Source organism: Genypterus blacodes, unplaced genomic scaffold (assembly GCF_046128005.1).
Source record: "Genypterus blacodes isolate CSIRO-AG114 ecotype Tasmania unplaced genomic scaffold, CSIRO-AGI_Gbla_v1 ptg000061l_1, whole genome shotgun sequence".
In the NCBI taxonomy this organism is placed as follows: Eukaryota; Metazoa; Chordata; class Actinopteri; order Ophidiiformes; family Ophidiidae; genus Genypterus; species Genypterus blacodes.
Window position 1 is genome coordinate 274,058 of NW_027466873.1, and position 141,467 is coordinate 415,524.

The 141,467-nt window shown below is 43.3% G+C and overlaps 8 protein-coding genes, 1 long non-coding RNA gene and 1 other non-coding gene across 16 annotated transcripts in view; 6 read left to right on the plus strand and 4 right to left on the minus strand.

Annotated features, from left to right (window-relative positions):
* Positions 1-7,399: 7,399 nt before the first annotated feature.
* On the plus strand, positions 7,400-49,322 carry lmo3 (LIM domain only 3). 2 transcript variants are annotated; one of them, XM_076154077.1, is made up of 4 exons: positions 7,400-7,814; positions 10,965-11,178; positions 38,855-38,980; positions 48,307-49,322. In XM_076154077.1, the coding sequence occupies exons 2-4, from the start codon at positions 10,973-10,975 to the stop codon at positions 48,410-48,412; spliced, it is 438 nt and encodes a 145-aa protein (XP_076010192.1). In that variant the 5' UTR covers positions 7,400-7,814; positions 10,965-10,972; the 3' UTR covers positions 48,413-49,322. The 2 variants fall into 2 exon arrangements, with proteins under 2 accessions (XP_076010192.1, XP_076010191.1); XM_076154076.1 differs by lacking the exon at positions 7,400-7,814 and adding an exon at positions 8,136-8,476.
* Positions 49,323-53,568: 4,246 nt separating this feature from the next.
* On the minus strand, positions 53,569-53,640 carry trnaw-cca (transfer RNA tryptophan (anticodon CCA)). The gene has a single exon. It is a non-coding gene; the product is annotated as a tRNA-Trp (tRNA).
* A 4,188-nt stretch (positions 53,641-57,828) lies between these two features.
* On the plus strand, positions 57,829-62,085 carry LOC143003369 (uncharacterized). The gene is made up of 4 exons (XR_012963857.1): positions 57,829-58,002; positions 58,142-58,229; positions 59,526-59,573; positions 62,002-62,085. It is a non-coding gene; the product is annotated as an uncharacterized LOC143003369 (long non-coding RNA).
* Positions 62,086-70,980: 8,895 nt separating this feature from the next.
* Positions 70,981-73,879, minus strand: LOC143003510 (microsomal glutathione S-transferase 1-like). The gene is made up of 4 exons (XM_076154257.1): positions 73,772-73,879; positions 72,368-72,506; positions 72,062-72,153; positions 70,981-71,392 (listed from the first exon to the last, which is right to left on the minus strand). The coding sequence occupies exons 2-4, from the start codon at positions 72,482-72,484 to the stop codon at positions 71,146-71,148; spliced, it is 456 nt and encodes a 151-aa protein (XP_076010372.1). The 5' UTR covers positions 72,485-72,506; positions 73,772-73,879; the 3' UTR covers positions 70,981-71,145.
* An 18,015-nt stretch (positions 73,880-91,894) lies between these two features.
* Positions 91,895-98,461, minus strand: dera (deoxyribose-phosphate aldolase (putative)). Its single transcript, XM_076154303.1, has 9 exons — positions 98,285-98,461; positions 97,323-97,420; positions 96,916-97,063; positions 96,640-96,735; positions 95,791-95,925; positions 95,050-95,178; positions 93,385-93,497; positions 92,562-92,711; positions 91,895-92,445 (listed from the first exon to the last, which is right to left on the minus strand). The coding sequence occupies exons 1-9, from the start codon at positions 98,313-98,315 to the stop codon at positions 92,389-92,391; spliced, it is 957 nt and encodes a 318-aa protein (XP_076010418.1). The 5' UTR covers positions 98,316-98,461; the 3' UTR covers positions 91,895-92,388.
* A 1,003-nt stretch (positions 98,462-99,464) lies between these two features.
* c5 (complement component 5) lies at positions 99,465-114,626 on the plus strand. Of its 2 annotated transcripts, XM_076154068.1 has the most exons (42): positions 99,467-99,621; positions 99,885-100,080; positions 100,202-100,355; positions 100,516-100,586; positions 100,919-101,016; positions 101,568-101,650; positions 101,731-101,821; positions 102,413-102,521; positions 102,687-102,819; positions 102,962-103,077; positions 103,157-103,348; positions 103,425-103,628; positions 104,380-104,592; positions 104,918-105,067; positions 105,580-105,706; positions 105,875-105,940; positions 106,030-106,221; positions 106,527-106,611; positions 107,387-107,469; positions 108,098-108,237; positions 108,442-108,675; positions 109,013-109,073; positions 109,152-109,241; positions 109,604-109,816; positions 109,894-109,972; positions 110,355-110,511; positions 110,599-110,703; positions 110,790-110,961; positions 111,081-111,205; positions 111,301-111,381; positions 111,536-111,688; positions 112,012-112,074; positions 112,346-112,436; positions 112,518-112,557; positions 112,676-112,778; positions 112,890-112,964; positions 113,131-113,236; positions 113,374-113,457; positions 113,596-113,685; positions 113,924-114,016; positions 114,136-114,274; positions 114,372-114,626. In XM_076154068.1, the coding sequence occupies exons 1-42, from the start codon at positions 99,554-99,556 to the stop codon at positions 114,502-114,504; spliced, it is 5,058 nt and encodes a 1,685-aa protein (XP_076010183.1). In that variant the 5' UTR covers positions 99,467-99,553; the 3' UTR covers positions 114,505-114,626. The 2 variants fall into 2 exon arrangements, with proteins under 2 accessions (XP_076010184.1, XP_076010183.1); XM_076154069.1 differs by lacking the exons at positions 112,346-112,436; positions 112,890-112,964; positions 113,131-113,236; ... (3 more) ...; positions 114,136-114,274; positions 114,372-114,626 and having other exon boundaries at positions 99,465-99,621.
* Positions 114,627-115,451: 825 nt separating this feature from the next.
* Positions 115,452-117,813, plus strand: gstt2 (glutathione S-transferase theta 2). Of its 2 annotated transcripts, none has more exons than XM_076154351.1 (5): positions 115,452-115,691; positions 116,202-116,289; positions 116,414-116,564; positions 116,679-116,855; positions 117,071-117,813. In XM_076154351.1, the coding sequence occupies exons 1-5, from the start codon at positions 115,568-115,570 to the stop codon at positions 117,215-117,217; spliced, it is 687 nt and encodes a 228-aa protein (XP_076010466.1). In that variant the 5' UTR covers positions 115,452-115,567; the 3' UTR covers positions 117,218-117,813. The 2 variants fall into 2 exon arrangements, with proteins under 2 accessions (XP_076010466.1, XP_076010465.1); XM_076154350.1 differs by lacking the exon at positions 115,452-115,691 and adding an exon at positions 115,807-115,909.
* A 579-nt stretch (positions 117,814-118,392) lies between these two features.
* On the plus strand, positions 118,393-133,659 carry LOC143003528 (regulator of G-protein signaling 3-like). Of its 2 annotated transcripts, none has more exons than XM_076154280.1 (27): positions 118,393-118,551; positions 119,088-119,282; positions 119,372-119,789; positions 120,083-120,260; positions 120,347-120,397; positions 120,573-120,631; positions 120,743-120,837; positions 120,936-121,004; positions 121,233-121,287; positions 121,472-121,607; positions 122,743-122,975; positions 125,975-126,056; positions 126,409-126,514; positions 126,715-126,811; positions 126,885-127,124; positions 127,307-127,346; positions 127,429-127,643; positions 127,930-128,013; positions 129,084-129,195; positions 129,451-129,605; positions 129,704-130,208; positions 130,956-131,173; positions 131,819-131,862; positions 131,955-132,053; positions 132,631-132,689; positions 132,775-132,941; positions 133,032-133,659. In XM_076154280.1, exons 1-27 carry the CDS (start codon positions 118,520-118,522, stop codon positions 133,251-133,253), a joined length of 3,966 nt encoding a protein of 1,321 aa, XP_076010395.1. In that variant the 5' UTR covers positions 118,393-118,519; the 3' UTR covers positions 133,254-133,659. The 2 variants fall into 2 exon arrangements, with proteins under 2 accessions (XP_076010395.1, XP_076010396.1); XM_076154281.1 differs by having other exon boundaries at positions 121,475-121,607.
* Positions 133,660-133,707: 48 nt separating this feature from the next.
* Positions 133,708-134,847, minus strand: cmlc1 (cardiac myosin light chain-1). Its single transcript, XM_076154282.1, has one exon. It carries the CDS (start codon positions 134,845-134,847, stop codon positions 134,251-134,253), a length of 597 nt encoding a protein of 198 aa, XP_076010397.1. The 3' UTR covers positions 133,708-134,250.
* Positions 134,848-140,102: 5,255 nt separating this feature from the next.
* LOC143003426 (transcription termination factor 1-like) overlaps positions 140,103-141,467 on the plus strand; it is a 4,590-nt gene continuing 3,225 nt past the window's right edge. Inside the window, exons 1-2 of one of the 3 annotated variants that reach the window (XM_076154071.1) lie at positions 140,103-140,187; positions 141,112-141,467. The exon at positions 141,112-141,467 is cut by the window's right edge and continues 150 nt beyond it. In XM_076154071.1, the coding sequence (XP_076010186.1) occupies positions 141,163-141,467 (305 nt within the window). In that variant the 5' untranslated portion in view covers positions 140,103-140,187; positions 141,112-141,162. The other 2 variants (XM_076154073.1, XM_076154072.1) reach the window with 2 other exon arrangements.

The window sequence follows — 141,467 nt, forward strand, 5'->3', positions numbered from 1 at the left end:
AGTGACCATTTCAGGGAGCTGATGCAACAGAATGGCATACACCTTATACGGACAGTTCCTTTTCACCCTGCTTTGAATGATTTGAGTGAGTGGGTGGTTCAGAGGGTGTAGGAGGGGTGGAAGACGATGACAGGGTTCTCTGAGCAATTGACTCTCCCATTTCCTGATTCAACCTCACTTTAATCCACAGACAACTACAGGAAGGACAAACGGAGATGCTGATGAACTACAGGCCAAAGGCACAGTACCATGTGCGCCTGCGTTATGATCGTGAATCGGAAGTTGTTTTTCCAGTGGTGCAGTACTCAGTTGCCATACGTGCTACTGGGGGACTGGTGTAACCTATACCAGAGAGAGACTCGGCAGGACAAGCTGCCCTGTCCACACGATAGGAACGTTCTCCCACTGACACCCAGGGCTCTAAACAGGATGTGACTCCAGATCCATCTCATACATCCTCACAAGCAGTGTTTACAGGGACGCCATGGTACATGTGCAGGTCATAACACACCTCGTAAACCTTGAGATAGAATTTTAATCGACTTTGACTGATGATGATTGGCTGGAGAATTTAAAGTTATGTTCACTGATTAGTGGAACCAGTCAACTAGCAGAATTTTTTAGTCAAGCTGTTAAATATCTTTATTTGCATAAAGTTGGTAATTGAGGGATGGACTTTGGACCTTAAAGTGGAAGAATTGTTACAATGTGAGATTTATAACAAAATCATAAATGGCATGTCCTCACATCACAGACATTTCCCAGTCTTGAATTGCACACCGGCTAGTTCTGATGGTGCTAAAGTCAAGTTGTAATGGCGCTGAGTCCTGGAGGGAAATATATCCTCTGCATTTAATGCATTATAACTATTAGGAGCAGTAGGCAGTCACAGTGTAGCACCAACTCTATGTAAAGAATAGATATACAGATATACAGTATACATAATTAGCCATAAGAAATTAACAGCCTTCTCCTCTTTATTTTGTACAAAGTATTACTGAGTACCTCATCACCTATCATCACCTTCTAAATATCAAGTTATCTTTTTCACAATATCAAGTGGTGCATAAGACAATAATGATTAAGAATAAGTTTGAGATATCCTTTACTATTTCTGGGGTTTAAGCTCACTGGGCTTCTATGTCGATGGTATTATATCACATATTACTTGAATCAGTTATTCAATTCAAATGTCAAATTTCATTAAAAACACTTTATTTATGATTGGAAAGCATTTGCACAAGGTAACATGATGTTATACATTCTTACTGATTGCGGTCTTCATTTCCCTCATGCCTTTGACAATTGTCCTGTAATTCCTGTTCAGAGTCAGAAGCAATGACACAGACAATTAGCATAGTCCAGGTCTTTGACTTTTATATTCAAACTAAATGAATAGGCCATGGAATTAAGTAATCTCCATTTAGTCTCTGGAGTAATAAGAAGGGTCAATGCTCTTTGGCCCAGCAATCTTTTAGATTTGGATGCTCCCGTCTGACCCATTACTGAAGGTGATTCTCCAGACTTTTTGTGCAAAGATGAGTCTGGAACTTAGGAACTTATGAAATTGGCCTGCGGGGGAGAAGAAAAATTGTCATTAAAAATATGTATCCCTTGACCCCACTTGAAGGTAGTATACCAGCATCAATTACTGAGTGTGTCTTTAAGGAGAGGCTGTGCTGGTCGTTAGTGTAGGCTGTCCCCTGGCCTACTCCCCTGAGGAAAGGGGTTTCTTGTGCGTATGTGCATGTCTACGTGTGTGCATGCGCGTGTTTACTCTCCAGTCCTTCAACTGGTTAGCCTGTGAGGATACACTGTGGATTGGCAATAGTGAGGAGATTCCGAAGGACAGGACATGTAAAATGTCCCTGATGATTCAAACCAGTCACAATAGCCATACAATAACTTTGGGATTAGATTTTGTGACTCAGATTTTGTTGTTGTAAATTATGAATAATGGTCTAAATAGACTCTAATTGATGCAGCAGTCTGTGAAGTGGGTGGAATTACTGAAAATGTGATCGACTCCCTACCTGCTGCACCCCAGACCCATCTCCACAACTCCTTCTTTCCATAGCTTGACATTTCTGTCCGAAGCCCACGGGACCTGAATGTTCACGATTCTTTTCCCAGATACACGTCAGGCTCAACTCAGCTGGTCAGATCGTGCTCTGTGTCCACGGCCAGCTGCAGCAGCTTTTATTCAATAAAGTACAATATTACCCCATTTAGAAAGCGTTTCTTTTGGGTTACAACTTGTATTCTGTGCAAACGTTCAGTGCGTTCTCATTCAAATCAGTGTAAAAGCCAAATGTATACCCTCATCCTTTAAGTGAGAAGTTATAACAGAGAGGATTTTAACAATAGGAGGAGGTCACCACTGGAGCCTTCACTCCGAACTCCGTTGACAATCAGAGACGAAGTTATAACAAATCATTATTTACACTAAAGGTTTATGTTAATGATCAATAATGATGTATTTATTATTCTAGTGGCAGTGAAATCATCAATCAGGGTCAAAGGCTTTTTATTGATTCAAGATGAATATTTGTAAATTGATCTAGCTCGGAGTGAGAGAACAGAGAGCTAGATAGAGAGAGAGAAAACAGAGAAAGCAATCCACAGAGGCAATAGATAAGAGAAACTTAAGCAGCGTGCAACAAACCACAGGACAGTGAAGGGGGGGTACATGGGGCTAATGACAATGGGGAACAGGTGAGGACAATGACACAGGTGGAAACAAGCAGGTAACTCAGGACAGGAAACACAAGGGCGGGAAGTAAAGCAACGGAAACAACAGGAAAATTATACTACAAAATAAAACAGGAAATGAACAAAAGACACCAAAACAAAGGGAACATTTTGGTTACTTATCATCACAAACAATGTTGACAAAGTTTTCTCCAGTACTTTGTACTTGGTCAAGCCTTGGTCAAGCCTTTACCTTCACCTGAGGACATGATTGACAATTGAGGAAGTGAATTCCCATGTGGAAAAGGTTGTTCTTTTTTTCGGATAAAGGTTTTTCCCAAATCAGACTCCTTCAGCAGGAGGCACTCCTGAGACACGATGTGTTATTTTATGTTGTGTTATGTATGTTATATTTATGTATTATTCCTCCAAATTTCTTCTTAACTCCACAATCGTTTGAAACAATTAAATTAAAGAGATTAAATAAACATAAGTACAGATGTACAGATGTGGTCATTGGTCTTCATTCATCTTTATCTCCTTTGTGAGTGTAGAACTGTCATGGGTGCTTCAGTGCAGCAGTGCAGGGGTGACAGTTTGCCAGGATGCATGCCATCAAAGTTGTTTGATAACACATGCAGAAACAAATGTTGCAGGGACAGCTACATTCTAATCAGCTATATTGAAACACAGTAAGTGAAGTAAATCATGATGGCGATGGAGACTAAACATTCGGCCTGCAGAGATCGGTGCTGTAGGGGAACAACCAACCTGTAAAGACAAGTGCTTTAGCAATGTTCTCCATGTGAAAAGGGCCTTTCAGATAACTTTTGTTGTGATTTTGCACTTTATATAGTAGGTTGAATTGAACTGAATTGAATCTGCCTTAGCATGGACCTTGGTTTGTTACACATTTATATTATCTTGAGTACACTATAGAATTTGCAGTAGAGTTTTGAGAGTTTGTACAGTTACCTTAAATTGTCTTATTCCTGGACAGTAGTTCTGTTTTTAATAAAGGGCACCATGGACTTTTAATTCATTTCAATTTCAATTTCATTTAAATTAATCCTTAATGTCATCATCAGCCAATATGTCCAGTAGTAGCTTATCTTATTTTCTGTGCACCGACAGTTTTTTTGTGCCGCTAAACTATACTGTATATCTCCAAATAATCCATGGCATCGTTCCTTTGATTAGTCTGATTATCACTCGTGTCGGGACTATATTACAAATATGTTCTCACCTGCAAAGAACTGAAACAAATTGGGATTGTGATGAAACTGTCAAGTCTGACCATAAATGCAGTATACAGCTGTATACCCCACAATACATTACAGGCACCATAGAGCTCTGACTGCTGGCCTGAGCTACATCAGCAGAGGCACTGCACTTAATGAAAAAAAAACAAATGCATACTGAAATTATTTCCCTCAATAGTACTATCTTATCTTAATCTTAACTTTCAAAATCGTAACTTTAAGCACTGTCCTGCACACACTGAAATAATAGACAATACATAAATATTTTTGCAAGCATTTGCTGCATAAATATTGCAGTACAAAACGATGTGTAGTAAACACATCAATTAATACACTAGATACAGAATAACATTACAAAACTACTTCAAAAATACCCTGAGAAGTCATCTTTTAGAAACATATTTATGATAGCATCACAACTTCATCTGTAATATTGGAAATGTGCTGTTGTTTGGGGTCATCTTCTCAGTGTGGGTCATGAATCCAGACAGACAGAAACATGTATGTGTGACAACATGCAGACATGAAAACATTGCAGCCAACATTACTTCCTCAGAAAATGCTTAATTACACCCCATCATGACTGCTTTTATATGCCAGAATGAATGAAAGTGCAAAAGTGTGACATTACCATTTCCCCAAGTGTTTTCTGTTTAAGCATGCTGACTAGTTAGATGGCTGATCGCTGTGGCACTGATTGGCATTATAGAAGCTCTCACTCTCTCTCTCTCCCCATTCCCAGCACCCCCATCTCCCCAGCACGCCAAAAAAAGTTTCCATCAGAGGAATTATTTAAGATAAAAGGCGCTATAGAAAAAGAGATTCTCCCTTGACAGATATTATCATTACAACCCTTTATGGAAAGTGCTAAGTTACTTTTTCCCCTTCCTCTTCCCCATCTGTGACTCTCTCGTCTGTCTCCCAGGATATTTCACCGAGGGGGAGAGAAAAAGGCAAAGGAGGGAGACAAAGAGAGTGTATGAGAGAGGGTGAGAGAGAGGGAGAGAGAGAGAGAGGGAGAGAGAGAGAGAGAGAGAGACTGAACTCTGTCAAATGAAGCAAGTGCACCGTTAAGTCTGGCTTCACTACAAGGGTTAGCAGATCTGACTGTCAATAGTGTCTTGTGGGTGGGAGGAGGGAGGGAGGGAAAGAGGGAGGGTGGGAGGGAAGGAGGGGACACGGAGGTGAGGTGAGGGAGGGGGGGAGGTGGAGGGGAGGGGGCTTCGCTTTGAGAGAAAGAGATACTTTGATATTTCGGAATGTTAGAAGGGTGAATGTGGAGAACTGGAGGTTGGGGATCTAATTACCGGGCCATAATTGGGGGCTGGGGAATAGGTTGCCGTCCTCTCAACTCGCTGCAGATCAATTATGTTAAGAGAACATCTGTAAGTAGAGCTTAATGAGGTCCATTAGAGCAACATGCGCTGCCTTCCCTAACGGTGCTTGTCAGCTTCTTGGATGAGCTGGAGTGCGCTGCTGACTGGGGACCTGGTGGAGGGGCTTAAATAGAGAGGAGGCACAACTCTCTGCCGCCTTCACAGCTCCAGAAACACATAGATGCTGAGAGAAGCTGGGAAAGCAGGGGTACCGGCGGAAAGACACTTCGGGGGTCTCTGGGACGCGCCAAGCCGAGAGAGGAGCCTGGTTTGTGGGGCTGCCGCTTTGCTCTGAAATCGCAGTAAACTTGCAGAGAGAAGAAAGCGAATGTTCCTCCCAACTTAAAGCCTTCTAACAAGTTTGCGTCAAATCATCAACCCAACATCATCTGGACTTGAAAGAACTCCGAAAAGTACGAGTTGGGACTTTTTGGATTCGGTGCGAGGAGAACACAGCGACTCCGAGCGTGTGTGTCGGGCTCTTAAAGGTACGTGCCAACGCGATACGGAATTGAATCCTTAAATCGTCTTTCGTTCCCAGCTTCCCGTTTTTCGCATCGTTTGTTTGGCAAAATAGAGGCGTAAAGTAGCAGCTGCCAAACGATACAGGAGATATTAAACCATCATTTAGGTTAGATACTATAAAGAATAGTGCAGTTATCCGAGGTCAGGAAACACAACACACGACATCCCTTCTATACGTTTACTAATACGTGTGATGTGTTTACTGTCTGTCGGATGAAAGATTTCCTCCTTCCATCCTAAACTTCCCGGCCACCGTCTCCCTCCTTCACCCTTCCTTCATATGGAGGATGAATAATTGGCGGAACGCAGTGAGTGAAAGGCGGGTGGAGGGGCACAGGCAGAAAGGCGGCAGGCAGCCTCACACACTCCACACTACACACACTCTCTGCAGCAAATTGCATGATTACCAAGATAGGCCGCCTTGAAATAATTCAATCCATGACAAAACCTAATTACTGGCAGGTAATACCCTGTCATCTTTAATGCATCTCATCACTCATAATGGCGCGGAGAGCATTTTATGACCCATCTCATTATCGCTGCATTTTAGGCTGGAGCCGCATGCCAACTATTGACTTGTGTCCTTCCCCTCCCTCCGCCCCCTCCTCCTCCTCCTCCTCCCCCCTCCTCCTCCTCCTCCCCCCTCCTCTCTCTACAAGAATATTTAAGAGGATAACGTACATTTGTCAGGCTGAGCGTTACAATATGTAGTGTGTGTAGTAAGGCAGTGTTATGGCGTGTTATGTGGAGGTAGCGTTGGCATCATGCCCCTGCACCCTGGGCCTCATCGTGGCTTCGTTCAGTCCAAAACTGGCCCGTTAATTGATGCAGACTGGCGCAATAACAGGGCGAAGAATAATCCCGTTCTTTAATTACAGAAATGATTTTTATAAGGATAGAGAAGAAAGGTCAAACCCCACAGTGGAGCTCAGAAACATCACTTCGCGTGTACACGTACCTGTCTGGTTGTGCGCGTGTGTGTGTGTGTGTGTGGTACAACGTGATACAAAACAAAATCAATTGCCTCTTTAAAAGTCCTATGATTTAAATTGTTCGTATTACTTCCTGCTTATTGTGTTACACTACTCTTAGACGCTCAGACTTCACTGCCTGTACTTGAATGCACCACGAGATTTAACGCCATGGTACGTAAATACACATGGAGACAGTTACCTAGTGCATAGCCTGATTACTTCAAGGGTCGTCAGGATAATCGATAACTTAAGGCTCATAAGTCTAAATGTGAGCGAATACCTTCATGGGCGTGGGTTCGTTTCGGGTTATTGTTGGGAGAATTTTGGCCTTAACTCACCTCTCTGATCTAATATGTGTGTGAGCTTCACCTGCCTGGTATTAAGAACCAAATAGTGTCAGTAGTCACATGTACACGCGTTAGGAGCCCTTGAAATCCGCCTTTTAGTCAAACAGAAAGTGAATAAATGCTGATGTCAGTGTGTGTGTGTGTGGGGGTGTGTGTGTGTCTCAACTTAGACTGTGTTTCTCTACGAGCTCCGTGCGTCTGCGCGCCCCCGCGGCTCCGACAGCAAAAGGACGTTGGCAAAAGTCTGCTTCCCGGGCACGCGCACGCGATGCTCCGGGTTGTAGTGGAGCCTGTGGTAATACGTGTGTGACCTTATCGTGGCGGTGTTATGTCTCACCGGTGAGGGATTGGGTTCGGAGATAATAAAGCTCGGCGTGGCTCGTCTCTTCTCACTCAGTCGGCGGATGCATGCATGGCTTGAACCTCACACACGGTCCCTGAACGCTCCACGGCGGACGGATGAACACCTGTAGCTGGGTTCAATCCAACTAGCGGCCGCTGTGATCTGTGTGGGGCTCATTATTCCTGTCCCGGAGATAAGTGCGGTGCGTGTGGTGAACTTTTCACTTTTTCACCGAGAGGGATCTGAGGCTCAATCCGTTCCTGGACTTCAAGCTTCTGTCTAACTTGTTTGTAAAGGTGAGTGAGCTTGTAGAGTAACTTTAGGGTATTTTTGTACGTATTTTTATAAGCTTGCACACCTGGTGATCCTTCATTTAACGTACATTTTGCTGCATATGCTTGATCAAATAAGCTTCACTTCATTCTTATTTTGCAGGGATTTTTTTAATTATTTTTTTTAATGTGTTGGTGTAAAAAGTAGTGGAGTGAGCTTCCACGCTGGGGGGGCAGTGTGTGTGTGTGGTTGGGGGGGGATCAGGCTGAGGGGAGCTTCCCTCTGCTCGCTGTGTGTGCGCGGTGTCCGGTGGCACGTCAAAGCGCTGATTAGCGGAGCTGCGCGCTGAGGGGCCGCTGTGATTAGATAGTGTGTGCGCCGCCGGAGAGGAAGCATCTCTCTCCGTCTCTCCGATTCATTCCGCCACCAGCCGGAGACCAACGCGCTGTAAACAGCCTGTAAACACCTCGATCAGCTCTCTGGGCTGCTCCGCCTCGCATTTTGTCGAGCGATTTCCCTCCTTCTTCTCCATTCGTCTCTGCTCTCCCGTGCTGGATTGTTCCTTCTTCTTCTTAACAAAGCCCGCAGACAGCTGCTCCCCCGGACGAGGCTCCCCCTTGGTTGCATAGTGGTGCTTTGACTGCTGAAGCGGCTCAACAAATGCAGAAAAGGGAGAAAAGTTTCGGTAAGATGCTTTATACACGCTTTGGCTTCGTGTGAACAGAATGATCCGTGTGTTAAGTTCCAGCCGCTCAGCTTTGCGTCGAAGGCAACGTCTCTGTCTGAGCGAACCGCGGTGTTATTTCAGTCCTCGTGTCAGTGTTTAGCTTTCATTAAAATGATCTATTGTGTTGTGTGTTAGCCGCTGTGTAGTCTATTTACCCCCGCGTACACGGACAATAACAGCAGTCTCTGCCCGTGAACGCTGCATGGTAAATTGAGTCTCGGTGTTAAAAATCCATTATTGGCCTTTACCAGCACTCCGCTGCCATGGCAACAGTAATTAAACTGATAGGGTGAAATGTCAGCATCTCGTTGCTGAACAGCTGCGATAGAGAACAGCGAGCCGATCCTCCCTCCATCGCTCCATCATCCTCCATCCGTGGTGGGCCGGTGGCGGTGAGAGACGTGTGGCCGAGGACGCGCAGCAGCAGCCCGGGATCAGCAGAGAACGAGAGAGCGGAGAGGAGAGGAGAGGAAAGGAAAGGGAGGATGCGAGCAAATAGAGGCGATGTGATGAGACGCAGAGCAGCTGTGCTTTCTGAGGAAGATGAGGCTTTTGTTCAGCTCTTCCCCTCGGTAAACGTGAAGACAGACGTTGGCCAAATCTGTGCCACGCTCCTCTGCTCTGCCTCACAAACTCTCCCCCCCCTCCTCTTCCCCCAGTTGGTTTGGTTTGGTAGTGAGCAGCGGGACTTTGTAGTGTTAAACATGCTGGACGGATCAGTTACCGGGACAAGTAGCCGTGCGCCCCCGCTTCCCCGTTCAACCGACAGCTCCGGTGCAACCTGTTTGATGCATGCCGTCATTTACACACACACTCTCACACACGTACACACAGGGATCATGCAAAACTAGCTGGAGCAAAAGTGCTTTTATCAGTGATGCGAAAAATGTAATCAAATAGGGAACAATTGAGTTGGATAGGCATGGAATAGTTTCTACAGCTCAATACAGTAACATCTCCAAACCATCAACTGTCAATTCAGCGTTTTTGAATGTATTCATCAACGTGTTGCCTTTATTTTGCTACAGTTCAAAAATAACAGAGGAGTTCTCATGGTTTACAATCTGTTCTAATGAAAATCAAACATACTTCTTTAGTGGCTGTGGTGTGTTAAAGCCATGGAGACATTACAAACTTAAAGGTGATTTATTTTGATCCCCGAGGGGAAATTATATTTCCTCACTCAGACAATAAGACAATGTGAGTGCCGTGTCACAGATGATGAATTTAAACCTGAATCTAAAATCCCATAGGAATCTTTGGAAACAGTTATATGGAGTTTAGATTGTCTGTATGAAATCAGACAAAATCACAGGTATAGTGCTTCAAAGTTCCCACATTAGACTACAAGGGAAAGTAGAGTTGTCTGATGTGAAATTAACAAAGACATCTACCAGTGAATTATTGCGGTCCTTCACACACATTTATATAGAAAAAGTAATAATTAAAATCAGCAGAACAAAAGCGCCAAATTTTTAAATGTTGCAATCGCGCTGACACTGCAGGACAATAACAATTTGAATGTGAACACTTTCAAAGGAGGAACTGTGTGTGTGCGTGTGTGTGTGGGACAAAGGGGAGTGGGGGTGTGCCTCTCAGAGGGGGATGGAAGGAGAATACTAATTCCTGCCTGGTGTGAAGCCACATTGTCACTCCAATGGGCCAACAAAAGCTTGTCCACAGTGAGCTGGGGCCCTAACAAAACAGGTCCCTCTGCAGTGGCCCCGCCCCTTTAAGCACAGCCCAGGTCCATGCTAAACCTCGACCATGAGCACATGTGAAAGTGTGGCCTCGTGTCTGTGTGGCCTCCAGTTCCACTCACACAACTTTAATATTTTTGTCCATTTTTCTTACCTACTAAATGAAGACGCGTTTCCTCACATGCATTTCTTCCTGCTGTCTCCCTTTTGTGACCTCACATTCATCACTTTCATTCATTCATTTCATGTAAAAAGCAATTTTTTCACGTGATACCCAATGAATGTCTCAGCCAAATGTACTAAACGACTGAGTACTTATATTCCACCAACAGCTGTGATGAAAAAGAACTGCTGCGTACATTTTGCATCAGTTTTTGGGGATTATAGGTTAGACTTAAATGTTTCAGTCAGTTGGGTTTTCTTTTGGGTCTCTTCCTTTTAAAAAGAAAAAAAAGAATTAAAATACATTTAAGTTTTAGACTAAGAAATGCTTTTATTTTTCATAGTAGTGTCTTTAGTTTTTTTCTAATACATTAACTAGTGTGTGTATTATATTGCTCATTAGGATCTAAAACTCAAGATCAAGTCAAGAGGGGGCGTGTCGGTCCTATTTCTCTAATACAATAAACTAGAAACCTCTTTATGTTTGGTACCTGTTGCTTCATTCATCTTCTCTAAATTATGGGATTGCCGATCCCTCTTCAGTGGACCTGAATGTGTGAAGCTTCTCCTTCTGCCCCTCTCAGGTATACAAATGCTCTCCGTCCAGCCGGACACCAAGCCAAAAGGCTGTGCCGGCTGCAACCGGAAGATCAAGGACCGCTACCTGCTGAAGGCCCTCGATAAGTACTGGCACGAGGACTGCCTGAAGTGTGCCTGCTGCGACTGCCGGCTGGGCGAGGTGGGATCCACGCTCTACACCAAAGCCAACCTCATCCTGTGCCGGAGAGACTACCTACGGTAAGAGAATGCGCACCCTCGCTGCAGTCTGCTCACGCTGGATTCAGCATGTTTGGACTTGGATTTTATCTCCACCTATTGCTTGTATGGCACTATTAAATATGCTGTCACCAAGCACCTTGTTTTGAAGAAACTCACAGGAAAGGTGAGTCATAGCCAAAGGAAGGAGCAAATAAAGTTTGGTGATTTTCCATATCAGTGATTCCTGAACAATGAGAGATCTGTAAGACATTTTCCCACAGTTTTGTCAATTTCTCCAAAACACCAATCTCAATGAAAAATATAATTCAGGCATCTTTATCTCATGATCACTTCAACCTTAAAAACATCTTCTTAAGTCAAATAAAGCAATAATTATCACTTTCTTTGTCTAAAGGGCACTATATTAATAGAGTTGTTCGGAACTTGGCGGAGGTGTGAACTCTCATGAGTGATGTCATTCTGTTAATCTTATAAATCTCCTGTGACCACACGCAGGGGCCTCAACTCCAACCATGAGAAACCTTCTTTGGCATCTTTGTACTTATTTACATCAAACTCTGCTTACAGTTTAGCAAGAGTCTATTCAGACCTAAAGCTCATTTTTCTTTGTGGTAATAATATCACATAAAGTTTCTAATTTCAGTAATCTTTTCGATTAGCGGAACACAATTAAAACACATTTTCTCCACCAGGACCAACTCATGGATTTCTCTAACTAATATTAAGATGATAGTAAATATTTTTCATCATTTGTCTGTCAGGTTTTCATGCAGATGTTATTCATCTACTCAAATACACAGTTATGCTTTTGCGCTGCCAGATAATATTTGTCATATTGAGTTTGTCTTTTATTGGGTTTTATGTTCTCAAAGGGTGAGATCACATCAGACTGTAGCCTGCTATCACACACACACACACACACACACACACACACATACACACACACACACACATTGGTGGACAGCAGATTTCCGATGTTGTTGCCTGGCTGGGTTCCATCTGTAATCTTGCCAACATATATTTGATTTGGTCAAAATGGCGCTTTATGACTAATTATGAATCTTGCAATGATTCTGTGTCATTTGAGATTCTGTCTTTACTTCTATGAGATTCTTGAAACGTGGTTTGTTTCGTAGTATAAATGAAGTCATTTTAACACTCGACTCGTACTTTTTGTTGTGACAGATATGCTGTCAGGCTGTAAAGCTCTTAATTGAGTGTGAATTGTGTAGAGGAGTGTTTTCTGTTAGGGAGAGGATTTTCTTGATTTCACAAATGGATGCTCGTAGGATTCTCTGATATTTGACTGTTCATGCACAGGTAACACAATGCAACACATTCAAACCGATTTTTGACACGACTGATGTTTCAAAATGGAGTGGATCAAAATGGAGGATTTTCGGTACGTTGACATCCAACTTAAATCCAACTCTTCTTCAATTAAGACAATAAATCAACATTTCCAATCATACCTTTAAGAATCTTTACTTCCTAAACACACACAGCTCCTGGAAGGGCGCGTTTGATTTTTTGTTTCGTACCTCCCGAACCATTTGTTGTTGTGGTAGCAGTACCGGCAAGAACTTCTATCTACTGTCACCCCTGCTTACTAACAAAACAATGTGTCAGTGTGAAGTAGCTCAGATGAGCGGCGATCATTGGTAAAACGCTTCAAAGCTGTTTTGTTTCTGTTGTTTTGTTAGCTGATGTTGTCATGTTTGTCACCACGGTGTTCGTTGTCATTAGCTTCATCCGCTGCAAAGGAAAGTACGCCTGATCTTCACTCTGAACTTCACTTTGTGTAAAGACTTACAGCTAATACACAGCAGGCAGCAGGGGACGCTGTAGGCATGACACAGGTCATTTAATTTCCACATTAATAATGAGAGTTGATGTTGGGAGCAGACAAATGTACTTCAGAGAGTTTCTTTAGAGGGGAAAGAGGAAGATTACCCTCTTACAAACAGCCATCTTGTGAGTTCATTACCTGACACACAGTGAAACAGTTTAATAAAATCTTAGTGGTGGTCTGTGTCAGAGTGTGTGATTAACTTCTGCATATATTATTGAAGGACACTCAAGGACTGTCAAATCATAAAAAAGCAGCAGCACTATAAATGTTGTGTTGAGATTAATGCATTGTGTATTTTCGTTCTGCCTGCAAAAAATGGGAGGAGGGAACACCTGATGGAGCTGATTTATCATGGCAAAAGTGGAGACTGTGCCTAGGAGAAGCAGGTGCAAACTCAAAACAATTTGATCAGATCAGTTAATGACACATCAGCAGCAATATTGCATTCAATTAGGTCATGTAGTTTTCACACAGTACTTTGCAGTTCACCACAATCCTGAATTATGTGGGTGCATTCATTCATGTATTTCTTGATGTTGATTTTTATCGATATTTGATCGATATCTTGTCAGAGACACACACACACACACACACACACACACACACACACACACACACACACACACACACACACACACACACACACACACACACACACACACAGCGGCCGGGCAGACACTCAGGAGACATTTCCAAGTTATAGCTGATTTTTATTCTTCAGTGATTACAGAGGTCCGGACTTTGGTGACCTCATAGCGGGTTGTGCCCCATGCCTGCATGGATGTTTATTATAACTAATGTCTCCATGGTCAAGCAGACAACCTCCCTTCCGCACATGTGAATTGGCATTTATATAGATACTTAATAGGGACACTTTAAATTACCTGAACTAAAAATGTTCTATCAAAATGTATTCATCCAGCTACTTTATGGAAATTCTTAAACCTGATTGAAAAAGAACCATTATTTTAAATGTTTTGTCAGACATTAATGGAAGGTGTGGACATGAAGTTGTCCAGTTCAGATTGATCTGCTGGTGATTTGCTCTGTGCTGTGTGTGTTACGTCACACACTGGTGGCTAATGTTTACAGTCGATGTGCTGGGCTGAACAAGCAGCAGAATTAGTATTGATGTCGCAGATCAAGATTGAATTAAGTCTTCATGAATATTCCATTTCTCAAACCTGATTTTATAATTCTGCTGTCATTCACAAACAAAACAGAAAGACATATAACCGTCACATATGAGTGTGTAAAGAGCAGAGACAGGACACTAAATAAGCAGGGAGAAGCTTAAGCAGAAATGCACTCAAATGTGTAATGATTGAGAACAAAGTCATGACCATAATCAACAAAAATCTGGTATTTTTATTTTTGCATTGCTAATTGAAAACATCAGTCTTTTTTTTTTGCTTTAGTTAATTCTATGTGCATAAGTAGAAAACATGTTCTTGAAAAGACAAGGAGTCCTGGGAAGAATTATTCATGACCTTAGAACGATGAAATAACATTCACAATAACAAAAGATACAAATGGAGGTGATGTAAGGACAGAAAACACATAAACGTACATGAATAAATCAGATACAAAATGGCTTTTTGAGGAATTTTCTGTAAGACTTGAGATGAATTTGCTCCCCCTGTAACTAAGAATGGACTGTGACAAACTATACAAAGATGAGAAAAAAAGGAGATCACATTTTTTCTCAAATGTTTCTTGGCGATAAATGTTACTCTTATTTTTTAGTTTGTTCTAGTAAATGTGTCATCAACTTAACAGATAATATCTCAGCTTGGTCATGTCTTCGGTTCGTTATGTTGTTTTTTTGTCTCAGTCTGAATTTGTTGCTGAACGACCTGAGACTGAACATTTTATTACCTCTGTTGTTTCTTTATCTGGTTTGATTGACGGTTGTTCTGTTTTCTAACTGTGTGTTCAATTTTATCAAGCGATGTGATAAATGTTGCTGTAGCAACAACAAAATATTGTAGTCATCAAATGACAAATGGAACTTAATCAAAAACAATTTCAAGAGTAGATTATTGTGTAGATAAAGGTTGATTTGCTGCTTTATTTTGTGTCAGGTCACAGAGCATTACATTTGTTTGGCTTTGGGAACATCGAATAACGTGATTTTGATCATTTTTACTTTTGTGTTCAATGCAAAAAGTGGAATACATGGTAGATTCAGTAGATAATAACAATAATGGTTATTAGCTGCAGCAAGCAAGACTACGTTAACGGTTCACAGGGGTACATAATTGTCTTACATAGCATTAATAGTAGAGAACAAGTAAAGTAGTTCCCAAACTTCTTGCCTTTAACCCTTTGAAAGCAGTGTATGGCTGTTTTTTTGTGAGCTGTGAATTTTTCCAATAAAACAAAATTAGGGTAAGGTTAACAAATGATAGGTGAGGTCATGAAAATGTATTTGTACGGTATAGTTCAGGCCCAGTTCAAGTCTAACACTAAGTGCTTTACATAAAACTACAAACAGGCATTACAATTTTAATTAAAACGTCAAAATAAAGGGATGTAGAAAGGCAAAGTCAGTTAAATAAAAGGCGGTGGTAAACATTTTTGTGACACCTGAGATTTACGTTGTGTCCCTTAGTTGACTCCTGACCCACAGGTCAAAGGATGCAGCAGGTCCATTGTTGCATGTTGCAGATGTTGTGCAGCTTCGTGTAAAGCAGAGGATCAGACCTGAATGTGTAAATGTCCTCACTGAAAGACCCAATGTTTTACATAGTTTGTCCAGTGGCCCGATGTATGTCCGCTGTCACCCTGCCAAGCGTCAGAGCAGGCGTGCAGGCTAAGAGGGAGACCATTTCCAACATGTTACTCTTCCATCTTCCAACTTCAAGGTGACAGAATCGATTTGATGCTGCCATCATGTGCCTGGCGCGCCATGAATGTGCCCTGACATCTCCTCACTGCCGGCTAATGAACGGCAAACACAGCGCAGCGCCGCACCTCACAAAGCCTGGCTCCACCGCAACAGCAATCAATGCAATATCACCACACAATGCAATTTTACACACACACACACACACACACACACACAGAGCAAAGCTCAAACATGAATCCACTGTGTCAGCTCTGGTTAGCCACAAGGTTTATATGTTATTTTATTTTTATTCCTCAGGTTTTTAAAGTAAATGATTTGAGCCTTCATCATACCTCACACCACCCCTACCACCCCCCCGCCCCCCACCACCCCCCCGCCAGTCAATCTGGCTCTGCTTAGCAGGGTGTCATATTATTAGGCCGTAACATAAGCAAGGTTAATAGAATTCATCAGGGGTCTACAAGCGCCAGCCATGTGAGAAATAATGAGAAAAAATAATTCACCATCACTGAAAACCACAACTTAAAGCTTCAGAGTTTGTCTTCTCACCTGCAACCAAGGATTTACAAGTACAAGGACAATGAAGGAACGCTTGTCTTTGTCCCCTGTTGGTTTCGCAGTGAGGTGTGTATTGCTCCAGTGCTAAAGTCTAATACAACAAAATGATGCAGCAACTTGTGTTTTCTACAATACAAAAAGTAAAGTATGCGGCAGAATAAGTATACTGCAACACCATCACCAATCATTATTATTACACCTAATTGTATTCTTGATTCTGATTGGTCAAAAGAAAGACTGAAAACCCCCAATACCAACCCAATGACATCATAACCAGTCTGAAAAAAATGTTTTATCTAACTTATCCTAGTTTCATTCTGACCCATGCACATTCTATAAAAACAAGCATGGTGACTGTGGCAAGCCGAAGATTTGGTTCATTCGGGGTAAATGCTAGTATTTGAACATCGGGGCTGCAAACTTTAATACCTACCTGACGGGGAGTCCAAAATATTTACCAAACACACGATAAAAAAGCAATATAAAATTGTAGAAGCTGGCAATGCACATGGGCTCAGCTTGATAAAAACAAAGGGTTCATGTGGTGCCCATAGGTGTTTACTGTGTCCTTACTACAACCAAGAACACACTGACTGACTGACTGACTGACTGACTGACTGACTGACTGATTAGTTCCTTGTTCCTCATGCATGTGGAGAAATCGTATATGGATATTGCAGGAATTAGAAGCAATATAGAGTAGCTCATATCAGGTGTTAAGGACAGACTGACAGATTTAAGTTAAAAATGCGGTTGCAGACACAACAAAATGTGCCACTGTGAGGCTGAGCTGCAGGCATGAGGAAGCTGCTGGGCATCACTTAATGGAAAACTGTAAATTCCAGACATCCATTTTAAAGACAGCACCAGGAGAACACTTATTTATTTATCTATCTATTCATTCATATTTTTAATCCAACTTCAATTTTCCTCTACAGTGGTTTTACTCAGATTGTAAATGCAGGCAAACTCACAGAGCCGTCAACATGACTGGATTTATTACGGTTTGGAAAGCTGGCTATCAGCAAGAGATAACCAACATGTAGAGCACGGCTCGCTGTAATAACTTACATTTTTCTGCTTCACAATCAACTTTGTACTCCGCAGCCACCTTGTATAAACATGTATGTAAATGTAAATGAAAAATGTATCTCTTTTTTCATCTGCTGTCAAGGTTATGATGCATTGTCAGTTTCTATGTCGGCATCAGGCGTGACTGTGACATCACGTCAAGCTCTGTCTCCAGGGAGTGAAAGAGAGAAGACAGAAATCGTATTTACATCCATTCATCATTATGAACATGTGTCACAATAACAACAAACTATTTTTCTTTTGTTTTCTGTCTGGAGGGATGCTGACTGCGATTAAAGCCAAAAATGTGATAAAGCTTTATTTATGCTCGGAATCAATAGGCTCCTGACCTTCTCAGAGTATACATGGCATGTTGCGTAATGGCAGTGTGAGGCGAGTCTGCCCATTGAGGAAATGCACATGCAGGCATCACACTCCCATTAAGACGTTTGCATGGCCAAATAAATCAATTTACAATCACATAATCTAAACCTAGATCTGTTACTCTGAGCTGAGTAGATGTACTGAGTTTGTGAGTCAGAGGGTCCAACCTGGATCCTCCATCATTCTTTTCAGTTTCCTAGGAGCAGTGCTGCTGGATGTGATTCTGGTTTAGGTTTATGTACCAGAATTTGTACTTTGAGGTGGAATAATGTATTTAATATCCACTAATTGCTGTATGAGGATATTACCTTCAGGAGTTGGTCAGCTATTGTTTCTCATGTACCCACAGTGGGAAGTAGGAGAATCTCTCACAGCAATTCAGGTTATACAGGTAGAGCAGGTTGTTAAGTAACAAAAGGGTTAGTGTCAGACAGCAGTCCATGACCTTACTGGAAAGGGCTTAATACCTGCTGTATTTAGACACTTGACATGACGGAAAAATGTTGCAGCCGCTCATTTCCTTGCTGGAGGTTAAAGGGGCTCAGGTGTAACTGTGAGAATGCTCACAAATACAGCTAGTGTCAGATATTCAACTCTGCAAGATTGACCTCATTGATTTACCTCAACATGGATTAAGACTCAACTAACAGAAGTCTAACGTCGGTTCCACACATGCCACAAATGAAGGAATTGACAGCGCATCATTAATGAACCCCAACCAACAGCATTGTCACTAGGATGTCCAGTATTAGTATAAGCTAATCACAATCACAGCTGGGGATAAGTCACCAAAAACTAGGGATTGTTTGCCTGATGCCTCTTCCAAAGGTTCCTTCTTTTTCCTTGTACATTTAGGCTTCGAGCTCTGGCCTGTGTCGGGTTCTGTCTACTGTTGTGGGCCTTTAAAGGCCTTGGAGACATTGTGTGTGATATTGGGCTTGAGAAACACATTTGATTTGATTTGATATGACTGTGTCAGGTCACCTCAATGTTTGTCTTCTCTTATTCTCTTATTCAAGTTAGCTAGCCAGCAAGCGCGAATGCTACCTAGCAATAGTGCTACCTTTTACCTTTTGCACGCAGATCCATATAAAGTTATTTTCAACCTTTTGCTCAATTATAATGCATTCCTGTCTGGAACCATGGCAAGAGTACAGTTTACACTCAGCTGTGAGATGGCTTATAGGCTCATGTTGGTTAAAAATCACATCAACCATTATCACTCACCAATGATTAGAGGCATAAAATGGTGAAAGTTTGGATGACACACCGAACAGTGAAGCAGTAATAACGTGGCCTTTGAGCTGAGCTGTTCTGAAATTACTCCTGACCTGCTTTCCCAGCACAGGCTGGACTGCAGCCACATCACTCATTATTAAGCCAGCGATGGATGGCAAACAGCTACACAGAGAGCTGGCCGCCACAGATTAGGGAGTAGCAACAGCATAGGATGGCATTGCGCTGATGCTGGCGGTGCTCCTGGGAGATTGTGGGTAGCTTGGTGTAGTTTGTCATCAGCTCTCTCCTCTCTTAGTCCGTGCAGGCTGAAAGATTCAGGGCAGCTCCTCTTTCGCTAATGACCAGCACAGATGTTCAACTGTAGCACTGAAGGGCATGAGGACATCCTAAGCAGCCCACTGGTCACTTTCATGCAAATGCTCACTCTGCTGAACGTATATTACACTGCTGCACAATGCAACTGCCAGTGTTGAGGATTATCTTGCTCATAACTCAGAACATAACAACATAAACATAACTTTTCCAGTAACTGTGTAACTTGGAAAAAGCTACACAGCTACTTGCGAGTAGGAGTCAATGGCAGGGAGTGTTTTAACTGTTGGCGAACTTTATTCAAGGGACACACACTCACACTGAACACTTTGCTACCCACAGTGTTAGTGCACACACAACTACTTAAAAAGCTATAGAAGGCTCAGGATGCTGCAATTCAGGCTCCTTGGGTGTTTTGAAGGAGAACTTCTGTCTTGTCTTGCTCTGATAGTTAGATCGGCTTGGAATATCACATGACTGGTGGATGATGCACAGTTGCAAAAAATAGCTGGATAGATTGCTGGTGCTTCCAGATTTGGTTGCTACTTTCTTTGTGCAGACTACAAAACACCATTGTTAGCTTTGAATCAGTTGTCTTAAACCCAAATCATCTCCATGTAGCAGTGTGTGTTCTGCTTCTCTTTCTGCAACAGTCTCATGCCCCATCTACATTTTCAGAAACGGTCCAAACGCTATTCCAGGCTGGCTCCATGTTTTAATGTAGACGGAGACAGAAGTTTTCACTACACTGTCAGACTGCCACGTGATTCAGGCTCTGACTGTCACACAAACAAACAGAGGCAGATGAGCGTGTCAGGCTGTTGTTCTGTTTACTCTCTGTTTTGGAGCAAAATTTAGCTTCATGTAACACATAGGCAGAAAAGACAAAATGCTTTACAATCACAGCTGCTATGCTGCCGATTGTGAGAAGCCCGATGCCGTTATCATCCGCACCAGCGTCTGTCTGTCTGCACCCCACTGTCCACTTTGCATGAGCAGCAGGGAAATTGTGCGTTTTCAGGTGTTGTTGTACCGACGGCCGGCTTCTCTAATGCACTGTGAAAATGTAAGTGTGGGCAAAGATCATTTTTACATATAACAGAGTTACAAAAAGTAAGAAAAGTATCCAGACTGCTGTGGCGGTTGCTATACTTCACTTACAGTCGCCATCATGCCAGAATGTAATCTCGCACAGAGTTGAGAATAACTGAGCAGCAGCCTATAGCGCTGTCTGTACCAAACTTAACTGGCCAGATAAAAACCATCCTGATCATAATAGTGATACTTAATTTTACACCTCCAGATAAATCAAGATGAATATATAATAAATATTCAATGGATGACACTTTTCGAGTTTTAAAGACTTTTTGTAACTCTATAAGTGGAAGTCATGGCTACCTGGAAAGAAACCTCCAAAAAATATAAAACACTCTAGAACATATTGATTCATTTTGCAAGATAACTGTGTAATATAAGACTTGATTAAGTTTTGTGATGTCTAAATTCCTACATTTAAGTTCAGATAAGTTGTTATTGGATTATTTTGACACAAACCTTAGATTCTTGAACTTTAACACTATAACACTGCTGCTGTTTGGATTTGTAGCTACAGGATTTGTGTTGATGGAAGGACAGTACAGCTTCATGCGTGACTCAGTGTGGGACAGTGTGGTAGAAGAGTTTTTTTTAGGGGGGTGGGAGTCTGAAGGATGTGGTTTTGTAAAAGGTTATAGCGCCTGCTGTGCCTGTGAATGCCACTGCCATTATTTACTATGTCCCTGTGTTGCTGCACACTTTAGGAGACGTGACTAGCAGAGATCTTCACAGGATAAAAGCTCCTTTTAAAATTTGAAAATCAAGTTATCAAGACTTAAAGCTTTTCCATCCTCGTCACCAGTCATGACACATGAAATTGCACGAAATTACCCCTAGGTGAGGTTCAAAGAAGACATTTTAATTTGGAAGATCACATTTTTTCCAGATAGAATTATTAGTTTTCTCATCCTTTGTTTTGCTCTTGTTTTGTAAGAAAGACCCTTGAAGTGTTTGAGTCCCTTGAGCTGTGGAGTGGGTTGGTTTGGATCATTCCGTTCCAGATTGCTGCCTTTTGGTACAATAGAGCACTCAGGGGGCACAAAGGGCCTTCCTGCTTTGGCTGTTAATGGGATATCAAGGTGGAGAATGTCCCACTCAGTCTGTCAGTCCTCTCCACTTCACCTTCTTATTCCTTCATCTTTTCCCGTCCCTCTGCCCTGCTTCTCCCTCTTCTCTCGTTCTCCTTTGATGCTGCTAATCAGGCTCTCTATCACTTCAGACGATTACCTGATTGTAATTACATTCAAAAGGAAACTTTGTTTGATGTGTTTTGTGTGTTTCTCCCTCTGGCCTGCTATAGCTTTCATTTCAACCACCCTCCCTTCCCCCCACCCCACCCCACCCCACCCGGCCCCCCCACCCTTCCCCAGGAGATGCACTCAGTACGAGGCGAGACATACACGCAGCGGCGCGGCGGCCTCAGTGCTACAAGGTGAACTATTCCCCGGCACGTGTTATTATTAATAACTGTCAGAGAGAGGGGTCACCCAAGACAACTCCTTGAAAAGAACCCCGGGCAAAGCAAGTAGGCCGCAGCTGGGTGTGTTGTAAAACAATACCCCCCTTCCCCCTGAGGAGACACACTGCTTAAAGCAAGAATAATGCATACGTGGAGGGAGAGGAGAGAGGTAGGGAGAACGAGAGAAAGAGAGAGAGAGAGGGACACATTTTCCGGCCGTGAAAAATTAAGATGTCACCACCTGCCGCTTTTAAGCATACCTTTACCACTGAGCTGGAGGTTTTAGAATATGAATAGGTCGTAGCTATAACTCTCTCTCTCCCTCTCTCACTGCTCTGTCATTAAACTTAAGCACTGGGATGGCTGGTGAGCGCACAGATAAAAATTGCAGAAATGCTAATCACTATGTCAAATTATGGAACATCTCCAGTTAGTGGAATTCACAGGGATTTTATTGGCATTTTAGCTGTGTCACACTGTGTCTGAGTGAAATACAGTGGATGCCATTAGAATCGCTGAAGTCTCAATTATAAGTAAATAGATGCTGATGTGTGTGTGTTGCTTTGAATTGCAGCATACTCAGATGTAAATCCCACATGTTCCTGTTTCTGATAAGAGGGGGAAGTGCGGGATTCCATTCCTGCCCGCAGCACTCCGGTCTGTCCAAATGAAATAGGTTAAGGTGGGGTCAAGGGTCAAGCAGCGGTGTGTGTTCTTATTTTATAGTTCCTGGTCCGCATTCAGATATGAGATTGAAGGGGTATGTGGGCTTTGGTACCAAAATTGTGCTCTTCTGGGTTCAGACTTCAGACGTAACTGAGGACTTAAGCACCTGTCAGGTCAGTGAAGGTCTCAGCATACTTTCACTGTAGCAGCACAGTCAGCCCATATGTGCAAGAAAAGAAAGCTCCACGTTGTTTCCCTCCACCCAAACACACACACACACACCTCCGAGCTCAATTGAAATAGAGGCGATGAGCTCGGAGATGTCGGCGAATGTTACCTTTTTGTCTTATGCAACCACATTTAAATAGATGAAATAAAATGAACATGACCAATAAAGCAGAGAGGCTTTAAGAGGCTTTTTCCATCTAATCTATGGATCCATAAGTGTCCATTTAAATGCCTGAAGTCCTGGTAAGTGAACACCAAATATCTCCGAAATGCTCCAAGCTCCATCAATGGCTTTATCTAATTCTATGTCCCAAACATCAGCGCGGGTCATGAAAAATTCATCGAGTCAGTTACTTTGTGCAATTGAACTCATCCATCATGCTGTGATCCTTTGTAATATTGTAAATCAGTCCCAGTCGTGAACCCTGTGACCACGCAGACCTTTTTCTAACCAGTATTGACTTGTAACATGTTCAATTAATTCGAGTTCACCAAGCCTTTGAATTTTAGTCGCAAACACAAATATGACCCTATTTAATTTTCTCATGGTTTTGCTTTAATTTTCAAACACTACATAAATTGGTAAGGAAAATTAATCCATTACCTGCTGACTGATGATTCTTCCAGCTCTTAGGTTAAATGTAACATTCCAGCACATTGGCAGCTTATGTGTTCATTTATTTCTTCTTCTGAACTGTTTGATATCCTATCCTTGCATATGACCCTTTATGACCTTAATAAACGGTCTATATTGACATCAAAGGAGCAAGAAGATGGCACTGTGCTTTATGGGAAGGGGTAGACAGCATGCTGAAGAGCCTGAGCCTCGTCTTCTTCCTCAGCCAGCAGGATTGGTGGCCGTTCATTCTGAAATCATGCTCTTCTTTGTCTTTTTAATTAAACTCAAGCACAGTTTGGAGGCTATTTGACCTTTGCTGACCCCTCTTTATGGGGAGTGCCGCAGGTCATTTCCATGCATATATTAAATACTCGCCATCCTCCCTCCCCTCTGTGGCAATGATCCGCAAGGCTTTACAGATTAACGAGAGGTCCAGCTCCATTTTTAATCTGTTACGTGGGAGGTTCTCTGAGAGAGACCAAGCTAAATGTTTTAGGCTGTCCATCTTTGACTTGAGTTAAAACGGTTAAATGATGTTGCAATTTATACAATTTTGTTAAGCTTTTAAGCTTCTCCTTAAATATTCCATTAATAGCAAACAACAATTTTTCAACCATTAAGCAATAAAACCATCTAACATTTAAAGGAAATAATAACTTGGGCTATGATCTGATGGGCTATTGAGCGTTTTCTCATTATTGGAACAGCATTAAGCAAAAGTAATACTGATGCATCTGGGAATTGCATGATTTCCATTGTGTTAATGTTCTTTAGTGTTAGTGTTTGTAGTGTCTAGCTGTCTAACCAAACAGACCAACCAACAGATTCAAGTCAAACAATAGATTCCAATGTCAAATTTGCAAATGTATCAATTTAGTTATTTCAATCCAGTATGATTTCAGTAGGAATTCAGCCACAAAACAGTTGAGAGTGAACAAACGAATGAAAGAAGGAACGAAAGCATACACGCCCTTATTTCTATGGTTGTCTTAGCCCAAAGCTTCCAGCACATCATTATTAATGGCTAATATAATCAAACACACTAATACGTATGCTGTCATTATAAAAATGATTAGAAATAATACTCCGAGCTTGTATAAGTGATGCTGTGTCTGGGTGGCATTTTTTATGGATGAAGGTGAACAAATAATATTTTTCTGTTGCTTCATCACATCAGCAACAGCAGCGTTTGTGTGCTGTGATTTCTCTGACATGTTTAATGCCGTGTGCTGTGCTCACAGTTGCCGTGCTGGAACATACCACCACAAATTTGGCTGCCACCTCTCTCTGCAGGCATGTGAGAGCATGATAACCACCCCCACCACCCACCCAGAGGCTTTGGCATGCGTTGGGTTTGTTTTCCTTCTACAATCACACATTCATATTCCATCCTCAAAAATCCCAAACCACAGCTGGAAAGTAACCAAATACATTTACTTAAGTACTTTTTGGCTGTACTGAGAATTTGTATTTTGGGAGTTTCATTGTCTGGAAAATGTATTTTGATATTTTAAGACATTTCAAGATTTTTACACTTCAGCTCACCTGAAAGCAGGAACATCCACCCAATGAAAGATATTATTTTTTTCTCTAACAGAACATTTATTAGATCACATTAATCAGGTTTGATAATTGAGTACATTTTCTCTCAAATCTGGTAAACTGTTCCTTAGATCTGATAGCAGGATATCAACACTTTGACTAGAAAGTTCACTCTCTTCATACCCACTGTGAAGCAGATACCAGTAGAGGCCGGGACAGGAACCCAGCAAAAGGCAACATCAACCCTCTCCCCCGCGAACCTCCGCTTCTGTCTCTCTCTCTGCTTTTAACTATTGATGCTAAATAGGTCCAAGTGACAAAACAGATGTGTTGTGGCAGGCGGGATCAAATGCGGCCATGCATGATTAATGGTGCCTGCCACAGCAGATGAAGACAGAGGAGTAAGAGAACAAGGGACAAGGAAACCTGGAGGGAGTGAGGTGGAGGAAGGAGAGAGACAGACATGCAGAGAGAGAGAGAGAGAGAGACAGACAGACATGCAGAGAGAGAGAGAGAGAGAGAGAGAGAGAGAGAGAGAGAGACTAAAAGAGCACCGGTTAGTTAAACTACTCCGCATCTATTGTGACCTTGACCCTCTTTGTGTGTGTGTGTGTGTGTGGCTGTAGGGCAGACTCCGCTCTTCTTTGGGTTGAGCTGAGGCCGCCGAGGCTCGGAGCAGCAAAAGGCTGATTCACTGCTTGATGTTCAGGGGTAAATAGAAAGACAGATACGATGTCCTCAGAGCTCCGTCTTTGTCCATCCACTCTGCTCAAGGCTCAGACTCCACAATGTTGTTTCATCATTTCATTGTTCCCTGCACTGCTTTGCGTTATGATTTTTTTTATGAGTTCTGATTAATGTAGTCTGATCTTTTTGTTACTCTGTGTGAACACAAGCTAAACTTACATTTAAATATGACATTGTGTCAAATGAGGAGACGTTCCAGAGTGCTGAAACATTGTGTGACGGCAACCTCACACAACATCTGTGTGGATTGTGTTTACATGGTATCTGAACAAAAATCTATGAATTGCCTTAACTTCAAGTAAACTTCTAGTTCATCGCACATATAAGCATACTGAGTGATTCTGTAGTTTTAGTACAGCTGACGGCTAATCTGAACATTTTTGTTGTCTGTATGCTGTTTCAGTGTAAATGATAATCAGTATTGGCGAGGTTACTTTGAAACAGGAGCTTTCAAGCTACAAGCTACTCTTGAGACCGTATTGAGAAAAGAGTTTGCTATAAATGATTGGGTTCATGGAAAATAACCCTCCATGATTTCTTAAAGTGCAAGGAAAAACTATTTAGCATTGTGATGAATGTGTTTTCATAGACTACATTTTCCATCAGGCTAAAGAAGAGTCAGACACATGCTGGGATATGTTCAAGGGAGTGTTGATGCCAGTAGCTGTGTGTTTGATAGTTCAGTGTTTGAACTGAAAATGAATAAAATTCTGCAACATGGCTTCTGCCAAGCTACACAGCTACTTGTAGGAAAAGCTAGTGACTTAGTGGTGAAGCTACATTGTTTTGAAAATAGCTGAGCTACTGTCAAACTACTTGTAGCTAGCCAATTGGAAACACTGGAGTCAGGCTCTATTATGGCAGAAGAGGAGCAGCACGTCTGCCTGTGTTACGCTGAAGCTGAGCTGCAGTCAGTCAGTCAACTCGCCAGCAATTAGTGTGGTGCTGTGCGCGGACGTGGTGGGCTTCAGCCAGGCCTTCTGCGCCTCCCCTGGTTAATGAGGCCTTTATGGAGATGAAGTGGGGGTGCGGGATAGGAGAAGCCGGCTGCAGCTGTTAGAACAGTAAGGAGGACGGGGGCACTGTGGAGGACAGGATTTCTAAATGCTGATTGGTCGGTGTCAGCCCCACTTACAGTCGTTATTTGGATGGTGTAGGCAGAGCGGTGAGGCCTGTGCTGAACCCCTGAGCGACTTCTCAATTAGTGAGCGGCCTAGCGGAACTGCCAGACACTATCCCTACCCAGCCAGATCTCAGGTGATCAGGCTCTGGTCTGACCAGCTCTGACTTCGCGAGGAGCTGCTTTGATAGAAGTGTCTGCCAAACCATCTTGCAGAATAGTTGTGGAAACACCTTATCGGGCTTGTTGTTTTTCTAGTAAACATAATGTGTTGTTTTTATCATAGCCGCAGCACTTAGTTGTGTTGAGAATGTTTGGCATGTGATGCTTTGTGAGGAGTTGAACCTGAATCTCTGCGATAACAAGTCCCACAATGAGTAAGGAGAAAGCGCTGCCTGCTTCACCAAGCCAGCCACTGCCGTCGTGCCACGCGCGTGTAAAATGAGATGTAAATGCAACAATCTTAACAGCCTGATTTATTCATGAGGAAGCCCAAAGAAAGAGAGGAATGCTAATGCTACACGCCGCTTTGCCCTTGGCCAGGGCACATCGACAAACAAGTCACTCAGCAAAGGAATTAACAACTTCATTAAGTTACCTGTCAGCTGCATCATGTTGTCTGATGTAAGAGCTATCTGATATCTATGGAAAGACCACCAGGAAATCCAAGCTGCCAAAACACAATCACTTTAACTTTGTCTTCGTAGCGTCGTGTCAGGATGTTTGACCTGAATTTTGAAGAAATCACTCAGGTGAAATCCATACAAAGTCCCATTATTGAGAAGACATCTAATCTATAATTGGTTTAGGGAGTATAAGGTATCAATGTATTCCGGAGGTCGTGCCTACCCCTTCATTAAAAGTGTACCTGAGTAGCTGCGGCACATGGGCCTGCTGCATTGATTGCACTTTCCTGCAGTTTTCCGAACACTTTTAATCTGAGAAATGCTAAAGAGGCAATCAAAGGGATCTGTGGCATGTCAGTCTGATGATTTCTCAGCCGCCTCCACTGCATTAAGAAGGAACGATCAATTGTTAGAGCGCTGGCCTTCTATTGCACCACACACAGGTGGTGTGTTGCACTGCTTAGCATGCAGAAATCACTCAGCTCCCGTACAGGTTAACTGTGGCCAGGATCATAATCATTTTCCTGGAGATTTTTACTTAAACATTATGTAGATTTTTTGATATCTTAAATTTTTTACAGGTCTCGCTGGTGCCAGGAATATAAAAACATATATAGATAAAAAAAATGGACAGAGAGAAAATGCAAAATAGTGTGTGAGCTATTTTGTGCAGAAAAAAACAAAGATGCAAAATGTGGAGGAGTTTTGGTTGCCTCCTCCTCTCACGCTCTCATTAGCCGTTGCTCATTGTTGTTCCAGTGACTTGTCGTACATCCGCTCAAAGTAGAAGTGCACCTCAGATTTTGGGATAATTGGATTTAACGAGTGTCAGTGACGGGCAGAAAATTTCATCTGAGGCTTTAGAGGCGCAGGTGAAAATCTGAGCTGGTGTTTGTGTGTAAGCGTTGAACAGAAAGCTTCCCACACCTTTGATGCATTCAGATATTTGTCTTCGATCACACCTGAAACCCTTGTTCGGCCTCATTAAACTAATTGGCTGTTCATTAGCAGGAATCTCACCTCTTTCACATCATTTTCTCATATTTCTGCCTCATTGCCAACTCTCTGAAGAACAGAGTCATTATGACATGTAGGTGTTCCTCTGGATATTATCTCCCAGTGACAGCTGCAAACATACAGCCATAGAAGTATGATTATTAATGAGATTTTTAATAGGTAGGAGAAAATGTATTGATTCATCTTTATCCCAGTGATACCGATGTAGATGATTTATTCAGCACCCTTGTTCTACCTCATTAGTGACTAAAATATTTCAGTTAATACAGCTGAATACAGTTGAACTGATCTCATTAAATTTAGAAGCGTCTCTAAGTCCAAGTGTTGGCAATTAGCTTGGTACAACTAGCTAAGCTACTGACTCAACTACTTTTCAGAACTAGCTGAGTAGCTTGGCAAACGCTACAGAGCTACTTGTCATGTGAGGGGGAATGATTGATGGACTGTTAACTCTCACACACACTGAACGTCTCGGTCGCCCTGGTTAGACCATGCTAATGAATTTGTGAAGGTGCTTTATTGTTTCCCCTTGATATTATTTTTATTGATTAAACCTAAATCATTTCAGACACAGAAGTCATCTTGGTTTACAAAAAAACTCTATGATGGCTTTTTGATATCATACTGTAATTGTTGTGGAATACACTGAAGAAAGAAATACTATGCTAACTACTTGATAGAGTGGCTTGGCGGCAGCTGAAATCACGAGTCGCTACTTGTGGACAGAAATGAATGGATGAGGAGGAAAGCCCTCTTCAGGAACATGTGATGCAAAATAATCCAGAGTGTTTGTAGAAGGATGGCGGTCGGAGAGAATGTTTGTATCGCACATTGTTGTTCAGGTCTTTTCTCTGATTTGTATCTGATGGATAATAAATGGAAGCATTTGAAAAGATGTTTGTGCTGACAGCCTGTGACAGTTGGCTTGAAGGCAGCAGTGGGAGTGTTTCAACAGCCTGTCAATCAGCCATATTTCACCTGATGGGGAATGCATCATGCCCACATCATCCAAACGCAGGCTTCAAGGTGCAATAATGCTTATTCAGAGAGAGAATGTTATTCCTCTGCTGTCAAAGATGTTTTGGGGGAAAATTACTTTATTACCAAATGAAATAGACTGGGGATTGGGTGAAGTTTGTCGAGCCTGAAGTCTCCACTGATAGCCGAAGGTGTGAATTTGGGTATGTTGTGAAGACTCCCTAGCAATATCTTTAACAATATCAGACAATCTTCTCATTGTAACTCCACATAGGATTCATCAGTAATGTTATGATCATGTTTGGTTTTGTTATTTCCTTGTTATATTGTGTAGTATTTCTTTTTCTGACTTCCTGCCCTCATGTTTTCTCGACTTGTGTTTGTCTGTTTACCTTCCCTTTCCACAGCTGCACAGTTCTGTTTCTTTCAGACTTTCAGACCATTTGGAACATTTGGAAATTTCCACAGTTTGTCAAAGCCTTTTCCACGCAGATCCTCATGCAGCTCTTGGGGATTTCTGCTGCTTCTTTCCGTAAAGAAAATGTACACACAAAACGGCGTGCTTGTGTAAACATCTGTCTCACCAAACCTGTAAATGAAACACTGAACATCATGTGCTATGTAAGCACTCATTTGCAGAGTGTGTTTCCATTACAGTTTTCTGAATTATGCTTTACACACATGCACAAAATCCAGCTCAAGCAAGCATAAAAGGTTTTGACGATATTTGAGGTTTTAATTAGACCTTTCCTATAACCCTTTTTTCAATTTGCAACTTCAAATTGTGCAAAGAGGAGGTCAATATAAACCCCACTATATAGAATTCAGGTCATTTTTACAAGAATACCAAGTTCAGGTTAAAGAAGTATTTAAAAGTTCTTGTTGGTAAGTGTTAGTATGACAACGAATCCGTGCCGATGCAAACATCATTTACTTGACATACAGTATATACATTAAAAGTTAATTGTTCTATGTTTGGTCTCTTAAAGATTTAAATGGTTTGGGAGGAGTTGCCTGTCTGTGCGCTTTTGCATGTAATGAGATGGCGTGTAGATGTTAAAAGCTCTGAGGGCAGCCTGTAATTGTTATGTTGTGCTTAGGAAAGCTTGGCTGCCGTTAACCTCCCAACACTACAATTCACTTCACACCTCCAGCAATTACCTCGCCAATAATGCCCGAGCTTGCAAATGCATGTGTTCTGAATTTCCTGTTATCAAATTGGGCTTTTCACATATAATATGGAAATGTTGAGGGGTCAAAGTGAGCGCCGCTAATCACGCATGATTGAGTCTGAAGTAGGGTCAGGCATACTGCAGCGTCTGCTTCCCACCGCATCTTAATTGTCCTGATGAGAGGGGTCACAGTTCCTTTAGGAGAAGTCAAGAGTGGTGTCGCTTTGTTTTGATTTCCAAAACTACGAAATGAATGTGAGTCAATGGGAAAAATTGCCTTGTTAAAGGAAAAACAGTGATTTACAGCTGAAAAAGTATTATTCATCATCATTAAGCAAACCTTCATAAGCACAAAAGCTGAGATGCTCTTTCTCCATCTCCTCCATCTAAAACATGCGCAACAGCAAATGAGAGGAAGAGGAAGTGACAGAAACAGCATCATGGCTTCCTTCCTATTTCTTTCTTGCATTTTTTTTATTCACAATTCTCCCCTTTGAGTGTTGTATTTAGACGTTGGTCATCTTCTCAGTTTATTAGTTTGTGCACCTCAACAGGACATATTCTGATCTAATCTAAGTGGTCCTTATATATGGATTTCCGTTGAGAGTATATTCTGAAAAACACTGAAATATCCCCTCTCTCCTTCCCCTTTTCCCTCTGTCTGTCCCCAGCCACCATTTGTCTCCATGCATGACACTAGCTGTTATTTCCACTTTGACTAAATGCCTGAGTTCAGTTGCCTGGACACATGATTTTTGCACGTCCCCTCCAGTTGAGATTAGCTAAATTAGCTGTGAGGAGCAGCGACACGTGGGATCGGGCATGTTTGCTGCAGATAATTGCAGGGCTAGTGTGCTGCAGCCTGGCTCACAGCTCGGGACTGCAGGTGGGTTGGCACGAGGAAGTGCCTATCCAACTGCACATCTGGCCCCTGTGAGGGTCGAAAACTTTCATTACACCCTCTTCAAAATGGCCCAAAACACACCAGTGCCAAAAACCTGCTGAAAGCCTTTTCTTGCTAATTTTATGCTTTTAACTTTTTCTCTTTTCATCTCAGAGGCACTATTTTTGAGCAACTTTTCACCAGGAATTGTTATGTGATTTATGATTGATGCAGAAATGATCATTCTATTGATCAAATAATTGTTAAAAGGAACGTTAACGCTGATCTTATCTTAGTTTTTAGTTTTTAGTTTTAATTCAATAACAAAAACACATTGTAATAACTGTTCTGTTCAGTTCATGTTCAGACCCATCCTTATTAAAAGCTGGTTGGATTTGACTTTCGCTCAGAGTTCATGCTGTCATTAAGGCCTATCAGTCCTACAGGTTAGCGAATAGCTCATGATGCCCCATGACCATTATTTTGTTTCTATGACTTACAGATAGTCCGAAACGTAAAGGAGGTCATTACAGTGCAACCATTACTCCAGTGCCAACATTTAATGGGTACTTCCCTGGATCATGTCCAACCGGCCCATCAAGTTTCACTAAAATCCCTTCCTAACTTTGTTGAGCAATTCTGCTTAAACCAACACAGGCAAAAACACAACCTCCTTGGTGGTGGTATTAATAACAATAATGGATGTAGGGTCTTTGAGTAGCACTGTACTGCCCCCTGTAGTTAATCCTCATCCCTCTTTGGTTTCAGAGACTTGTGCTCAATGGCCGATGATTTCGGAGCGCTCTGTCCACTTTGTGCAGGAGTTAATCAGGTTCCATTGTGCAGTTGACAGTTGAGGAGAACGTTCCCCTGTACGGTCGTGGGTCTCTTAGAGAGTGGGCCATAATTCATCATTAGGATATCAGAGTCCAGGTGCAGATGAGAACTGATAGAGCCGCAGTCAGGCAAGTCAGGGCACTCAAGGAGGAAAATCTTATCCCTGGGCCAATTCCCAGGTCATGCCCATGGTAATTGAAATAATTCTGCCCCTAGAGTTGTTTAATCACTGACAATCACACATGCAGGGGGGATAAATTGAGGAACGCACAAGTCTGATTACATCTGCCACCCTTAACTGCGTCCCCTCCCCCCACCTCCACATTTCTCATCAGTACTCCAGTCGCTCCAAAGCTGCTATCTCTCCTCTCATCCCGTTACACTGATGAAACCAAAAAACGTGTTGTGTTTAGAATCATTTTAGTGTTTTTTTTTTCATTGTCAGAGTCATGCAGGGTACAGAGACCACAGGCAGACGTTGACCACTCTTCACTGTAATTAAATACGGAGTGGGACACTGACACGGCTCCAGCCAACGGACAAAGCACAATCCCATTAAAAAGCCTACGTTGAGATGCAACAAATCATTTGTCTGCCTGTAATTATGCAGATTGCCATAGATTTTCCCTGGGTGCCTGAAGTGAGATCCAGGGGTTGTTCGTAGCGTGGCAGGCAGACGAGGGAGCGGCTGTGCATTACTGAACTTGCCACATTCATCATGTTGACTGATGGCACAGGGAGCCAGTCCCCGGGTCCCGGTGGTTAATGTAGTGGGTAATTAACTGTCATTTGCCTAGTAATAGGCCGATGATCAATGGTTTGTGAGGAAACAAATTCTAATCCGGCAGCTGATGAATGCATGCAGAGACTGGAGAAACTGAAGTGGTGGGAGGGATGGAAGGGGTGGGGGGGGCGGGTAAGCAGGATTTGAAATGGTTACGGGAAATGCTGGTGTTTTCACTCTTCCCTTTCCCGAAAAAATTATTCAACCCCACCCTTCTAAAAGGCAATGCTTAATTTGTTGCTCTTGATGATGATGGAGGAGGCGTGAGACAACAGTCGGTACGCTTACATGTACTTTTAAACTAAGCTTATACTGCGATTAAGGCAATAAATTAGCTGTAACGCTACAGAAACTGGCACAAATCAAATTATGTTAAGCCGAGTTACTGAAAAACAATTTATTCAGTCATAAAAAAGGTCTTAATCAGAGTGCCACCTTTACGTGCCTTTCCTCAATAAGAGGACTTGCATCATACTGCAGTTATACAATGCGTCATATAGAGTGGACTATATATAGAACAAGGCATTCCTATGGGTCATGTGCACGTTTAAGGGTTAATTGAGTTTTTGCCTTTAACTGCAGGAAGGACAAATGTAAATAAAGTGAGTGGCAACCACTGCCCCAGTGTGAAGAAGAGAAGAAATGAATTAGGTGATGATGATTAGGTTTAACTTGGACAAACACTTTAGCTGCACCTTCACTTCATTAAAGAACAGCTTACATTAAGCCTTTTCATGTGACTTGTGTCCGTTTTCTAGTATCCAATCACACCAGGCTGCATTGATTGGCAAAGTGTAACTGAGGGCAAATAGGATATTGGTCGCATTGGTATCGGATCTATCAAACCACGAGTTGAGGAGGTGGCCTGGCTCACATTGTGATCAGGATTTGCTCATGGTGTAACATGCAACATGACATGTCAGAACACATTCACTGAAAACACGTTATGAAACTACAGCTGAGTTTCACTCTCTTCCAATTACTCCCGGCAAAATCATGCTGGTCGTGATGGAGGATGGCGGGAGGGCTTGGAGCGCTGCTGAAACGAGGCGCTTGCTGGCCATATGGTCGTAACCACACCCGATATCATGTCGACCTGAGCTACTGGCACTGGCCTCAGCATAGCAGCGTCAGTCCCTGCTGCGGTGATGATGGGTGGATTCTTCGCCAGACCACCGCCAGCACAATGCACAGCTAATTATAATAATAATTATAATGTAAAAGAAAAACAAAACAATAATGATGAAAATACACTGTCTGATGGTCCAGGCTTTGGGCCTTAAACCAAACCTACAAAATGATTAAAGTGACACACCACCATAACAACATAACCCAAGAGACCCTCTAACCATCTCCAGAATAAAAACACTCCTCACCTTTAGAATGAAGTATGATGTTTTAATATTGTATGATATGCAGAATTCTGCAGTAGAGGGCAAATTCATTCCTTCCTTCTGTGATTTATAGACATTTATGCGCTGCTCTATGTCAATTCATGCAAATTACGTGAATTAAAGAGACATGCAAATACCGTTAGAGACCCTTTGTTAATCTTACATTTGGTAGTAGTTCACCCCTCTGTGCTCAGCGGTTCCCCTACATCTGATCGCTCAGGTCCCAGTGAAGTCACAGTGTAACCGTGACTGAACCTGGCCTGATTTTAGATTGATCTTTAGATTTTAAAATTCCGATTGTACAAGTCTAACCTGCAGCCGTAATGTTTTCTCCTGACTGAATCCGATTCCAGGTGTTTTCCCTCATCTGGGACCATTAACGGAGTTTGATCAGAAGGTTCTAGTTTGTAGAGCACTGTGCAGAATATTAAGTCTTTAATGGTGTTGTACCGTTTTTATTGGAGAATATGTGACACAATATAAATGCATATATCCGCTGCAGTGCCTTGAACAGTGTGGTTATATGGAAAAATTCCAGGCTGATGTATTTCACTTCCTACACTCCAGTAATCAGCCAGAGGTCACTGTGTTTGGATTTAGCTTAGAGGAAGCATTGACATGACAGCACTCATGCATTGTGTAAAGGGGGTGGGGGTCTGGAGCCTCAGAGTGGGTTTTGGGGTCCACTGGGCTAAAGCCTTGTGGAATGATTTAATTGGTGTGTGTTTTTGTCTCATCAGATAGGTAGCACTGAGCCGTACCAGTGAATGCCTGTTGACTGAAACAAGGTGCCGACTGCCTCTATTCTCTTTTAAATTCAGATTTTGAGCAAAGCATGAATTTTAATTCGATGTTGTATCCTCAGCCTCTTTAAATATACATGCTATCTTGTCAGCCATGGATATGAAGTGTATGTCAGTCTTGCTATTCTACATATGTTATTCTGTGTTTTTTTTTCCTCTGCACTCTCAGTCAGCACAGCCTTCTTGATATGGCAGACAGCTGTACTGTTGTCAGCTTCAGACAGATGCATTAGAAATTTATATATTTATTACCAATTATAATCCAGTGCTGAAAGCATGGAGTCTCAAGCCCTCGGTCTATCACATGAGGCCTCTAAACTGTCTTCCTCTGATTGTGTTGGAGCATGTGCCTTTGAATTCATTACAAGCAAACCACGCTTAATTTGCCTCCTCCCCTGAGAGCCATTAGCGTTTGTGGCATCAAACTGGCGGAGCAGTGAAAGACGAGTGGCAGGTATGCTCCATCCATCTTCCCTCCCCACAGGCTGAGCGGGGCTTCCTGTGTGAAGTGAGTTTGCCACACAGTCAGTGAGGGGGGCTGACTAGCTGGATGCTGGCTGGCTGCTGATACCGTAGATAGCGTCTGGGTGAATCTCTAAGAACTGTTGTTAGCCCCAAATCTGAGAAAATGGTGGCTCCAGCATAATAGGTTTGAGAAGTGGATGTGTTTGTGTTTGTGTTTTTATGTACAATATGTACGGTTCACATATGTCAGTGCAGGTTGGGAGATGTTTTGAATCATTTAAGGCGGTGGTTACAGGACGGTACATCATGAATTATGCAGAAAACACAGATACGAAGCAGGCAGGAGTTTGGATGTTTTGTTTTGGAACCTGAGGGATTTTGTGTTGTTTTTTCAAATTCAGTGAGCATAGAAACTTCTCCCAGTTTACTTTACCGAGGGGTCTTTTACATGGATTCTCTTTCTTTCTTTTTTACCAAAAAAATCAACCTGTGTTTTGGGTTTAAAATCTATTCTTACATGATAGAATTCCTCCTTTTCTGAGACCAATAATAATACATTGTAGAATGTTCTTAAGAAAGCTTGGTTTACTGAAGGCACTGGCTCATATTTAAACTTTACATACATTATGTTTCAGTGTCAGTAAATTAGACTGTTGCTGTCCAATGAGCACACACGTAAAAATTTAATTAAAAGAAATCATACTTGTGTGCGACTTGTATATGCAGTCAGTCTAGTTTCCTCTCTATCTGCATAAATCCTTCAAAACTAGATCCATACCTCATATATTTCCAGAAAATCAACCTTTGTAACCACCACCATGGTAACTGTCATCTTCATACTGGTAAAATGGTTTTCACACCTACTCTACATGGTTTGGTTTGGTTCACTGACAAGACTTCATTTCCCTCTTGTACTGTTTTGTTAGTGCATCTCTGAACACAGCAACAGATGAAGGATATTGAGGCATTAAGTCTCTAGTCTTCTAAATATTATACATATAGTAAACGCTCATTATATGTTTCTTCTTCTTGTATATGGAATAGTGATGGACATGGGTGTAGTTCTGGACTCTCCAACTAACTTTTTACTGGGGCTTCCAATTAACGCAATATGAATTTGTGTGATTGATGAACCATGAAAGGAGATTTGTCTTATCTAGTCTATAGACTTGATAATAGACTAGTAAAATAAAAGATGTTAACCAGATGTTAATTAAATATGTCAACAGTCCATGTGTATTAATCTGATAATATTATTTGTAATAACTTGAAATTTTTATGTAATCACATGAAATCACCATCTTTCAGCATAATCGCAATATGACGTTTTACCAAAATGGCACGGCCCTACTTTTTTTTTTACCTCTGCATGATGTGGCTTAGTCAAATCAACTTCAAAGCAAAGCAGCAGCCGTAATCATCATTTCAAGTACCTGCTGGATGGTACACACAAACACACACACACAGACACACACAGACACACACACACACACACACACACTGTATGTACAAATGCGAGGACTTGCACTGTGAATGTCAGTGCAAAGCACTGTGACAGTCCTTTTCAACAATGCAGGGCACTTTAAATGAGATGGGAAACACATGGACACATTCAGCAAACAGTGAAACAGAACACCATTTTGATTCAAGCTGACAGGCAGAAAGCCTAAAACATGAATACCGGCCATCATTTATAATCCAGAGCCTTGACTGCATGCTATCTGGAAATGATTCAGTTTTCCTCAAAGCCATCGGTGTGGGCTCTGCACGGTGACACTCTGTCTTGTGTGTTTTAAGTAAAACTGCCATATAAAGTGTTGCTGTTATGCTCAAAACCTCCAGCTCATTATCTCACACCAAATCTATCATATCTTGTTCTTTTTACAAAGGGGTTTGTTAGATTAGTTACTTTGCTTTGTGAGGAGAGACTTCGTCATTTCATCCGTTTCATGTGAAGGCCTTCTGGCAACCATTTGAACAGAAAAGAGCAAGGGAAAGATAACGTAAATGTATCTAAATTTAGATGGCTCAAAGGAAGAGGCATAATTCTTTTAATTACATCGGCACTAATCCATTCAATTGTCCCTCTTTGTTTTTACCCACCCACCGTATTACAGGAGATATCCTTCATTGTCTCAAGGTGTGTTGACAGTGGCCCTTAATTCTGTAGGTATTCATGAGGGCACAATCTATCTGCTTCCTTCGCCTCTGGGAAACATACTTTCTGAAGGTTAATAAACAACCCTGCATATCCTGAGCCCCGAGATCATTTATCAGATTGCGATCTCTTACAGACTCTGAGAGTGGCATGCCGTTTTATCATTTTAACAACGACGGCTAAAAGTGCCTCAAGAAGTCAGCCTAATAGGTTATTTTGTTATATGATTTCGTTATCAGATATTTTTTTTCCCTTGCTAGCCTGGTCTAGGTTGCCGTGTAGTAACAGCCCTGAATCCCTAATGAATACTCACATTAATGTCCCTGGAGCAGCCGTAGGAATAATAGGGTCCTCCTTGGGCAGTAGTGTTAGCTGCGTTCCATCTATTTGTATGGCACAAGCTGTGGCCCTGTTATTTTTTACCGTGCTACTGTAGCTGACCCTGTCTATCTGTCTATTTTTTCTGACTGATACAGAAACGTGATGTGTCTCAGCAGCTCATTTTAGTCTGTTTACCACCGTTTCTTTGACAGCTGTCAGTCTCACTGCTACAGTCACTGAAGCAGCATTGTAACATAGTCTCACTTAATAAATCTGCTTATGTGTGTCCAGTTGGGTAGAATGTAGAGGTGGAGATGTTGCTTGACTCTCCCTATAAAAGTGTTTTGAGTAGGAGCATTTTGTTGCATCAATGATGTTATTAGCCTAGTTTAACAGGGTCTTTGGTCCTGGGTCCTGGGTTCTGGGTCAGGTATTGAAATGAGTGGACCACCAGACCACAGCTCTGAATTTTGTGAGTTGTAAAACTGACCTTGTTTTCATTGTGTGTCTCAGGTTGTTTGGTGTAACGGGGAACTGTGCTGCCTGCAGCAAGCTAATTCCAGCTTTTGAGATGGTGATGAGGGCCAAGGAGAACGTCTACCACCTGGACTGCTTCGCATGCCAGCTCTGCAATCAGAGGTGAGTGGTTGGTCCAAACTCCTGCTCCTCTCCACCGCCCTCTGTCCAATCAGAGCCAGTCGGAGTGAATCCCAAAATCTCAGATAGTGCCACAGATAGTTCAGAGATTTATTGTTTTACTACAATTGGAGAGTACATTGGATGTGTGTGTGCGCACGTGTTGTTACGCCAAGATCACGCACACCATCCATCCATCCTAGATTTTAGATTTGCAATAAACAACTTGTGCAAATTATAGTAGATGGAGATGGGATGATGTCATGAATGATGTCAATGTAGTTTTACCAGAAAGGTGCATTTGTGTCTATCTTATTTCTCACTTACACATTTGTAACAAGTTTATCACGGCACAACAGCTGTAAAGTTGTTGTACTTATTACTAAATTGAATACAAACAACCCTGACAAACATTTTCTCAATGCGTCTTTGAGGTTAGAAACATTATTTTTCAAAGTAACTAGATCATTATGTTGTTACAGGAATCTTGTGGAAACATTTTCCACATGTTCTGTAAAACCACATACAAACTACTTGGAAGGTTACAGAAAGTGTTTACTGGGTTTCCGCGCATGCACACACACACACACACACACACACACACACACACACACACACACACACACACACACACACACTCACATTCACACGCACACACAGAGCAGACATGTTCAGAATGCTTAAGGCTAAAAGACCTGGTTACGCACAATTAGCGCTGGGTTATTGTCTTGCCACTCGAGCTGGCTGCAGCAGACAGCCTCCCCTAATGCAAGAAGTCAGCTAATCTTCATCAGGCTGGTCCAGGCAGGCCAGCTCTGCTCTCACACATTAAAAGCCATTTAACGCGAGCAAATCTTTCTTTTTACATTAGGGCAGCTGATGAACTGTTGCGTAAAATTGACACCAGAGCGTTTCACATGGTCTGCTGTGGCCTTGCTGGTGGAGTTTAGTTGCCCATCACAATTTCACCAAGTGCCTGGCTAAGATTTATGGTGTTGTAAAAAGCTGTTGCTCAGCTCAGACTTTAGTTTTCCAATTTTATCCTGACATGATTAAAGGTGTTAGAGGAGACGAAGATACCTGCACGGTCATACCTGCGCACACACTAATCCACACGGACATCATCAGTGCCTGACATAACTGATGATCTCTCACATTTCATAATCTGTTGTTTACTCCCATCACATTATCAGTTTAAAAGGATAAAGTGTTGGGCATTAAGCACATACAGAGCAGACTTGTCAAAACTTTGATTATGCTCTAATTAAGGCATTAAAAAGATTATTTCAAATGTCATGCAACCACCATAATTATTTTGAGATCGACGTCAATCGAACAATGCTTCCTCCTGTTAAGAGATGTGATTAAAAATCTGTTAATTCAGGCATTTAAATGTCAGAGTAAAGTTCCACCACATTTAATGGTCAGAATCCACTCTGATACTCTGATCACAAAACACAGCATGTTTACTCTACTCTTATTATTGCTGGATCCAGAAGGCGATTTAAGTTTTTTTCTCACTTCCTTTGACAATGTGTGATTTCCCAGTAAGTGCCTCTGTGCAACTCCAGATAAAAATCCCAAATGTATGTAGTGTGCATAGTGCCTGAATCATTTCTTGTTAGCTCACTTTCATTGGCTATCAGTCTCTGTCAATCACAAGAATGTCTGTTTTTGAACAGATCTTGGTGTGTTAAAACAACGATCAATCGGCAGTTAATCGCGTTTTTTTTAGAAAGTCTGTACTTTTGGGGGATGTCATTATGTTACTGTGAGACATTTTAGCCATGAAGAATAGGTTCACATACTGTTAGTATAGTGTGTGAACCTAGTATGTGAAATGGTTTATGTGTTAGTCTGTATAATATAGTAAAGTGGGGTTAATTGACATGGCTGTGATTAATACCATTTGGGATTCAGAACAGTTTTGTTTAGCAAAACCTTGGTGACAATCAGTGCAGAACACAATCTTGAATCTAGTCTAAGTGGGTTCTCAACATTTATATCCAGATTAATTGAATGACCTTTTATAAAAGAGATCCATCAGGAGAGCTCACTTAAGATTCCCTGAATAGTTTCTCATTGCACCTGGCCTGGAAATGGGCTCCCATTCTTTGTCTGGCATACCGATCTGCTGCTGTGTTCATCCATGACCAACTCTGTCCCCTCTCATCTCCCTGCCTCAAACAAACATGAAAGCCCCCATCAACCCCTCCCTCCCCCGACGAGCCCTTCAATAAAGCAATCTAATCCATCTCACAAATGGCCCAGAGATTTCTCTGCGGAACGTTGTCAGAAAATGTGAAATCTGATAAACAGAGCAGGCGATTGCAAGGTCAGCAGGGGTCGTGCAGTGTAATTATTCGTTGCTCCTGCAGGTCAGTCGCAGCCCATGTTGGTGTTTGAAGGTTGAATTGCTACAATCAAGTATGAGCATGAAGTGCATCCACACACACAACCCCCCTCATACACACACACGCAGCCTCCAATGCATCTTTCCAGCCATCCACACCATCAGTTGCTTTGTGATAAGTCCAGCTCAATGTATTCCAGCGAGAATTTGAAGTCAGTGATTATTCTGATTCCATCAGAGACTTGCTACAGGACTCTAAAGTTGATTGCCATGCTCAGCCATTAAGGACCTTGGTTAAATGATAGGCCAATTAGTACTGGGCAGCGATTAGCATTAGCTGAGCGTGGACGTGTTATGATCGTGACATGTGACCACTTGTTTGTTCGATGTCATCATCACTATCAATTTGGCAGCAGTCTCTTGCGTACCATGAAAGAAGCAAAGAGAGCTGGACCTGCTTCAGGAATAGGAGAAATGGAAAGCAGTTATCTTCCTTGTGAATCGGCCAGTGAGCAAAAGCCTTTTTCCCCTCTTCTTTCTTCACTACGTGCCTAACGTCTAATGGTTTCAAGCTGAGGGGAGTGAATGGCTCCTGTCCCCGGTCCATCAGTGAAAATATAGGAGCCTGCGTCTGCTCTGATTGCTCATGTCTGCACCCAGTGTGGCCTTACTCTGCTAATCTGGACATAAATTTATCGTCATGACCTTCTCATGAGCCAGACCTGTTATTTTCCGTACCTGAGCCTGGATGAGGAGGCATTGCCAAGACTGAGACCCAAAGGGACAGGGGACTGGTTTTGAAGAGAGAGGGGTTGTCGGTGAAGGTGGGGGTGTCGGGAATAAGGAAGGAGATATGAGACTACATCCAGCAAGCAGTTAGCCACAGATCAGCCCTGGGGGACAGCTAATCGATGAGGCTGTCGTCCGGCCTCATCATCTAGCCAGTGCTGGCCCAATTTCCCCTGATGAGCTGGAGGCCACAGTGTCGGGAGGCTGGAGGGAGGTTAGAGTCGAGGGGAGAGCAGGCTGGATGACAGAGCAGGGGAAGGTCAGTACTGATAAGGGGGGAGGCCCCACGCTGGAGACTAGGAAGGAGAGAATGACACCAATTGGGTTGAGCACAGCTAAGCTCAGCTACCGGTGCTGTGTATGTCAGGAGTTAGGCTTGTTAGACAGGGGCCTAATAGGCAATAAGGGACACAGTTGTCACTTTGTGTATGATTGGTGTTGAGAAGTTGGAGCTTGTGCAGTCAGCCTACCGCACAATTCAGCCACCACAGCCGGCACTGTCGGAGGGTAAAAAAATCACAATTTAAAAAAAGTTTGACATTTTTCATGTAGATACACATCAGTTTTGTTTCACTCACATATAATTTAAAGAATAGTGATTCGACCCATAACTAGTCCATGGAAGATTTTACATTTGTCATCCAGCTGTGTCTCATTTGTGTCTCAGCTGTGAATGTGGTTGGACCTGACATGCTCCAGTGAGTAGTTCAGTTTGGAGAAATGTCACATAGCAGGAAGTGCATCCTTAGCTTCTTGCAAAAAATTTTGAGACTACAAACTAGCGGGCTAAAGCTGTGCCCCTAAATAATATTACATAAACGTGACACACTGATTTCTATGTTTTAAAGTAAGTAAGCAAAGAAAATAGTTAGAAATCATTGAATTCATGGAAAAATAGAAAATGGTCATAAAGCAATTTCTTTATCAAGGAAAATATGACATTTTGACTTCAGTGTTTTTGTTTAGACCAATTTAGCGTTCAGCTTTTGCGCCTATTTACGACATACAACACAGAAAAAACATCCCAGTGGAGGAGCTGGGGTTTTTTGTGCCTTTGTTCTTAGAACATGAGACAAATGTCTCTTGTGAATTAATTGAATCAGAAACCGAATTCAAAACATTGAAAAGGACATTAAAAGAGTGGCGGAACAGTAACAGTAAAACAAAACAGTATGGATGCCAGACGCTACAAAATCAATAGAAGAAGAAGAAGCGTTACGGGAGCGGAGCTGTTTAAGTCCAGTGCCGTTGTTGTTAAAAAGTATTTAATCTTCAACATGAGACAAATGTTTCTCGTGATCTAATTGAATCATTAAAACAAACATTAAAAGGAGCATTAAAAGATTGGTGGAGCGGATCTCGGCTCTGTTGTAAACGAGGGGAGCTTCCAGACAGCTGGTGTCCTCAGCGTGGACTGAGTTCAGACTGAGAGGAGCTCCCTTATTTCTGCAATTTGCACAATTTTCAACCATTCTTGAAATACAAACTAAAAACAACAACTAATTTTCCGCCAAAGCAAGGCGAACCGTCACTGATTCAAATATGTCATCAGGGAGTCTTGTGATTGGTTCGCCTGCGCCACGTGAAAAAATCTTACGTCGCGTAACCAAGCCGGATCATTTCCTTAATTCATTCACAACAGACCCAAGCCAGAGGAAACATGGCTTTGTTACTTGGTCTTGAGCTGGAGGAAAGCTCTGTCAAAGTAAGCCATGTTATTTGTGGTGCACCAATTCACACTTGACTCCTGTTAAGAATGACCCAGCCTCCCCATGGCTTATTCTGTACGTGTGAATGGGGTTTTAGAGCCAGACTTACTAAGGGTATTGCGGGGCATTGACAAACGCTAACAAGACAAATACCGATTGTCTGCATTTACTAACGTGAGGCTCCGGGGGTTTATGCTGGTAAAATGAGAGAAAAGCTGCAACCATAGAATGTGAATTTTTGGGGTTAATGTTTTGATAAGGCACAAAAAATGGGAGGAGAGAACAGAAATGTATGCATAGGTCTCCCTGCTGCCGATTTACGATGGCTTGTCACAGTAATTTCATAGATGCAAAGGTGATGTCGTTTAGGATTTGCCGTCTTTGAAAAGCTACTTTTTTGCGGCCCTAGATTTTAGGCAGCTGTTGTCATTCTTAGGGTCTTCTCAGGGTCAAGAGAATGAGCGAGTAGGCATCTACATCCCTCAGCGTGTTTGTTCACAGCCAGTTCTACACAGCCCTCTCCAGGGGAAAGAGAGTTAGCAGTGTGAAAGCTTTCATTGAAGGTGATGAGAAGGACATAACAAACAATATTGTTTTTAAGGAGTTGCTATAAATCTGTGTGGCCACAATATTTAGATCATGTGTCATTTGCATTATGATTACAGAAACATATCTTCCTTGTTCTAGATCTTCCGTTCCCCCAAAAACTACCTTAAAAAAACACTGCAGACAACTGTGCAGCTCACACCTCCTCGTTAGTATAGTGGACAGTATCTCCGCCTGTCACGCGGAAGACCGGGGTTCGATTCCCCGACAGGGAGACTGATAACATTTTCCCACAGGATCAAGTATCAAAAGTTATCTTATCCTAAAAAGCAACACAAGTAGGTAAGTAAGTAATAACTAACATGAGAAGGAGACCAAGTCGAGACTCAACAGGCCGCAGGGTAAATAATCATCTTTCTGGTATTCATGTTTCCTACAATGCAACCACCTGAGGCCACATGTCAGCATGCATGTGATGGCGTTAATTCGCAAGCCGTGTGAACAGTTTGTCTGCTTTTTTCGGTCTGCCAGGACCGTTGGGACCAATGAGGGGTGGGTCTTTGGAAAGCTTCCGCATTGGCCTCTGCTCTCTGCTGCCCCAATCCGCCTTCATCCATTCTGCACTACATGTATGGGGGGGGGGGTGGGGGGGGGGGATAATGGATAGGGATGAGGGGAAGCAGGTGAAATATCAGGGCAGGATGTTACTGGAGAGTCAGCAGGAAAAGGTCAAATTGCGGGTCAGGGGGGAGGCAGGAGGGTCAGGGGAAGCTTGGGTTAGGGATAATGGGTTGGGATAGAGTGATGGGGGTGAAACTAGTTTACATAATCAGTCTTAGTAAATACCCCATGCGGATATTTGCTGCCTGGACAGTAATTTGCTTCATGTTTAGTAAATCCGGCCCTTAGTGAGAAATAAAACAGTCATCTGTTGAATCTGAATTTACAGGACAAAATGCAATTTTATTTAAAATTGCAGCCTGTCAGAACTTGTATTTTAAGTGATTTTGAGGAGGTCCGCTACAATATTGAGTGAAAACAGTGAATATTGGAGACACATTTAGATTAACGATCTAGAGATTACAGGGATTAATAGATATTTAATAAATGTTAAAACAATAAGCACCACAACCATGCAGGCGTAGCGCCAACATGGAATGAAATAGATATAAAAGATGATCTAATCCTTTGGAGATGTAAAATGATAGTTTCCACATATCTAATAAAAGTGTCCTTGTACTGCTGCAAAGTGTCAGATTGCTGGAAAGAAATGTGTCAAAGAAGATTTACAACGCGCTGTTATAATTAAGAACAAGTGTTTGTGAAGCATCCTAACAGTAATTGGATTTGCTACAGTCCACACGATTTTCTCTCTTTGACTCCGTTTCTTCGTCTGAATGGAAAGTGACGACTCTAGTTAACACAGGCCTCCCAGGCAAATCGCTGCCATCGCAATACGTCTTTAAAGTGTGCGCCTGTGGAAGCCATTCTTTCTCGTCCTCCTACAAGAGCTCTCTGAAGACTCATTAGTCATCGTCACCTCTGAGTACAGGAGGAAGATGGAGGGCAGGAAGAATGTGCCGGCACAGAGCCCAATGAGTTTACAGTTACAATCCATGATGTGATTTCAAACACAGCCGTCTCTGATGTAAAGAGACACGTCCCTGAATTTACCTCCGTAGATCCGAGTAAGGTGTGTTTTAGATTTATTTGTTAGCAGCTGTAATGTAATTATTAATCGAGCATGTTTACTGTGGTCGCTTTAGGGAAGTGGAAAAACAAGGACAACACAAGGTCCTTTATTAGACATGCAAGTGATGGGCCCAGTGTAATATCCTTCATAATTGCTGCACAGATGTCACATGTGCTGTTGACATTTCAACGAGCAGAAACAATTTGGCCGTGTGAAATAAGTGGAGGACAAGGCTGAGAGGGGAGAGGAGGAGGAGGAGGAGGAGGATGAAGAGAGAGAGACAGAGAGGAACATTGGCTGTAAACAAACGTGGAGGAATCCTATTAGTGGAGACCGGGTAAAGAACAGATGAGATGAAGCAAAAGTAGGAGTGGGTGTGGTGTCAGTGAGGACAGGCACTAATGGATTCAGGGAAAGAATGTGTCATTTAAACAGGATGTTTTTATTCAAGTGTTTGACACCATTACATGAGGCAAACCTCTGCCTCCACTTAATCACCGTGTCACAGCGCAGATGAATGGATATTAGCTGTCTATGTTTGATTCGGTAACCGTGATGTGAGAGCATTAACAATAACAAATCTGTAGGAGAGAGCAGATCCTGCTGGTTAGGAATACAGCCCAAATCCTGACGTTCAGTCCAACGATGACGATGGTGATGATAAAGCTTTTAATATATCAGCTACAAACAGCTGCTAGCTCAGAAGAGAACAAACAGTCAGGATGAGACAGAATACATGATTTATGACAAATTAATTTCCAGACATGCTGAATATATGGCTTAAAATACTAATACTAATTTGGGGGGAATTGTTTGTGCTGTAGAAGAACTAGTATGAGGTTCCATAAAAAGTCCAATCAAAGGCCTACAGATGTAAAATATTAATAACAAAATATTACAACTTCATTCAATTTAAGTTCCCCATAACATACTGGATAATCAGATAATGGTTCCATTACCGAAATATGACGGCTCAGGCACCCAATTGGTTTTACTATGGTGAATGTTTTGTATACAATCATTATGTCTATTTGTGTTGCTGTGGGATACCATACCATAAAAAAGGGGTGTGGCAGCTGATCACAGATTGTAGCCTATGTGCCATTGTGCTTTGCAAGAGGAACGCATATGACAGATGTTGCATTTGTGAAACTGTATAACATCGCAAGTTAAGGTGAACAAATCTGGAAAGAGATGTGAAAACCAAATTTCCTTCTCTTCTTCGTTCTTTGTTTTTGTGAGCCGGATGACGTTGTTTAAGTACTTATTTGTCTTTAAAGAACAAGATTCAAAGTCACTGTGGAATCCAAAGTGTTTCCTGACAGGACAATGAAAGAGACAATGCTCGTGTTCAATGTGTTTGTGACAGCTTGGGGACAAAATAACAGCCATAAAATCTCTCTGTCTAACACATGAAAGGAGTAAAAACTACGCTACTACCTGAAACGGTATACTAACAGATAACTTCAGACTTGATGGGTTGATTCCGGGTGAGGACACTTTTATCTCCTCCTTTCATTCCAGTAAGATACTTTGACCAGTTTGGTGTTTCTGCAGATACCTGTGGTTTGTGTTTTTGTGTGAGTCCTGCTAATTGGTCCCTGATGGACGTAACAAGACGAGAAACCCCCCCTCAGTCCGCTGTGTGCCAGGATCCAGCGCTGGCCTCAGCAATCTCAGTATCCAGGGAAGTCAAACAGAGGCAGAGGATCCATGTCCCCACATCCCCTGTCCCCCACTTTGCCTGCCCCCCTCCGGTAAACACTGGCAACGGCTCTTGCCGACCTTGTCCAACCTGCACATTCGATGAGATAAGCGGCCCTCAGGACAATACAGCCAGTTACCACTCTTGCCCGTTCAACATAATCTCCACTTGGCACTGTGCTCAAAGGTCAAGCGTGACTACACCCCCTTCCAACCCTGCTGCTGTGTGTGTATGTGTGAGGGGGGGTGGCGGGGGGTTAAGAAATCCCAGCATTCCATTTGTATACACCAGAGCCCCCCGCCCTGCCCCTCCACATGTTTGTGCCTTTGCAAGCTGAGTGTTAGTTGATGTGAGCTCCTGTCTGCGCACAGTGCTGCAGCTGAAGGGGGTTCAGCACTGAGGTCTGCTGTACAATCTGGATCCCAGTGCCGTGACCAGCTAGCACTGCTAGCCTGCAGCTCAGTACTAATGATGAGCTTTTACTTTGATGCTTATGTAACCACCTCTCCCTCCCTCTCTCTTTGTGTGATGCAGGTTTTGTGTGGGAGACAAGTTCTTCCTGAAGAACAACATGATCCTGTGCCAGACAGACTACGAGGAAGGGCTGATGAAGGAGGGCTACGCTCCCCAGGTCCGCTGACCCTCGTCGATTGACACGGAGGAGGAGGAGGAAAGAAAAGGAGGAGTGGGAGAAAGAGAAAGACTGAAGGAGAGCTTGCAATCACACAACACAAAGCACTATTGCCTCCTGTCCAGCTTCTGTTCCCCACATGTACATAACCAAGCGAGCCTCCCTGGTGGGGGGCGCTCTGCTGTACAGCATAGCCATAGAGACTGCGGCGTGGCAGGGACGGGCCCTGGAAGCATCCAATGGACTACATGTATTTAAAAAGAAATTGTTCGTTTATTTGATTGTGTGTGACTTAAGGATGCTACCCCCCACACAAACACACACACACACACACACACACACACACACACACACACACACACACCACAAAGAAACACCAGATACCAGCCTAAGAGCAGTTTCTAACCAACCACTGCTATCCCATCTGTCTGGCAAGGACAGACAGCGTCCCACCTGATTGACAGTCCAATAAAGTAATTTGTTTCTCCTTTATGCTGTATGACATCAAAAAAAATACATACAGCGAATGTTAACTGAATCTAAACCAATAAAACTAAACGAGTAGTTGCTGCTTGTGTGTGTGTGTGTGGCTGTGTGTGTGTGTGTGTGTGGGTGTGTGTGTGTGTGAGAGCAGATACAGTCCACACTGTCCCAGACATGACTCACATCAGGAAATAAGAAAGATTTAATAATACTGCTGGTTCTCCAGATATTTTGATACAGATGCATTAGCAATCAAACCACTGATGCACTGTATTTTGGGTTAATGAAGTATTTCTTCAAATTTTGGTCATATGATTTGAGAACTGACTGCTCGCTAATATCTCAGCAAACCACAGCATCAAACATCATCAGCATGTTAAGGAACATCTTGCGGCAAAGGACATATTAATAAACTAATTTATTGGGGTAATTCTAGTTCAGCTCATTCTTCAAGTTTCCTGTACAGTATTTAGCACACCACTCCCTGTACTGACACGTTGTTGTGTCTCAGGTAAAAACCAATGAAAAGCAGCTTATTAATGAGCCGCTTCGTATTTAAGAGCCACACTTTATACTGCTTCATCTGGTAAAGGCAAAATGGAAATAGAACTCCATTTTAAGTGATGAGGTAAAGAATGCTACATCCAGACATTAGCAGGTGTTTCAGTGCAGAGTGGCACACGGCGGTGGACCCTTGAGAAAAAGGCTCATTGACACTTAAATGTGTGTGAGATCAAATCAAAACTTTCGGTTTAAATAAATTAACGAATCAACTGAGCTGGCTTATCTATCAAAATGTATTGATCCTAAAACATGTGAGCCAAGTACAAATTAAAACATCAATCATATTTCATATAGATGACATTTACCATCTTCAGATGTCAGTTGTTTGGGCTGAGATCTGTCAGACAGGAGTTTGGACGGTTACACTTAGATTCATATAGAAAGCTCTGCTCTGCAAAGCGAGGTCAGACTCGGACATAAATTCATTAGACTATGATAGAGTTTGGATTGGTCCGAGCTGACCCCTGTCAGCAGCTCTTAGGCTACACGTTCAGAATGGGTTCAAAAACTTCAGCCCTGATTCAAGTTATAATTATAATTCGATGATGAGTTTAATTCCTGAAATGTGTTCCATGGAGCCTGGCGTGTGTGAGTGGACAGCGTGTCAGCTGCTGTGTTTTTTGTGAATATATAAGGCCTGTGTTAACTCTGCTGTCACTGATATTTGGGGAGACGCTGGTGGAAGCAGGACGGTGTGGAGGTTGTAGATGTGTTGGGGGGTGGGGGCGGGGTGTCGGTTACTTTTTGTACACTATTTATTTGATAAGCATTCAGTGAATCACCTGTTGTCCAGAATTTTTTGCATTGTTGGAAACATGTTAATACTTGAATCAATCACTAATTTTTCAGTCACTGTTGGAGGTATGTTGAGAACTTCAGGTTCTCTGCAGCAGCGCCACCTGCTGATCTCAGTTACATGGCTTTCTGCTGCACGGGTGTCATCATGTCCTTTGTCTAAAGATGACAAACCCTTGATGAACGTATGCAGCATCACGTGCTCAGTATTATTCCTGAGCCAGAAAACAAAGAAACCATCCATTGATTTGTAAAATGTGGGTGTAAATAGAAGAGATTCATTTTTGCTTGCTGTTGTATAATGATTTCTTTTGATGTGTCATCCAGCATGAGATGTTTATTTTTAGGACAACACTTGTAAATATTGTAATTGTAATAATTTTAAGCACAAATGTAATACAGTTTTATTGTGTTACTTGTGTGTGAGGTGTTTCTTTCTCATTACTTTGTTATTTCAGCAAGTTGTCAAGCTTATATTTATATCTGAAGAAAGTTTAGCGGGCGGCGGGTGTGCTGAAGCAGCTAAGGTTAAGTGTTTAGCTCAAGGGCACAACATCAGATGCAAACCAGCCACCAGAAAGCAAACCTGTTCTCTGTCCATTACCCCAACCAGCAGAGCATGCTGCCGCCCGTGATATACGATTGATCTAAAGTGCAATTATTTCCTCGCTTTGTTGTCTCTTTGCTCTTTGTAAAATGCCCTTTTCTGCTTTCCTGTGATGAAAGAGAGTTTGCTACACTGTATGTGAGACAAGGCTCTATCATGGGGGTTTGCAACAATTAACTGAGATCTTTGCTTATTGTTTAAATTCATCTCTAAAAACAGCCAATTAATTTTTACAGGGGAAAAAAAACGTTCTTTCTTTGTGCTGTCGTATGTCAAACATCTATCATGAGAAGAAGGGATGCCTGGTTTTCACGGTGCCGTAAGCAGCCTGCAAGAAGGGCATCAGCTATCTCATCACGGGTTATTTCAACTAATTACCTCGATTTCAATTTAGAATCATCTGGTATGTCGAGGTAAAACATTTGGATTAAAGTTATTGCTCTAATTAGCGAGGTAGTTCTAAAGTGCAACACTCAAATCACATTACAGGGCATAATATCCAAGCCAATTAAGCTAATTGAATTTCCTTATCCAGAGACACAAAGCAGAGAGAGAAACTCTTTGATTAGGCTCAAGTTGTTCAAAGTCCTTTAGTAGATTAAAACACTTGCAGTAGACGGAGATCATAGCCAAGTTAAATGAAAAGGAAGTGTGGGAGAATTCTCCTAATGGCAGACATGTTTCATGTGTTATTACTGCTCAGCTGCTCAGCAGTCAGATGTTAACCTCTGAATCCTCCGCTCATATCAGGCCTTCATTAACGCCCTGTTTGTTATCACAGGATTAGGTAACACAGTGAGTGCTGTCTGAATGCGTAGGACACACTTAAAGGTAACATCTCACAACTCAGTCTATACATGTCTATGGGAGACCGTTTACATACTGTGTGACAGCTTGTCTTATAACGTCTAGTCAAATTATTTCTACATACATGTTATACTTAGTATTCATGGTGATATTTCCTCCTTCCTAACATCAGCCCGGCAGCTGCATTTGTATGGAGCATTCTGTATTTTAACTGACTGTGTTTATGTTGAAGGATGCTGTGTCACGTTCAGGTAAGCTTTTTCCCCACTCCTGACAACAAGGATGGGATTGGTCTATTCCCACCGAGCCAGGAGGTCCTATATACGCACACTAAGCAAGTTGTGTAGGGCCACGCAAATTACGCACAACTACCAAAAGAGAAAACATAAAAGGGTTACATATTTCTGGAACAGCAATCAGGCAAACTTGTATTCCATTCTCTCCAAGTTTGTATGTATGATGTACGTTGTATGTTTGGCCTGTATGTGTCTTGCTTGCCAGCCACTTCAGGTGTCGGGACGAGTCAGTGAGCTTGATACTCAACCTCTTAGGCACACATTATTTTAAAACAAGACAATGATTATTGAGTCTTTCAGTAAAGGTTTAGTTACAGCTCTGGAGTAATGCAAGATGGAAAGCAATGGACTGACATTAACTATTGATTAAAAATTTCCCAAACATACACAGATATTTCAATCACAGCCTAATCGCTATTGGAGTTATATATAAATGTAGGTATAATTAAGGGTTCCAGGTCGACAGTGGGATCAAGGTCGCCGGCAGGATCCGCAACCTCCATCCCGACAGCGGGATCGCGGGTTCCAGGTCTTCATGTCTGCACTTAAAGAAGAGGCACAACACTTCAAATCTCTCTATTATGTTAGAGTCCCCTCTCCTACTTCCAAACAAAAGAGGATGAGAACAAATCTAAGTAGAAGGAAGTACAGAAAATGAAAAAGCAACAACTTGTCTGTCTCCCTGGCAGCCACAGTGAGCTGACGGAGCACAAAGACAAACAGAAAGCTGATCTCTCCCACAACACACTCTGCAGTCATTAAGAGCATTTAGAAAAGGCATTAGCTGCCAGGCTAAGTATCGTTAGCCTCTTCATCCCTGTGTAGCAGCTGACCCTGGAGTTAGCACTGGGTATGCAGTTAGCCTGCATCTCCTTTGCCAAATGGCTGCAGGGGCAAAAATAATGATCTTTACAGACATGCCAATGCTATCTGGACCAGATAACGTAGCTTTAATGACTCCTTATCCTTTGGCCCTTTCAAGGAGATGGGCGCCTGGCAAATATATTCCCCTTGTTGGGTCATTAGCTCTTTATTGCAGGGATAATGTACTTTTGGTCTGATTTCAGTATACTACCAAGTGGAGTAAACCCCTCCAGAAGATTAGTCAGCCCTGAGTGACCCATTAGTGATTCACCAATCACAAGCTTAAAGGCAGTACTTCTGTATTTACACTCATTGTTGCAGCATCACATCCCAATGGGAAAATTAATTCATTAATTTGGGAGGAAATTAATTGAACCCAATTCTATTCAATTTAGACAATTCAATCAAATCATATCATCAATCAAGTCATATCATATGCATGATGAAATAATGAATGCAACTTTATTTGTATAACTGTCTGAAAAGGCGGTTGGACTTGCAGAAATGATGTTATACTGTGCTCATCTGTAAGTCCACATCCTTCCTTATTGTTTTTGGCCAGGTTTAATATCCGATGTGACTTGTTTTTGCTTATCATGGCTTATTCATCAAGTCAAACGTTTCACTATGGACCATAGTATTCAATTCGGCGGCAGTTGTGGGTACCGCGGCAGTGCCCCAACTCTCCACCAGTCCACTTTCTTGGTCCATAAAGGGTACCTCTGGTTCCCAAGCCTGACCTAAAGGTTTGACCCCGACGTGATTTGAACACGCAACCTTCTGATCTGGAGTCAGACGCGCTACCGTTGCGCCACGAGGTCTTGTGCAAATCTAAAACTACTTTGGCATACATAAGCAAATTCAGTGAAGAATCCAGTTTCATATCATATCAAGATATTTGCTCTGGCACTCCAATGCATTAACTAGAATGCTCTCAGTTTAAGATCAGGTAGGATTCATCAATAAGTTCATCAGAGTACGATCAAATTTGGAACGTGTTATGAATCAGATGAATCAGACTTCTTTGTTTGTATGACTTCAGGTAGACAAAAAAGAGGAATTATTGGTGAATGAAGCCTAATGTTTGATCTGCAGGTTTTGTCATGTCTCCACAGTAAAATGAAGTGAGGAACAAACCAGCTGATTATTGACATTCTAGATGCAAAAGGCCCTGATACACACACGTATTGCTGTTGATTGTGTATCTGCATGTCAGACACATGTTCCAGCACTAATCTGAAACGTTAACTGATCTTGTGTTAAGGAAAGTCATTAGGTGAGTTATCAGTGAGAAGTCTGCCTGTCGTTAGCCATGGCACATTGAGGATGCAGAGTGAGCGGGCAAGAGGTCTGGGAGATTCTGCAGGCATTCACATGCCCCTGCCTCGCTCAAATCTCTCTTTTGATGTAGCGAGGCAACCTCTACCACATGCATGTTTAGGCCTCAAAGTGCCAGCTCAACCATGCCACATACACAGTCACACACACATACACACACACACACACTTATATATTATTTGAAGTGTTTTAGTGATATACTGAAAGTGACGCTGCAGTAAAGCACTGAGAGCTCATTTGTTTGTTCAGATATCATTTATGGTGCATCAAAAGAAACAGTTGAAGCCGTGGTGTGTTTACTGATCCACACGCAAATCAAACATCCAATCTGGTCACGCTGCTTCAGGAGGAGTGTGTGTGTGCGAGTGTGTGGGTGGGGTATCTGTTTTCTGTTTGTTTGTTGCCCTGGTTTCTCTCCACCAGTGTCATGGCAATCAAGACTGGATGTGCCCAGAACAGGGGAGGAATGCAGCCACCCTCCATCCTCCATTGCTGGCGTGCCGACCCTGTGTGTTTACGATGCGCTGTTTCCATATGACCTAATCTCAAACAAATTGGAAAGATGATTGTCATCTGCAGGGGGGCAGGAGCTGCATTATCCTCAACAATAACCTTCAGAAAACCTTTCAGGGGGAAAAAAGAAAATATCAAGAAGCGGATTATTCAAAAGGCAATTTTTTCTCGGTTTCTTACCCACCCAGCTTGTTTGGTGTGGAAGCGTTGTGCAATGAAACAGCTTATTTTGTTGGGTAAAATGGTGGAGGAGACTCAAAGGCGTATGTCTCCCTCCCCCCCTGTCTCTCTGGAGGATGAGTGTAATCGAACAGGGCAGATGGGCAATCTAAGGAGAACTGTGTGTATCAGTGATAAAAACGGGAACAGTTTTAGAAAATTCAGAAAGCAAAAGCCCTTCTCTCTACACAATACAAAGATGTACAAACATTCAATTAAATGTATGAGCAAACAGCAGATTTCCACAGGAATATGGCGATACTATCCATAAAACACAATTAGCAGAGACTAATCTCACTATTGTAACAAGAAAGCCATCACCTCCATCATGGCTGCCCTCTGAATTCGGGGGAATGGAGAATAATGAAATCATCAAATCAAATAAAGTTAAGTTGTATCGCCCAATATCACATATAATGTCTCAAAGGGCAACAACAACAGCAACAGCAGACAGAGCCCACATCTCTCTAAAAAGACGAGAAAAAACTCCCCAAAATCTTAATGCAAAAGGGAAAGGAAGAAACTTGGAAGATGCAATTCAAAGAGAGATTCCCTCTCCTCGCACGGCCAGGTGTGCAATAGGAACCACAGGTGGGAAATGCAATAATACAGCAGTAAACACAAAAATACAGCAAAAGATGAACAACACGGGCCCTGAGAGAAAGAGAGAGTGAAAGAGGTAGAAGGAGTCCTTTCAGATTCTCCTGATGCCGGGGTAGCAATCCATGTGGGTACGACCTAACACCTACATACTATCAAGGATCAGGACTTCCAATATCCAATATCTCTCATGACCACTGAACTCATGACCACTGAAAGATGGACTTAACTCTGCAGCTGTAGATAAATGCTATTCTAAAAGTGAAACATGTATGTGGCTCATCCAAATATGATTATCATAAAATATGCTGAAGATTAGTTAACATTTGTAGGAGGAGTGAAATGGGTGCGGTCTATGATTATTGAACAATTTTACCTTAAATAAACCTCTGTATTATTATAATATATATGAGTCATCAAAATGTCGTCAGCTTTTGAACAATGTGCCATTCAAGTGTGAAACATGATTTTTGGGCTTTGTTATACAGAATGTTAAGAGGAAATCACACAATACATAATATAACAAATCTTTTCAGCATCGCAGCCAAATACCACACAGTGTAAGCAATTTCAAGCGGGAGCTGCTTATGTGTAATAAATAAAATGACACAAACTTCTGACAGCCAGAAAAATATCCAAGAACATCATTAAAAGTTCAAGACTCATATCTTGTCAGATTAGACTTCAATACCTACTCTTCACGCTGTAAAAGAAGTCATGCCAACACAATTGTGCCCGGCCTCACATGCATTTCACAGGCTTTTGGTTGGCACAGGGAATGGGTGTGTAAAATGTGTAATACATATCAATAGGATTTCATCAGGATTCTCTGTCCAGCCCTCACTAATCCAAATCAGAGGACAGAGGAAAGACAAAAAACAATAAAGAGAGGGAAATACAATCTTCATGATGTCTTTTGACCAGTGACTACACTTTGAATTACAGCTTGGTGATTGAAAAAAAGAAATATCATCGGTATGGCAGTCCCAAAGGTGGACGGCTTCTCGCCCAGAGGGACGCTGGGGTGTGTCCACTTACAGGGCTCTGCAGATCCCTCTGCCATCTGCCTCAAACAAACATGTCAATTGTTTTCTCCATAAATATGTAAAGGACTGTACTTATAGAGCACTTTTATAGCCAAGTCATATTTACTGTGAATGGCCACATGGAGAGATTCCGACAAAACTTACATTTTCTCTTTGGCCCAAGACAAACAATCTACCAAACTTCACTGAAAACTAGTTTGGTATTACATCTACTGCTAATTAACAGAAACATGCTAGAAGAGGTAATACAATGAGTCTAAAACAGACACTGTTAACACTGTTAACATGTCCAGAATGTGCACTGGAGGGCAAAACTTACCCTTACAAAATCAAAAAAGGCCTCTTTAATTTTCAGTAATAGTTTTATCGCAGCAGAAGGTCAGCATATCTGTACCAATCAGAACTGCTGTAACATCACATGAACGCTGTAATCCTCATCATTAACTCCCCCTGTACTCCTCACCCTCCTGACTGCTGGGCTGCTGAGCACGTTATTAAAGAGGCTGTGGACTGAGGTGACGCTAACAACAACAGTGAGCTCCACAAATGAGCAGGCCGAGCTGTAATTGTGCAGTGGAAGTGCACCGGGGTTGGCTTGATCAGGCCGCTGGGCCTCCGTCCTAATGGGTCCTCTGGAGACTCTGGAGTTAGTGCTCTTCCTGCCAATCCAACGGTGTCCTCCTGACACTGCAGGGATCTTGATGGGGCCGGGGCCTTGGCGTAATTACTGCTCACCGTCCCGTCACGGAACCTGACACCCCTAATGCTCCAACAAGCCCGTGCCTGAAAGGCCAAGGTGGCCCACAGAGGCCTGCAGAGACTGAGGAAGCTTCATTTCTGATCTGTCAAAAGCCTGAACAGTAAAGAGTCGGTAGGATTGTGCGCCTGTCAAAGAAATGGGGCTAATACCAGCAGGTTTTGTTAGCTCACATTAGAGGACTTCTATTTGTCATTGTTGTGACAGTTTCTGATTGCCGTGTTGATTTAGTCATACATGAATGGAAATGGCAAAATCAAAAGGCTATATTTGGATTCACTCTTACAGTCTTTTGATATCAGCATCACTCTCACTGTGTCTCTATTTGTTCAGTGAAATCCATCTGCATTCATGAATCCATGAAAGACATTTTCTGGCTGCTACACGGTTGACCCTTGACACTACTTGCGCAATTTGGGAAAGCATGCCCACATACAGCACTTCCTGAGCGTAAACTGGGTCAAATATGTGGGCGGAGTGAGAGTGGCTAAGAATATGAGAATATAAAAGAGAGACAGACTGCTGACGGACTGTTTTTAGTTGTCTCTGAAGACGGAGAGGACCAGTTGTGAGGGACTGTCTCTGGGGAGCAGCAGGGCCGAAGTCGTTGCCTGAGGCTCTACCCTGAGGCCTCCCAGCCCAACAGAGCTCCACTGAGGCAGGATGACTTACCTGGGACTGCCTGCAGGGACAACAAAGAAACCAAAACTGTGTGTATGAATAATATCTGTAATTCATCCACACAGTTTTGGTCTCTTTGTTGAACACAGCATGCAGGGAGCTACTTAAAAATACAACAATATGACAGTTAAATAGAAATGTGGCATCAATTTTTTTCAATCTGTATAGACTGAAGATCACAACCGCTGAATGCCTATCAGGATCACTGAAGTTGACCAGTAAATGTGACATTCTCACACTTCACTGGCCTTCACCGGTAAGGATTAAAACTAAATGAACAGAATAGATTGTTACGTGCAGATGAACAATATTCTACACCGCTGCACATTTTTCTGTATTTGTTTCATACTGCAATTATTGCAACCAGCCAAGCTTCACCAGGGGAACTGTTGCTTACTTTTACAGGAATATCATGTTTTGTCTAATGCTCAATTATTGTTGTTGTTGTTATTCTTCTTCTTATTATTATTATTATTATTACTACTACTACTACTACTACTACTACTTCTACTACTACTGCTACTACTATCATAATTAGGACTGAGCCATAGACATTTCCCTTTTACTTTTAAAAAGTAACAGTTTTACAGTAACAGTATCAGTTAACATGGCATGACATGACATACAAGCATACACACACACACTTTACCCTTTAAGAGCACCTTTCCAGTCAGACCACATCTGTATGTGTTATATTCACATATACCCACATAGCATATCTGGATGGGAGCTGTAAATTTTAGGGTATGACAGTAAATGAAAAGTAATATTTTCTTATTTAACATTTAACTGATAAAGCAATGCTCAGTTCCCTTTTGCGCTGAATCCGATAGAGTCTGTGACAAGGATTCAGTTCTTCAGATGCATAAGGAGCAGAGTTCTGGCAGTAACTTCCCGCTCATAAACCTTCTGGTTATGTTCAGTTGTAACAAACACTTTCTGCATAGTCAGCAGCCTGCTAAATTCATTAGCATTGCTAATAAAGGCATAACTGCAACATCTGCTGCCCCTCGTCAGCACCAGCAAAAAGAGTTTTAGATTGTTCTCATTGGAAACATGAAGACAGAGAATTTAATTTTGTATTTGGATTGAAAAGGAACTGTCCCGCAAGGTCGGCTCCACACCGGTGCCCTTAAAGTACCCCAATCAAAGCAACTTCACCCAGACGTATTTATTGGAGCAAACCCCCCCCTCCCCCCCTTCCTTTAACTTAATCAAGCCATGCAGTGAGGAAACAAGGGGTAGTAGATAAAAGTGTTGGAAATGGTAATGATGCCAAGTAATGATTTCCCTGGAGAAAATCTGATCTATTGCCACGGGGAAGAGATGGAGAAGAAAGACCTCGGGGGGTGGAGGGGGGGCCACATCAGCATTTCATCCAGGAGCACCTATAAGCTAGAGAGGGAGGAGAGACCGAAATAATGGTGAGGGAGAGAGGAATGATTTTTTGAGGGGCTTCATCGTTCTTTCTTTCTTTTTTCTTTTCTTTCTCCCTCATTTCGCCTTTCTTTCTCCATCCTCCTCATCTCTCCCTGTTCTGTACTCTGAGCAGATATGTGAAACGCTCAGGGGGAGGAGGGGGAAATTAAACAGATGAAAGGTATGATTTAGCAACATTCAAAGCTCAACAAGATAAACAACAAATGAGATGTATCTGTGTCAGGCAGACAGGAAAGGGAGGCAAAAAATCTTGTTATTGATCCTATTGTCAAAAATTAATCTGCCTCTGCTGCTCAGAACATACTGCCAAAGCTGGAGAAAAGTAAAGAAATAAGAGGAGTGAGTGTGCAAGCCCTCTGCTGAGCTCTCCAAACTCCCTGTTACCTTTTCCTTCATCTTTATTTTATCATTTCATCTCAAGTAAGGCCTGAAATAAGGAAACAAAGGATGGACCGATTTGGGAACAGGCGAAAACTACAGATATCTGTTTATATTTCTTGATTTGTGCTGTAAAGCTGAAATCTTTATTACACCTCGCAGTACAACAGTTTTGTTGGATAAGTAAAGCCATGACAGAGACTCGCCTTCACAGCAAGGTGTGAACAGCCAACACTGCTCTCCATCCATCCTTCAGAAAGGAGACGGGTAAGCAACCTTTTGGAATACCAGATGAGTTTTTGTGGCTCAGAGACTGTGCTCTATGTGTCGTAGCTATTATCCTCGCTCTGTTCTATTATTGATTAGTGAGCACCTCAGGGTGAAAGCCAGAACACACCTCGCACGGGCCAAATAAATCTGTTTGCACTTTTTTAGGCTTCACCTCCAACTTTCCTTCTCATGCTGCTGTTTCCAGAGCACAGTGTAGCTAACAGGTTTAAACTTGCAGAAGTGCTTGATGTGTGTTCGGCCTCTCAGCGGCAGCACAAATGGCATTTCTACAGTGTATGAGGGATGGTGGTTTGACAGATTTCCTCCTCATCTCTACAATCAGATCTATCAGTGGGCTGGCAACAAAGCTCACACATTGACATCATTCAGTGCTCAGTCTTTGTGAACCAGGAACACATTTGTCGAAGCCTCCTATGCCTGGAGTAATGCTGAAGTGATGACACACAAGCTACTGTTGTAGTCAGTTTCATCACCGTGCAACACACTGATGATATCATCCATTACTTTAAAGGAAAGTTTCAGATCACAGGAAAACACGCTGCCAGTCAAAAGTTAATAAACACAACATTTTTAAGCATTTTTTCGTTTTCCAACAATGATGAATTATGATGAATTTAGAGCTTTACAATCTTTGACATCGCTGTCTGAACCTGATAGAACCCATCATTGAAGCCTTCACTCACAGTAGTGGAAGTGGATTTAGTGGAAATTAAATCATTATTAGCATGGGGGCTTTTTATTGATATATTGATTGATGATGAAATATTCAAGTTTTCTCTGCTACTGCAAGGTTCATACTCTCAGTTCACGTCAGTGTCCTCTGCTCAGGACTGATTCTTGCTCTAAAGAAGTAAAACATAGGCGAATAAGTACATTGCCATTTTTGGCGGTTTAAAATCAGCCAGAAATCAGATCAATCTAACTCAAATTCAATCTAAGCAGGTTCCTGCAGCAGACAACACACAGTAAATCTTATAATTGATGCTGGCTGGCTGTTTTAGCTTATAGCCTTAAGTGGTTGACCTTTCCTGTGTACCTGGTTTATATTAAACTCTAATTAAGTGCCCCATTGCTATGAAAGCTGTCTAACAGTAGAGCTTCACATACAAAGAGCTCTTTTGTGAGGATAAAGGGTGACTTTAACGCTGTAAGCACATATTCCCTGAATCTGTCCAGAAGCTGTCCAGGAGTGTAACATGTGTCCTCTGCCTTGGTATTACTGATATATCCAGCAGTGCTGTGGTAGCTACTGTGAACAGAAGCTTTTCAAGCAACAAGCTACTCATGACTAATAGTTGTTGTTCTGTAGCTCGGTAGCTACTCTCTTAATAAGATATGCTCCAGTACAAGCTAGTAGCCCACTAGCTAACTACTACTGCTGGCTAGCAAGCTCCAAGTCACAAATCCTGATTCAAAATAACTTTATTAATGAGACCAAGTGGAAAAGGAGATGGGGTGACATTTTCTACTTGGGTGTGGATTTTGCCCAGCTGTATAGAATGTATTTACAGATCCAGGGACTCAATCCCAACTACTATTGTATCTACATCTACATCTGTATCTGGTTTGGTAAACCAATGCACAATGCACTCTGTGAACATTTACAGTTTGCAATGCCATGCTTCTTTCTTTCTTTTATAAACAAATCAAATATGTCAAAACAGTCAATGTGGTGTAAACAGGGCTTATAGCAATGTTAAACACATGCTACAATATTACAACATTAACACAAGAGAACGCCTGAGTTTTGGTGTCAAGTCATAATATTGACAGTATTGTTGTGCAATGAGGCATTTGGTCACAGATCACTAAATGAAGAGCTCTGTGTCTCTTCGCTTTCTGCCAGTCTGAAGCAGGGTTTGAATAATTGCTCGGAGAACTGGGCACTAATCATCACGCCTGTGTCACACGTGTCTTAGCAGCCCAGTCTTCGGCTGAGGGGACCACAGGATGAAAGATGGAGCCTGAGTCTCTCTACAGCCCCAACTCACCTGCCACTGGAGGGGGGGGGGGGGGGGTCTGACAAGCATAAATTATCTTAATAGAATTTAATAAAAAACACTTTATTCCAAAGGTTTCAGTACTTTGAAATGTCAAGATGATCTAGTGTGCTACCTGAAGAGAGCTCGGAAGCTTAAGTTAGAGCACTAAAATATTAAAACAAGAAATTGCAATACCTTGTGAGGAATGGCAAAGACGATGAAAAATGAAGAATGCACGATTGTGTGTCCCAGGTGGAGTTTTCTCCATTTATTAATTGATCTGGGTGCTGAATCTAGTCCTCTATTATGGCTCTGTATAATGAAGAAGATATGAAATAGATTTGGGAATATTTTAATGAAAGAATTGCCCGTATCATTTTTTGTCAATTCCACACTGTAATTTACATCCACACTGTCCTTGTTATCTAAAAACACTGAAAGTGTAATTAAGTAAGAAATTGGGCTTTTGTGTTAAGACTGGTGATTAGTAATGACAGTCTATTGAAGAGAAGAATTATCAGAAAATGATTCTAAAAAAATGTTCGTATGACACACACACATGTACACACACACACTCGCACACACACAAGCGAGTGAATGGAAAAGTAATGATAGTGAAACTGTAAATTATCCACTGCTGGGTGTTAATTGAACCGCTCCATTGTTACCAAGACAAACTGTCTATTGATTGGTTATTAGTGCTTCATTTGCTGCAGACTGACAAAGCAACAGAGCTGTGTGAACAGAGGATCAAGAAGGGGAAGAGCAGAAAAAGCAGCAATGAGGAATAACAGAGCAGCAAGCTGAGACAATGAAAGAGAAAAATAAAAGGAGGAGAGAGAGAACTATGATGGGTAAAGTTGGGTGTTTGGTCGATTCAGGCATTGAGGAGGTGAAATCAATAACATTTGTATTGCTTATGGTAAACAGCTGCTATCCAATCACTGTGATCAGCGTGAGCAATCTGCTGACCCGCCACACAGACTGACCCATACAGTATGAAGCACACACACTTGGCTGCACAACCTGCATTTAGTGCACCTGTATGTCTGTTTATGATTTTCTATTCTAGAGAGTGAGATGTCCATAAAGGCTAAAACGACACAAATGCAGACTCACGCATTATGCTTCCTTACATTGGCTTGCATATCTGGGTCACAGGTTAGCAATTTAACAGCAAGCAGTGTCATTACTGGGGTTTTGATAGATTTTATTTTTTTTTTTATCAGTCGCAAATATTTATGATGGCTTAAAACAGAAACAAAACATTTGGATGATGGATGGTTAAGGGGACTTCCTGGTTCCCTGAAATAAAGATCATCCCAACTGTCCACTGGGTGGCGCTGTAGCACAGGGGAAATGGAAGGGATAGGAAAGCTCTTTTAATTCCGAGCCTTACTCCCTTCCATCTGTTCACACAGATTTGTAAAGGGCCCTAATATTTTAAGATAATTTAACCTTGCAACGTCAACATAAAAGGTGGTATTTAACAGACAAAGGCTGAAGGACTGTTGTCTGAGTCCCTTAACCTCTTGTAAAGGATCAATGGACAAAATTGTAGATGTAGTCACACATCTCAGTCTGTAGTCAGTGGGGTTTCCTAGAAAACTGGTGTGGCAGCCTTTCATTGTTTTTTGGCAAAAGTATGTTGATTGTCCAGGGTCCAGGGTTGAAGATGTCGTTTTGGAGAGGCCACTTTCTCGTTTTCTCTAGTCTTCTCTTGAGCCGCATCCAAACATGCAGTGAATACCAGCATAATGCCGGGAAGGATCTAGTCCCACTGAGCGGTAGAGGAAACAACAACAAAGTGAACATGGGAGAAAACAGAACACAAAGAAACAAGGAACTTAAGGGCAAGAGGCCGACTCACCAAAAACAAGGAGCACACGCAGGAAACACCAGAAAACTGGTAGGAAAAGACTAGAAAAACAGGAGGAAAACTACAGGAGAACATGCAGGAAAATGCGAACTAGAGAACACATAGAAGACCAACAGGAAAACAGAATGGAAAACAAGAGGCGCCAACGCAGGAAAATAGGACACTGAGGTGGTGACAAATCCAGGACACAACCAGGGAGAACACACAAGAGGTGAAGGAAAGATGCAGACTAAATACACACAGGGTTGATGACAATGTGGAACAGGTGAGGACAATCACAACGGACGAAACAATTAGGTAACGCAAGACAGGAAACACAATGGCAGGAAGTAAGGCAAAATACACAAGAACAGAAAATACTACAAAATAAACAAGATTCCAGAGTTGGTAAAGAGAGCTTAGTTGGGAACCCCTGTGGCAGAATTATGGAGCAGTGGGCAGTTTGAGATCTCAGAATGTCTTTAAGGTTGGTAATTAAGGCTCTTAGTTACAGGAAATTAATTCTCAGCTGTTTTATCTGCTTTCGCTGCTTTGTGTGAGAGGCTGGACTCAGGGTTTTTGGCGCCAAAACCAGGCAGTTCTTTGTCTTGTGACCACTTCAAAATACTATGAATGATGGAATCTTGCATATCCAAAATTCACCATTAACAACCCAATGCCTTTTGATCTCAAGAATGGACCAATGTGGAAATAAGGGAGTTCCTCTTAGTCAGCCCTGAGGACAAAATTGATCGTCAGCTGTCTGTGCAATTGACGCCCCATATACATGTCCATATACATATACATGTCCAGTGAACTAACTTTGATGCCCGTACACAAGCTGGTGTGCTGTACTAATTAGCTGTCTTATGTAGTTTGTATTATAGAGGTTTGTGCGAGAGCGCATAAGCGGAGTCATATCCCAGCAGGATGTAGTATTTAGTACTGTTGGTTCACCATTGCAGAGAGAACTGGTTAAAGGTTGGGTGACAGATCATTTTAGTTATTATTGGAAACACTCTAGAGGACAGTAATACTTTCTTCAGCATGGAGAGAGGAAGGACACCAAAGTAATTGTGGCCTCAAAACGTCCACCTGCTGGTACCCAACTTATTCATAATTCTCTTCACCAGCCATGAGTAGGATTTCTTCAAACTGTTCATTAATTTTTCAGGACCTCGGGTGCTGTTGTAAGATATAAATATCTGCCTCACCTCAGCACTGCTGTGCAGCGTGACTTTGATGTTGTGCCTAATTAAGCAGCTGTACAGTTAACCAGCTTAACAATAAGGCACAGGGCAGATCTGAGGGATGTGGATGACAGCTAATGAAACACAGACACAAAGACACAGAGGCACACAGTGCTGTTTAATCAACCTGTCAAACATTAACTTTGTACTACAGTAGGCACATAATGAGAAGGACAGAAAGACAGAGATGCACATCATATAAACTGCTGACATATATAAAGCCTCTGCAAACTAGTGACCTACAAATAAAATTCATATGCAGCTATTCTATGTGAAATGGCTCAAGCTTAGCATCAAAATCCTTGTAGTGGCTTTCCATTTGACGTCAAGTACTGCTGTGGACTCGAAAAACATGACTTAAACTCCACATGTTTTTGAGTAATACATTTTCTGACTTCAGATTGGACATGATCACAAGAAGATAGTCTGAGGTCTGCACCCCTTTTCAGGGGACACGGTTTCCAAGGAAATTTTCAGGCTACTGGAATTGGGTTGCTTTTGGTTGCATACGTTCCCCTTCCGGGCCCAGCAGATGATAAACTGCAGTCTGCTTTTGTCCTTAGCAGTTGCAGCAGCGAACCAGATGGTGATGGACGTGGTAAGGATGGACTCAATGATGGCAGAGTAGAAGTGCACCATCATTGCCTTTGGCAGGTTGAATTTTTTCAGCTGCCACAGGAAGTACATCCTCTGCTGGGCTTTCATGATGAGGGAGCTGATGTACTGCTCCCCCTTAAGGTCCTGGCTGATGAAGATACCCAGGAAGTGGAAGGTTACCCAGGGTAATGGGGGGAGGTGGGGCTGCGCTTGTTCTGAAGTCCACAACTATCTCCACTGTCTTTAGAGCTTTGAACTCCAAGTTGTTCTGTCCTCACCAAGTCACCAGATGGCCAACTTCCCAACTGTAGGCGGACTCATCCCCACCAGAGATGAGCCCGATAAGGGTGGTGTCATCAGCAAATCTCAGGAGCTTGCCAGACTGATGACTGGAGGTGCAGCTGTTTGTGTACAGGGAGAAGAGAAGTGGAGAAAGAATGCAGCCTTGGGGGGTGTGAATGCTGGTGGTCAGAGAGTCTGAGACATGCTTCCCCAGCTTCACGCGCTGCTGGTGGATGAAGTAGAGGGCTATGTTTACTGCGTTCTCCACAGACCTGTTGGCTCTGTAGGCAAACTGCAGGGGGTCTAGGAGTGGGTCTAGGAGCAACATAGGTTTGACCACACCACCACAGAAAGTACAGCTGAATGTACCCTTGACTTTGTACTGTTTTTTGAATAAAACATTTAAAGGAAAGTTGTCTCGTGCACATGAGCAAACACTGTTTGCCAGCCTTACCTTATCTATGCTGAAGAAGGCAACGACGTGCCATTATGTTATGTCACACATAAAACCTTTTTTCATCTCAAATCTTTAATCAAATTGTATTACCAGGTGGGATCAGTTCATCACAAGAGAGGTTACAAAAATGTTCAACATAAATAGACTTTAAAACACACTGCCCATGCAATGGTAAACTTCAAATACAGTAGAAGAAGAAAGTATATGTGTGTGTTTATATATATATATATATATATATACAGTAGAAGAAGAAAGTATATGTGTGTGTATATATGTGTGTGTATGTGTGTGTACATATATATATATATACATATAAAATGTTATGACCCTGTCTGTTATCTGAATAATCAGAGAAGTTAGACTATAACCCTACATTAATGATGTGCAGAAAACCCAGGACTGAAATTCTGATCAACACTAACAGGAAACATTTGGTGGAGGTAAGTGCTGACAAATGAGCTTCTAAATACAATGAATGCTTTTCACTGTATTGCAGGTTAATACAAGCACCTTCCAAAATGACTTTGGAGTTGAATCAACATCTCAGAGACGACAAAAAGGGAACATTTATGTATAACTCACAGTTAATTTAATTGGCATGCATTGAGGTTGCAGCCACACACTGGCTGCAGCCTGTCTGCAGCCTGGGTGTGTCTAAGGTTGTTAGTTATGGAAGGCATTGGGTGGTCCAGAGCTGTGAAACGCCTGACTCGTCTGAAGAATGAGAGACCCTGTAGGGCCAAGGGTCCAAAACAAATGAGCTCCCATAAACCTGCTCTCCTCACACAGGACACAATGCAGACGAGCAACCGCCCACAGCAGCCTTCATGGTAATTTCACTCCACTATTTACAGTGCCCACCCATGGGTTTCACTGCTCCACATTGACGCCAGTCTCCTTCAAGTGCAGTGTGAGGCATTCATCACAACACGGCTCACACATCCAAACAAGCATTTAGCATCCTACTGTCACTGGGTCAGTTATACACAGTTTATGGAATTTCTATGGAAAGTGTGTCTGTCATGTATAGTATTAGTATAATCTGACTGATAAAAGCTCAGCCATTAGTGTCTTTACACAGTTGTTCTTCCTGCAACCTCTTTCTCTTCCTGCTAGTTTCCAGCATCTCCAGTCTGTGTTCTGTAAGATCTGTGTTCCCTAATGTTCCTGTTCCTAATTAGATAAGGTGTATAATTTTGTCTCATACAGTGTTATATTGTCTGGCATATTTGAATGAAAAAGGCCCTCTGTGATTTCTTTTTAACAAATAACCTTATTTGTGCAGAAGGTTGTACTTAATTTAACTCGTGGATGTTTTTTTATTTTCTTTTTTATTTATGTCTGGAGAGAAATAAGATAGCAGCTCCGATGGGATGGTAGAATCTATCCCTTCTTCATTAAGCACCAAACTCAACACAAAGACAGCAAGAGGGGATCTGATCCAAATGTGACCAAAACAGGGTCAATGACATCTGAGGTGTTTCTTCTATGGGGTGACAAGCTTTCCCCAGTCTCCACTTTTGTTTGTTTTTTGTTTTGTTTTTACTGTACTGTACCCATTTTATCAGTCTATCTATCAAAGTTAATTACAGTATGACATATACCATGCTCAAAATTTGCTAAACCAGAAGTTTCCCCTTTTTAATTCATAGATATTTCGTAGAGGTTAATGTTTTATTTATTTCCTCATCTTTTGCCTAGCATACATTTTAGAAATCTGGTCTTGTTATTTCTCTGTCACCAGGAAGCCTTTGCAGGTCCATATTGCATGTGTTGGGTTCATTTGAGTGGAAATGAAAGAGCTTCATTGTAGGTTGTGCAAGGGAACGTTTTCACTCAAATGAAGTTAATTGGTGACGCTGAGGCACTTTTATGAGCTGCACCTGGACCATAAATGATTCCTAATGAGGAGCAACAATTCGATTGACTTTTTGAATGGCTCCCTCTAGTGGAAGAGAGCCATACCTTCTATGTTCTCTATCTTCACTTAGCAGGATGTAAGTATAAACTCTTTATTTTTTTATCGTTCCATCACTCTAATCTGAAAAAGTTTATGTTCAGTAATTAACAAATGTATCAGCTGTCACTTCACTTCTTTAACAGAAATCTGTATTGTCTTAATTCTTTGTGTTTGTTTTTATCAGCCGGCAAACCATTATTACATTTTATTCACTCTAAAATGAGCTTGTGGAGTAATCAAAATTTGATCTATATGTTTCCTCTCCATTTCTGTTAATAGAGGAAATTAATAATTGTCTAAAACGAAGGATATGAAACAGATAAATAAAATCATGTCATGCTTAGAATTTCAGTTTATTGTGTGAAATATCTCAATCAAATGCAGCGTTTCACATAAAGCTTAATCATCGTCATCAAATTAAAATGATTCCTGTTTTCTATTATTGAAGACAATACAAAACAAATGAGGTGTCATTTTTTCCAATAATCTAAAAACAAAATAATACTTTCTATAAGACCACTATCTTATATAAGTATCTTTAAAGTTAAGTTGAATTACAATTTCACTTCCACTTTCTTCATATTTGTGTTTTAAACTGACAAAACATACAATAACTTTATTTAAAAGTAACTTCATTGTAAAGTAATATTTTGCATAACTTCACATTGTTGTGAATTGTTGTGACAGTGGAGAATAGTATGGAAATGTAAGTTTAAATGTTTTTTCCAGTTAGACAGTCAAACCAAAGAAGCAGTCACAGTTTGTGGCCACACTCTCACTTATGCCCCAGATCCCATGAATGATCTCCATTTATAAAATAACTTATTATTGGTGCTGTCACTGAATAGTTGTGACTGAGATCTGAAAGCACCGCAACTCCGACCACCGCTTCTATTTTAGTAATGCATAAATCACAATTTAGTAATAATTATCAAATATTCACAATAATTAATGAACACACGTAACTCAGCTTGTACATCTGGAATGTGTTGTCAATTTCTCCACTAATGGATGGTAGGGAATCTATTTTTACAATGAGAAGTCTTTGGCACCAAAATGTCTAGAGCCGGCCCTGCAGACCACATCCATACGAGGTCTGGCCTGTCCGATAGTATTGAGATTTCAATTTGTTCTGTGAGCATTTACACCTTGCATTTCATTTTAAAATTGCATGTTCATGCAGCATGTAAATGAGGCCCAAAGGTCCTACAGTAATAATTTCTTATGGAGGTGAAGTAGAATGACAGTAGAAGCATCAATCCGAAGTTCAGGGTACAAATATGGTTACCATCATATACAGATGAACACAGTGACCCTACATCTTCCTGTTGGTTTATTTTAATACTTCCAATTCTGTGTGCAAGCTTCTTGTACAGATGAACATATAATATGTAGATTTATTATATCATATCTCCAAGGGTTTCCAATTCCTCTCAGAGTATCACTGGAGAAAGGGAGCAAGAGAAAGGACAATTTTAATGTTGTTGCTGTTGTTGAGCAACAGAAGCCACAGTAGAAGCTACTAGCTGACGTGTGCCTGTCCTGTGCTGAGGTCAAAATGTAATGATTTTTAAAGAAAATTACAACAGAACTAGGTAACTGACTATCATGGAAATTATTAATTTGATGGTGAATAAAGAATTTAAGTCGATCTTTGTCTTTTGTGTCGTTTATTTCTGGGGAGGACTGAGAGTGAGGGTCTGTGCAGCACGAGTAGCTGGGAAGGACAGACGCAAGATACAGGCAGCCAGTCTAACTTATGTGCAAAGATCACAGGGATGGGAGTCAGGTAGGGGGTTCATCATCTGTGGGTCAGATCAGGGAGTGATTGAATGGAATATGTATCTGCAGTATCTAGTTAGTGAATATATTCATAGCAGGAGACATTTTCTGTGGGACAGTTATGTGAGGAGTTTTGGTTTTGCAAGTGTATGCATTTCATAAATTGTAAGAGTACACAGGACACTGTGTACTACACAGTGTCCTGTGTACTCTTCTCTACTCTTCTCTACTGAGTCCTACCTCAGATTCTGCACAGTGAGATGTGAGACGTGTGCTGCATGGGACAGCTGATGAATTTATGAGAAATAGAACTTATTTAAGAATGAGCCGGCCCAGCTCAACTTTGGCAGTGCATTGTAGCAAAATAGTAACAAACGTCAAAAAACGAAGACCTTACTTATGTTGGACTTGTTCAAGATGTTCTGCATGTAACTCATTGTGGCAATTGACCCAGAATGTAAGAGGATAGAGAAAAAACTGTATTGGAACACATTCAAAGCTATGGAAAATCTAGTTGAAGGCAAATGGTTGTGACCTATATAGATGGATGCAGATAGGCCAAAGGAATCCAGGAAAAAATACATTTCATTCTATAACCTAGATAAAGTTATAGGCCAAAAGACATTAGTGGAAATTACAGCACAGACCAGTACCAACATATAATTGACTGACAGACACATAATTTCCTTGGAAGAGTTAAGTATTCCAGACGGGAGTATCTCACACAACATTGATAGGTGACAGAAAGTTTAATAAGAATATATTTTTCATTCATAACAATGTTTCATCTCATCAAATGATATGCAAAGATTTTCTACAAATTAAGGCAATTTATTGGAATGACAGAAAGGGTGTGCAGGATTCATGTAGAGATGTGCACAGGTGGGGCACTGTGCTACAGGCGGAGCACTGTATTGAGCACAGAGTAAGCCATGGAGAAGGTGACCGCCATGCCCACCATCCAGGACAAGGCCCTGCTCGGCTGGGGAAGAGGGATCAAATAGGCAAAGCTGTGGAAGATCCGAGAGCCGGCAAAGACCCGGAAGTGAAGCAACGCATGTGAAAGGTCAGGTCCGGTCAGAGCGTAGAGCAGACCAATCACCACGAAGGGTATTATGTTCTCCAGGTCATTCTGGTGGCATCTGACAACACCAACATAAAACAGACAAAAAAAAATGCAAAGATCAAAATCGTGTGCGAGGAAGCAGAAAAACTCATTCCTCACGGATCAGACTGCTTCCTAAAGCGCATTCAGCTTCTCAAGTCACCCCAAGTAAACTACACAACCTATGGAAGCTAAATTCAGCCTCACTTCTGATCGCACTCTGATGCCACGGTAACTTATGCTGCGAGGCAAGCCTGTATGGAGCAGCATATGTAAGAGCCTAGTAAGGCAGAAATACAAAGCACCAACCATGACCAATCAACTCCATACTGTGTAATGCGTTGTTATCAACTGGCACTGCTCACAATTGCTACACTAACAACTGAGGCTTTCCTCGATGCTTTCTGACTTGTTGTACTGGAACGCGGTCAACTAGGGTGTGACATCATCGCCAGCTCCAACTTCCAAGGTTAATGGAACGCGGCATAACTCTTTGCTCCTCTGATGTGAAATATTTGCCGCATATGATTGTTTCATCTGTTCTGCTAGAGGCTTGTGTTTGCAGACATTCCTTTTTATTTATTTCAAGCAAGCCGGTGTTAAAGTATGTTGATTGTCAAACCGGCTCATGCAAACAAGGCGGAGGTCTGTTAAGCTTCCTTTTTAGTGCAGCCCTCAGGTGTAAGTCATTCTAACATCTGTATACCTTCGAACTCGCTCCACATCTGGATGGCTCCTCAGGAACTTCTTCTTGTCCTCTGCAGATTTCAAGGCAACATCCTCCTCATTTGCAAAGGCCTTGGTGAGAGAAAATACTTTTAATTTTGGTCTTAGTCGACCTATGACCTGTTCTGTATCCTATAGTAAAGCTTTTTATAGTAACTTAAATAAGAAATATAACGAACACAATGCTGAAGTGACTTGAAAAACATGAGAAACTGTAATATATATAATAATAATAATAAATGATGGGTACATAACAGATTTGTGAGGTAGTACAGCTGTTACTCACCCCTCCAGAGAAGCGATGGTATGAAGTCAATGGTGCCATCAGCATCATCTTCAATATGACGATAACGGCATAGGTGGTGAAAGCCTGGAGTACGTCATCTTCCATCAGCTGTGCCATCTCTGTGCTGGAATAACTTCAACTGCGTCAACATCAGCAAAATAACAGAAGCACAAGTCAAATCAATCTACTCGTCTGTAGTGATGATGATTTTTGGGGGAATTTCTCAAAAACTACTCTCTACTCTGTACAAGTAAGAATTGTGTAAAATATACAGTTAGTCATGAACATTTATCACAGAGCCACTTATCAAACTTTAACCTTACACCTCAATTAAAGCCACAACTTCCCATGGTGTAATATGTGCATCAAACTTTACCACTAATGGAATTGTACAGTGAACTTGTGCAAGTGTAACTGTGAATCGTATCTTTAAGAAACACAAACTTCTTGGCAAAATCAGTAATCACGCAACAATCAGGAATCACAAGATGTCTCACAGCAAGCATTACTGTCTGCTTTCTTGAGATAACGTGAGAGTTACCAGGAAATAAAACCATCCTCTTCTTTCCTTCTCAGGTGCCAAGACTATAATCATCATTTAAGAATTCCATGACTTTTCTTAAACTTCTGGGATATTTCATCACCCAAATATGTTCTGGATTGGATGATAATGAGAAGATAACCATGGGACTATTGGTAAAAAAGAAAACCCAGCATGTCCACAATTTGATGCATCATAAACAAACATATGGTGGCGCTTTGGATTCTGGATCCACAATCAAATCTTAACGTTCAGTAAAAGAATTTTCAACAGCGAGTGGCGAGAGCTATGAAACCAGACTGGACCTGATTAGTCAATCATTATAAACATTATAAACTGTAATCATTAACAGCATCCTTTCATACTTGAACTTGTTTTCCCCAGAGACAGAAGATCCCTTTTACACCTGGATACATTATGATCAAGTAACGATCACAGACTAATCAAACTGTTTCTGGGATATGTTTTTGGTACGCATACACTTTTTTATATCTGAGATATCATTCTAGATCCTCCCCCTCTCTGACAGAAATGCAGCCATGAACTACAGACCAGAGTAGATAGTTTTATAATAGTAGTGGTATGTGAAATTATATGCAGACTTTTGTTTGTAGGTGAGTTTGTTTGCTAGTCACAGAATCCGTTCACACACAACACAGAGAGCCTTCATGCGGCTGCAGCAGAACTCAACAGAACATGTCGATGTGTTTCTCTGCTTGTGGCTTCAAGGAATTTCTCGCAAAAACTCAGCAAAACTCCTGCAAAAGTATCCTCTAACCCACCATGTTTAAAACTGTAACCAAACCGAGCGTGAGACTTTGTTAGAGATTCAGGAACATTTTGAGTGTAAAAGCATGACTTACCCTGTGTGACTCAGCAGAAATGCAGTCCTTCAGGAGGCTGTAACACGACACACAGGAAGCTGTCTGTGTTTGTGCATGTGTGTGTCAGAGTTCAAACCAGTTGGAAACCTGCAAAGTGAGATTTTATTTTTTTTTAGATTCAGATAATGATTAAGAGGTTAGAGGTTAGAATGAGGATGAAGTTATGGAAAAACAAACACAGTTAAGTTAAAAAAAAAAAAAAATTATGACTTACAGTCTTCAGTCTTGTAATATCATGTTTCTGTAGATAATCAGTTCTGCTCTTGTATGGTGCCTTTTTTTTTGTAATAAAAAAAAAAGTAATAGAAAATAATAATATGGAGTGTTAATTATATATATTCAATAGGCTAAAATTGGAAAGGAGTGGCCAATCCCTGGAAAGTGAATTGGACTGAAACTGATAATGAACCGTCAAATAATCTCCGGACTATCTATCTATCTATCTATCTATCTATCTATCTATCTATCTATCTATCTATGTAATTAGTGTTGAAGATTGTCTAGATCTTTGTATGACTGGAGTTTAAAATGATTATTAGTATTTAAATGAGAGAACCGAGGGACACTAATGTATAAGCAGTGCAGAAAGAGAGAGTCTTAAGGTTAATGCATTTTTAATTTTTCTAATTGAAAATGACTTCTTTAATCTAGTTTTTAGATTAAATTGAAGCAATTCTATCATCATGGAAGTAGAAGGTAATATTCTCTATGTCGGCTTCATTCTTACCAGTACATATTTTATCACATGGTTCTGTGAAGCAATTAATCAAAATTACTCAATCATGTCATTGAGTAGAGAATTTGAATATTTGGGAACATTTTCTAAGCCCAGACTTTACAAGTTCTATGATCTGACTTTGCTAGATCCTGGTGACACACAGTTACTTTGAACTGGTACACATTACTCCTCTAAAGGCCTCTTAAATGGAGACAAAACTAAAAGGACCATTATTATTATATTATTCATCATGGCTGTATTTATTTCGTTGTTTTTTTGGGCTCCATCTAGCTATGAGTTGGAGCCAACAGCTTATTTTCATGTTGGTCATCTTGGCATCTCTGACACTTTCTATATCCTGTTGTGTAAAGCAGTTATAGCTGTCTAATTAAAAATAGATTCTTAAAGTTTCTAGGGTTAAGGTCTAAGTGTCTTAAGGGTTCAGAATTTTGTGAGACAAACAGAAGCCATGTGACTTTCTGTTTCACTGTTACACATTGTGAAGAATCTGCATTTGGATCAATCTGCCATCCACCTTCTTTATAGTTATGATGATTGAGGATCAGGATGGAGAACAGAGTAAGCATTCAATACACTGCTGGTAAGTGACAGTGCCTTTGTGTGGCGCTCCATGCAGACATACTCGTTTTCGCTGTCTCCAGCCTTTACACGACTTCAGGTGTAAAGTCTGAATCACTTTGACGTTGTTTCCCTTTAATCAGACGTGTGTCGCGCTCAGCCAGGTGCTGAAGCACTCAGTGTGAGCCTGAACAAAGAGAGATGTCTCAACAGCACGAGGAGCTTTGAAATGTCTGTGCCAAACACCTGATAAACTCAGTCTGACATCCCAGTAAACCCAGTACAGTTTCTGTACTTGGAGAGGAGGGGGACCGCCATCTTGGTGGGCTGGTGATGTATCTGTTTGGCCTGAGGCGTGTTCTCCATGATGTGACATGCTTATACAGCTGACAGGCTCAGAGCGCACGTGACTTTTTCAGCTTTGTTCATTCTGATACTAATCATCATTGTTCGTGGCAGGACTTTGTAAATGCTCTCCACACACAATACACATATTTATCTTCTTTTCCCCATTCCCTTTCTTGTCGAAAACAACAGCACAACATTACAACAATAAAACTACCCAAGTGTAAATACAAACCACAGAGCTGAGACACATTCATGAGATAAAAATCCACCCAATGTGAGCCTGCATCTGGAATGTGGATAGCAGCCATCATTGACCTGTATTTCACATAACTTCAAGCTGCAAATAGAGAATGTATAGTGGAAATTTTCAACAAAAAAATCAAATATGGCAAAAAAGTTATGCTCACTTGAGTTGGACTTTGTGGGGACTTCCATGTGGGACTGGACGGATGTTCACAGAGGCATTTTTGGGCTTTATGTGTACTGAAGAAGAGATTAAGATTTTTCTGAACTTAATCAGATAAATAGAAGTTGCAGATATATTGACAGATACCAACAGAGCAAATGCAAGAATATCATGAACTGCAAGAGAAATAAAGTGGGAGTTGCAGTTGCAATGACATGGTCTGTTAACAAATTACAAATAGTAAAAAGCCTAAATTTGAATCATCTCCAGTCTTGTGCTATTATTCTCCCACATACAGTAATGTGTAACTGTGTACTGTTGAAATAGCTTTTTTTGCCATACAGAGAAAGTTTCTGTATTTTCAATCATTGCCATCAAAACTTGAACTTGTAAATCAGAAAGAGCACACTGTGTATTAATAACATTCTGTCTTAGGTTCCTTGCAGGAATTTGCTAAATAAAACAAATCCGTTGAATACATTTCTCCATACTGTGAGTTGTGGGGTTGTGTGTGGGATTCTGTGGGACTCCACTCGGACTACAGATGAAATATAAGCTAAATGCCTCAGATGGATCCTAAATATCAGGAATCATCATTCTATACACAGCAGCACAAATAATGTTCTGCGATCTCCCACAAGGAGTGGCAAACAGCGGGATTGATTTGTCACCAGCCCGGCCAGTAATTGGGATGCTGGCTGCGATATGCTGCCATTGATTTCTTATGGTAGCCAGGTTATGCTGCTGGTGTAGGACAACAATGACTAAATAACAGCCGGGCCAATGATCTTAATGCCAGAAGCCAAGCACAGCTATTGATTTCATTACAGAATGCCTCCGAGCTGCTCAGCACATACATTTTTTTATTGATCAGTCGCCGTGTCCACATTACTTTCAGCGCTGGCACATGTTGCCAATCAATGCAGACAGAATGCTGAGTGCATAGAATTGTGTAGGTAGAGTGGGCCACGATAAATTTGGGAGCATGTAATCAGGTTTTGGAAGGTGACCCCTACTGACACAAGTGTTTTCATCACAACCTGTGGGATAAACCTCTGTGACCATATGATTAATTTTGCCAACCAGAGGACTTTACTATAACACAGATTAAGGGGTTAGGTAGAAAAATTCTGGCTCAAGGCGGATCTTTTGATGTGCGTTGCATGAACTGATTATAATCTTACTGTACTGGAATGTTCCAACTGCCTTTTGTATACGTCGGCTTACCAATACATCTTATAATGATCCAGTGTTTTTGTTGTCTTTGGAGTTCATTTCCTGTTTTAATTTGTAATTGTCTCCCAATATGTTTGTTACTTCTGCCCTCCTGTGTCTTGATTATTGATTTATTGATTTCACCTGTTCATGTTTCCCTCACTTCCTGTCACATGTCTCTTGTCACTTGTCTCTTTTCCCAAGCTCCACACTCCAATTCCCTTGTTTGTCCAAGTATATTTCTACTATAATAAAAAGTGCAAAAGTTGGAATTACATTTAGTTTTTTCCCCACAAAATTTGCTGCAAATTTTTTATTTTTTTTTAATTTATTTATTTTGTTGGTCTCTGCTGTCATGGCCAATAATGGAGGTGTCCTTCAACATTTACTCCACCCTGGCTCTGTTTTAAGACCTAGTGAGAATTAGTTACAATTACAAATCATCATTTCTCATGATTACATGAAGGCTGTCCCAATTTTGATTACCAACATTATTACTAATTGTTAATTGTGTGTTGTTGTGTTACAGCTGTAGTTATGTTACTAATGTCAATATGGCAAAATCCAGGCACATTTTTGCTATAATTCTATCAAATACTCACAATCAGTTATGAAGATACGTAACTCAAACTGTACATCTAAAATGTTTTGTCAATTTCTCCATAAATGGATGGTTGGGAATCTATTTTTAGTTTGCCAAATCTTTGCCAAAACCTTCAACCAATTTTAATCCTTCACCGTGACAGAAAGCCATGGGAATTGTCACAAACAGATGTGTGTATGGCCTGATGTGTTGAAATTTATGAACCATTGTGTTGCAGATGCATAAGTCCACCTAATCATAAAATCGCCCCACCGAAATGGCTGTGCAATAGATGACGTTTAATTTCAGGGGTTTTGGACCCCTTCGTACTGGCTTGCATGTCTAGTTATTCTGTACTTATTATTGCATTATGAATCTGTTCCAAGGTGCAGGGAGCAGACAGCAGTGGCTAGGGGTGAGTAATAAGTAATACACTATTTACTACACAGCACTATTTTGTCTTTGGGTCTTGAAATTGTGATATGATCTGTTACGTTTAACACACTCAAACAGGCAGCAGCCTCTTTATCACACATGGCTCTTGTGTATTTGTGGTCGTTTTCCTGATGGGGTAGTTTGTCCTCAGTGCTCAAGGGGGCTGAGACTGGCTGCCACGGTCTTTTCCCCTCCAAATGGCTGTTAATGAAGAAGCTCGTTAAGTATCAGCGGTTGTTCTGCCACACAGCTGCTCATTAGGCTTAGGCCTTCAGGCTTTGTCTTTTCACCAACCACTCATCATACATCAGTACAGCACCTAAAACATTACAGCACATTCGACTTTTTAGCACCCAAGCCTGAGCGTGGATGATCAACTTCAGCACATATGGCAACGTTTAATAAAAGCAACATCACTGTTAAAGGCTCACACGGATAAAACTGGAGCGAAAATAAGGGCACATCATTTACTCTGCAGCTCTTCATGCACAATTCAAATTATGGCAGCCTCTTTCCATTTTCTTCCCTCAGTTTTCTATATGTGATAAATATATTGACATGGTTTAGACCTAAAACATGAGCAAACAAGGGATTGAGACACAGGGAAACATCAAAAGGAGGCCAACAAAACCATTATGATTGATGAATATCCAAAGCAAAGTGTTGCTGAACAGAACCCTCTCAACTCCCTGACAGAGGTCAGAGTACCTCCAAAGTTGTAATTTTGAAGATCCCGCAAAAAAATACAAATAATTTCTTAACAATATTCAAAGATTCAGATTCTAGAGATAATACGTCTTTGTTCCAGAAATATACTGTCCAGACTGATATTTATAAATATATATATATATATATTAAATAATATTTAAAAAAAAATCAAGTCTCTCAAAATGGATGGAAAGTAGTACAAGGACCTCCAACTCTCTGGAACCTGGAATAACAGGTGAAAACAATTAATTACCTGGCAGAATAGAAAACAGGCAGCCATGACAAAGGCACCAGGCTGTAGACCTGGAGTTGGTCCCCAGATGCCTTATGGCCACAGCCCACTGCTCCATTAGGATGGGCCATGCCTCCTACACTTGATGCTACTTTCAGGAATTGTGAGATTGCTGTACAATTCACACTGTGACAATGTTGTCTTGCATTCTGGTATCTTGAGGTAGTGTGGTGTTCACATGATCCACAGTCCTATTGTCATTAGGATGTAGGTTAGATGTGTGTAAAATGTGTCCATGAAATATGTGAAGGCTGAGGGAAAAGCTGCATGCAACCTCTCAGAGAAAGTTCACAGAGAATTAAAAAGGAAATATAAATGGGTCATGGATGTTTTATTTGTGTTTCACGTAAGGCCTGGATTTGACTGAGTTTAGTGAACAAAGAGATCTCAGGAACAACTCTAGACTAGTATAGTACAAGCAGCTTTGGCCAGTGGAGGTTTCAGAACTTCCTACCCCATAGATAAAAAAGATGAAAATGAGTATTGCTTTCAATTGTCCAGTAAGATGTGTTTTTTGGTGTGGATAGTGTATTTGGATAGCGATTGTAGTTTAATGTGAGGCGTAAATGGGGCCATAAAGTTATCATCATTAAAAAAGTTTTCCATGTAAAAAATGTGATTACATGAGAGGAACAGACTTAGACACTTAACATCTGTGTTAAAAATGAACATTGTCCCAGCGTAACAAAAGTCAATCAAAGTCTGAACAGAGAGTTTGTATCTGAGGACGGCCTGCCAGCTGCTCAACAGAACAAAAGCAAGGCACTCTGGGTGATCAGGCCAGGCGAGGCTCCTGCACCATGGGGGGGTGAGGGCTGCGCCTCATTACGGTGCTATTTTAACAAAGCACTTTCCCTGCACGCTACACAGTTGCATGTAACCGCGGCTCCACATCCTCCTGCTTTCCCTCTCAGCCCTCACAAAGGGATATAAATCTCCTTTGGGCAGGATAATTACCAGGATAATTTTATCCATAATGATGCTTGTCAGTCAGGAGTGCTGATGAAATTAAAGAACTTCTCTCCTCTGTAGAATTTCATCCCCACTTTTATCCCCAGATTTATGTGTCAGGAAAAGAAGAAAAGAATCTGTGAAAGTTTTGGATTCATAAATCCCTCTGAAAGAAACACGGCATGCTTTCCTCAACTGACCTCCAGCAAAAGCCAAGCTCACATCAACTTAAAGGTTAGAGGTTACAGGCTCTATATTGTTATTAACATCATTCCCTATGACAAAACAGTTGAAGTGTGGTGGCAGAATGTAATGTAGAGACAGTGCTGAGGATGAGGACAGAGCTCTGCTGTCAGCCCAGCAGCAGCCACACTGCACACTTTGATCCTCTGCCTGAATTTCTACAACTTGTCTTAGTGTTTTTGTAAAAAGGGCCACTTAAATTATTTCTGAGCTCGTGTTGTGACGCTCTGTGGCAAAGGTAAAGGCCTCCTGTGGATAAGAGGAGATAAAAGCAGAGAAACAAAAGACATCACTGCCTGGATCTTATCATATTTAGCATAAGCAGCATTTCTTTAAGGAATACATGTCTAGTGCTTTCCTTTAAAAAATTAACGTGGAGGAATTGGGACCCTGTTACCCAATGTATCACTCAACAAAGGCGACTGAAGAGTCGCTTATATCAAACTTTGACAATGACAGAATTAGAGCAGGGTTTTTCTCAGCTCCATCCCCCATAGGGAAGCTGGCATGCAGAAGACAGAAAAGAAAGTTTACTTTAGTTGTCATTTGAAATTACACTCATTTGCATTTTCCAGTAGAACGGGGGCACATGAAAAAACAACGGTGCCACCAGGAGGGGGCGTGAAGACACACACACACACACACAGCACCTTTGAAATGAAACCTTGAAACATGAGCATATAGGTAAGCATCGCTCTACAGTGATCACGGCTGCAGGGTTTTAAGATTCAGAGATGTAAACAATTGGATAGCGTCTCTCCATCCCACCCCACAGCTGTTCTCTCATTGGCCTAACAGAGCAATCCAAGGTGAATCTTTACAATATCACACGCAAAACTTCCACTGTCAGAAGAAGCTTTGAGCACGGGATTGTTTTAAAAGTTAGAGCTGAGAATTCACTGCAGCTGGATTTCCGTTTGAGCAGCGCAGAATGAAAAATACAGCCGAGCGTTTCACAAACTGACCTCCACACAGCAGCAGATCAATGGACAGGACGGGGGCCACTGGAGCATTGATTAATCAAAGCCTGTATTCTTTTGATCAGTGGGGCCGCCATATGAACAGGCAAAGGCGAAGTAAAGCAGAATGTTTTATTTACTTGTGCAGGCTCCCTGTCATTGTTCCTTTGCACGCTTCAAAGAACCTGTGACAATTCTGTCATGAGATGGATTGTGAGAAAAACTTTTTCCTCATATTCCCGACAGATGCATGGGTTTGTTTAATCGTTAACAGTTACATCTGTGGTTTAAGACAGACTTGTGTTTGTCTGTTGTGCCAGATTTATTATCCAACATTGTCTTCTTTTGATGCTGTGCTGATGTCTTGAAGCATTCCAGCATGAATTCTTACAAAACAACATTCATACAAATATTAAACCTTATTAAGCTTCACCATTTATTTGTTCTTAATTCCCTAAAGGCCCTGGTAAGATTTGATCTTAGATTGTTCTTATGCGTATGCACACAGAGCTCTAGCACTGTGAGCATAATGCTGGGTTCTTCTGCTCTTTGACAGTCTGACTAACGGTAATAAATTACTGGAAATCTTTTCTTGTGTGTGTGTGATATTTTTCATTTCCTTTTAAAACCTCTCTAAGTTGAAAGACAAAAATCTCCAGAATGCTGCAACTTACAAAAAATATTGTTACTGAGCTAGTTTGTATGAAATTGATCTGCAAATACAAAGAGTTCTCCACATTAATTTCCTCACCAGGTAAACTCTCCTCATACTCGATCACACGATCACACCACACTAAGAACAACAGAATCGCATGAATTCCATCCATGTATATGCTGTACTCACACTAAAAAAAGTATTTGCATGAAGATTTCAGGATTTAGACAGAGAGGTTAGGATGAACATCATTTGAAACATTTACAGAGGAGCGTACCTGTACTAAGATGCAAGATTAAGAGCTTAGATATCTAAATTCAGGCTCAAATCAATCAATTTTGAATGTCACAAAACTCAACTCTGACGCCACGGTCACTTATGTTCCACCGCACGTCTGGTATAGAGCAGCATGGTAGAGCTTATTCGGGTAGAAATATAAACCTCTGCATCTTGACCAATCACCTTATTTGGAAACTATTGTCACAATTCATCCAGGATCCCCTTCACGTATCTTTAGGGAGTATAAGCATATTTAGATAACGGCAAAATCTGCTTGATTTCCCTGAGGATGTTCTTCACCAGAGCTACAGATTATAGACGGCAGGCAGCATGTATGCTTCTTACTTGCTTTGTCTTGTGTTTCACGCTGCCGGGATTCCAACTAAAACAAAAATGATGAGAATAATACTTATTCTAAGGTATCGATCACAGATGATATTCAATCAGCAAAATACAGTAATGACAAAATTTCAAAATCAAACCCAGCTTTATTTTAAGTGCATTTGACACAAATGGCTCAGCTCCTCTGACCTGAAATACCTATGCTGCATGTGACTGTTCCATCTTGTTACTATGGGCTCATCTTTGCAGACATGCCTCATTTTAATAAAGTTAAATGAACAAAGTCTGTTGATTAGCAGTGTCGTGATAGTGATTAAGCATGATTGCGGGGTATCGATTTTGTCAAGCCACCTTATGCAAACAAGACCAAGGTGTGTTGAGCTTCCTTCATAGTACAGGCCTCTGGTTTGTACTCAGCCATAGCTACATAATGGGTCCAATAAAGAAAGAGCAGCTGTATGTAATGCTTTAAGTCAGTCCATCCTAATCAGACTACCAGCTGCTTTTCACAGCATGCACACGGAGCCAGACCACAACAAGGTTGTGAGCATCACACATTACGTGTGCATGGTGCGGTTGACGTGGGGGGGGCTCTGGGCATCAAAGCTTTTAATAACAAATTGAAGGTTGTAAATGTGAACAAAGTCTTTTTTAACAGAGATATATATTTGTGTCTTTGATTTGATATGGCACTGTGCTGTCCTCCGCTCTTTTCTGCACTTCACACCAACTCACCCTCCTCCAGTTTGCAAACACTCCTTATTTCATTTTTAATGATCTCAAGTGCACACATTCATGTCTTCCTTCATTTAAAGACCCCCACCCTCCCCCCGCATACACACACACACACACACACACACACACACACACACACACACACACACATATAACACAGACACCTCCGTTTATTCTCACAAAATCGATAGCTTCTTGAAAGCACTGCTTATAATTTCTGAAGAGAATGCAGCTCCATCTTTCTTCATTTGAGAGGCCCCTCGTTCCCTCCCCGCCCTTGAGTTTCTCCAATGTCAGTGCTCACTTCAAAAGCTTCAGAACGAGTTCTGAGGACCCCATTGAGATTTCCCTTTGCAAACAATTATTCTGTCCATGCCTCTTTGACAGAGATTTCACTAGATTTATATTAGTGGGCCATGAATCAAATTCCTCTCTGTCTCAGTGGTGCTTCGTGCTTTTCAGTTGTTATACTATTGACCCAAACCTTGAGCTGAATGTAGATTATTCTCTAAAGAGGGATCCAGGATCTGTTTAATTCAAAAAAGCACAGTCAGTCAGACGTTTAGGGTGTAGATACAAAGAATGCAGAGTTTAGATGGAGGATATTCTCATCTTTGTATGTTATGGCCACATTTTAGTGTTACAGAAGCCTGAACAGTTCAATCCCTGGTCCAACTCTGCTGCCACCCCCTCCCCACCTCTACCACCACATTTCCCTCTCAGCCACCCTCCACCTTTTCTGGCCTCTGTACCTGGGATGTGCACCTGGGCTACAGGGCTCTTTCATGGCGTGCTCCTCTATAATCCAAAATAGATAAGAGAGACTATCTGTTGCCACAGGAAAGCATTATGAAGTCTTCCCAGCAAAAGCCCCACCAATCCACCAATGAGAACAAGGGCTGGATCTTTAAAGAGCCTTACTGAAACACAGCACACAACCCTCTGGTAACCACCCACATGCTGCAGCCATGTCCTGCAGGAAATACTAGGCTAGAGTAAACACGGCTGAATAAATAAAGAAATGCATCGACTGTTTTGATTCTGAATTTCAGAATATTGCTGCAGGAGTCATAGGTGAAGTTTGAAAATCTAAAGATCTCAGAGGTAAATGTAGAAATCCTGCGGTTTGAGGCAGGAGAGCATGACATGATCTACTACAATTTGCAGGAAGAAGCAGTCTATAGTTTTCTTTTCAATATTTCTTCAGTATGTTTACATGCACAGTATGTATACATGGGTAGGATTTTACTGTATTTTTGAGTTTGCATGACCTTTAATAATTGCTTTAATCGCAATTGATGTTTTAACATGAACTTGCTGAATTTACTGTATTTTGGCGACACTTACAGGCAGCTGTTAGTTGACCCTGGACAGGGATTTTAAGCATTAAAAAATGACTTGCAACCTTGTCTTCATCAGTCCAAAGGCACATTCTATAATGGAATGTGTCCTGGAATGATGAGAAGTAAAGTGCAGTGCCACCACAACTTCAACTGGCCACTTGAAAGGAGTGATGAGTGTGTCAGAGTAAGGGTAACCCCCATTTGCTAAGATGAGGGGTGCTGGAGGAGGATAGAGTACCTTCCTACATAGAAGGCTGCGCCAGAGGAATCGTGTACTGACCCTGGCCAGGCAACATATGCGTCTATGAAATGGCCCTGACGGTTACATATTGCCTGTAGAGAGATGGAGTGAAACAGTTTCCTGTTGAGGTGACGGTAAATATCAGGTCCACCTGATCCCTTAATAGGGACATGGCAGCCGTCAGTTGTGTGCATACCTTTTCAGTCCAATTCTTGCTGTTTTGGACTCAACAGCAACTGCTTCCCAGATGTTTTCCATTACTGATTCTGTCATTAATGGACATGTTTACAGTTCTCCTCAAGCATCTCATTCCTCAGGTGTCAAATGTCCAGGCTCTTAATCAGAGTACAAGTCTGCCCCTGGTGGATTAAGGTCAGATTTTGCTAAAAAACTGGGCCTTAACATCCATGGAGAAGTCAAAATCCAATATTTCAGCCTTACTGTGGAAGGTGGAAAACAGAAGTTGTCTAGCCAACAGGGCTTGGTATGCAAGCCAGCAGTGTTTGCTCAAGAGTGATTTTTGGAGATGGAAATACATGGGAGGGCAGCCAAGGGCCATCAAGAAGTAGTAAAGTAGTGAAGCCAGTGATCTGCAGTAATGATGCAATGACATGGATATGCACAGATAGAGAGGGGAGGAGGAGAGAGGAGCTCAGTGCATCATGGGAAGTCCCCCAGCAGCCTAGGCCTATAGCAGCATAACTAGGGGCTGGTCCAAGGAAAGCCTGGCCGGCCCTAACTACAAGCTTTATCAAAAAGGAAAAGTTTTAAGCCTACTCTTAAACGTACGGAGGGTGTCTGCCCACCGACCGAATCTGGGAGATGTTTCCACAAGAGAGGAGCCTGATGACTGAAGGCTTTTCCTCCCGTTCTACTTTTGGAGCTACTAGAAACCACAAGTAAGCCTGCATTCTGGGAGCTCAGCGTTTTAGGGGGTTAATGTGTAACAACAAGCTCTTTAAGATATGATGGAGCCTGACCATTAAGGGCTTTGAAAGGGAGCAGGAGGGTTTTAAATTCTATTCTGGATTTTACTAGAAGCCAGTGCAGCGAAGCTAAGATTGGGGAAATATTTTCCCTTTTCCTAGTTTTTGCCAAAATACAGAAGATGAACAATGACAATTATTTCCATGTTGTTGCTCCTTGCAAAGGTTGTTTGAGTGCCTTTTTCTTCTGAGCAAATGAAACCTCACATTTACCTTCAGTGAACTGATTCCTAGGTGTTGTAAACCTGAATTTGGACTCCATTCCTTCAACTTAGTCCCCGTTTATTTTGATTATTTAAATTATTAATTGGAATATTCAAAATTTATGGTGAACCCTTGAGGCTACCAGACGCTATCCTTTCTCCTTGTTAAAAGGGTTGGTTCCCCGAGGAACTTTAAGTTATTATTTAATAACTTTAATTGATCCCAATCTGTTGCACCTACTCATTATCATCACAGTTGCAATATTTTAACTGGTGCATTTTATTAGATGACATCTGGTTTAGCTGGAATATCAATGCACCTCAACTTCAAAAACACAAATTATATTATATTTCAGGGGCATATGTAAAACATTTCTAAACAAATAAAGCATTCATAGGAAAGTAGGAAATTATAAATGCAATTAAAAAAATGTACCTAAGTGATTTTAATTGCTGATCATACATCTCAGCCTCCATGTCTTCAAAGGCTGCATACTTCAAAGGATGTAGCCCATGAATGAAATATAGGCGGAAGTATCTCGTCCACGCTCTTGAGACTGTGCTTGGAGACACAGCAAACCTTCTTGCGACCGCATGTATGGATGTGCTGTCCTGGAGGAGCTGGACTATCTGTGCAACCTGATTGGGCTGCAGGTACCACCTCATCCTACATGGACAGTGTGATATCCCTGGAATTTAATTGACCTGGTGTTATATGAATGGACAATCAATTTATTTTACAAATAGGAAAAATAAATAAATAAAATGTATGTTTAAATGCTGCGATGCGCACCTTAAAAAAAGTATTTTATGCAAAGTTGTTAGAAGACAAACTGTGATTTTATACCTTTAGGAGTTTTTAACCTCAAATACTTAATTCACGAATAATAACCCTAAATATAAATACAAAAAAATAACTGATAATTACTTTGTTAATCGAGCAACACGAGAAGATATATTACTGCATTAGTGTAAAGAGTAGAGTTCAGCTTTATTGTCTTCCAAGCCACATGAGTACAAAATGAAATGAAATAACATTCCTCATGGACCCAAAGTTAACATACATGACAAAATAGACATTTAGCACTAAAACTAATTCACCAAATTAGAACAAGACCTACATGGTGCAAATGAGTGTCTTGTCACAAGATTAGCAATCGTTAGAATGAACTATTTCAGGAGTATCTGAACTTAACTGCAGTCAGTTAAATCAGTGAGTCTACAGAATATCAATAACAGTTGATGAATGATTTGAGTTACATAAGAAACAAAATATTTTAGTTCAATGAATCCTTTTGCATCTCTTTGGCCTATGTTAACCTCTGGGAACGTCGTTTTGATATTTGAATGGCAAAAATTTTCGTAAATTCATCAAAGAAATAGATGAATTCATAATGGAATAATGAATTGAATCAAAACTGACAGTGAATAAGTGTGTGGGGCTTGTGGAGACAGGTGAGCCCCTGTTTTGATCTTTCAAACATGTATTCCCTCTCTTCTCACCACAAGGGAGCCTCCAACCAAGGTCAGGACTCAAAGGCAGAGTGCACCATGGGAAATGAGCGTGTGTTCGCCTTCCACTTTATTGGGATCTACAAGGCATCAGAAGAATTGCACTGACACAAGTTAAGCCCCCCGATATCACCCATCACTTCCTGTTTCTGCTGCAGAGCAGAGCGATGGGCATCATTCCATCAAAATCAGTGTGGTTAAGGGACAACAGAGAATGAAATCTCTTAAAGCTTGGAATTTTACACATATATTTGCATTTGTTGCATCTTGCGAATGTCATAGAGCTGAACGCATGAACTCCTTCCCTATCCCTATCCACTCGTATTCATTTTGGAGCAGCACACTGCCAGTGGTGTGCATTTTCACTGTAGGAGAAAGAGTTGCTCACTTCCAAGATGTAACAAATATGATTCTATGTGCGAAATTCCAAACTATCACTCTCAGTTCATTTGGATCTTTTTGGAGCAGCAGTGAAATAACACAGTTGGCATGTTTCATCTCCGTGTGATCAGCAGGGGTCAGCGTTTTGGACACGAGGAAGGCACAGCTGGCTGCAATATTAGCATGTCATTTATCATCATTGAATATTTCACAGCTCACCACAGGCTGCTGCTAAGCAAAGGACAAATGCACAAGAAGTTTGGTTTCAGCTTGATTTATATTTATATTTATGTACAGTGTGCTGACTCCAAGTATTTCATATTAAAACTTCTTTTTTTTTTCTTTTTTTTTACAGTGGAATAACTTGAATTCAACATTTATTTACATATGAGTTTGTGACTAGTAAGACACAAATATGAACATGTGGAATTGTTACTTCTCAATACGACATTTACTGTATTTTTTCCCAAATCAATTATTTCTTTTCCTTTCATTTGACTAAGTGTGAAATGGTTGTTGCCCCAGCAGGCCTGAGAACTATCATTCACACCCAGTGACATTGCTCCTCAGCTGGTGTACATGAGAGCCAATAAAAAAGCAGCATTCTGGGATATTAATAAATGCATGTATGTTGTGTTTCTTCTGCATGACAGATCAGAGGCACAGCTGCTAATGGATAGTGCAGCCATTACTGATACTGTCCCTTGGCCGGACATTTCTTCTTCATCACGCTTTGTGGGGGGTGTCGGCGTGTCATTTTTCACGACTGCTTCAGGCTAAAGCAACGCTGATGAATTAAACAACAGAAAACCAATCAATCTGAGCGAGACCATTTGTCAGGTGTGAGGGACTGTCTCACTGGCCCTGTCACAAACTCAGGCCTGGCTGCTGCTGCTGCTGCTGCTGCTGCTGCCTGTTTGTCTAAATGCTACCCAGTTCACATCAAGCACCTCTGAATTCAGTGTGTATGGTCAACATTTAACACACAATTTCTCTTTGACACAACATAAAAATACTGCTCCAGTCAGACATAAAGCCCACTTACAATATGGATTTCTAAACAGCAAGGTCATGATGTGCCTTATATTTGAATATAACATTTTTAAGTTGGAAAACAATAAATGATTGATTATTTGGAACAAAAAATGTTTTCTGCAGCCTGTAATATGCCTCTAGTTGAAATCAATATTATAAGGTTCTATCTGGCATTTTGGTCAAAAATGAGTTAAGCACATAAACTTGGTGGGTGGAGGAAGGACGCTTTATGTTCCTGTAGCATTTTTTGGTATTTTTCAAATTGACATGTTTTGCATTTCAAAAGTCAAAAGTTGTAAGAGTTTGTTTATATTGGCTGATTCAATAGGGCGGCAAAACTCTCCACAGCCTCTAACGGTTGTGTGTGGCAGATGGAGCAGACTACTACTACTACTTCTAATATTCATAACAACAATAATAATGATAATATGATCAAGAAGTTATTATGGAATTTTCCCACTAAATCCTGCAAACTTGTCCAGAAGAACTTAAGTAAATTATCTAATAAGGGTAGCCAATCAAAATGACATTATAGGGGAATATCCACATTTTTATAACCCAACCAATATTTTCAAAAGATTTAAATGGTAGAATTTCCACCAACAACAACTTTGCAGTGTATTCCTCTGTTCTCTCTCTCTCTCTCTCTCTCTCTCTCTCTCTCTCTCTCTCTCTGTTTGTGTGTTTGATAAGGAGCGTACCAACCTACATGCCTCTGTCTGATCAGGTGGCGATGTTCTGAGCGATGGTGCAGATGTGAGATGATCTACATGCCTTTATGTAAGTGGGACTAATCCATCAAGAGCCAGACAACAGACGCTCACTCCATCATTCCAGCTCACGGCTCAGACAGACGGGGAGCTTTTCATCCCCAGGAAATGTATCATGACTGCACATCATGGAGGTGGTGATGCATTTACTACACTTTCCTCTCACTTGTTTGCCAAGAATCAGTTATTGATGCTGTGATCTGTATGCATTCATTAGTTTTGCATTGTAGATTACAATGCAGTATACAGTGGATAAATTAATGAATGAAGAAAGGAAGGAAGTCTTGTACTGATTTTTCATTCCTGGCATTGGCTTTCTGAAAAGACAATGCTATATTTGATGGACTGAATTCTGAGCGTTCGAAGCCTTGGTAAAGGAGGAAATATTATCTTTGCATGACGATATGTGGCCGAGTATTATATGGACATGTAGTGTTAATGGAATGTTACCTTCTTTTACAGAGTATATTCTTCAAGTGTTTAAAAATATAAAATAAAAACAGTTGGAGACTAATAATTGGAGTTAAATTCAACTACTTAACTACACTTATTGAAACATTTGCACAATCACACACCATATTGTTGGGCCAGACGCAGATATTTACATGTATCCAAATAAGTAACTTTACCTCAGCAGGCTGTGATAGTTGTGAAACCCAAAAGTGTTGGATCATTAAGAGTCAGACAGTTTCTCATCAACAACTTAGGTTTTATCCTCATTGGAACACATTTAGTGTGTTCTAATGAACCCACAATTATTTAAATTAGATAAGTAAATTAAATAATCCTTTTTTCCAATTCCGATCAACTTTGGTGCAGCGATGGCCTCATTCCCACCCGAATCACCAGTGTCCTGAATTCTGCCCCTCTCCCCCGAGTTCCAATCAAATCCTTCAATTTCCAAGCTCACATCCTCTTCCCTCCACAATGTTTTCACTCATTTATCCTCTGTTCCAGTCAAGGTCAGAGCTTGTGAGCTCTTAATTAAAGAAGAAAGTTTTCTGTTTTCTTCAAATGAAACCTCAGATTTATGATCTTTTAAACTCACTTAACCCCTGATTAATCTTCAGCACTCTCTCGTTAGTGAAGCTTCCCACTAATAAAATTAAGAGCAAAGGAATCCTCCGTAAGAGACTGAGCCCTCATTGATGGGAGAGGGCAGAGTCACGCGGCCTGTGCAGACCAGAGACGTTCCAGCTGTGATGAGAAGCTCTGTGTGTGTGTGTGTGTGGAGGTCTGTCTGATCCCAGGCTAACTTCAACAACACTGTGGAACAAACTCTGGATTCTTAACACGATTCCTAATCAGCTAATTGGAGAGAATATTCGCTGCTCAGTCCAAAACATCTGGTGCAGGTCAAGCCTGGGCGTGTATCGTCTAATTAAACACAACGTTCAATTAAATTTGGTTAAATTATTTGAGTATTCATTTCTTTCACCCGCAGCCAGTTGTCCAATTAAATTATCATTTTAATACTGTCTTTTGTATTTGCTCAGGTTGTCTTAGATTAAATTTAGTTTGAAGATCTAGAATGAAGTATGACCAAAAAGGAAAAGAAAACAGGTGCTTTTTCAACGTAGTTAGTGAAACAGTTTCTACCAAATGTAAGTGTAATTAGGAGGGAGAAAAGCAGAATGCAATCAGAGCACCTTCTTAAATTTAACAGATCCTAAGTGAGTCTGTAACCACACAATATCTCATACTACATCATATAAAAACACTATCAACCCTTTCAGGATACATTGCGTTAAGCTGAAGTTCAGCTTATTAAGAATCATGACTCAGTGCTCTTTGGTTGATTTACCGATCTCACTAGTGGTTCATTGTGGAGAGCTCCACATCCTTTCATAGTACAGAGCTCGACTCTCACAGTGGAAGGATCAACAAAGATGCCTCTGGATTTCATATCTCCTGTCTTTGTGATGGTGATAGCTTTGCTGCTGTTGCTGCTCCGGCACATTCTATCCTTTTTCCCCCCCCATCTCTGGAAACTCCTTTAAATTTCTTGTTCATTATGCAGGTGAATTTCCTTACATTTAATCTCCTGCACCTTCTGCAGCATGGACAGCAACGCCTCAAACACAAAAGAGGTCGATTCATTCTTTTAAAAATGTATGAAGATCATCCACGGAGCAAAAAGGAAACATGAACCAAACACAAATACGGCGATTTAGATTTCATGATTTATCAAAGAATATATTACGTACAGGTGTGTATGAGAGGCAGAAGTGTACACACATTTCATTAACAACAACTACAATACACTCGTACAGAAGAAGTTATAGGGTTTCTCTTTTATGTTCATAACATTGATAAATGTTACTAAGAAACCTCCACGGAATCAAATAAATGGGCAAAATGTGGCTCAGTTACAGAAGCACCAATTGTAGAACCATCTTTTTGACATCATGATCATAACATCTGTCTTTAACTTAAAGAAAAATCAAGTATTTCCTAATTCTCTTCAATCGAAAGTAATGGTCCCATTTCTCTTAAAACAAAGGCACATCATGTTATTGTGCACAATATTACACACGTGTCTACATGTCTCAGTAAGTACACAGTGTGTATGTACACAGTGAGGAGGCCTGATGTCACCGGTCATTTTGCCGTCGTCTTCATGAGCAGTGATTGGTTCATTCGGTGCAGATGAGATTGTAATTGGTCACTTGAAGCTTCAGGCCATGGGCAGTTCATGATAGGCTGCATACTGTCCGGTCACATGATGGTAAATCTGTAACAACACAAATATCAAATCAGAGTCATGTTCATCACCATATGAAGATTGAGTCCTCAAAAGTAATCAGCGTGTGTTTGAGCGTGAGTGTGTGTGTTTGTCTTCAGTCCCACCTGTCTCTCGATGTCAGCCAATAGGCTGCTGGCTCCCAGGCGAAACAGGTGCGGGCAGAGCCAATCGTGGCCCAGTTCTTCTTTGATCAGGGTGAGCCACACTAGTGACTCCCGGGCTGTCCGGATCCCACCTGCTGGCTTAAAGCCCACCTGAGGAAACACGCATACCACTTCTGTCAACAACAACAGCACATTCTTTACACCTTTATATTGTAACTAAGGTCATCCAACTTAAAAAAACAGAATTCAAGAAGTCAGACGGTCTGGAGGCGGCACTGATAGCACATCTCCACTGCTCTGTGAATCCTGTAGTAGACCCAGGAGTGAACCAGGAGAGGGCTTTTTTGCCTAAAATCTAGAATATCAGCAATTGTCTCTTCCTTTTGCTAAGGTACTGTGATAATTACAAGTAGAAATGACTCAAGCTGTGACCCTGCATTTCATTATGAAGACGCAAAGGCACATCAATTTGTGTCTCTGTCTACGCTTTCAGAGCTGTGAGGAGCACTGATGTATGTTTCCAGGTTAGTGTGAGCCGTGATAAACCCAGCTCATTGTATTTAGTCAGTGCAACAGAGCTACTGTGTGTCCTTTAAAAGGAAATGGCTGGAACCAATAAATAGAGAGGAACGCCTACATAATACTGATTTTAGCCAATGAATTTCCACAACTTTAAAGTAAATCTCCTAAATTAAACCTCAATGTAGCACTTTAATCCCAGGATTTCCATGACTATGAGCTTCGACAAATTAGACGTTTATTATCACAGCGTTCTGCCATTGTGCAGGAAGTGAGGATAAACAAAGAGAAGTGTGTGCCGTACCTTGTGGCCAGTACACAGGAAGTAGTCACGAATGGCCCTCGCCATCACTATGGCAACAGGATAAGTAGCGTTGACAGCCTCCTTTCCTGTAGATGTCTTGATGAAGTCTGACCCTGTTATGAAGATCAGAAGGTGACATGTTGTGGTCAGGACCTGTCCACAGAGTGTAACTGCATGTTTATTGCTCAATTTACTTCCACTTTATAACCTGCGTGGCGAGATTTAACTATTTACTGTGGCAGGGAAGCAGACACACAAAGCGGCCTGACCTTGTATGAATGGAGAGCACACGGTGTAGACGGCGTGGACATTACTGTGGCTTGAACAGACGAGAACAGATGTTGCTGCTGAATGCTAATAGCGGGCGGCCATGTGCTCATCAATAAAAACCTTCATTTTTTCTTCACAGCCAATTATGTTTTATCAGCGTTCCTGATAAAAATAGAAGATGAAATGAGGTACTTTTAATAGATTAACCACAAACTGAAGAAGAAAAAAAAAAAGCTCCCCGTCTGCCTCCCTGCTGTATAATGACTGTTCATTACTGAATAGAACAAGACGAACATTTTCCAGTTCATTAAAGACATGTTCCATGTATTTTTCCACTCAGGTCTTTTTTTCCAGCCACTCTCCACTCTACCTCAAACTGGCATAATCCTTAAGATTCGTTATGGGGAGTCTTAATTACCAGATAATGGATAACGGTTATTAAACACGGGTGGCGGTAATGAAGCTCCATTCATTTGCGTGGGCAGGGGGATAGTCGAGTAAAATAGCCTGCATCAGAGATTAATAGGTGAAATTATCATTCAATTTCAGGAATCTCATACGCAATTCATAGGAACAAGGGGAGATTAAGGAGCGAGTGTAGTGACAAAAGCAATGCATTTTAATAATGATCTCTATCAGAGCCCCTGACAATTTGCTTCTGTAATCGGCTTATTATGTGATGGCTAGTTAAGTGTACTGTGTGTGTGTGTGTGTGTGTGTGTGTGTGTGTGTGTGTGTGTGTGTGTGTGTGTGTGTGTGTGTGTGTGTGTGTGTTCATCTTTTCCAAGACGAAAAACTAAACAAGAGCGCCACAGGCTGGACGTGACAAGAAATTCCACTGTTTTTGTGTGAGAAGAGATTCTTTTGTTGGGCGACCACAGTTCCGTAGATTTCTCATGACTCCCTGCTTGTGGATTAGATTGAATACATTTTAAGACACTTTCAATGCTGACTACAGCTAAAAACAAAAAAAGTTTTGTGGAAAAAAGAAAAGCTCAAATAAAACATGAAACTAGAAACCAGTGCCAAACACACACACAGGCACAGAACACTTAAATGTACGATAATAAAATAAGATCTACTTAAAAGTCACAATTAAAAGTAAAATTAATTACACTTAAGTCTTCAGATATTACAGAAATGTGAGTGGGCCTTCAGAAGACCCAGCCCAGGGTCTTAGGGTATTTTGTGGATGGAGAGCCAGGATATTTACAAAACTACTCACTCACTCACTCACTCACACTCACTCTCTCTCTCTCTCTCACACACACACACACACACACACACACACACAGTAACACAAAGTATGATGGTGTCTATGACCTAATGTAAAAAGCTGAATGAGGTTGCAAAGCTAATGGGGAATGAACCCGTGTGTTGCGTTTGGAAACTGACCGGCCATCATGGCGACCAAGCTGGCTTTGTATACGTTGGTGAAGGTGCCAAGCTCTCCGATGGCCAAGATGGACTTCATGTGGGCTTCGCCACAGGCCTCTCGAAACTGACAGATCTCATCGTACACGGCTGCAGCGAGAGGAAGAGGAAGCCCCGGGTCATGAAAAGGAAAGAGAAGCGGCACGGTGACGCTTGAATGACAACACACCAAACATCTGTTGCTCAAATGTATACATTCCAAAAATGAATGATTGAAAAATGATGATTGGCATTTGGCATTTAAAATGTTGAAATCTGAGTGCCGGCAGAAATGTAGTTCCATATTTTGTTGACTTTTACATTCATTGAGTTTCTTTGTACTGCATTTGATTTTACTGTGCATCAAATTGTGACAGGAGGAGCACAGATAAATGATTCCTTAGCTAGATTTGGTGCAATTTATCATATAGCAATAACAAATAAATAGATAGAAACATATTTCAGTATTCCTGTTTTTAGAAAAGATGAAAACGTTCTGTCACAAGAACAATAGCTTCTGGACTTTTCTTTGTAAAATTGAGTGTAATGATTTACGGAAAATTGTCTTTTGCTTCTATGATGTCATACATTTTAACCAATCATCTCTCATATCATCTGAAATAGACATGTTGATAGTAAAGTCAGAGCAAACACGTCATGTGGGTTTTCAAACATAATGTGTAAATTCAGGGGAACATTATTGTGAAAGACTTGGCAGCCCACCTTCCCACTGTCCTGTGAGGGCGAGTGTGCGGTTGATGACGATGTCGATCTCCGTAGCGCCATCGGCCACGGCCATGCGAACTTCCTCCAGACGAGTCTTTAGTGGAGTCTGACCTGCTGGGAAGCCGGTGGCCACTGGGAGAGGAGAGGACACACTGGGCATTAACACACTGAGAGCAGGATGTATGTTACGGCCCTCTGAGAGAAGCGTTCGCGTGTTCACAATTTGCGTAAAATGAACATCTAATTTACTAAGGTTGCAGCTAATTACGCAATCGGCAAATCAGCCCCGCCTACATATCGCATTTGGCCTGTGAATGAGTTCAAAAGGAGCGGTTGAACGGGGAAAGCGGTCCAACAAGCAAACACTCAACACGCTGGGAAAATACAATCAAATCTATATTCAGTGATATCGAAACAGAAATACTAATCAATGAAGTAACGAAACATCAAAACAGTTTACAGGTGCTGAAAACCAATTTGGGTGTCAATTACTCGTGAAATCAATGCAACAGGAGCCACCAGAAGATCTACCGAGGAAATTCACTAATTTGCACCTGCTCTCTGGAGGCCACTAATTGCTTGACATTTGAGTAAATTCAACAGAATATGAAACACACTTTTAATCTCCCTGTCCTTTAAGTTACTTCCTCCCTTACATGCAAACGCTTCCATGCCCACACACCTATCTGATACATAACACACATGTATTTTAGAGCAGAATGCATCATATCTGTGTCCCAAACCAGCACAAAAGGCCGACTTTATCTGGCCACAAGTGTTTTCTATAAGTAATTCAGCCGTGCCTGCACAGACACACGTCCTGCGAGGAAGTGGGAGTTAGATTACCTGAGGCTACAGGGAGGTTACAGTTTGCTGCTTTCAGTGATCTGACAGCATCTGCCACACGAGACGGATACACACACACTGCAGCTGTGGTCACTCCTGCCAGGAAACAGCCAAAAAAAGTACATTGATTAAACACATGGTCTATGTCGCCCTCTACAGGCTCAAACTGAACACAACATCTGATTGGTACAACAGAGATATGAGCATGGGTTATGTTTAGAAAAAATACATACAATGACTGACTCTGCATAAAGTAAACATCAACTTGACTCTGACCTTTGTCATGCATGTCCATGCTCTTCAGCAGGTCGCTTCTGACGGGCTGCACGGCTTTCAGACACAGACGGTGAACATTAGAGGGCGTGTCATCTCCTGCCAGAGTGGTCAGGTCGATACAAGAGATGGCCTTCAGCAGCCAGGCAGCCTGCACCACAAGAGAAGAAAGGTCAAAGGTGAGGGACGTGCTCTTGGTTTAGGGTTTGGGTAAAATCAAAGTCAGGGTCAGGGTCAGGATCAGTTCAGGGGTTGGGGAACAAGTCATATCCAGGGTGTCAGTCAGAATTTGGATCAGGGTTTAGGCCAAGATCAGGGTCAGCATTTAGGTCAGGTTGGTGTCAGGGTTTGGGATTGGGTTCGGGGTGGGGGGGCCCAGGTTCAGGGTTTAGGTCAGGTTGGTTCTCTACCTGCCACTGTTTCTTGGGTAGTTTGAGTCCCTGGATGTGCTGGGCTCTCTTCAGGACCGCCTGTGTGTTCACCCTCACCTTGGAAACCCACTGCAGGTCTACCAAACACAAAGAGTACACCCGTTAGAGAACATGGCAGCATGTTAACATAAGAATATTTGTAATTCAAGGGTTTCATCACAATTCCACACAAGAGGCCAGACTTGCAGTAAACTTGCAAACTAAAAACAAAATGGTTGATTTTTCATTAAATAACGCTGTATATTACTGTATATTACTGTATATTACTTTCCTGGCAGACACAATAAGCCTCTTAAACACCGGCAGTGCATTGAAATCAACTCTCTGGAGCTGCACAGTCACATCATTGGTCTTAACAAACACACAGCTGAATTGAAAAGATGTGGACTGGACAGTAATTTGTGTCATGCTTAGTAAATCTGAAGCATCTTGAATGTTGCTTGTGTTCTGTAACAAACTGACACGAGACCTCAATTATTCTGTGCATGAAGAGTGTGTGTGAGTGTGTGTGAGTGCCAGTTTAGCATCCAAAGTATGACCTAAAACAATAAACGTATCATTATTCTGCCTCAGCAAATATTGATTTGTACAGTAAAGTTTCCTTGTTATTCCCCTGAAACAGCTGATTCATGCCTCTCTTAAATCAAAGAGCTTATTTGTAGCAGCACTTTCTGACAGCTGGATGGAGTTACATAACTAAACAAGGTCATTTACCTTCACATAAGTTATGTAACAATTCACCTGAGCAGTTTTCTGGTGTGTTTCAAACCACAATTATAAATGAGTAAAGGACCGAGTGATGAAATCGAGAGAAAGATGAATTTGCTCAGATCCTGACTCTGATCCTGACCTGACAGGCTGAAGGAAAAGTTCACTTCTCGACAGGCAGGCACAGATCACGTGTTAGCTAGCTGACATTAGACCTTAGGCTTGAGTCTTACCGAGCTTTGTTCCTGGGTTCCTGCCAGACATGACGGCCTCTATCAGCCAAATTATGTGCAGATATTAAGATTATTAGTCGTTTCCGGTCCACAAAAGAGCTCGTTGTTGCTGAGGAGGAGTGTGTGTGTGTGTGTGTTTCGCGTCTCCTTCTTCTTCTTCGTCCTCTATTAAGCTTTGCGGCAGACTAGACACAGCAGACGCGTGTTGCTGCCCTCCTCAGGCCGTTTGTAGACCTCCACTGAACATTTTAGATCTTTGCGTATGACTGTTTTAGTTGCTTTATATTGTTCCACACGCATTTTCCATCCACCTTAGCCTAGCTATCACCACATTGTCTCTCCTGCCCATTCCTGTATTGGAGTGTTGGTTGTACTGAAAAATAAAATCCCCCGCTGTGCTCTTCTTCTAATCTTTCACTCTCACTTCCTGTCCTCCCATTTTTTACTTCTCCCCTCTTTCCCTGAATTCCCAATGACCCCCCAACAAACTATTAGTAGGTATTAAACATCTTTGACTGCAGGAGGACACAGGTGCACAAACACACACACACACACACACACACACACACACACACACACACACACGACTGGAGGAGGACACAGGTACAAACACACACTACTGCAGGAGGACACAGGTACACACACGCACTACTACACCTGGTCAGGACTATAAGTGTGTGACTGAGAACATCTGCCAAGCCAGCAACATCTGCACAAGGCTTTGACCAGTGAGACGCGGTTTCACATAAGTCTGATATCAGTCCAAGACCAAGATCATGTAAAGACAGTGCCGAGTGTGTGTGTGAGTGATCAATCAGGCGAGTGAGTGAGTGAGTGGGTGAGACCGTTTAATCTAATATTCAGTTTAATTCTCTGATCTTATTTCCTTTCTGATTTATTTCAATGTGATAAAGTTTAGAAATAATGTTGGGAAACCTGAGAGTCAACAGTGATTGGGTAAGAACAGAATACACAGGCTGAGTAAACACACCTTTGTGACAGACACATACACACACACACACGCGCACACACGCAGGCGCACGCACACACACGCACACACACACACACACACACACACAGACACACACACACAGGAAATTCCACTCTGTGTTCTGATTCAGTTGTTTGCAAACAGTTGATCAATAACTAAAAAATCAGTCTTCCACTCCACTCAGTCACGTTCTCTTTTCATCTCAGTGAGCGTTTGGAGCTCATGTGGGTTTGGAGCTCATGTGAGTTTTCTTGAGAGTTTTCTTGTGTGTTTTGAGGATGAAAGTGTGTGTTCTCCTGCTGTGTGTGTGCTGTGTCTGCTGGCGGGTGGCAGCTCAGTCCAGAACGTAAGTCAACACTTTTCTTTATTCTTTTGATTATCAGAAACATTTAATTGATCAGGAGTTAAATCCTAACAAACTGAAGATTTAGTTAATGCACTGGATTAAGCAAGCATGTTTGGTCTTTTACAATAAAAGCCTGTTATATGGATTCTGGTTCCTTGAAGGATTTAATTGTGAAATGTCTGCAGGAAGTGAGTGAGTGTGTGAGTGAGTGAGCGAGTGAGCGAGCAAGCAAGCAAGTGAGTGACAGTGCTGCGTCGTTTCAGGTACCTGATCACGGCTCCTCTCTCCTTTCGGCTGGATGCCATGGAAACGGTGCTCCTTCAGCTGTTCGGCTTTACGGATGAGGTCAGCGTCTACGTGTTCCTGAAGACGTCCATGGCTCCAGATCACGTGGTTCTAGCCCGAGAGGTTGTGACCCTGAACTCCCAGAACCATCACCAAGCTGCTACCCACATCAGAGTGAGAACAATGAGGACTCGGTCAGGAGTCCTTATAACTCCCTTTGTCCTTTCAGTATCAGTAGATACATATTTACAAGGGTTGATTGACAAATAGTGAGCCTGTCTGTCTTTCTGTGCAGATCTTCCCAGGTCAGCTGATGAAGGAAATGAGTCATGTGATCATTCACGTCCAATCAGCAGAGATCAACCAGCACCTGTCCGTCCCCATTAGTCGCACAAACGGCTTCCTGTTCATCGAGACGGACAAACCGCTGTACACGCCACACCAGAGTGGTGAGAGACAACAGGGGAGGAGGGGTGTTGGTAGAAGAAACAGATTTCGCAGAAATATGAAAGAAGATGTTTCTTCCTTTGTCTTCAAAGCAGCAAGAGAATATAAAATCACATAAAATCGATGTGACATCACTTGTGTGTGTGTGGGTGTTTCTTCCAGTCAAAGTCAGGGCGTTCTCTCTAAACCAGGAGTTGAGGCCGGCCAATCGCAGCGTCTTCCTCACCTTCAGGGTGAGTTCAATTAATTCATTACATTACAATCACTTGGCAGACACTTTTATCCAAAGCGACTTACCACCCTTCGCAGAGGGGGGAGCAATTGGGGGTTTGGTGCCTTGCTCAGGGGCACCTTGGCAGGGGCTTGAACCGGCAACCCTCCAGTTCCCAAGCGGAAGCTCTAACCACTGAGCCACTGCCTCATGATCTAAAATCATCAGCCCCACACACTTGTCATGGGCTGTTAGCCAACATACCTCTGTGCTGAGCTCGGCAGACAAGATGAATACTTGAATAAATCGTTATGTTGATTGCTATGTATTTTATGTGTTTTTTTCTCAACACAGGATCCGGATCAGGAGATGGTGGACATTGTGGAGATGTTTGATTTCAATAATGGAATTCCATCCTTGCAAAACCCTTTCAGGCTTCCCATCAAACCCAAGTAAGAACAAGATGAACCAGTCTGCCTCCCTCTAAAGTTTTAAACCGCAAGTCATAAAATCAAACTCTTTTTCCCAGGAGTCGTGTATCCACCTTCATCTATACAGGCCATGGTTTCTTATACGGAAATCGCCTCTTTTACTCCTCTTTCAAAACATCTTCCCTGTCAAGGATGTCTACATTATTTTACCAGCAAGTCCAGTTACCTAAGATTAACTTTCCTTGGATACCAGGACCTGGATGACTGAGAACCTCCACAGAATCAGTCAAACAAGGTCACCCTGGTCAGCCTGATGGTGGCGCTGTAATAACCACTTTTACATGTCGGTCCACTTTTACATCAGTCACAGGCTCAAAAAAATAGTTTTTTTCTGGATTTATGCCGTCGATCTCCTGATAGGAACACCTGTGATGGCACCTGTGAGGACACTTTTGGTCCAAGGCAAACAGTAGTATGGATAATATAAACGTGTACACGAATTCACACACTATTCATGCTGTCTAGTCACCCCTACATATTGTGATACTGAGACAGCCTGCGTGTGGTTCCAGGTTTGGTGTTTGGTCCATTGAGGCGTCATACTCTGATGATTTCACCACTACAGCGAAAACAGACTTTGAAGTAAAAAAATACGGTAAAGGCAAAAACATGTTGACTTCCATTGTGTTAGTATTTAAATGCAAATGTGTTGATAAAGTTTTTATTCTGCTGCAGTTCTCCCCAGCTTCTCCATCGTCCTGGAACCAGAAAAAAACTACATCAGCTACGGGAGCTTCGGACGATTTGGCTTTAAGATCACTGCCAGGTAACCTGTTCAGATTTACTTTAACCCTTTAACGAGCGCATCATGTTAACGTCTTGCCAGCCCTTAGAGAGCGACAGCAAGAGATCATCAGCTCAAATTTCAGACTTGGAGCTTAAATGTCCTCTGTGCACAACACCCCTTCCACAAAGACACACACACACACATGTCACATGGCAACGAATCAGACACACGCTAACTGTCCACACAATAAAGTCCAGACTTCACGTCCTGTACCATGAGCTCCCTCAGCTCGGCAGGAGTGAAACCAGGAAGTGCTCAGCTCAACTAAAACAAACCCCTACAACAAGCTTAGTCTAAATCTAATACAGATTTAAGATACTTTTATTAATTAGTCATTTTGCATGCAATTCACAGCAAATTGCATGCAATTGAAATTTATCTTGCACCCCCTCATATCACACACACACAAACACATGTATTACAGAGAGGGTGCAGGGACAAAGATTCAAACACACCCACTGACCAGCTGCTGTCTCCCAGACCAGAGGTGGACCTGGTTTCTACAGGCTGAATGCTCACTGGTGTGTGTAAACCTGAACTCTCTGGATCATTGGACATCTTGTGTTTCAGGTATCAGCATGGAGCTCCGGTGGCCAATGCTGAGGTGTTTCTGCGTTATGGTTACGTCAGTGGGAAGAAACCTCCAGTTATCATCCCGAACTCTGTCAGCAGAGAGAGAGTGAGGACTAGCAACCACTCAAACTCTAGCACATCATATCATCACATATGACTCACGAGTTCACAGTGTGTGTGTGTGTGTGTGTGTGTGTCTGTGTGTCTGTGTGTCTGTGTGTGTGCGCGTGTGCGTGTGCGTGTGTGTGCGCATGTGCATGCGTAAGTGCAGCTTTCCCCCACAGGAGAGGCTGACGTCACCGTCAACATGGAGAGAATCCTGAGCAACAACGACGGACCAAGAGACCTCAACGCTCTGTTGGGAAAATACCTGTATATAGCTGCACTACTGCAGGAGGACACAGGTACACACACACACACACACACACACACACACACACACACACACACACACACTACTACTACAGGAGGACGCAGGTACACACGCACACATACACAGGAGAAAGGGTGTCCTCTATCATCCATCTGTTCTTCTCCATGTGTCAGGTGGGCTCAGTCAGGAAGTGGAGCTTGCGTCAGTGAAGTTTGTCAGATCGCCATACAGACTGAGTCTGGTGTCCACGCCCCCTTTCATCAAGCCTGGACTGCCCTACAACGTCCAGGTACACAGACAGGCAGAGAGACAGGCAGACAGACTGACTGCTTGACAGAACTTTATCCAGTCTCCCTCTCTCTGACCAGGTTTTGGTGAAGGATCACCTGGACCAGCCGGTAAACCAGGTTCGGGTTCGTGTGGTGGAGCAGCAATCATTCAGCCAGACGACAACAGCGAACGTAGACCTGTCCTGTCCTGACAGTAGTGTCAGCCAACGAGACGGCCTGGCTGTCTTCATCTGCAACACGCCCCGTGGGGCCAGCAGGGCGGTGCTGAAGGTAAAGGAGGGCGGAGTCTGTGTGGAGCAATATGATTTATAGTTATTTACATGCTGTGTTTTTGTTGTGTGTGTAGTTTGAGACATCAGACCCTGCCCTGCCCCTATCCAGTCAAGCCAGTCTGACTTTGGAAGCTGTGGCGTATATGTCCCCCAACCAGCGATATCTTTACATTGACCCGCCGCTTGCTGGCCATGGGCTGGTGGCTGGCGGCCGCGCCCACTTGAAGGTGTACTCAGCCACGCCGTCCTACGTGCCACTCAAAGGGATCAGCTTCCTGGTAAGAAAGCACAGTCTGTCCCACTTCAGCCAAGGTTCTTAGGGTGTGACTGGTTGGTCCAGGGGTAGCTGTTCAGACCAAAGTTCAGACCAAAACTAAACAAAGTCAGCAATCATAAGTCTCCCCCCCGCCCCCCCCCCCCCCACAGAGCTGAGAGGCTTCTTTATTTATTCAATCATACAGGACTGAAGGTGAACACATGCACACACTAAGACTTCCTAAGAGCAAACAGAGACTTTTAATAGTGTTTGTAGGGGTGGGTGTTAGGGTCCATTTCAAAATTTCCCGTTAGTGACGAGCTTTGACATTTCCCGTCAGTGATAAGCGCTGGTTGTTTATACAATATGTCTACAGTGGCCAGCTGCCTCTTCTCCCTGATACCAACCTCTATAAACTCAGTACTGCAAAAATGCTGAGAACCTATAAACAATATATTTTCTTCAATAATAGACAGTAGTTTTATTAATATGTAACCTGAACTCTCAACAGTATTCCAAAACCCAGGAAGAGGAAAAGATCAAACAATAAATAAAAATAAAATTGATACCAACTGACCAATCACATTATTTTTATTCCGAAAGAAGTTGCAAAGAAAATATGACTGGGTCAGACCTGGTCCTAGTCCTGGTCCTGGTCCTGGTCCTGGTCCTGGTCCTGGTCCTGGTCCTGGTCCTGGTCCTGGTCCTGGTCCTGGTCCTGGTCCTGGTCCCTGTCCTGGTCCTAGCAGCTGTCCTGTCTTCTGTGAGCTCAGGTTCTGTCCAAAGGGAAGGTGGAGGACTTTGGCAATCAGCTGTCCGTCCCCAGCATGGACAGCCATCAGACGATCAGCTTTGACGTCAAGCCGTCCATGGTTCCATCCATAAGACTGTTGGTCTACTACATCCTGTATGGAGAGGGGACGTCTGAGCTCGTGGCCGACTCTGTGTGGCTGGACGTTAAAGACAACTGTGTCAATGGACTCCAGGTAAAGGAAGTTACATCAGCTGTGTGAGTGTGTGTGTCATTAGCTCTGACCTTTAGCTTTAGCTATGACCTTTAGCATTAGCTCTGACAATTCCATAGTATTCACTGTAGATTTAGGATGATTCCTGACTCTGTGATGACCTCCTGACCTTCCCCTCATGCCAACATCTGGACTGAATGATTCAGTTGATGAATGAGGTTGTTTCTGTTCCTTAGGATGAACCTGAATGATGACACATGCTAACACAGACACTGAGTGCTTGAGCGTGAGTGGACAGATGCAGGTGTTTTGGTCATAAGTGTCTCTGTGGTTTGTTCTGTTTCAGACAGAGCTGACGTATCGTGGCAAGGCCCATAGGCCCAAACAGAGCCTGCAGATGGAGGTGCGGACCAACCAGGAGGGCCTTGTGGCTTTTTCTGCGATGGACACCGCCCTCGTGTCACTACGCCCCAGTTACAAAGATCCTGTTACCAAGGTATCAGTGACCCAACAAATAAACATGTAACCTTTGTTCACTTAGAGCTTATTCAGCATCGGTCTGGATTGAGCGACAGATTATTCTAAGGATGGAATGATGATAAACTTAGAATAACACCAAGTACCACAGTATGATTTTGTTTTGGTAAATTTGATATTTAGAACACAAAGTTTCACCCTAACTGGGAATAATGGAGACATTGTCCATGTCACTGGTCCTTTGTGTGTCCAAACTCATCCGTTAGGAGTTACAGCTGGAGAGAATCAGGTGTCAGTCTCAGTCTCCGCTCCATTCACATCACTCACCTGAGAGGAGCTTAAGTCCTCCAGCAGTCATTAAATCCAATGTAGGTGCGTGAATCTCGACTCTGAATACGTCTCTTTGAGCCGTCAGACGTCTTTGCTGCTCCATAGTACAAACGTTTCCACCAACCAGATGCTGTTTGTATGATTTTAAAGCATTTTGTCAGTTGAAGCTGCAGCATTAACAGGAGTTCTGGTGACCTGCAGGTGTTGCGTCACATCGAGCACAGTGACCTGGGCTGCGGTGGCGGAGGTGGAAAAGACGCCGCAGACGTGTTCAGGCTGGCCGGCCTCACGTTCTTCACCAACGCCAACGCCCACCCATCACAAAGCAGTGCGTCAGTCATCTGCTCAACCAATCAAACTCCTTGGATGAGTCGCTGTGGAATGACATCATTAATCCTCTCTGTGTGTGTGTGTGTGTGTGTGTGTGTGTGTGTGTGTGTGTGTGTGTGTGTGTGTGTGTGCGCGTGTGTGCGTGTGTGTGTGTGTGAGAGAGCAGGTGATGCCTGCATGGCTGTGGTGCGTCCAAAGAGAGCTCTGACAGAGGAGGAGAAGGTGCAGAAAGGTGAGAGAGCACATTCCTCAATTCACACTCTGCAGCCTCAGGTGTGTGTAGGTGTGTGTGTGTATCAGAGAGTCTCTGTCTGTGTCCAGCTCAACGCTATGGTCCTCTGAAGATCTGCTGTGAAATGGGGATGAGGTACATTCCAAAGAGTGTGTCGTGCCGGGATTTTGCCAAGCAGAGGTACCGAAAGACTCCTCGTTGCCAGACTGTCTTTGCAGAATGCTGTGAGCACTACCAGCAAAGCCTGGACCAGGACCACAACCTCATCCTGGGACGTAATGGTCAGTCTGTACGACAGAGCTGCCGGGGGACAAGATTCTGTCCCCAACATTCAAATTGAAACATCAACATGAAATAATAAGATCAACTTTACATTTATATTTAGTCATTTACAGACACTTTGATCCAAAGTGACATTCATGTGAGAAACAAGCAGAGATCAGGAGAGAAGAACCAGAAGAAGAGCCTGAAGCTGAGATCTGACAGGACATATGTGTCAATGAAACAAGCCTGAAACAAGCCTGACCTTCCACGGTGACGCTCGGTGACGCTCAGTGTGTGCATGTCTGTGTGTGTGTGAGTGTAGAGATGGGTGCAGACTTCGACATGGCTCCCACTCTGGTCCGGAGCTTCTTTCCAGAGAACTGGCTGTGGGAGGTGCAGCGTGCCAGGTGACACAAATCAAACACACCCACAGTTTCTTTATGTTTAGACGTTTAAAATGACATATACATATATATAAGTGTATGATACTAAATGGATGAAATTCTTTGTATCAAAAATATTACATTGATAAATGTCGGTGCCTGATGTGGAGATAAACTGATGTTTTACTTGAACTTTTTTGGATTGTAAAAGAGCAGCATGTTAGGATTACGACTGATAAGGCTGAAGCTCTGAGATACATTGTCTCCCTCGTCTCCCTCGTCTCCCTCGTCTCCCTCGTCTCCCTCGTCGCCCTCTTCTCCCTCTTCTCCCTCGTCTCTCTCGTCTCTCTCGTCTCCCTCGTCTCCCTCGTCTCTCTCGTCTCTCTCGTCTCTGCCGTCTCCGCCGTCTCTCTCGTCTCCCTCGTCTCCCTCGTCTCTCTCGTCTCTCTCGTCTCTGCCCTCTCCGCCGTCTCTCTCGTCTCTCTCGTCTCTCTCGTCTCTCTCATCTCCCCGGTCTCCCTCGTCTCCCTCGTCTCTCTCGTCTCCCTCGTTTCTCTGGTCTCTCTGGTCACTCTGGTCTTCCCCGTCTCTGTCGTGTCTCTCGTCTCCCTTGTCTCCACTCTCAGCATGGAGGTGGGCCCAGCTGGATTGTATTTACATATAAACAATATTGATTAGCCTCCCTGTGGAGCTGCTCGTCAGCTCAGCTCTGGTCAGTCAGTCGACTGTAGGAGGAACAGGAGGGGCTAGGCAGTTCATCTGTGTGTGTGTGTGTGTGTGTGTGTGTGTGTGTGTTCAGACCAGGCCTGCTGTCTGTCAGTAGGACTCTCCCGGACTCACTGACCACGTGGCAGATCAGAGCCATCGGCATGTTTCCTAATGGTCAGTTCCAACCTTCCCCTGATAGTTTTTCATTTCACCCAAGATGTTGTAACTGAGTTACGCTTCCCCAGACCATGCTGTCCAGCTGTCCCCAGTGCTAACTTCCTGTATCAGCTGAGGAACCTGTGGACCTGCAGAGCTCCTTGAGCTCTGTTTCATTCATTAGTCTGTCTTCCTCTCTAGCTCCAACATGAACACCAGGACCACATCTGGCCTGGTTTGTGACTCTAACCCTCATGAGAGGTTTCCTCCCCTCTCCACTAAAGTCTCCTCTCTCATTTCTTACTGTAGGTGCTACAGCACATGGAGTGATATCTGGTGACTCACGGGCAGAGGTTGAAGGCATTCATTCATTGAGTCCTCCTCTAGATGAAGAGATGAAGGTCCAGCACTGATCTTAGTCTTGGACGGAGTGATATCATAGAAATACTGTGATACTGTGTCTCACTGGTCAAAGCCTTGTAGATGTGCTTGGGAGACTTCCTGTCCTGTAGTCCCTCTGTTGTGAGACTTGGTGCAGGCTGCAGCTTCTTTTTCTCTCCCTAGAGCGTTGCTGGACCGGCTGTGATTTGAGTTTGAACTTTGGTGAAACAGCCTGAACCTGAACCTGAGTGTCTCTGTTCTCCAGGTATGTGCGTGGCTCCGCCGGTTCAGGTGCCGGTCAGCCTGCCGCTCAGTGTGGACGTTCCGCTGCCATATCAGGTGGTCAGAGGAGAGCAGCTGGAGCTCAAAGGCTCTGTGTACAACCAGCAGGCAGACAGCATCAGGGTAACATTTCACAGTTATTGTATTACTATTTAGAATTCATTGTGTAGTTTGGTTTGCACTGTTTGAGTGGTTTGTATGATGACAGAGAGGTTTCAGCTCCTTACAGTGACTGAAGTGTTACTGTCACCCTTAGTGGTTTGTTGAGGGGGAGCTTTTAATGTGAAAAAGCAGTAGGAAGTTTTTGTTTGTGTCTTCCCTCCTCAGTGCTGTGTGACCCTGGCGGTCGGCCCAGCGATCTGCCTGCTCCGCTCACAGCCAGCCCCCGGGGGGGCGGGGCTGCACTCCACGCCCTGCAGGTGGAGCACCCTACCAGCAGGAGGAGTGGGGAATGTGGCCTTCACCCTGCTGGGTCTGGAGCCTGGAGAACACACTCTCACCTTTACCCTGAAGACATATGGGGGAGCCAGAGACATCCTGCAGAAGACGCTCAGAGTGGTGGTATGAGAATGATTTGTTGAGAGGGAGATGTTTTGCTGTGAAGCTTCTAAGCATCATCATAATCTGCTCAATGAGTCACAAAGCCACTAGAGAGCGCTGCTGTTGCATTGAAGCACTTACTCACGCTCCTTTACATCCAAACTGACACTGTTCCTCTGTAAGTTGAGTCCTTAAGTAGATGTTTGTGCTTCTCTTCAGGTCCTCTGTTTACTTTTTTTAGTTCTCTTATTTCTTTTTTGTTGGTTAAGATGCTTCTTTTATTTCCTGTGAAGCACATTGAATGATCTGTCTTTGTGATAATGAGCCTGATACATGATGGTCCTGGTTGTGCTTCCAGCCTGAAGGAGTCAGAAAGGAGGTTTATTCAGGAGGCAGACTGGACCCGCAGGGACTCTACGGTACGCTGGGACCTGCTCTGGGTCTGATGTGGTGTTTGTTGCAGCTTCCTGTCCTGACTGTGGTTTGTGATGATGCAGGCTCAGAGAAGAGGAGTGTGGAGCTGAAGAACAGGCTCCCAGCCAACGTGGTTCCCAACACAGCGATCCAGAGACAGCTGTTCATCAACGGTGAGAGACACCGTAGCCTTCTGTCTCACTTGTCGTTGTGGTCCTCTGGTCAGGGCTCGTCTCTACTCGATGCTCTCTACACACTCTGTATGTGTGAGATCATTCTCTTGAAGAATAGTTTATGCACAAATGATGGTATTCTAAACTTTTCTCAAGTTTTGTCAAAACTGTTACCATAGAAACTGGAAAGGAAGTTGAGATTTTGAACACTCACCGCTCATTCTGCACTCGGTAAATGTAAGAAACGTCTCCTGCTAACTTCATGTGAATTTGTTCGAGAAGGCTTGCTTACTTACATCCCCTGGTGGTTCATGTGTGTAATTACATGTATAAAATGTGTAGCATGTGTGTGTGTGTTTCAGGTGAAGTTCTGGGTGAAGTCATGTCGGTGTTAGACAACCCTGACGGCCTCCGTCAGCTCATCAACCTGCCTGCTGGGTCAATGGAGGCGGAGCTAGCCGGGGTTCTCCCCCTTGTACACACGTACCGCTACCTGGAGACGGCACGGCGCTGGGACGTCCTGGGAGGAAACATCCGGGAAAACGCTGGGAAACTCAGCAGGAGGATCAGGGATGGTGAGGAACCATTCCATGACCCAAGAATACTATTTCCTGTTTCCTGTTTCCTCATGTGTGTGTGTGTGTGTGTGCAGGTGTGGTCGGTCTCAGTGCATTCAAAACACCATCAGACTCAAGTTACAGCATGTGGACAAACAGAGAGCCCAGCACCTGGTCAGAATACACACACACACACACACACACACACACACACACACACACACACACACGGTCCTGTATACTACGCCCCCCTCTCTCTCATTGTCAGCCTATCTGTCTCACTCTCGGTATCTGTCTCTCTCTGCACCTGTCTTTCTCTCTGCACCTGTCACTCTCTCTGTCTCTCCCTCTCTCTCTCTGCACCTGTCTCTCTCTCTGTACCTCTCTCTCTCTCTATCTGTCTCTGTCTGTACCTGTCTCTCTCTGCACCTGTCTCTCTGTCTCTCTCTGCACCTCGCTCTCTCTCTCTTTCTCTCTCTCTCTTTCTGCACCTGTATCTCTCTTTCTTTACCTCTCTGTCTGTACCTGTACCTCTCTGGACCTGTCTCTCTCGCAGGCTGACGGCTCAGGTCATCCAGGTTCTGGCTCTGGTGGATGAGATCTTCCCTGTAGACCACCAGTCTCTCTCTCAGTCCCTCTTGTGGTTGATCCGAGCTCAGCAGCAGGACGGATCATTCAGAGAGACGTCGACCTTCAGACCCAACCGAGTCATGGTCATCCCTCTTTCTTCTCTGTTCTTTTTACCACTTCAATTTGTCAAAATGTGACCTTTGACCTTGGTGTTTTCTGATTGGTTGTAGGCAGCAGGTGCAAACTCAGTGGACCAATCAGTGTATCTGACATCGTTTGTACTGATGTCCTTATACAGAGTCACAAGAATCAAGGACCCGATCCTACAGCTCAGAGTGAGAACTCCTCCATCTCATCTTCTCCCTCTCTTCAGCCTCCATCCATTTCTTCTTATTCCTCCTCCTCTGTTGTTTTTTCACAGCTGCATGACAGCAGCATGGAGTCAGCAGCAAACTATATTTCCCAGCATGCTCTGGGTGTCCAGAGTGTGTATGTGCGTGCTGTGGCAACCTTTGCTCTGACCCTCCACGACCCCAACAGCAGGATGGCTGCACAGCTGCTTACCAGCCTGGAGCGTCTCGCTCACCAGAAAGGTGTGTGTGCACATGTATGTGTGTGTCTCATCCATAAACCAGTCACAGAGCTGATCATTAGATGTATGTCACTAATTGATTGATTGTGTGTGTGTGTGTGTGTGTGTGTGTGTGTGTAGGACATCCTGCTGTGCTCAGGTACTGGCAGGAGTCCAGCGTGACGTCTGATTGGCTCAGACCGGACCAGTCAAGCGGCCTGACAGTGGAGACCACAGCATACGTGCTGCTCACCACTCTGCTCAAGGTGCCAAATAAATGATGAAATATCTCGAAAGTGGATTGGTCAGCTGTGGAGGAGGGGCGGAGCTCTGCACCAATGTGACTCTCTGTTTGTTAAAGGGGAGGATCCAATATGCAAACCCCATCCTGACCTGGCTGACCCAGGACCAACACTATGGAGAGGGGTTCTACTCCACACAAGTATACACAAACACACACACACACACATATATATATATATATACACAATCAATATCCAGTACTCACTAGTCAGTCTCTCTCTCTCTCTGTCTTTCCTTCTCTCTGTGTCGCTCTCTTTCTGTCTGTCTGTCTCTCCTGCCTGTCTGCCTCTCAGGACATAGTCCTGACTCTGGAGGCGGTCACTCAGTACAGCAGGGTCGCCAGTAAGGCCACTCTCAATCTGGACATCAGCGTCCGCTACAACAGGAAGGGGGCACTGACACAAGTGACACTGAACCAGAGACGACCTGTGGCCACACCCATCCAGGTGTGACAGCATCAAATCTAACAGTTCGACAGGTTCAGAGCAGTGACACAGGTTCAGAAGAGTGGGACAGCTCTAATCTAAGCCAAAGAGTGAGACAGGAGAAACATGCCATGACTCCCTAGAGAGTGAGACAGGCATGGCACAGTTTTAAGCAGTGAGACAGGAGTAGCAGAGGTTGAGGCAGTGAGATAGGTTTAAGCAGTGAGACATGTGTAGGCAGTGAGACAGGCATAGCACAGATTTAAGCAGTGAGACAGGTTAAAGCAGTGAGACAGGCTGCTATGTTTGTCTATTCTTCATCTCTTCCTGTTTGTTGTGTCCAGGTGAAGCAGGACGATGACATCACAGTGTCCACAGGTTATGGCAGTGGCGTGTCCAACATCAAGGTGCTGCTCACTGTTATTCATCAGACCAACTTCCTGTTTACAATCCCGACTTGAAACGAAACATAGTCTGTGCCTTTGAGTGAATTCAGATTGAACGTGTTGTTATGTGTTTCCTGTTACTCAATTTGGTTCTCAGGTGCGACGCCCAAGCCATTCAGTTGGTCCATCAGGTTATGGATTATGAGTCGCTCTCTCACATGTCTGAGTGGAGCTGCACACGTCTGTGTCATGTGATCAAAAATTTACTGAACTGTCCTTTAACTGTTTACAGCTGAAGACGGTTTATTATCAAATCAGCTCCACTGATCAGAAGTGTAACTTTGACATCAGCATCGAGCTGCTGGGCCTCCACGCCTCAGACAGTAAGCTGTCTGTGTGTCTGTGTGTCTGTCTGTCTGTGTGTCTGTCTGTCTGTCTGTCTCACCTCTCCTTCCTCTCCTTAGATGTAAGGATGAGTTCTCCTCATCTTGTGGCATGTGCAAAGTAAGAAAACAACTAAAAACTAAGTATTTTGTTTATTATTCTCGTCTATTCTGTGCACAGCTTATGTTGTTGTTGTTGTCTTGTTGCTGTTGTCATGGTGATTGTTGTTGTGTTTTAGGTATAAGCCTCCTCCTAATGAGATTCTGACACAATCCAGCCTGACTGTGATGAAGATTCAGATGCCAACAGGAATACAACCTTATCTGGAGGACCTGAGACAGGTGACACACACACAGACGCGCACATGCACCCGCACACACACACACACACGTATACACACACACGCACAGTTTTAAGCTGACTAAGTGTATTATTTCATGTTTCTGCTGTAGTTCAGAGACGGTGACGAACCGCTCATCTCTCACTATGAACTGCAAGGAAACACAGTGATCATCCAGGCCGACACTGTAAGTACACACACCTTGTAGTTGGTTCACTTGCTGCTCGGCCTTCATGTGGTGCTGTGAGGTTCTGTATGTGTGGATCCTCTCTTTGCTTTGGTCCACATCTTCTTTGTTCTGACCTTCTTTCCACGTCTTCATCACTGGGACCCTCTGGACCCTCTGTTGCTAGGTTCCTTCTGAGGTCTCCCTGTGTGTTGGGTTTCGTATCCGGTCCGAGTTCAGGGTGGGCCAACCCAGCGAGTCGGTGTTCAGTGTGTACGAGCCTCAGGACAAAGGTCAGACGCGACGCCTGCTGAGCATTCTGGGATTGTTTCTTACTGAGACACAGAAGATGACAAACGGTGCTAACAGTAAACTGAAGCCAGCTGAATCTCTCTCTCTCTCTCTCTGTCTCTCTCCTGCCCCCCCACAGGAAGTATGTGCACTAAGCAGTTCTCTGACAGGGAACAGAAGCTACAGCGTCTCTGTGTGGCTGAACAGTGTCAGTGCATGACAGGTGAGCACGTTTACGTGCGTGTCTTTAATGTTGCTGCCATGGTTACCTGCCATTCCATAAATCTGAGCTCTGAGCAAGAGGCCGGCATGTGTGTTGTTGCATGTTAAACATGTTGTACACGTGTACATGTTTGTTTAGCCGCCTGTGCTGCGTACAGAGGAAACATTGACTCCACGCTGACCGCAACCAGCCGCACGGAGGAGACCTGCAGACCAGACATCAAATACGGTCAGAACACACAGGCACACACACACACAGGCACACTGATACCTTCATGAACATTTAAACTTTCTGAACAACATCCTGAGCCGCCACATGGACCACTAATTAGGATCCCTAGAACCCACAAAGAAACCCAAGAACCTCCCTAGAACCCTCAGACCCCCAGACCACCTCTGAGCCCCCTATCGTCTCTATCATGTCCTCTGGCTGTGATGTTTTCATTCATCACATTTTCTCTCTCCAGCCTTTAAAGTTCAAGTGAAATCTTCGTCCACTGACGGGGACTTCATGACCTTCACAGCCTCCGTCATTGAAGTGCTGAAGAAGACAGATAAAGGTGATCCTTCATCATCATCACTGCACCCTGTGTTCGCCTGTTGTCTGCTTGTGTCACATGATGTAGTCCTGTGTTGACCTCGTGTTGACCTCGTGTTGACCTCGTTTTGCGTCTCGCAGAGTTTGAGGCGGTGAGTTCAGGGACGGAGGTGGAGCTGGTAAAAAAGACTACCTGCAGCTCTGTGGACGTCCACATCAACAAACAGTACCTGCTGATGGGAGCAAGCGGGTCAGAGGTCGCAGTCGACAACAGCATCAAGTCAGTGTCTCTGGACCACTCTGTAACTATGACCTTTGTCCTCTGCCTGCTTTTGTCCCACTCCAACCTATCTGTCCCGTCTGGTTGTGTCCTCTAGGTACCGTCTCCCTCTGGACTCAGGCTCGCTGTTGGAGTTATGGCCAACAGAATGTTCTTCACCTGAGTGTACAGATTATGTTGCCCAGCTGGGGGACTTCGCTCTGGACTTTCAGCTGTTCGGCTGTCCCTAATCAGCAGAACACACACACACACACACACACACACACACACACACACACACACATACCATACATGTGTAAACAGTAAATACTGTGAAGTGTTTTCATTCATAATAAATATGAAATAAAATGTCTGCGTGTGTTTCACATTCGAATAGCACACACACTCTTTTTGATAATAAACTCTATCAGTTATTACAAAATAAACAGAGCTCCACATCTTATTTCAACTGACCCTGAACCCTCTGTATGTTGCCATGGAGCTCTATCCTATAGTAACTTCCGGGTGCCTTCTCTCATCAGTCTGCAGCCTGTGTGACGTCGCCCCATAAGGTGAAGTAGCTGAGAGGATGTATTGCAGATATACATGCAGGACGTCGTAAGGACAAAGAGTAGAAGAACGCAGATGTGATGAGGTCTCAGCCTCATTATACCATAACACAGTTCTATTAGTGAATCCAGGAGATACATTGAGCTTTTATTGTGGAGGGTAGAACTTCTATCTCTGTGCTGTAGAAGAAACAACAACATGGATCCATAAGGTTCCATTCAAAGACTTACAGACCTGTATAGAAGCATAAACATCTGCACAATGACGCAACTTACAGAGGAACAAACTGAGTTCAGAGAGGAAGGAGATGAAGACGATGAATGTGATGAAGCGTTCTTAGGCTGCAGATATATAACTTATCCACAAAGGTTCTTGCACTTCTTGTCCTTCTTGTATAAAATAAAGCTCAGTCATGGTTCTCTGGGCTTCTTAAGAAATCACATATAACACAGCAGAGTTCTGTCTCTACTGAAGGACACACTGTCTTCTGATGAGTCAGCTGATGATGTTCACTTTGCTTTGTCTCCATCTGTTTGTCTGAAAAGTTGGTAAATCTAGCAACTAAATTGTTATTTTGGCATCACTGGACAGCGTGCAGCTTGGCTGTGTGAGCAGCAGGGGGCACACGGGAGCAGCAGCGGCTGTGTGCAGCAGTCAGAACACAGAAGAAGCCAAGCAGTCGTTTGTCTTCTGTGGAGTCTTTATTTCTTTTACTACGAACCCGTCCCTGAAAGTACGGTTTCCATGGCAACAGGCCAGTTGGTTGAGGTGTACTTGGACCTTCTGTCGCAGCCCAGCCGGGCGGTGCACATCCTGCTCAACTGCGCCAAAATCCCGCATAAAGTCCAAACGGTGGCACTGAGGAAAGGTGAGGAGCTAACAGGCTAAGCTAAACATATTGCTAGTTATATTATTATACCTGTTACTATCTAGTTAGTTTGCAGCTCGAGCCGGGCGCGCGCTCGTCTTTTCGTTACCGAACATTCCATGAACTTTAGCCTGGTGAACTTTGACCCTGATGTCATTGTCAAAGTTCTGTTATAAACAACTCGTCTGAAGTTTCACGAGTTTGTCGTTGATTAATGTGTAAGTTAACACACCCTACCTCTGGCTTCACTTCTTGTCAGAGCGACATGCAGCACATAACACACACACACACACACACACACACAGTTTCTGTGTCATCTCATCTGTCACATTAACTAACTTAAATGTGTTATGTTTCATATTTCAGGTCTAAATTCTTTAATCCTAAATCAAGTTAAGACCCTTTATACATTTTTAAAGTTCAGTTTCTGTGCAGGCTGGACAGAGAGAAGTGCTGTCCTTAACCAAAGTGTGTGTGTGTGTGTGTGTGTGTGTGTGTGTGTGTACACAGGTGAACACAGGACTCCAGAGTTTACTAAGTTGAATCCCATGCAGAAGGTTCCTGTGCTGGTGGACAAAGGATTTGTACTCACAGAGAGGTACTACAAACGCACACACACACACACACACACACACACACACACAGATACATACATGCACGCACGCACACACACACAGGCGCTCAAATTTCTCATCATTTCTCGTTTGTGTGTGCTTTATTAGTGATGCCATCCTGAAGTACCTGGTGACCAAGCACAATGTGGCAGATCACTGGTATCCACGGCAACCAGAGAGGAGAGCCAGAGTGGACGAGTACACAGCCTGGCATCACACAAACACACGGCCACACAGTGCTAAGGTCTTCATCCTGGAGGTACACACACACACACACACACACACCTCCTGTCTCACTCTCTGACCTGTCTCCCTCTCCCTCTATGTCAGGTGCAACTCATGTCTCACTCTTTGACCTGTCTCTCTGTGTCAGGTGCTCATCCCAGGTCAGACAGGCTCACCGGTGGATGAGGTGCGCTTGAATCGTGCTCTGTCTCAGCTGGACGACACTCTGGACAAGCTGGAGTCCATGTTCCTGCGCAGACAGGCATTCCTGTGTGGCGACGATGTCAGCGTGGCCGACCTGCTGGCTGTCTGCGAGCTCATGCAGGTCAGTGTGAGCAGAGACCTTCACCTTAGTGGGCCATGGCATCAATGACTGAATAATGAAGCAACGTCCACAACCTGAGCAATGTTCTGACACTTGGTGAAGAACACACAGACATACACTCACTTCCGTACTTGAGAGAGACAGGTAGTAATGACATCACTCGTGTCACTCATGTTCCATCTGAGCGCACTCAGTGCACGTTGTTCTCCTCTCAGCCTGTAGGTGGTGGTAGAGATGTCCTGAAGCTCCGCCCACAGCTGCAACACTGGAAGAGCCGCGTCCAATCAGCAGTGGGCGAGTCGTTCGATCGAGCTCACAGCGTTGTGTACGGCGTCCGGGACCGCCACAGAGCCAAGCTGTGACCAGTGATGTCAGTCATGATGGGCGGGGCCATGACTACGCTGCTGATGGTGTTTGCTGTCTGGCCTCAAGTGTGTGTGTGTTGCTGTGGGACGCTGCACCACATTGCAAAAACTGGAACAATTCATACATCCAGCATGAAACATCAACTTACTGATAAATTAACCAATAAATCATTCAACAATGAAAAAGGTTTAATATTTACTGTTTCACTTTCGCACCATTAGCTGCCTTCTGCTTCAGTTCTCTGTAAATTGAAGGATCGATTGATTGATTGATTGTGAGCTTTGATCGAATAGATTTGACAGCATCACAAAAGATCTGACAGCTGGAACCTTAAATGTCCCAGTTTGTGATCAGCACTTTAAACACTTTAACCCTAAATACAAACGTTGTCTGATTGATTGTTGACTTTTTGAAGATGATTCTTATGTCAGCTGGTCTCAGATTAATGATGTCATCAGTGAAACGCATCTCTTTGTAGTGTAAGTGTTCCTTAAAGCCGCATTGTTCATTTAACAATAATCCTGAAAACGTTTTGATTTTGAAAATACTGATTTCAGAGTGAAAAATCAAAATCAGCTTTTTAAGTTCAAAACGTTGTGTGTGTGTCATATTTGATCCTGTACATGTAATTGGTTTAACTCATTTGAATTCTCTTTGATTTTGCGTGCACATTTGTATATATTTCAGTGTGATTACTGTTGAAATGTTTCAGTTTTGTAAAGCTGCAAAATGTGCTCTGAATAAATCAAAGTTTGGCTCATTTTAGAGTTTGACTTCAGCTCAGTTGTTTTTTTGTTTTTATGTTGACCCAATAATGGACTTCCTGTCATTTAATGTGAAACGTGTGTGAGAGAGGGAGAGAAAGAGAGAGAGAGGCGGAGCAGCAGGAAACAGACTGTCAAACAAAGCTCAGATACAGGAAAACTGATCTTTTACTTTCAAACTAAAAGTCAAGCTGCAGTGACAGCCTGTAGTTATTAAGTACATTCATATGAACATGTTGCATAAACCGAGTCTCCTGGTGTCAACAGACCGTCAGCTTTACGTGTGTTTTGGTCTTTTTCACAGTGAAAAATAAATTGTATCTCTTGGTGCAGGACAGTTAGCTTTTATTTTGTAGTAGCTGAGAGGATACGCGCGTGTGTTTTGGTCTTGACAAGTGGGGAAAAAAAGTGTTTGGTTTGAATTTTCTTTCTGGAGAAAAATGAAAGTCTGAGCAGAACAAAGAAACTTTACAGGCAGCAAGCAGGTTAATCAGTCAGTCAGTCAGTTAGTGAGTTAGTGAGCTGGTTGGTGTGATGAGCGGCTTAGAGCCCTGCAGCAGCAAACGGTGAGGATAACACTTTAAAATCATGAACAACTTTATAATGCAAACTGTTTAACATAAAGATAAGAGAATGAGAAAGAAAACGAAATGTGACTGAAAATGTGTTTGTGTGTGTGTGTGTGTGTGTGTGCGTGTGTGTGTGTGTGTCTGTTAGGAGGGGAGAGTGTGTGTGTGTGTGTGTGTGTGTGTGTTAGGAGGGGAGAGCCTTGTGTGTGTGGGTTAGCATCAATCCTTTTATCCTCATTATCTGTTATTAGTGTGACAGGCAGATCAAACACACACATACACACTCACACATAGCAAAGTTCACTGATCTGTCATGTGGGTCTAATAACATCAATGAAGAATGTGGGTCTGTCTCTTTAAATAGAATAATTAAAGCGATGAACATGAGAAACACACTTAAATGTAAACATATAAATGTGATCGGCTGATTGATCATAACTCATTCTACCATCAGTGTGTCACACAGTCAGTGTACGAGCTGTGAGACAGGTCACTGTTTGCAGGACATTTCCCATAACCTTTTGGTCTGATAGGCCTCACGGTGGAGTTCTCCTCCAGCTGCACCAGGAGGCCCAGTGGAAACCTCCTGCCTGCAAGAGGAAGAGCAGAAGAGAAGGGGAGCAGAAGGAGGAGATGACAAAGAGGACAAGAAGAGGAGGAGGAGCAGCCTGCACGGAGAACAGGTCTCCTTGTAGGACACAGACACATGTGGAGGCACTGGAGCAACGGTAAGAAGGAAGGAAACCCAAAGCCATCACACAGGAACATGTAATTACACATGTTCAGTGTGTATGATGTGTTTGTGTGTGTGTGTAAGGAGGATCTCGACAAAGGCCAAGACAGGAGGCCATGACTGGTCTGGGAGAGAACCTGCTGATAGACCAGATGTAAGCGCAAAGACCTGGACTGGATCCGAGAATAGATCTCAAGTCAGGTCAGCAGCGACAAAGACCAGATCCAAAGTCAAAGCTATGACAGAAACTGAGCCAAATTGGACTGTGGCTCAAGGTGCAGGCTCACATGGATCTGGAGCTAAAATGATCCAGTCCATGAGGGCAGAGGTCAAAGTAGCCCTGATTAGGAAGACCAGGATCCAGATACCAGGTGAGATTGTAGGAGGGTCCAGGCAGGCCAAGGACATGATTCTCAGAACCCACAGTGAGAAGATCTGCTCAGAGAAAGGAGAACACCACAGGAGGTCAACGTGGATCAGGACCCAAGATTCCACATGTGAGGTTAGTCTGAAGTCCTTTTCGAATGTAGTTCTGGATAAATTACTGGGAGAAGTGTTTAGTGTTCACACATGCCATGAATCAGTGCAGCATAGACCTGAACCCTTCACCTGCACGTCCCAGCAATGTTACTGCTTTCATTCACACTACAGGCACTTTTCCTGGAATGACACTGGGGGTCCAGATTTTCCTCAATATGGATCCCTGCTCCCGTTCACACATGAAAGCATCCATGTACATTTCAGGGACATACTCCATGTGTGAATGAGGCTCTCTCCTCTTTGTTCTCCTCCCAGGCTGGTTCCACGTCCGGAGCATTATCAAGGACTGAAGTTCTCATCATGGATGAGGCTAGGGATGTCCCTAGGAGGAAGAGGAGGAGTAGCTCCAGCAGCAGAGGGAGGGAGGGAAGAAGTGAGAAGGAGTCCAGGAAACGCAGGGTGAAGATCCACCCGTCTGCCTTCAGAGGGAGAGGTCAGCTGCTCTCACTCTCTTCACTGACTGGCTTCTGTTCTTAAAAACAAATTTGTCATTGACCAATGAAGTTGTCTCTGCTACAGGTCAGCTGCATCTGTCAATCATTCCAGAGAAGGCGGGGCTTGTCATTCAGAGTGAGTGCAGCAGATTGTAACCAATTTGTCTGTCTGCCTGTCCATCTTTCTGCCTGTCTATCTGTCTGCATGTCCATCTGTCTGCCTGTCCTGCCTTTCTCTAAACATGTATAGAACACATATAAGAGTTTGGTATGTATGTGGAACTATTTCTTTGTTTTTTGTCTTTGCCCAGTTCATGAGGCCAAAGGGTTGATGGGAAAATCCTGCAGGTCATGTGACTCCTACGTTCAGGTGAGGGGGAGGCGCTCTCATAGACAGAGACACAGTTTGGTTCTGATTAAGGTACAAACTAGTTCAGATTGAGTTGAGCGTGTGTTTGTGTGTGTCTGTGTGTGTTTGTAGTTGACTTTGACCCCTGACCTGGGCCACACGAGGAGGATGAGGACTGAAACTGTGATGGACAACAAGAACCCCAAATATAAGCAGAACTTTATGCTGTGAGGCACACACACACACGCGCACACACACACAGACACACACAGACACACACAGACAGCAGCACTTACTCACAGTGTGTCATACCTGTGTGTACCAGGTGTGACAGTAGTGAGCTCCTGCAGAAGAGGCTGCTGGTTTCGGTATGGAGACGACGAGCACACACAAGGTCAGCCTGACGCAGCCACGGTCACAATCATGAACACAGAGCTGATGCCCCGCCCCCTCAAAGTTAAGACAGCACGTTTATCGCTAAGATTCTCGTGAAGTGCAGGGGTGGAGCCTCAGCTCTCTGTAAGATACTGCTGCTATGATTTAAAAATATTTGAAAATGAAAATTTGAAAATCGGTCTGTCTGTCTGTCTGTCTATCTGTCTGTCTGTCTGTCTCTCTCCAGTCATCTGATTGGCTGCATGAGTTTCGGGATTCGTTCACTGGTGTTGTCGTCTGAGGTAAAATCGCTCTATCTTTAGAAAATGTGTTTCATGGTGTTTGTCTGAGTTAAGGAGGAGAAAAAAACTCACCCACCAACATTTCAGATTGGTTGCATGCAACTAAACAGCTTTGATTGATTCCTGAGCTCTCCATACAGTCAGACAAACATGTTTACCCAGCATGCACGGCACTGTTCCCCAGCAGCTTGTTGCCGGCTGGTTCTACCTGCTGGGGGAGGAGTTTGGACGGAGCAAACATCTAAAGGTGACATCACAGCACAAAAAACAGATGGGAGGCCGGGTGGAGGAGGCAGACATGAGAACAGCTCCACCATGTGGTGAGTGTAGGGCACAAAGTGTACAGGACATAGTGATAACTGGATGGCCCCATCACACACACACACACACACACACACGTAAATATGCTCTCTGTAAGCTGTATTTCAGTGTGTGTGTGTGTGGAGAGAGACAGATGTATACAGCTTTAGAGTGAGTCCCCTCTTTCTCTTTCTCTGTCTCCCTGAGGGTCTGTGGTGTTACCAAGGTAACAAGAAGCCTGCCCAGTAACCATGTGCACCAGCTTTGACCCTCAAAATACCTCTTTCCTCATGCCTCGCTCTCTCTCTCTTTCTCTCTCTCTCTCTCTCTCTCTCTCTCTCTCTCTCTCTCTCTCTCTCTCTCTCTCTCTCTCTCTCTCTCTCTCTTTCTCACTTTCTTTCTCTCCCTCTCTCCCCCCTCTCTCTCTCATCCCTGTATTCGTCTATCCCTGCCGTGACACACTAAAAGCCCTCCCCCTTCTCCCTCTCTCCTGCTCATATTAACATCAGCCTGAGAGAGATCCGACTTTAACTAGAGGACAGTCAGAGAAAGAGAGAGACACAGAGAGACAGAGAGAGAGAGAGAGAGAGAGAGAGACTAACAGACAGAGATAGAGACGGACATAGGGAGAGATAGAGTGACAGAGAGACAGGCAGAGAGAGTAAGAGACAGAGAGAAAGACAGGCGGAGAGACAGACAGAGACATTGCAGTAGTACCTTCAGCAGTATTCTTAATGAGTCTTTACTAAAGCCTCCCCGCTTTTCTTCTCTTAGCTTAGCACTTTGCTAACACAGCACTGTGTCACAGAGCGACGACTCAGCAGGTATCGATCTGTTATTGATCAGAGGATCTCTTCGGGGAGCCAATTGGCCCAATTGCATTGACTGTCAATGTGGGTTAAGACACAGACTAAGTGGGTGGAGCTCTGAAGTGAATTGAAGGAATAAACATTTTAGGGAGTAGCTTTCATTAGCGGTGAACTAGACTGTTAGCTAACTGTGTTGGGTTTTATCCTTAAGGAATCAGAAACTATCCGTCTCTCTGCCTGTCTGTTTCTCCGCGGACAGTCAGAATGTTCTGGAAGAGCACTGCCTGGTCATGGCACGATGCTGTAGGTGATGATGACAATGATGAAGGTTTTCTGCTTGCTGCAGAACTGAGAAAGACTCCGGATTCCACACTTGCCAGGACGGACTCCGGAGAGACAGTGGCTGCCACCAAACCAACACAAACCGTAGCTGCCAACACTGCTGGACTCAGAGAATCACCAAACCACTGTCCAGCCACCAACAGCCGCTATGCAACCTACGATTCCACACGCTACGCTAATGCCAAACAGCAGCACAGAGGCAGAGACGCAAACCAGCACGACACTCAGCAGCTCATGGTGAGTGACATCACCATTACACATGGCAGTGAGTGACATCACCAATACACATGGCAGTGAGTGACATCACCATTACACACAGCAGTGAGTGATATCACCGTTACACACAACAGTGAGTGACATCACCCTTACACACAACAGTGAGTGACATCACCGCTACACACAACAGTGAGTGACTTTACCGCTACACGCAGCAGTGAGTGACATCACCGCTACACACAACAGTGAGGGACATTGCCGCTACACGCAGCAGTGAGTGACATCACCGCTACACGCAGCAGTGAGTGACATCACCATTACACACGGCAGTGAGTGACATCACCATTACACATGGCAGTGAGTGACATCACCATTACACACGGCAGTGAGTGACATCACCGTTACACGTTTGTCTCATTGTGTGTATATGTGTGGGTGTGTGTTTGGGCTTTAAATCAATTTTCAAGTGAAGTAAAATGTATTTGTATAGCCCAACACCCATACAATATTTTAAAGGGCTTTACAGGCCATCAGGAAAATTCCGGCCCCCGCCCATAGCTCTCTAGGAAGATGAGGAATAACTCCAGAGTAAACCTTAATGTATAAGGAAAAAAGGAAGAAACCTCAGGAGAGAGAATTCCAAGAGAGATTCCCACAAAAAAGGCATGAAGAGCAGCAAACACAAACATTTTGAAATAGCATGAGAGAGAGAGAGAGAGAGAGAGAGAGAATATGTTAAAAGCACAGTACGGTGCAGTCAGTGAGTCTCTCTCCTGGGACAGCAGGTCACGTAGGTAGGTAGTTAGGGGAGAGGTCAAGGTAAACAGGTAGGATGATGATGTTGTGGGGGGGGGGGTCGCTTTGCAATGTGAATGGTGGGGGGTTTGTTGGGGATGAGTAGAATGGCAGGGTGGGGAAGAGGCAGGGTCATCAAAGATTCATGTTTGATGAATGATGAAACACACCACATAAATATGATATAAACCACACACTCTCTCTCACAAACACACACACACACACACACACACTGCTGTAACACTGGTCATCTGTGTTTATACAGTAGCATAAAAATCTAAAATCAAATCTAAATCAAAACTGAACTAAACTACCAAAACAGGAGGCCGTGGTGTTCCTGAAGTGGTTCACACGGGGAGGAGGATTTTGCCTGTGTGTGTGTGTGTGTGTGTGTGTGTGTGTGTGTGTGTGTGTGTGTGTTCAGGAAGCGGGATGTCTTATCACAGGGATGCATACAGTGTTTTTCAAAGTGGAAAGTGCGGTGGGGGGGTATTTCCTGGTATTATTCCTTCAGCTTGTTCCCATACACACACACACACACACACTGCGGGCTGGTGACACACCGTGTCACTTCAGTCCTAAAGGTCTCAGCTCCTTGTTCTGGTCTGAAGGCTCTGGATCAGACCTCTGGTTCTGGTTGGTTGTGGATTGTAACATTTGGATCAGCTATGCTTGAGTATTACGTGGACCGACTGTCAGGCCAGCGGTGAACCAACAACCTGCTGCCATGCACACCATCCATCGTCTGTGCAGACTCTGCATCGAACAGAACCTTCCCCAGGTGTGTGTGCGTGTCTGTGTCTGTGTGTGTGTGTTTGAGGACATTTTACAGGCTTTGAGATATTCTGGCTGATGGTTTACAACTGAGTTAAAGGATTTATTGCCTCTTTATGTTTTTATTGTTCTATGAGCTCAGCTGTAACTCCATGGTCACTCTTCGTCTCATGCTAAATATCTTCTTAATTACACAAACACGACATAACCCATAAACATGTGCAAACCCCAATAGCAGAAACATTGAGATACTTTGTCAAATAAAAACAGAGCAGTGATTTGAAGTTTCTCTTTGACCTAAACATTGAAAACAGCAGAACTACAAGATAATTTGTGTTTGAACTGATCAACTGTCTTGTTTTTGTGAATATGCACTCATTCTAAATGTGGCTGCAGCATGTTACAGTAAAGTTGGGACGGCTCGTATTACATCATCACACTCAGCATTCGCTTAGGAGCTGAGGAAACTAATTGTTGTAGTTTGACGGTAGAATTTGTTCCCATTCTTGTTTGATATCAGACTTCAGCTGCTCAACATTCTGGTGTCTCCACGTTGTATGTTGTGCTTTGATAACTGTGGTTCAGTGCTGCATGAACTCTAGCTGGTGCTCCAGGTTGATAGGTGATATCACCAGCTGAAGTCACAGTGATGGAGTCAATCCATGTCATCGGCAGCTGACTTCCTTCCTACAGTTGTTGTGTTGAGTCTGTAACCTTAAACCTTTTGTGAAGCACAGTGTCTCATAGCACTCATGGTCTTATTGGTGTGGGCTCCAGACTTCAGATGAGACTGTGAAGACTTTTAATATCCGCCTGTCAGTCTGAACTCTGTGACTTTTAAAGTCTTTTGTGAAGCGAAAACTCCCACAGAGCAACTTGACCTTTAACTCGTCCTTGTGTGTTTACACAAGCACACACACACACACACACACATTGAAAGGCACAGTAGAGCACCTAAGAGTCAGTTACCGTGGCTCCCACAGTCCGGTATGACCTCTCGCCCCCCCTCAGGATGTCGTCACATCTTCTTCATTTTCCTGACTGGTGATCTGAAGCACAAAAAGAGACAAACATTTTTATGTTTGTAGCTTTCTTAATTGAATGTTCAAGCTGATCACCTCTATGTTATGGCTGATAGCTGTGTGTGTGTGTGTGTGTGTTGTGTGTGTGTGTGTGTGTGTGTGTGTGTGTGTGTGTGTGTGTGTGAATGCATTGACAGGCTGTGGCCGTGTCTCCGTGCTATGGCCTCTCACACACACCCACACCTTCCTGATGATCAAGTGGTGTATTGTTCTGGACACGCATGCTGGGACCAGCGCGAGGCTCTCAGGCTCTTTGTGCTCGACAGCTTAATTTGTCACGTTAGCATCCATCTGCGTTGTCCTGGTAACAAGCTCACCTCAGAGTCAATGCAGCCACTGATGGTAACAGAGTGTTGTTGTGGTCTCCAGGTCAGCATCATCAGGGGAAAGGATGGCTTCGGGTTCACAATCTGCTCCGACTGTCCTGTCCGAGTCCAGGAGGTCGACCCCGGTAAGACACGTAACCATCATAACCAAACAAAACATATATATAAACATAAACACGGAAACTACTGGAACATCAGCCTGAACATCTGGACCTGTATTGGGATGACAGAAATAAAAACCAGATCATCCAGATTGCAGAATGAGTGGTACAAACGGAAGGGACATGAGGGCGGATAGTCACTGTCCTTACCCAGAGGAAGTCCCTCCTCTCTGGAAAGCCTTTAGCAGAGCATCAAGCGCCCCTTACCCAGAAATAGAGCTTCACATGCCGGATCAACAGAGCTGCAGGTCAGACAGACAGACAGAATATATGAATGGACAGTCTCCGAGATAATGTGCTACAAATGTGTTTGCAGGAAGTCCCGCCCACGTGGCTGGTCTCCGACAGAGTGATTGGCTCCTGCAGCTGAATGGTGTTCCTGTAGAAACATGGAAGTGTGCTGAGCTCGCGCATGCAATCAGGTGACCCCGCCCACAACCAAAACCCTTTGTGTGTGTGTGTGTCTGTGTGTCTGTGTGTGTGTCTGTGAAGAATTAGAGGAAAGTGAGTTTTGCTCCAGTAGTAGTATTAGTTAAAGATTAGTAACAACATAAATACTTACTCTGTCAATTCTGACTTCAATGTCTGTCTCTCTGTCTGTCTCCCTCTCTCTGTATCTCAGGACGTGTCCGTCTCACATCGTCTTGGTGGTATGGCGCGGTGTATCAGAGGTGAGGTGTGGCGGTGAAGCTTTGCTCCGCCCACCAGCTGCTGACACGGTGAGTCTGAGGATCAGCAGGCCTTCCTCTATTGGCTCATTTCACTGACACTTGTGTCGTTACCATTTCTCAGACGACAGTCAGGAAGCTGCTGCCTCACCCCACGCACGGTAAACATGGCCGACAGAGAGGTCAAAGTTCAGGGGTCAGGTCGAGTTTAGGGGCACTGGGTTCACTGTGGAGCGACAGGAAGGAGAGGGAGGAGGAAGTGACGGACTACTCCGCTCGCACAGCGACGCTCAAAGGCACCCATGTGATGTCATCAAATGGAGACAATTACATCATCCTGTCACCTGTGAATCCAGGAAGTCAGGTGAGTCACAGGAGGAAGTCCTGAAGGTCGCAGCTGACCTATTAATGCTTGAAGTTGAAACCATCTTTCCCTTCATCTCCATCTGCATGTATTTACGTATGTATGTACATGCAGTCTGTGTGTAGCATGTACAGTTTGCTAGGTGTCTGTTGATGGATAATGACGCTGTTGTATCGTTTCAGCTGCTGCAGCCAGTTTACCAGGAGAGGAACAGCTCCACCGGTACGTCTTACGTTCTGGACATTCACCATCTCTGCTGTGTGTTTGTGATGTTGACAAAGTGTAACTGTGTGCTGATCCTCAGGGCGGCTGTTCCAGACTCACCCCAGCAGGCCTGGCTCGTCTCTCCACACGGCCACCCTGCCTGCACAGCCCTCCTCTTTCTCCTGTGCTGCTGTGCCCAGTAACTATGGGAACTACCAAAACTGCACTATTGTCCAATCACATGTGCCTTGCTCAAGCTATGGAAGCTATGTCACACTCGCACCCAAGACCCTCATCTTCCCCGTCTTCGTCCAGGTCAGAACCCAGAAACCTTAATGTGACTTTCATCCAATGCATCTGTCCAGAGCAGCAGATCTGAGCTTAGTGGGGCTGCAATGTAAAGCTCCACCTCTTGACCAATCACCTGGTTTTGGACAATAGCCTCACTGTACCTGCAGGATTGTCCCCTTGACTAATTGTGGATGTAGATTTGTCAAACCAGCTCACTTAAACAAGGAGGTCAGCTGAGCCTGCTTCGTAGTCCTGACCCAGCCCCTGACCCCCCCACATGACCTCTGTCTGTGTTGATTTTTCCATGCAGCCTCTGGACATGTGCAGCCCTGAGAGAACCCTGCTGATGTCAGAGGAAATGATTCTTCACCAGGAGAACCTGCTTCCTACTAAGGTAACCACACTTCCATCAGAGAGACAGAGGGCCTGAGAGACAGAGAGAGACAGAAGACCTGAGGGACAGAGGGAGACAGAGAGAGAGACAGGTAGAGACTATGAGAGATAAACAGTGGCACACAGAGAGAGAGAGACGGAGAGCGAAAGAGAGACACAGAGAGAGACGGAGGTAAAGATCAGCTTACAGATCAATGACACACACAAACACACACACTATTTCTGGGAATGAGTGCGTTTTAGTTTTCATATTTTTAGTAGAAGTAAGCATGAGGAACGTCTCAGCAGAAAGATGAGCTGTCTCTCTGTCGCCATTTAGTCTCTAACAGACCACATTACAGGGTCAAAGGTCACAGAGGCCTGTAGCATTAGAGTTAGCATCATAAATGGAACAGGACGCCCATCGTTTCGTTGGGTTGACATATCAGTAACCGTAACAACATAGCCCCACTTAGTCACTTAGAAATCCCAACAGTCATTCAGGTCAGGATTTGTCTACCTACTTAAAAATCTATAAACAATTGCTATGTCTCCTACATGCATGTCTTTGTGTCTCCATGCCTCTGGGTCTCTGTGTCTCTGTCTCTGTGCGTCCATGTCTCCATGGCTCTATGCTTCCATACCTCTATGTCTCCATGGCTCTATGCTTCCATACCTCTATGTCTCCATGGCTCTATGCTTCCATACCTCCATGTCTCCATGGCTCTTTGCTTCCTGTCAGTTCTTGGACTTGCTGAATTTATTTGTCATTCAGTTGGTGTTTGTTTACATCTATTTACGTAAGACAACGTTTAAATCCAACAATTCTTAGCTCATGATGTCATTGTCTGCAGCCAATATGGAAGAAGCAACAGAATAAAACCGGCCTATATGTTTATGTCTAAACGGTCACGGAACCAGAATGTTTGACTCTACAGCCAGACAGAAGTACTGTGTGTGTGTGTGTGTGTGTGTGTGTCATGTGATAACGACTGACTAATAACAGCCTCGATCACAGCCTCTTTACAGCTGCTTTGGAAGCTTCAGATGTTCTGAGAGTGTTTGTGTGTGTGTGTGTGTGTGTGTGTATAGGTTACAGTGTTGATCTACAGTGACCTCCTGTTGCTCACCAGAGAGGATGAAGTTGGACGTTGCAACGTCCTACAAAGTCCAGTGTACCTGAACACACTGCAGCTGAGAGAGGGTACTCACACACACACACACACACACACACACACACACACACACACACACGCACACACACACACACGCACGCACGCACACGCACGCATGTACGCACACACACATTTATTTTTATTATTATTGATTATGTTTATTTGTGTGGCCATAATAAATCGATCCAGTCATTGATTAATGAGCCGTCACATATTTGTCTGAATGATAGTGTGATGATCCGGACCGGACTGATTGGACTCTCTCCTCCCCCTCCCCCCTCCAGGCTCCTCTTCGACGCTCTTCATCTCCTTTCTTCAGACTTCAGTTGGTCTCCGTTGTGTCTTCAGTCTGGAAGCTTTCAGCCTGGAGCAGAAGAGCCGAGTCAGCATCTGTCTCCATGACAACATACAACGCCAGCTGGTGGCCACAGAGACGCAGGTAAAGCAGCTGGAGAGACCAAACGTTTCATGTTCAGATGATAAAGAAAGATAAGTTTCCTCTCCTTGTCTTGTGTCCTTATCTCCTCTCCTTCTCAGCTGTCAGATGTCTCTGCAGACATCGGCGTCCTCTCTCTCCATCAATCGGAGCTCCTTCTTCGCTCCCCTTCTTCGTTCTCCTCCCCAGACCTTCCTCACCATCAACCTTCCTCCCCCTACACCGCCCGCTGTTGCTCCCACAGACCTTCCTCCTCTCCTCCTCCTCGTTTCTCCTCCCTCTCTCCGTACTCTTCCTCACCCCCTCCAACCACAACCTTCACCTCCCTCCCTCCCCCGTCCTCCTCTGCTCAGAGAAGTGTAAGCACGCCCATCTGGAAGGAGAGAGTGAGACCTGGAGGAGGGGTGAAGGAGGAGGAGGAGATGGTGAAGGAGGAGCGGCAGCAGGGGGAGGGGGAGAGCGCCTCCGAGACATCAGAGGGTGTGGCTCCACTGAGGGGGCGGAGCTTCCTGTCCAGCCCAGTGTCCCTCACTGTGGAGGAGGAGGGGAGGGAGGAGGAGGAGGAGGAGGAAGGTGAAGTGTTGAGCTCCACCTACAGACCTGCAGGTCAGTTTGATAGATCATCCATCCCACCAAAATAAAAGCCTGGTTCTCATTTCCTCTAACAAGCAGCTTCTGTTGGTTTCTTTGTTTATCAGCACGATCACTTCAGAAGTTATGAACTCATTTTGCTGAGAGCTTTTCCAAAACACTTTTATTGTTTCTCCCCATCGTTGTCACTGAGGGCCAGATGTACTGAGGGTTTAGGGGCTTTTTACAGACGTAACCAGACGACGTCTAGGATTCAGCATCTTTGGAAAGCAGCTGTTAGCTTCCTTGTGGCCCTCGATTGTAGGCGTGGTGGCTGTGGTCATCTTGAGGAGACACAGTCAGCCAAAGCAGAGTGTTGCTTTTGGCACATCAGAGGAGAAGGGGACGTCGGCCTGCAGGCTCCAGGTCCTGGAGAAGCTGCAGCTGATCTGGAATCACAAAGTGAAGCCACAATACATCCATGCTGCATTTGCTTGTTTCTGGCTCATTTCGGCGCACGGACGCTGCGTTAGGGAGGGAGGTCACAGGTCACGTGTTCTAATGCGCTGCTCCTGCTACTTGAAGCTGATATGTGGACTGGGCTCATTCTTTACAAAGAGCTGCATCTCCTGAATTAATTCACTGTGTAACTGTACGACTTACAAAAGAAATGAAACATCCGTCCATCTGATGGTGGTGTTGCTATGACGACAGTTCCATTTTGTGAATGAGTCCTATCTGAGGACGTCTCATGAGAGCTGCTCTTGTTCCTGTGTCTGTCAGTGCTGCGTCGCTCGCTCTCTGAGGGCTCTCTGCTTCTGGAACCTCGATCGCCCCGCTTCCTCTCCGACAGCACCATCCATCGGCTCATCCGTCCTGTGACCTTTGACCCGGCACCAGGCCTCGCCTCTCGACCACCCTCTCTACACACCCTAAGGAAGCAGTTGACCAGAGAGGGCGGCACTCTGCAGCACATGCTGCTGCTGCTCAATGGCACTAAGGTAGAGACCTGCAGAGAACAGATCAGATCAGCAGGGGGTATGATCTGAGTTTGTGTGTTAGTTTGTGTTTGTGTGTGTGTGTTTTATGTGTTAAATCCAGTGTCTCTTTAGCTGCACTGTCCCCTCTTGTTGCTTCTGCATCGCAGCTGGCTTCCATGATGCTTTCATCCTTTCTGTCACAGCACACACAGGTTAGAGGTCAATACTCAAATATTCTACTAAAAACTTCCCCTGACATTCAGATTCATATTATATCGACATATCATTTACACAAATCAATCATGTATCAAAAGTGTCTTTGAAGACACAAATAAAAACACGATTCATTCTCTCCTGAAGCTGTAGCTTTCAGCGTTGCTATGCAGGAGCTTGGCGATTGATTGATCATCTTGGAATCTTAAACGTCCTTATTAGTTAAGCAATGTGACTTTGTTGTTGTCTTGGAAATGGAAAGTGTGTATATGTCAAGCTGTCCACAGCAGGGTAGAACGCATGGAAATGTTGCTATGACAACTCCAACATGTGCGGCCCCATATTACGACATCATCAATGGCTAAATCCTGCCGACTCATTGATGCTCATACAGAGATCAGAGCCCTGATGATTGAGGAAGACTCAGGCTGTTTACTTTATGTTTGTGTCCAGGATGATGACTTGAGAAACCAGAGGAAGAAGAAGACAAAACATCTGTATGTACACACACTCACTCGCACACGCACACAGTCATGCACACACTCGCACACACACACATTCCCACTCTGGCCCGTGTGTGTCTCCTCAGTGCTGCTGATGTGCGGAGTCGCCTGGCGTTTCTGCAGCGACGGAATAAAAACAACGGTAACCATGGCAACAGTTTGGAGAAAGCTCTGAGAAATAACAAGTAAGCGCACACACACACTGTCATCTACAGCATGCATGAGTTAGTTGTCAGCCACACACAACGTTTGCAGATTGGTCACAGCCGCTAAGCAAACAGCTGTGTGGGATGGAACACATCAATCAGCCAATCACGACCCAGAAGACCCAAAGCACCTTGAAACCATTGATGAGCTTTTCACTTTGTCTTAGCCCCGCCCCCTAAAGACACAAGGAAAAGACACCAGAGACTCTCTGTACTATGATTTAACTTTAATGTGATCAGACTCACCAGACCAACACAGTTTAAGTTGACAGGTTCAAATCAATACTCAGTTTATTGATTTCTGGTACACACATCATCACTGTAACATGTCCACTCATCAAAGTAAAGTTTGACTCCTGCATTGCCCCATAACTCACACACACATTTAATTTAAACTCGCGTGGTTACAATGATGTTAGATCGGCTGGAGCTCATCTGTCCAATCAGAAAGGGATTTTCCGCTTAGTGGCGTGTCTGCCTGACAACAGAGGAAAGAGACGGATTAGAATTTCTGACACACACAGTGATGATGAGGTGTGTTTGTTTCCACCTCTAGGTCTCCTGATGCAGTGCTGCAGTGGGCGGAGAGTCTGGAGGCTCTGCTGGCCAATCAGTGTAAGACAAATAAGACTTCCTGTTTGTCTCTCAATCTGTGTCTCTGTTGGCTCATCAGTCTTGCTGTTCTCCTCTCATTGGTCAGATGGTCTGGCAGTCTTCCGTCACTTCCTGAGATCAGAGTTCAGCGAGGAGAATCTAGACTTCTGGTTGGCTGTGGAGAGATTCAAGAGGACGCGGCCATTCAACAAGATGGCCGCCAGAGCCACCAAGATCTACACCGAGTTCATCTCCACCAGTGCAGCGAGACAAGTATGTACCTGTCTGCATGACTGCCTGTCTCTGTGTAAGTGTTTGTTTTTCTGATCATGTAAGTTAAGTCCGCCCCTCCTTTGTCACCAGGTCAATGTGGACTCGACCATCAGGGAAGCCACAAATAAGAGCCTGCATTGTGGCCTTGGCCCCGCCTCCTTTCAGCTGGCCCAGGATCAAGTCTTCAGTTTGATGGAGACTGACAGTTACCCACGATTCCTCAGGTCCCACCTCTACGCCCAGCTAGCCAATCACAGCACAGAGACAGTGCCAGTCGCCAATGAGAGGCAGACTGAATCACATGTGCAATGAGGGTTAGTGGGGTCAAAGGTCATTGTGTTGGTCTCAGCCAAACATAGGCTCCATGTAATGAGTGATGGCTCATTGTTCTGATGATGATGTTTAAAGTACCAGTTCACTTAAACCATCTGCACTGACAGAGACCACCACTAGGGGGAAACACGAGGGCTGACTGATAAGTAATGAGCCTGTTTGAATCAAGTTCTGAGTTGTATGAGATGGACATACGAGGAGGGCTACAGTGATTCTGGACCTGGCTGCTGTGGATAGGAATCTACTCCTTGTGGATTTGAACTCTTTGACTTTCACTCTTCACAAACATAAGAAAGGTTTTAGCTGCTCAGATGATGACATATCAGCATTGGAGGATTTTGGGGTCAAATCCCTACAGCATGGTCCAATCAATAAAGAACTGAGACACATCTGAGTTAGGCTCACAACTTATCAATCAACTCTGGTACATTATTTTTGATTTGAGTGAACTTTTCCTTGAGTTTTAAGATGTTGCTGTGACTTTGATGATGTGGCATCATCTTTATAAACTGTGATGTCACTGTGACGTCACTGTATCCTGTACTAACTCTTTAATGTACAGCAGCAAATAAATGTTACCATGACAATAGCTGTGCTCATATTTGGGGGGGCACAGCCTAGACAGACAGACAGACGTACAGACAGACAGACAGACAATAAATCAAAAAAAACAGGACAGACATCTGGTTTTACTCAGAGATCAATCAAACACAAATGTCACATGATGTCACCAAGTTCTCATTTACAGTCACACAGCTTTGAAGTCCAACATTTTCGTGTTTGGAAGTAATCAGATTACTTGAGTCACATGGCAGCATGTGAAAGTAAAGTTACCTTATTCATCTGTACAGTAATGACAGTGTTTCTACATGGTTTGCGGATTTGGAGTATTGATCACCAAAACGTTATTATCAATATGATCAGTAATTGAATAGAGAGACAGGCAGCATGTAGAGAGACGGACAGGTAAGCTTCTCTACCCAGCCAGGATGTGTTTGACAAACTCGGTGTAGTTGATGTGTCCGTTGGTGTCCTCTTGTCCGGACATCAGCCGGTCCACCTCGTCCTCGGTCATCTTCTCTCCCAGGGTGGCGAGGACGTGGCGTAGCTCCGCCCCCATCACCGTGCCGTTTCCCTCCTTATCAAAGACTCGCAGACCCTCCACAAAGTCCTCGAACGTTCCCTGCTCTTTGGAGCGAGACACATGCTGCAGCATGGGCAGGAAGGTGTCGAAGTCCAGCAGCTTGGAGTTCATCTCCTCGCCTTTGGGCCTCCCCAGCAGCTTCAGCACGTCCTCGTTGGTGGGATTGTGGCCTAGCGCTCGCATCACATCGCCACATTGTGCGTACCTGATCTTCATCTCACCCGTCGGTGTCTCGTCAAACAGCGTGAAGGCGTCTCTGAACTCCTCAATTTGGTCCGGGGTGAAGTCCAGCACAATGGTAGTCAGGTCCACCTCGGGTTTAGGAGGTTCAGGTTCTGCTGGTGTGGCAGGAGGAGGAGGAGGCTCTTCCTTCTTCGCTTCCACCTTCTTCACTTCCGTTTTCTTGGGTTCCACTTTCTTTGGTGCCATGGTGGTAGAGAGACAGGTGAGAGCCACAGACAGACGGAGAGAGACAGGGATGGAGACAGGAAGCTGCAGGAGCTTTTATAGGGGCCAGAGGCCGGGCGATCGAGGGAAGAGAGAGAGAGAGAGGCCTCAGGGGCAGACTATACATGGAAGAAACCTGGAATAGAAACACTCGAGAGAGAGAGAGAGAGAGAGAGAGAGAGAGAGAGAGAGAGAGAGAGAGAGAGAGAGAGAGAGAGAGACACGCAGAGAGAGAGACAGATAAGAGACAGACACCAACTTTCCAAATGTAACTGAAAGACAAATTAAAGTCATCTGATTACTTTAAATCAGTACCTGCAGGATCCCCATGACGCATCTTTAGGGAGTCTGCCCATGTGATGCAGGCCCAGGAGGCAGAAGCACACAGAAGCACACAGGCTAAAAGTGCTTCTACAAATAAAACAAGAGTTCATTCCTCTGCATCTTTATATCATATTTAACAGCTGAAACTTTGATTTGTTATTTTCTTTGTGTCAAACGTATTGTTTGTTTTCATTTTCAGTTACACATTATTTTGAAGGCGACATTGTAGAGACGTAACAGGTTCAGTGGAAATAAAGGACAAAAATCTCTCTCTGTGTGTGTGTGTGTGTGTGTGTGTGTGTGTGTGTGTAGGTGTCTGTCTTTTTTTCCTTGCCATCTCTGTCTATTTTTAATTTCTAAGTGACTTTTAGATATGGTAAGAATGTGTGTGTGTGTGTGTGTGTGTGTATGCCCATCAACATTCCTTACTGTGATAAGCAGTGATATTACCCATGATGCTCTGGGATCCTTCACAGCAGGTTCCTGTGCTGCACAGCGTCCCCTGGTGAACAGGACAACTAAAAGAAGTTTTTAATTCTACTTTTTTTATTAACTTAATAGATAATCAAAGACAGCCTGCTCCTCAGCAGGTGAGGCTACAGCATAAGACATGTATGTGAGACAGGATGTGAGACATGTATGAGAGACATGTAAATGTGAGACAGGTATTTGATACAGGATGTGAGACAGAATCATCAAGAAAGTTGAATAGGTAGATTGATCTTCTTGTGCTCTCGTTCTCATACACGAGATCAGTAAGTGAAGGTCGTCTTCTATAGTGAAGGTGCTGTGTGAAGAGGAAGAGCCGCAGATTTAGTCTAGTTGACTTGTGGTTAGATTTGGATGAGAACCTGTTTATGAGCCTGATGGAATCAGCATCTTCATCATCAGCACACAGGCTCATCTGATGGTTCACACCTAATGGCTCAGTGAAAATCAAGTGAACAAACCTGGCCTGGTCTCCAGAGTCCAGCAGTGACGTTAAACCACTAGTAGGGGCTGTAGCTCCAAGAGTGGAGGATCTTCATTCTGTCTGAGAATCTGAATTTCTTTCAATTGGCAAACTATCTTTCTCTTCATCTAAGGAAACCATTGTTCCTTCTAAGTTGTGGAGGTAGGAAAGGTCGTGTGTATGTGAGCATGAACTCATGAACTTTGTGTGGTGGGCCGACGCCTCGTTGATATCTGCACATGATGATGACAGAGACACCAGTTGGTTTGAAAAGTAAGAAAACCAGATTTCTATTTCATTTCCTTTGTGATGTTAGGAAAAGAAACAGCAATAACTGTATGTGTGTGTGTGTCTGTGTGTGTGTGTGTGTGTGTGTGTGTGAGGCCCATGGCAGAGTGAATTCTCTGTTTAGCTGAATAGAACTCAGTAATGCAGGAATGTGTGTATGTGTGAGAGAGAAAAGGGCAAGCGAGAGGGAGACAGGGAGAGACAGAGACAGAGAGATAGAAAGAGAGAGAGAGATTAAGAGAGACAGAGAGAGAGAGAGAGAGAGAGAGAGTGCTTGAGCAGATTTGGAACCCTCACTTTTTGTTGCTGTGGCAACCATGGGGGGCTCTCTTTCTTTCGTGCTAAGTGTGTGTGCGTGTTAAGCAGAAGAAGAGAGTGGAGTGCGACAGAGGAAGATGAAGGAGATGAAGAGGAAAAGTTGAAATTTTGTCGTCAAGGAGACGTAAGATCATTTACAGACACTTTCAGTGTTCCTGTTGTTTCTCGCTGTGAAAGTTGTTGGTGTTCTGAAGCAAACTAGTTCTTTATGTAAAACAGTTTGGTGGATGTTGTGAGGGTTGATTGATAAGTAGTAAGCCTGCTAAGCTGTGTAATATTGGACTAAGCTCATGGACCCAGCTCCATATGTGCTGGACAACGGACACAGATGAGGACCTGCTGGCTGCTGCAGCTCGGAACTGTTTGACCTGTCTGACCTGTTTGACCCCCCAAAGGTTTTCATGGGAATCCGTTTGATTCGAGTTCAGTCAACAAATATTTCAACAAGTATTCCACATAATGATAGACTGTTCCTTTAAGAGTCGGAGTGAACTCTGTGTGTGTGTGTGTGTGGCCTTTGTCATGTTAATGTGTGTATCCTCTGAGTCTGTGTGTACTTGCTGACCTACTTTCATCTGTTTACATCCACACGCTAACAGTACACTGATGCCTAAACTAAACCTTGTGTGTTTGTGCTCTGCTGGTTTAGCCCCAATCACTGATGAGATAACCGTTGACCTTTGACCTCCAGATTTTCCAAATGGCTGACAAAATGCATTCAGCTTTGCCTGCTCATCCCATCCACTCCCCCTCTCATCAGAATTGGAGGGTCGGGGGCGTGGCTCCACTCGCCCACCATAACGGCAGTCTGCTGAAGGAGATGAGTCTCCATCATCACAGCCACGTCCTTCCTGTACAGCCACCTCAGGCTGCTTCATGTCCCATGACCCCAGACCCCGGTCCAGACCTTGGAGCCCTGCAGGGTCAGAGCGTCGCCTCAGGTTCTGGCCTGAAGACCAGACCCAAGAGTCCTTCGAGTAAGGTAAGTGTCCATAATGCTTTGCAGTGACCTGAAAACATCCTGTGGAGGGGGTGGGGCTATAGTGCCAGTCATTAGTGATGTCATCAGGTGTGAGTTATTTTCTGTGTTTCCATTCCAGATTTATGCAAAACAGACAAATTAATACAAAGTGGAGACAGTTGAGTTTGATGAAATTATATTATTGAATAAGTTTAGGACTTAGGAGTTTAGGACATGAAGCAGAGACCTTATGTCCTCCTTGGCCTCATTTATATGACATGAGTGAATGAACAGCTCCTGAACTGGGGTCCCTCAGGTTCCTTGAGCTCTAGCCCTCATGTGTAGATCAGTCTGAGGCGTTTGTGGACTCATGTGGACTCATGTGGACGGCCCATGTTGTCACTTCCTACTTTCCATGTCTGGTCGAACCGATAGAACGTCACTTTGAAACAAGACAGACGGATTTGTACAACAATCTAATCCACTAACGATGTCAGAGGGACATATCAGTGTTCAGGTCACATTTCTTGGGTCAATGTTGTTGGTACTCAATGTCTGTTTCTTGGGTCAATGTTGTTGGTGCAGTTTAGGGACGTCCAGCAGGTGGAGACAGAAGCCTTGTTGGACCTGATCCTGGAGAGTCAGGGTCAGAGACTGGAGGAACAGAGAGCCAGCATGAGTCTGCTGCCTGATCCAGGACCAGCAGCTCCATGTGAGGCCTGCAGCTCGCAACAAGACCCCCTGAGCCTGGACTTCTACTACATGCTGATCCACTACCAGGTACATTCACACTCTGCTTCTCTCTCTCTCTCACACACACACACACACACACACACACACACACACACTTGCACACACACACACTTGCACACACACACACACACACACACACACACACACACACACACACACACACACACACACACACACACACACACATACACTTGATCTCCCTATCTGCCTGTCTCTCATCCTGTCTGTCTCCCGGTCTCTCTGCAGTCAGACAGGATGGACGATCAGAGGAGTTCTCTTCCCGATGTGGATGAGGTTGTGGGTTCTGTTCCTGATCAGGAGGATTTCTTCTCTTTGGTCCAGAGGGTTCAGTCCAGGAGGATGGATGAGCAGAGAGCATCATCAACACACACACAGAGTGAGTCAGCATGCTGCTGTGTGTCCAGCAGAGGGCACTCCTCTTCCTCACATCTTCATCAGTGATGCCATCCTGAGTACTCCTATGTTGTAGTCATAAATAATATAAGCTGAAGTGCTGATCTGCGGCACTGAGTCTGGATCCTAAAATAAGAACCAGACCTTGTTGATGTGGACATACAGAGACAACATGGAGACCTGAGACTGGTTTGACTGTAGGACAGCGAGTGCACATGTCTCCATCTTAAGAGTCTCCAAATGAGGAGTTGTGGAGCTGAATGGTGTCAGACCGAACCCAGGCCTGAGCCCAGCTGAGCCCAGAGCCCTCAGGCTCCGCCCCCAGCAGGGCCACAGTGACGCACCGATACTCTGATAGGCTCATTGCATTATAATAAACAGATTTGGAGCTCTGTGAATTTGTGTTTTCGTTCATACAACCATCATATTTTCTGTGCTTCAGAGAGAAATGTGACTTAGTGGAGCTATCATGCATATTTGACCACAAATTATGAGTGAAAATGTAATGATTGTTTCTTGAAGCTTCATCGGCATCAGCCAGATCTCATACACACACAGGCAGTGATCACATGACACCAGGAGAGAAGGAAGCAGTGTGTTAGTGAATGGAGCTCCCAGTACAGAGCAGCTCATAGTGGCATGTTGCTGCTGCCTATATCACATAAGCAGATTACAAAATATACAAACAGTTTGAAAATGTCCCACTCAGACAATGGATCCTGATTCTTGAGTCCATTTCAACGGTCCACTGGAAAACCTGGAGCCATTTGGGATCTAGGCTCGGTCTGAGGACCGAGATCAGAACCTGGTCCAGATTAACCTGACAGAGCCTGATGCAGAGGGACCCTCCTGGTCTTGGTTCTGTGGTGTGAAGGGGGTCTGCAGACACAGCCAGGACATGGGACACTAGGATATGTGATTCTGGATGAGGTTCAGGTCTGGTTCTGGGACCTCAGGGGTCTGATTTAAAGGACAGAGACGTTTTGTCCGTCCCCTTGTAGGACATTGATGATCATTTAAAAACACGTACGTCTTCAAACCCGTTAATTTACTTTTTAACATGGTCAGGAAATAATTAAACGTTATTTAATACTTGTTTGATTCTTCTGAAATTAACCATCATTAACCAAAGGGATAGTTGGCGTAACACTCTAACACGCCCGATCTTTCTCGGGCCTCAGAATCATGTAACAGAGCCGCGACTCAAACATGCTCCTCCCCCTCCCACTAGCTTCCGCTTTCGGAGCCCACAGGAAGTAAACAAAGCGCGTGCAGTTCCTCACACGCGGCGATCGGCAATACTGCACAGAAAGTAAGTAACTAAGTGTGTGTGTGTGTGTGTGTGTGTGTGTGTGTGTGTGTGTGTGTGTGTGTGTGTGTGTGTGTGTGTGTGTGTGTGTTTGATCGAGTCGTCGCTAGGCTAGTCGCGCCGCAAAGTGGAGATTTCGAGACGTGAACGTGGGGACACACACGACTTACCTGTAGCGTGAACGTGTTGGAAAGATTTGTATTTGCGTTACCGTGCGTCGACGTGTCTCAATGACGCAAGATGGTTGCGCCAGGTAAAAACAACAACAACTAGAGAACAAAAAAAGTCGCCCACACTCCTCTAAAGTGTGAGAGTATTTGGGACAGACACAGAATAATATAAAGCTCTGCAGAACACCTAAAGCGAGAGCATCCTGGAGCGCGTTAGCAAGACTGTACCGTAAGTCCTGTTTACTCTGAGTCCCCGCCCACCAAGCGTGAAACACTTACTAGGATGATCAATACGCCGAACGCGTCTCTGTCTGTAGTCACTTGAAATTGAACTGTCCACGTTGAAGTTATTTCTGCACTGCTGCTAACGTAAACTTACATCATGCGTTGTTATTCGGGCGTTTTATATTCTCTGGTGACCTTAACAGTGAGCTCAGAGCTGAAGGCCGAACACTCAGGACACATGGAGACCCCTGGGCTTAGAGAGAGAGAAGGGGAGAGAGAGAGTGTGTGTGTCTGGGTGTTTGTGTTATTGAGATTTGATTCAGATTGCAGGTTTAAGTTCTTGTGTTACTCAAATCGCACTAATTTTACTGCAAGATGATTTCATGTTGGGCTGCTGGTTGCACAATTATTCCTTCTGAAAGTGACTGGAATATTGCATTGTCTTATTTTTGTTGTTGGACTGCAACATTTAGGGGAATTCATTGTTATTAATTGTGTAATAAAAAACAACAACAACCTTTCTTCATCTCAGGTATCTGCAGCAGTCTTCATCATCTTCATTACCAACTGACTTCCTCTCCTCATGAAGCCTCTTCGTGTCTCAGACTCCACCCCCCTCCCTCAGAGGAAGAGGAGCACAGAGGAGGATCTTCCACAATCTCCTGTTGACATAGAGACGCCTGAGAGAACAACCAAGAAGAAAAAGAAGAAGAGGGAGGCGGACGATTCCAGTTTGCCTCCTCCTCCTCCTGTTATCTGTGAAGAGGCGAGCAGACAGGAGCCTAAGAAGAGGAAGAAGGAGAAGAAAAGGAGTGAGGAGATGCAGAGGGAGGACAGAAGCGGAGCAAGTGATACAGCTGAGAAGAAGAAGAAAAAAAAACATATGCT

What these genes read in the sequence shown, in the direction of transcription:
- gstt2 (XM_076154351.1), top strand. Translation starts at nt 115,568, where the DNA reads ATGGCAACAGGCCAGTTGGTTGAGGTGTACTTGGACCTTCTGTCGCAG. An exon ending in CTAAGGTCTTCATCCTGGAG is followed by an intron (nt 116,565 to 116,678) that starts GTACACACACAC and finishes TCTCTGTGTCAG; the next exon opens with GTGCTCATCCCAGGTCAGAC. An exon ending in CTGTCTGCGAGCTCATGCAG is followed by an intron (nt 116,856 to 117,070) that starts GTCAGTGTGAGC and finishes TTCTCCTCTCAG; the next exon opens with CCTGTAGGTGGTGGTAGAGA.
- LOC143003510 (XM_076154257.1), bottom strand. Translation starts at nt 72,484, where the DNA reads ATGGCACAGCTGATGGAAGATGACGTACTCCAGGCTTTCACCACCTAT. An exon ending in ACCATCGCTTCTCTGGAGGG is followed by an intron (nt 72,154 to 72,367) that starts GTGAGTAACAGC and finishes TCTCTCACCAAG; the next exon opens with GCCTTTGCAAATGAGGAGGA. An exon ending in GATGTGGAGCGAGTTCGAAG is followed by an intron (nt 71,393 to 72,061) that starts GTATACAGATGT and finishes TGGTGTTGTCAG; the next exon opens with ATGCCACCAGAATGACCTGG.
- cmlc1 (XM_076154282.1), bottom strand. Translation starts at nt 134,847, where the DNA reads ATGGCACCAAAGAAAGTGGAACCCAAGAAAACGGAAGTGAAGAAGGTG.
- c5 (XM_076154068.1), top strand. Translation starts at nt 99,554, where the DNA reads ATGAAAGTGTGTGTTCTCCTGCTGTGTGTGTGCTGTGTCTGCTGGCGG. An exon ending in GGACCCGCAGGGACTCTACG is followed by an intron (nt 109,074 to 109,151) that starts GTACGCTGGGAC and finishes GTGATGATGCAG; the next exon opens with GCTCAGAGAAGAGGAGTGTG. An exon ending in GGGCCTCCACGCCTCAGACA is followed by an intron (nt 112,437 to 112,517) that starts GTAAGCTGTCTG and finishes TCCTCTCCTTAG; the next exon opens with ATGTAAGGATGAGTTCTCCT.
- dera (XM_076154303.1), bottom strand. Translation starts at nt 98,315, where the DNA reads ATGTCTGGCAGGAACCCAGGAACAAAGCTCG. An exon ending in CTTGGTCGCCATGATGGCCG is followed by an intron (nt 93,498 to 95,049) that starts GTCAGTTTCCAA and finishes TCTTCATAACAG; the next exon opens with GGTCAGACTTCATCAAGACA. An exon ending in TCCTGTGTACTGGCCACAAG is followed by an intron (nt 92,712 to 93,384) that starts GTACGGCACACA and finishes GTGTTTCCTCAG; the next exon opens with GTGGGCTTTAAGCCAGCAGG.
- lmo3 (XM_076154076.1), top strand. Translation starts at nt 8,452, where the DNA reads ATGCAGAAAAGGGAGAAAAGTTTCG. An exon ending in TGCCGGAGAGACTACCTACG is followed by an intron (nt 11,179 to 38,854) that starts GTAAGAGAATGC and finishes TGTGTGTCTCAG; the next exon opens with GTTGTTTGGTGTAACGGGGA. An exon ending in TGCCAGCTCTGCAATCAGAG is followed by an intron (nt 38,981 to 48,306) that starts GTGAGTGGTTGG and finishes TGTGTGATGCAG; the next exon opens with GTTTTGTGTGGGAGACAAGT.
- LOC143003528 (XM_076154280.1), top strand. Translation starts at nt 118,520, where the DNA reads ATGAGCGGCTTAGAGCCCTGCAGCAGCAAACG. An exon ending in AGTCCAGGAGGTCGACCCCG is followed by an intron (nt 126,057 to 126,408) that starts GTAAGACACGTA and finishes ATGTGTTTGCAG; the next exon opens with GAAGTCCCGCCCACGTGGCT. An exon ending in GGCTCTGCTGGCCAATCAGT is followed by an intron (nt 132,690 to 132,774) that starts GTAAGACAAATA and finishes CTCATTGGTCAG; the next exon opens with ATGGTCTGGCAGTCTTCCGT.